The sequence below is a fragment of the Lytechinus variegatus genome, chromosome 1 (assembly GCF_018143015.1).
Source record: "Lytechinus variegatus isolate NC3 chromosome 1, Lvar_3.0, whole genome shotgun sequence".
Lineage (NCBI taxonomy): Eukaryota > Metazoa > Echinodermata > Echinoidea > Temnopleuroida > Toxopneustidae > Lytechinus > Lytechinus variegatus.
The window spans coordinates 52,468,318-52,612,496 of record NC_054740.1 but is presented as its reverse complement, the minus strand read 5'-3'; the positions used below and the strand labels follow the sequence as shown (position 1 = coordinate 52,612,496).

At 37.1% G+C, this 144,179-nt stretch overlaps 1 protein-coding gene, 1 long non-coding RNA gene and 1 other non-coding gene across 5 annotated transcripts; all 3 read right to left on the bottom strand.

Moving 5' to 3' along the window:
- Nucleotides 1-22,726: 22,726 nt before the first annotated feature.
- On the bottom strand, nt 22,727-47,252 carry LOC121416335. The gene is made up of 2 exons (XR_005970127.1): nt 47,155-47,252; nt 22,727-28,026 (listed from the first exon to the last, which is right to left on the bottom strand). It is a non-coding gene; the product is annotated as an uncharacterized LOC121416335 (long non-coding RNA).
- A 23,511-nt stretch (nt 47,253-70,763) lies between these two features.
- On the bottom strand, nt 70,764-123,652 carry LOC121416317 (RNA-binding protein 38-like). Of its 3 annotated transcripts, none has more exons than XM_041609874.1 (4): nt 122,972-123,652; nt 109,870-110,002; nt 93,590-93,674; nt 70,764-71,382 (listed from the first exon to the last, which is right to left on the bottom strand). In XM_041609874.1, the coding sequence occupies exons 1-4, from the start codon at nt 123,134-123,136 to the stop codon at nt 71,286-71,288; spliced, it is 480 nt and encodes a 159-aa protein (XP_041465808.1). In that variant the 5' UTR covers nt 123,137-123,652; the 3' UTR covers nt 70,764-71,285. The 3 variants fall into 3 exon arrangements, with proteins under 3 accessions (XP_041465808.1, XP_041465826.1, XP_041465819.1); XM_041609892.1 differs by lacking the exon at nt 70,764-71,382 and adding an exon at nt 83,684-87,631 and having other exon boundaries at nt 122,972-123,649; XM_041609885.1 differs by lacking the exon at nt 70,764-71,382 and adding an exon at nt 89,451-89,715 and having other exon boundaries at nt 122,972-123,651.
- Nucleotides 123,653-140,640: 16,988 nt separating this feature from the next.
- TRNAE-CUC lies at nt 140,641-140,712 on the bottom strand. The gene has a single exon. It is a non-coding gene; the product is annotated as a tRNA-Glu (tRNA).
- Between the last annotated feature and the right edge of the window lie 3,467 nt (nt 140,713-144,179).

The following is a 144,179-nucleotide window of genomic DNA, read 5'->3' as shown; positions in this document are numbered from 1 at the left end:
AAACTACGTACCGATCGGATTAGATCCAGTGCCAAATCAATCTACCCGATCGGGTCAGACCCAGTGCCCAATTAATCTACCCGATCGAATCCAATGAAGATTAAACTACCTGGGGTCCGCAGAAAGAGTTGCGTTTAAACGCAAGTCAAAAAATCAATCGAAACTCCCAAATGCGCGCCGTTGATTGGTTGAAAATCAAGTTGCACATGAATTTTAGAGTTGCGATTGATTGAAACTCTTTCTGCAACGGGCCCCTGGTGAGTCTATTTCGGTAGGAAAATGGGGTGCTAGGCATCAGACTACCTTGTCTGACATCGCAGTGGTTACCTAAAATCGTTTGACCAGTAACTTTCCAGGGTAACTATATTCTTACCGACCTGATCGAATATTGGTCAAATTAATGTGGTTACAAGTTGACAAGTTCTGCAATGGAAGCCTAACACAATTGAGGACACTGGTTGGCAGTCTGCAGTAGGGACCATACGAAGTATAGGCTTATATTTATCATGTTTCCCGCCTATTGTTTGATCTTTCGCGTATTGATGATCGTCTGATTACGCTGTCTGTCAAAGACTCTCCTAAATGTCGTTAAAAAGTTATCCGCCATAAATCTACAAAATAGGGTTGCATTCTTCTTTGCCTTTACATTGTATATTTGGTAATTAAAGCCATGTTTCTTGGACTTGCCTTCGGCAGAACATTCTGCATTGACATCAATCAACATTTGTCTATAATGATTTAGGTCTTTCTGAAAATCTGGTCCGTAGTCTTCGATCTTCTTCCACAGGGATTTATTGAAGCGCTGATGAAGTAGAGTATCTGCTCTGTTAAAGTCTCGAATTTTTGCATGCGTTTTCTCCGGCAACATTTCTTTTACTGCTCGCTTATTCTGTGAAATGTATAAAATGTCTGTAAATTCCCAACAGAATTCCTTCTTCATGATTAGTAGAGATTCATCGAAGTATTCGTTTACAATGACAACATCCAGCTCGTCAACTAGTCGGTCAATTGTCCGATTGACAAGCTTCTCATCATGAAGCTGCGTTGATTCTAGATCCGTGCTCAAATCGTAGGTCTGATCGTTGTGCGCAAAATGATAAATGACCTTCCCCTTTTTATTTAGTTAATTTCGAATGGTCATCTGCAATGAAAACGTATACATTCATTCACTAGACACTTAAGGTAATTGTTTTAATGGTCATTTCTTTCAACAATGATACACCGTTAACTTATTTCCGACTAAACTATTTCGGAACCGTCTGTAAAAAAGAATGTGAAGATGATTATATTCCACTTTGTCTGTTTATAGTTATATGGACTTCTCTCTTGCAGTGGGTTAAATATTTTACTTTCACTGTAAAAAAAAACATATTGGGTGAAATGTTAACCAGCACGAGGGTAATTATGTGTCCAACCAATTTGGGGCAGTATTTTACCCAATGCGGGATATTATTTTCCAGTAAGGTTAAAAATAAGTAGCAATTAGTTTAGAACGGGAGAAATTTTGATCACACTCAGAGATGCCAAGTTCAAAAAAATGTTATGCGTGAGATTTCATGACTCGACGTCTCTGTGCGCGCGCGGCCAGTACTTACACTCGTACGTTGCGAAAAGGCGCGCGCGCATGAGAAATGGGCTTCAAAACTATGCGATACACGCACGCGATTCATCGTATCACGTACTAGCTGTGCGCTGACGTGCACTCTCGATTCGTCTCGCGTGCCGGGCTGGACGCGAAGGCGGTCGGCCAGTTGTATAATCTGGCGAATAATGCTACTTTTTCTCTTTTTTTCTGTCGGGTCCCGATGCGTGAGAAAAATGGGTGCTATACGTGAGACCGTGAGACGGACCCTGAATGCGTGAGTCTCACGCACAATGCGTGAGACTTGGTAGCTCTGTATAGATTGCACTTTGTGCCTGTCAATGAATGACTTATTAGCTCCTCCCTAGTGAAGGCTGCTGCCATGAGGGAGTTCACTAAAGCCCTTGGTGTAGACTTTGGAAGGTCATCGAGAGCTTCCTTACACAAAACCAAGTCCCCAGTTGACGTCACAAGCAAGTGTATGAAAAAAAGAGAGGAAATGCTAAGTCATCAGTGTATGTTTTGGTAAAACAGCAACAAATATTCTTGGCTCTTTGTTTCCATTGCAAAATAACATTACGTTATCTCCAAACTTCCATCCAAAATGTTGAGTTAGTTTTTCCCAAAGAAATAATTGAGGCCAGGCTGGTGGAAATAAAGCCATTACCCTTGCTTCCTCCAGTGGCTTTAAATCTCACATGATCTTTGGCAAGAGATCAATTGCTTCTGTCAAGTGTTGTAATGCAAACCCAGGAAACTCTCTGTGATCCTGTCATTGGCTAGAGCTACCAACGCATCCCGTTGTCACACTGTCATTTCAAGCATATTCAGTGTCAACTTTCATATATTGCCTATATCTCTTTGTAATTTGATGGTCTGTTCATTGGTGTAGTGCAATGCTAGAAATTAGTCAAGGTGCCTTCGCACTGGCCGCGAACTAGTCACCTTGGAAACAAGTGTATACATCACAGATACTGTATCAACGATGTCACATGGAGAATCATCTATCTGTAGTCCCTCCTTTGATGTCAAATTCAGGCAGTGTGCAGTGCAGGGCACCCAGCCTTGGTTTAAGTCTCTTGTCGCTCCAGTGAGGCATCGTCTGACGTTAACTCCGTCATCGCTTACACAGAATAATGGCTTGGCGGGAGGCAGAGACATTTGTCTTGGGATAGAGTTGAGGATGAATTTTTTCTTCGTCAGGGTTTCCATAATGAAGATTAATTGCCTCAATTTGATTTTGAAAAATTAAACATTACAGAATATATAAGAGCAATTAAAAAAATTGAAAAATTGGGAAAGATTTACAATTCATTTTGAACAGTGGACTTCTTAATACATTTTTGAATTTCTTTAAGAACTTTCAGCTTCTCCTCTTCAGTATGAAGCCTTCGCTTTTTAATGTCTAGTTTCTCAAATTCAATTTGTTTAAGTTGTCTGGGTCCAGGGAGCATCTTTTCTTGGTAAGAATGATTCCTTCTAATGAGAACATGCATTCAGAAGTAACGCTTGACATACGGTACGCTTGAAAAGAAAGAGCAGTTTAAGTCAAATTTGGGAATTCTCTCCCGTTCTCTCCAAAATATTGGAAAACGGCTTCCTGACTGCTTGTTGTGTCTTTTTTAGGTTTCTCTAGGTAACGCTGGAGTTCTCTTGATGCGACATCGCAGAGCGATTCATTATCCACTGTGATGTCGTCGTCACTATCAGACTCTGTTGCTTCCAGTATTCCTGCCATTAGAGATGCCCCTTCAATGTTGGTTGTTGCGTGACGGTCTTGAACTGGAGGCGGAGTCGTATGGGTTGCCGTTGACGCTGTATTCTTGGGTTTGCTGATGCTCTTCGTCGGTCTCATCCTGATCTTCATGAGTCGCCAACATTGGTGTAACGTATTTACTTTCAATGACGGAGATGATGACATCTATACCGCCACTTCCACCTTTTCTCATTTGCTTTGGGGGATGAACCTCTTGTATCTGTGATGAAAAGATGAGGAAACAAAATAAATCATTTAGAAAGTGAATGAAAAAAAAATTGTCTCATAAATGAAAATAGAAACTTAATTAATTTTACATTTTCCACTTTGCCAAAAAAGTTTCACACTTTACTTTGCAATAGCCTGGACTTAAACCAAATAACATATTTGTGCAATGCCCGAGGACTTGTCCCTTTATTTTTTTTTAAAGAATTTTTTTTTAATTACTGGCATGGAAAAGGACCAAAAATTTACTTTATTGGCTTTCTATTTCCAATGAAACTACAATTCTGATGTTTCTTTATTGCTGCACTCTTGCAAGGACTTTGTGTTATATTTTATCACTTATATAAGTTGGATGAAAAGTAAACTTACCAAGTGTCTAGCAGAGTTGCTGCCAGGAAGATGTGGTCTTTGTCATCAGACATGACGTAGGTCACCATAACTTGGCGTAGTTTTTTCAAGAGTTGGTCTTTATTGGCGCCTATCCCCCTCAACTGAGCATGCTCCACTTACACAATAGGCCCCTTCAATTTGAGAAAGTATGATGAAATTGGAGAGGTTGTCTTACTGCACAGTTTCCTTATTACTTAACAGTTGCTGAAAAAATATACATTTCATAATATCATTTTTCATTTACATCAACATAAAGAATTCATAGTTTTGTAATAGGTTACTGATGATGGTTGTATCTCTTTACTCAATGGCTGAAGAGACCATGATGTCTGTACAAAGATTGCTTTACCCCCAACTGGCGCACAGATTAGGGGGGACCTTTCAAAGTGAACTAATCATTCTCTCTCTTCTGTTATCACATATCTGGTGGGGTTAAATGATTGAATATGATAGTGGAGTCCACATATGATCAATTCTGATCACAACTTCTTGCAAACTGTGTCGACATGTCGCATATGATAAAAATACATACATAAAAAGTTCATTGACCTTTAATCACCCGGGATTCTAGTCATATGACATGAAACTTTTGCAAACTCACGCTGACTGTCAACTCATTAAAAACTGTTTAGCTGTGAGGATTTCCTTCCTTGTATATGTTTTGGCATCTCTTTCTGGTGCGCAAAGTTTCTTCAGTTCAATCCCAAGTAGCCCTGAAATATGATACAACAAAGTTAAAATTGATAGTACATACAATAGTAAATAAATAGAATATATTTTTTTGTAGAACATAAAGATAATACTGTAAAACTTTGAAACAAGAGTTCATAAAAAGACTAATTACACATAATATTGGGTTCAGTTAAATCAAGTCGCGATTACATACATAAACACTTAGTCTATATAAACACTTACCGGTAGTCTATATCACACTACATCCAGAGTAAGCAAACACTCTTCCTGCTCTTGTTGTTGACAATGTCTCTTAGCTGCTTCGTCTTTTGGTTGCTGTTGAGGCTGCTCCCTGGGAACTGGATGTTGACCTGCATGAGGATCGCCTGGAATCAACTATCCCCATTTTATAGTCCTCTCCTTCTCATTGAATACGTCGCCTCCGTTGACATTACTCGCTGCGAGGTCCTCCCTTGTGAACTGCGTTTACAGAAAGTATAGGATCAGGTCCGTGGCGTTCGTGGCTGACTCTCAGGCCCTCAGATATTCGCATTAGATGACCCAGTCAGCACTTGGTTGTTGGCAATCGTCAAGTACTTCGGTGAAGCGTTCTCCTGGCACAGTCCTTTAAGTTCACGAACCTTCCTCAGCTGGACAAACTCATACAACATTGCCTGGTTTTGCTGCAGGAGTGTCTGGTTCTGTTGGTGGATTGCTTTCGTCTCAGAAACCAACTGCACCACAATGAAGCCAGACTCGCTGTCACTGTGAAGATCCATGGACAGGTTGGAGAAGTCTCAAGAGCTTTAATGGCCGTTTGAAGCACCTGGTACCAGCGACTATGCATTATGACTGGAGGGCATAGATAGGTGTTCAGAAGTATGTTTCGGTAAAACAGCAACAAGTTTTCTTGGCTCTTTGTTTCCATTGCACAATAACATTAAAGAATAAACAATAAACCCTCGGGAAGAATAATTTTTAATAATTCACATAAAATGCTTCTTCTTCTTTATATATGTTGACCGATTTTGATTTTTTTTTCTTCCATCTGGTAGAGCTTCATGAGGTTCTTTTGAGTGTTGTTGTGATCAGTGTAGTGGGAAGAAAGATAGGTGCAAGTCCAAGATCCCGCTATGATTCATTTGATTTTTAAGTTTGTGATTGTTTCTCTGCCAAATTTTTTTTTATTTAAAAATATATTGTAAACAAAAATATCAGCAAGATTTTGGTTAGATGATTGCATTTTTATTGTATAAATTTGAGCTTTCTTCCTCTTTCTTTCTTTTACTTCCTTCCTACCTTAATCCTTACTTGCTACCCTCCTTCATACCTTATTTCTTTCTTTCTTTTTTTCTTTCTTTCTATCTTTTGTTCTTTGTTTTCTACCCTTTCTTCATCCTTTTGTTCCATCTATCTTCCTTTTCAATCTTTCCTAGCTTTCTTTCCAGATCTTTTTTCTCTCTGTTCAATTTTATTTCTTTCCTTCGTTTTCTTAAATATGCTTTCCTTCCTTTTTTAAAAATATGTGATTCACCTGTCAGGTCAGAAAGTTTCCTGTCTATTGCTGTATTTACACTCGCTCGATCGGTCATCGCATTTGTTATGCCGTCAAGCAGTAGAGGATTAACATCCGATGGAGATTCTTTGATACAACTAATGTATTTGTCGCTTGTTCCTCCAGCTTTCTCCTTGGATGCTAGTTCGCATTCTACTAGGTGACCAACTCACGATTTTGTTGTCCCATCATACTTTAATGTTGTATTGATTTTTGACACAAAATGCTCCTCAATCTGGTCCTGACAAATTGCCTTCATCTCTGAAGCAAAGCGTCCTTGAGTTTGCCGAGATGGTAGCTCATTCGTGAAGGTCGCATCACATACAGTTTCTGCAACAACTCTAATTGCTTCACTTACTTTGCCTTCTGCTACTCCTAGGTTCTGTAATTTATTTATAAAAGTAGGGAGGGATACAGTGATAATTTTGCATGCAATTTTTATCAGAATGATGTAACATTTGCTCTTGTGGCAATTGATCCAAGGATAGTTGGTTACGGTTAGGGTTTGACAGAATTTTGTTTAAAACTATGTTAGGAGAATCAATGTGTAGTGTTAGATTTAGGGTTATGATATTTCGGATTTGCCTTTTTTTTTGCCAGAACAATTGTAATGAGACTTTCTGTTATTGAAACAGTATTAAACTTTGTAAAAATTACTTGAACTTAAGAACTTAAAAAATTACAAAGTGCAAGAGTAAACGTTAAAAAGAGAGGAAAGGGACAATGGTATATAAAACCGTTGTACTTTCTTTTGAAGCGGTAAAACATTATTTTGAAGAATTTTTTTCGGGCAAGAGAAATGTATTTTTCAGCTATTTAGAAATTCACTTGCCCAACTGGGCAAGTGCTTCTAAAAGTTAGGTAGCACCCTGAATTAATGTTACACTTCTTTCTATAAACAAATTGCACAAAACACGTCATAAAGACATGTCACACAGGCTAGGTAACCTTGAAATTTCCCTTGTAATCTGTAGATTCAGTAGTCTTTTATTGATCTCTTCTTTCCATCTTCCGATTTACCATTCCTGTTGTCTGTTTGCGTGATCTACCCACAAGTTCACGAATCTTCTCACAGTCTCAAGACACACAGAGTGCATGTAATCGGGAATGAATCCCCAGATAATATTAAAGTAAAGTAAAAAAATGATACAATACTAGTGCCTTTCATCCCCTTCAACAACCCTCCCTGATTCTTGGGCCAGAATGCCTGTGCGCTTGAATTCCTCATCTGTCTGTTTCACTGGAGGAGGGTCATTGTATGGATATCGCATTGCACGATCAGCATATTCCACTTTATGTTTGCAAAATCCACACCCACTGAATCCATTGAACCATGTTCTGAATCACGGGTCTTGCGATGCTATCAACAGAACAGACCAAACACAAGGCCTTGGGAGTAATTTGAGTCTGTTTGTACATCCACTGCAGCCCAGTATCAATCTCATATTACACACAAGAAAACTTAATAACCTTTCACACACCCAATTCCTCTACCCCCCCCCCACCGTGAGATAATAATACATATAAAGGAACATATAAATGTAATTGTGTAAACACAGCAAAAAAATACATTCAGACACACATATGAACAGAAAAACACCTCATCACACACACAGCCTCACACACCCTAAGGCCCCCCTCCCAACATATATCCCCTTGCACAATTTTACATAATTACAAAGAAAAGCATTTCTTAGGGAAAAAAAGGATTATCATTTTGCCCATAAAACTCCAGTAAAATATTATCTCTCATGAAGTTTTGGTGACACGTTTCTTCAAACATTTCATGATAATCACATCAGAGGAAAACAATATTGGAGTTTTTACTCAGTAACGTATAAGATTCCAGAACAGAGAGAACATTGTCACACGCCTGTCCTGACAAAATAACACAAAGAATTTTTAGTTAAAATAGTGAACCAAAACGGCGATTCCATGCTCGAAAAATCAGCTATTTTAGCTACATTTTTAACCCATTGTCCAAACAAACAAAGAACTTCAATTTGTTTTGTGGTAATTATAGAGTACTACTGGGTAGACATGAAAAATGACAACCAACAAAAATATGCTTTCGTTGGTGGGGGAATTAAAGGTGAAAGTGTTGCGTGTCGTACGGGACATTTCTGAGTCCCGTACAACACACAACATTTTTGCCCTTCAGCCATAATCAAATATTTTTTGTTGGTAATCAGGTTTTCACATGACTACCCACTATAACTTTATTATTGACCAAAAATAATGTTTCATTACTAAAACAATCAGCTAAGAGACTAGAAATTGTTGACAAAATGTCCCGTACTACAAGTATGGAATCGCCCAGCAGCAGTTTAGTCCTTGATACTGGACAAAGAAAATAATTGCAACTTTTCATCACCTCTAAGAGTTAGAACTGCTGTTATAGTTCGACCATTTCAACAAAGACTTTCCAGTTCTGCCATTTGAGCGGTGTTTTCTAAAAATTCCCTCTGTTCTTGGATCTCCCATTTGTTGCTGTGAATGTTACAGTAGATGGCATGTCAACTTTGAATGCTTACATATCCTTTCCCTTCAGAATCTTTCAGACAAGGGAATGACTGGACTATTGATTGTGCCATTGTTTCTTTTGCCTCTAATGTGGGTCTGAAATTAAATATGCAATACATGTACATACAGATTGTCCCAGGAAAAAGTATAATGGGCATTTGAGTAAATATTATGCAGAAAAAACTCTTTAATGTTAGATCTGCAAAGCCTCATCAGATTATTGTGCCATTACTTGATATCGCTGTTTGATATTTTAAAGGAGTACGATTTGCAGGCCAGTAGGTAGGCAACAAATAAGATTTGAAAAAGGGAAGCTTGTTGGTACAAGAAAAATGTGTTTTCAATGAGAAAATAGATGATGAAACTGAGTCATATTAAGGAGTTTTCAATTTGCACGTCAACTAGTGGACTGCGACGAAACGCGAAAGTACATCATAATAGTCTGCTTTCTGCTTTGTGTTGATGGTATACAAAGTCATTTGAGCACATGATTGGAAGACACTGAGCATGTGCAAGCCCTTCCTGACACGTCAACTTCATGATGACGACCCTGGATTTCGCCCAGGTCACGCTCGTTCGAAATGTAGTAAACGAGCAATCAAATCCTTGCCCATTGATTGAAGCCATGTGGTGATTTACTCCAGCAGTTCTGTATACCGTAAACACAAAGCAGACTATTATGACGCTTTTTCGTTGCAGTCCACTAGTAGACATGCAAATCGAAAACTCGCTAATACTAATTTGTCAAACTAAGCTGCTTGAAAATCATTGGCAAGGAAGAAAAAAACTTTTTATCCAAAGGGGGGGGGGTGTTCCTCTGCATCCATGCCTGTAAAAGAAATATGTTTAAAAAAATAACAAAATTGCACAATGATGAAACTTGGTCATACTTGGGCTGCGTTTATGCGACCTCAACCCAGAATCATGATTCAAAACAGCAACATGAATCACGATCCGACAGAATCAGCGTTTATAAGACCATCTTTCTAACGCTGTTTCTCCCTGAATTCGGGCCGATCCAGTGCGCATCACAGTGCGCAGTTTGACCCAGGAAGTATAGGTCAACATTTTCGCGCGTGTTTCTAACTTCACGTCGGCTGCTAGATTTTTGCTGCCGCCGGAGCTTACGATGGCGATAGGGTTTGTGCTTGGATTTTTCGCCAGTACCCCCTTGGATGATCGGGAACCAGAAGGGGTCATCATCCTCCCTCCCGCCTCCCGATCGATTTTTCTTGTCTATGATAGTCCTGTACTGGGCACGAATTCTGTTAATTTTGTCTCGACAGGCGGTGCCACATCTCCGTTGAAATCCCTCCCTCGCAAGCGCCGCTGAAAGGGACTCGTAGATCGTCTTATTTCTGTGAATCCCGGTAAGGGATGCTTGTGCTTCAGGCTGAGCCCAAAGCACAATCAGAGCCCTGAGTTTGTCGTCAGTCCAATTTGTGCCTTTGGAACTTGAAGACATGATTGATGAAAACAATGAAATATACAAATGACGCTGCAGTACAACCCGGGGGTACAATACACAGAATGATAATTCCTAAATGCACGTGACAATTGGCATATACCGGTACTAGTACACTGGCAATACTGCTACACGAAAATTAACCTGCACGAAACACAGCGTGCCTTTGAGACGAACCCTGAAGAGGCACGACTCAATGACGTCATAGAATCATGATTCAAATCACGATATCGTTCATCGACCTTTTTTGTTCGTGATTCTACAGAAACATCTTTCAAAACCCCCCTTTTTCTGTGTTTCATGTTTGTGATTTGAAAGACGTTTATTTCATTTGACTAAACGCAATCGTGATTTTGCAGAATCGTGATTTGAATCATGATTCTAATCATGATTCTAGGGTAAAAAGTGCCGGATAAACGCACCCTAAGCTGCTTTGGAAATCCTATGTCAAGGTCCTGTAATTCCTCTTGCGTCATTTCTCTTACTTTCCCAATTGGTTAGTTTGTGGATGCAGTCAGTGCACACGCACCTTGATGGAATGTCTTGGTATTGGTCTGGGGATGGAGATGTTGCCTAGGACATCAAATCCATCGTCATAATACAGGCTCCCTTTCTACTTGCTTGATGACCAGGGGCCCGTTTCATAAAGGAGTGGCAATTGTTGTAACTAACATGGTAACCTTGATTATGATTGGCTACTGCGCCCTGTTACCATGGTAGTTACCATAATGGCAAAGTTACAACAGTTTCAAGTCCTATATGGAGCAGGCCCCAGGTCCTCTCATTTACTTTCCCAATCAGTTGGTTTGTGGATATAGTAGGTGCTCACCCACCCTGAAAGGGTGGTGCCAAGCGTCATCGCAAGGTTCTACGAGACAACATCCAAGGTATCATGAAGCTTGTTGGTGGTCCAGGGTGGCCTTGTTGCCTGGGATATTGGATCAATTATTAGTCTAGGCGTCTTCCCAATTCTCTGGTTATTCTAATTTGATGTTGCAGCCTTTAGAAAGTAGATCAATGAAATACAAACATCTTTGCCTAGTGAATCAGTATAACTTACACATTTGTTGATCATCATAAAGGTCAAGGGGATGGAGAAAACTCTTTTTCTTCTCAATGCTGCATTTTGCAAAGCATGTAATACTGTAACCATCTTGAAATGTGTGTGCTCATGAAACACTTAGTTGACAGCTAAGGTAAAATTAACCAGCGTTTCTATAGAAATAAACCGGAAGTAACCAGATTTAAAAATTGTTATTTTTTTATGCAACGGGAAAACTCTGGTCAATTACTTTTTACCAGAGATGTTTACCTGAGTTTTCTTTTATCATGCACTAGAAGATTGTATGCATCATCCCACATGGCTGTCTGTAGGGCAAGAATTCCCTCGTCATTTATGTGAGCAAATGTGTAACAGGCTGGTCGATTGCCAAGTATGGGGTGCAAAATATCATAAGGGCACGACTGCCTTACAGCCCCACTCGTTGCGTTATTGGCCCTTGCATCTTTGTAGTCCTTTTTCAGTTTCTTCAACCTGTCCCGCAGCTGGTTATAGGTGTGCGATGGTACCCAACCCGGGCCATTTTCTTTGCCATGTTGTCAAAAACTTTTTTCTTACGTATGGTGACGTCGAGTTGTTGCTTGACCTCATCTCCGGCCCACATACTAAAAAAGAATCCGATTTCACCATCCTCCCAGTTTGATCTTTTTTTGTCAGCAAAGCCATTTCAACAAACAAACTGGAACGGAAAACTTGAGAAAACACAACAGGATTTGACTGTGTTGACAAATTCGTCGCACGCACCACGAACCGTCCTCTCTGCGCACTTCGATGCGAAAGTTAAGCGCACTGTATCTATTCCACGAACCATCCTCTCTGTTACGTTGCCCACTATGGCGTAAATAATTAACTTCAAGAAAATATAAAGATAGGGGATGAAACTTTGGAACCTGAACTTTTTAACGAAGACGCTGGTAAATCATTTGCTCTCCTTGTAGGTGCACTTATTGCTAGTTAAAAAAACCTTTTCTTTAAATGCGTTTTCTGCGAAAGAAACTTTCGCATCGAAGTGCGCAGAGAGGACGGTTCGTGGTGCGTGTGACGAATTGTAATGTTTACATATTCGTGGATGTCTCATTGGCTTTTTACAAAGGTGATTCGTAAATTATTAAAATTTTCTGATACCATTGATTAACTAAAATATTGTTGATGATAAATAATACATTTGTGAATTATAATTTTTATTTGTTTTTCATGGTTTATCAAGTAATTTTTTTTAATATTCAAAAACCACCTTTGCCTTGTAAAATGATAGTGATTAAACTTGTTTTCTACAATTGGTTAATGCTTAGCCTGGTGGGCGTTTCATAAAGCTGTTCGTAAGATACGAATTTCTTTACACACGACTGGTTACCAGTCTTGTGTAAAGTAGTTTGTATCTTACGAGTCACTGGTTACCCCTTCTTGTGCTAAATGATGCATCCCTGGCATTCATTCAGGGCATAAGAACATGTTTCAGTCATTCGTAAAGTTGTGCGTAACTTAAGGAACAGCTTTATGAAACACCCACCTGGTTTGGATTCAGACTTAAGCACTGTAATAAGTTGGCGGACCCTGCTTTTTAGCAGGGATGGATTCAAGGAAAATTCGTGTTGTCTGAAAATAGCATATGAGCTGCTATATTCAACAGATGGGGGTCTAGAGCAGAGACGAACTCACATTGCCTGGTTCAATGGTCAAGGGGTCTCCCTCCCCCACACTTTAGAGCTGCCCCTCTCCCCAACCCATTCCACAATGTTGTATTCTAAAAGAAGTATCAGTAGAAAGGCTGATCCCGACGTAGGATGTCCCCAGTTGTATGACATCCCAGTTTGATTGGTAAAAATCAAAGTAAATGTCCCCCAGAAAAGGTAATTTTTAGTTCGTTCACATTTTCCTGTTTCTATGTGTAAATTATGTGCACTCGATCAGAGTTTGGTTTATATTTTTTCTTGAAATTAATATGAAAGAAAATAAAACTAGCTTTCCAGTCTGGTTTTACATTTGCATTGTCCAAATGCTCTCCGGTATGTCACAAAAAAAGTCAAATTTTAACTGTTCATTAAATCTTTTTTTTCTAGAGACAAATTTGCAAGTGTAATAAATTCATTTTGTAAGACTGGTGTACTGTAGTTCCTTGATCTAGTATATGTGAGTTGTTTCTCTTTTGCAAATAGAGTGTGTCACAAATGTTTTAAAATGCCATTAGCAAGCAACAAGCCCTTACAAAGATGAAGCAACATTGTGACCCTGGGAGTATAGTCATGGGCATCAGAACAAAAGATTATCCTTTGTTCATGGGGGGGGGCATTTAATGTTGCGCCCCCCCCCCATGCAATAGATAATCCTCTGCTCTGATGCCCTTGGTTATAAGTTTACTTGAGATTTATTGTATACATATAGTTTTTTAAAATGACCTTTTCGATTTGTGTGTCGTTTACAGGCATTCCAAAATATGTGTATAAACACGATTGTAATAAAACGGGACAGAAGCTTGCAGAAATGAACACTGATAAAATATGATGCTTAAAATCATTATTTGATTCAGGGATGAAATTAATATCTTTGTTCTACGATATCCTATTAAAAGAATTAATGTAATTGAACAGAAACCAAACCTCATTGTTTGAAAACAAGGCAGCATTAACTATCATGAAGTATCTAATGCAACACATTCCATACTACTATACAGCGGTGTAAATGTATTTCCTTTCCATGATGTGATATATGTTTAATAAATCTATTCAATGTATAGTCTTATAATTGAATTATAGTTTTAATTCAACAGTTCAACACTGGAAACTGAAGTGCATTTTGCTATTAACTTAAGTACCCACCAGTACTTTAAGAAATCATAAATGTGAATCAGTGTTAGACATGCATCTTGAACTTCCCTGATTCAGTTTACAGTGAATATTGTTCATAATAATTTGATATAATGGGTCCACTTGATATGTTAATTGTTGAATGGACTCCGTGTAGGCATATTCTTTTTTTTTTGGAAGTGGTGCAAGAAAATTATTTTTCTTTATTTCGAGACATCCAAACCTTATCCTTGTGTTTTTATGCAGAAATACAACATTTACTGTTTAAGAATTGTTTACAATGAAGTATTTTGTAGTTTTATAAAATCTGACTTCATGATTATGTACAATATTAAATAAACTGATTTTATAGCAAAGAGTGATGTTTATTATGAATTCTTTGTCAATGTATACAATGCTGTGTTCAAATTCCTTCAATGATGCAGTGTGGTTGATGTGTTCAAGAATGTAGTCTGTGAGGATGGGTGTGTGAGTCTGTGTGTATATGTATGAATACGAGTTTTGCAGTGATGTAATGATTCAATCATTTTGAGGGGTGCAGAACAAAGTAAATTTTGGCAAACAAAAGTGGAGCAAAGGGAGAGAGGAAATATAAAGGAAGGGAAAAGGAGAAAAAGAAAAAATAAAGGAAGGGAAAAGATAAAGAGAAGGAAAGAAAAGAGAAGAAATAAAGGAAAGGGACAAAGAGAAGGAAGAGGAGAAATAAAAGAAGGAAAAGGAGAAAGAGAAGAAAACGGAAGAGGAGAAATAAAGGAAAGGGACGAAAAGAAGGAAACGGAAGAGGAGAAATAAAGGAAAGGAAAGGGACAAAGAGAATGAAACGGAAAAGACGAAATAGGAGGAAAGGAAAGGGACAAAGAGAATGAAACTGAAGAGGAGAAATAAAGGAAAGGAAAAGAAGAAAGAGAAAGAAACGGAAAAGACGAAATAAAGGAAAGGAAAGGGACAAAGAGAAAGAAACTGAAGAGGAGAAATAAAGGAAAGGAAAAGAAGAAAGAGAATGAAACGGAAAAGACGAAATAAAGGAAAGGGACAAAGAGAATGAAACTGAAGAGGAGAAATAAAGGAAAGGGAATGAGAAAGAATGAAACTGAAGAGGTGAAATAAAGGAAGGGAAAAGGCGAAAGAACGAAACGGAAGTGAAGAAATAAAGGAAGGGGAAGGAGAAAGAGAAGAAATAAAGGAAGGGAAAGTAAGATAGATAGATGGATAAAGATCAGCGGAATATTATTATTCGAATCTCTTAGAAGTCTTTTTTCACATAATTCAGGATGACCTTATAATCTGCATTTCTTCCCAATAATGTTACTAGGTCTCATATTGGCTTGTTTAATTTCAGGCTTCTTTGCATAGTTCTTTCTCTTTCATATTTCTTACATTCTAGTAGAAAATGTTCTATTGTCTCAGGAACTTGACAATGGGAACATAAACCATTTTCAGGTTGATTATATTTATACTGATAATAAATCAGTTTACATTTTCCAAGTCTTAGCCGGTGAATCATAGTCTGATTAGTCTCTTCAAACCAAATTAGACCTTGATAACTAATCGTTTCTACCACGTTGGGTTGGATGCTCATGACCGAGTGGGCCCTCTAAATGAATAAACATTATAGTTTTCAATTGTAAGAATGAATCATAGAGATATATTTTATATGGAATGAATATACTGCTTTGGATCTGCTTCTTCGAACTATACACAACAAAAAGAATAAGTCCCCCCTTAAACAAACATCAATAACTTCCGAACCAATGTGAGTTTTTAATATATTTTCACATGAGCGTGTATGTAATTTTATAAGCTATCCTCTGAGTAAAAGTTGTGGACGTATTTTACGTCATGCTTCAGTGAGCACCGTCAAAAGGCAAAAATGTTACTTTTCAAAAGTCAAAAGCCAAATATCATTACTGTGATTCCATTTTATTGGAACTAATTTCACATTCTCATCATGAAAAATAGTCAGAAGGCTTGTAAAAGGTACTTTCTAAAAGACGATACAACTTTTTTGGCTAAATTTCACGGTTAAAATGATAGAATATGATGACAGTTATTTTGGGGAAGAGTATCTTCAACAATATTCATCGTTACACGGTTCAATGAACATTTATTGAAAACAAAAAATACGATTTTCAAATATCATAGGCATGTATTATTTCATTTTGGTAACTGAAAATGATCTTTTCTCAACTTTTTCGTTATGTTCATGACCAATTAACATGCTTTAATGATTCAAAGGCGTTTGATTAAACATTCACGCTTGAATGAACATGTAGAATATGATTAGCTCTTTTTTACTTTATTGGAAAAAATGCAATTTGTAACTATGGATATCTGTCACAAACCTCCTTGCATAGTTCATTTGATTTGATTTCTATGAAAATCCCGATGTTTAATGCATCAGTGAGCACACAATATTCAAAAGTTATGTAAATGAGAAGAAAGTTCAAGGCCTTGGCCCCACTCTGTTCCGGTACCGAATAGCTATTTGGTGTGCGCGCCTTTTGGATAGTGTTACTCTGAAGCCATGTGCGAAGTTTCATGAAATAATTGTTGGCAGAAGTAACAAAAACCGTCCATGAAACAAACCCTCATTTCAAATTTGTTAACATTTTGACTTCCTCTCTCATAGACTTGTGTACATTATGGGTGCATAAATTATGTTGAAGTAGAAGTATCCCCTTATTCAATATTTTGGAACTTTTTTCATGGCTGTCTTTAGCAATGTCATTTGGCAGTCATTTTTATCAACCTATGGGCAGAATTCTGTGCAAAAAGGAAATCGATTTGTTGTGGGAAAATTGGTATTTTCAATGTCACAGACTTATTTTAAAGGGTAATAAAGTGAATATTGGGGGCAAATTCGGTTTCAAATGTCACTTTAATTGCTGTTGTTTTTATCATCCATCATTTCTATCACACACACTTTCCGAACTTTAAATATTTTCATGGGTGAGCGAGCACATTCGAAAACTTGGGAATGAATACTCCTTATACTGCATAAATGTATTCCTAACAATTTCTCATGATCAGTTTAATTTATTGGACAAAGCAGTGGTGGATCCAGAATTCTAAAATGGGGGAGTGAGCTATAATCTGGAGACACCAACATTTTCAAATTTTAACATGATCTAACAAGTTGTCGAGGATACTACCAAAACCCCTATGATGATACATGACAATACAGGGGCCGCGGAACGGTTTTTGAAGTGGAAGGGGGGGGGGGGGCTGACCATGCAAAAAATCACAATCGTATGGTCTTGTTTTACATTTTTGTACATGCTTTTGGAAAAAAAGTGAGGGGGCTGAAGTCCCCCTCCCCCAGCCCGCCCCCGCTTCCTCGGCCCCTGCAATACATTGTGCTCACTCAATCATGAACATTGTGTGTGGAGTGGCTAAATGATGGATAGTAAAACAGCACAACGCCATAAAATTCATCTAAAAACAACTTTTGCCCAACTTTGTATTTGCACAATCTGAAAAACGACTCTTGTGACTTTCAAAAATGTTCTTTTTTTTATTCAATCATTAATTACTCATGCATGACTCAACCGATCAATCTCATTTTCACCAGGCGTTGCTTAATGAGTGTAGAATACTACCTACGAAATATCATATCTAAAAATATCTCCGTTCAAAAGTTACAGCAATTTGATTTAGGGGGGGGCTTACTTTTTTTGTTGTGTATAGTTCATTTTTAATTTTTTGCTGGCTTTGAGGTGGATTATTAAATTTTCGAATAAAACTAGCCTTTTCATTTCATTTATTGGTTTCTGCAACACTATTTCATTAACACATGACCAATGAAAATATAATGATAATATACGTATAACTGACAAGCAAAACATTGAACATGATTGCATTTTCCATTAATATATATCGATTGATAGAAGGTTGCAGGGGTTACCACTATAAGCTAAGCTTGACTGCGTGGCAGCCCTAGAAAACAATAATTATTATTCATCCAACATATCGTAACGTAAGGGTGCAGGTGCGAAATGACGGGGGGGGGGGGCGCTTGGTCCTCACAATATATTTTGATTTTTATTCTTGGTTGTTTTTACTTGTTTTGTAAATTATGTGTTTCATTATACATAAAGAAAAAGAGCAATTTTGAAATTAAATCTCTGAATATTTATTCAATAATAATGTTTTAATACCTTTTTAAAGGGAGAAATGAATCTTTTATTATAGGCTTAAAGTAAAAAAATCATACAAGCTTGACACTTCAATTGAATTCAATCAAAATTAGATGTTAAATATATTTTGATTTTTTTTCTCAATTAATTTTACAAACAGTTATATCCTGATCAGTATGCAAATTCGGGTACCGGCGATGACGTCACTAACTCTCTATTTCTTTTGTATTATGAAAAATAAGCAAAATTTTGAAAGGTCATTACTGAGCTGTGTGCTGTTTTACATCAATTTAGAGGTGAAATTTTCATTGTTAGGACTATACTTAATTGTTTTATATCCCTTTATTTTGTTTTTTGTTTTTGAACTGAAAAAAACTTTTGTTTCGGGGGGGGGGGGGATTCTATCTCATCATTAAAGGTGTTCAAGATGAGGCACATGAAGTGGACCTATATTTCATTTCGGAATACCCATCATATCATATTAACTTTCAAGTATTTGAATTACTATTATTATTTTTAGATATTAAATCACTTTTCTTTAGTCATGTTAGTGGCATATAGTATTAATTAGAAAAAACACATTTGATTTAGTTATGACAATATCATATTGGTGTTCGTATTTGTAAAAAATGGCCTTGAAATGCAGCCTAATGATGATTTCATTTTTAAAAATATACTTTTAAATGAAATTATACAGATACATTCGTCATTTTTTCATAAGTACGATTCAAGAAATTGCAATAAAAAGGACATTCAATAAAAGAATGAATATAACATTTTTTTTCCCTGAAACTCAATTGTGTTTCCAGAAGCGGATCTAGGGGGGGGGGTTGGGGGGTTATCTCGGTCGCTCCGCTCGCTTGGACTCGGTCACTACGCTCCCTCGCATACCACCCATCCCCCCCTTAAAAAAAGCTGGATCCGCCCCTGGTTTCTCATTTCTGCATACATGGCTCACTCAAAACTTGTAATATTTTGAATTCATCTTCCAAAACCATTGGCAACAGATTGTATTCGAAGTAGAAAATTTACCCTGACGAAAAGTTTATTGTAAAAATGGCCACAACAACAACCAAAAAAAAAGAGAAAATCATTAAATACCAAAAATATCGGTGAAATTTTGATGAAAATTAATTAGAGATTGCAAAATTATTAGAATTAGAATTGTAATTGTTTTATTTGCTCAAAACTTGTAATATCTTGAATTCATCTTCCAAAACCATTGGCAACAAATTGTATTCAAAATAAAAAATTTACCCTGACGAAAAGTTTATGGTAAAAATAGCCACAACAACCGCCCAAAAAAGAGAGAAAATCATTAAATAACAAAAATATCGGTGAAAATTTGAAGAAAATTAGTTAGAGATTACAAAATTTATTTTTGTAATTTGTATTTGTGACGTCATAAGCAAAATGTCGTCATTATCTAACATAAGAAAATTGTTTTATTAACATACAAATCATGTTACACACGATGCCAAAAGGTTTTTGATTTATTTTTTTACTTTTATTCGCCATAAACTATTAAAAATTGAAATTCATGCATTAGAGAGTTGCTCGTACACTGAAAACAAAAGCTTGTTTTTCGTAGTGTTCTACTAATTTAAATTAGTAAAGTATACTGGTTTAGCGTGTGCTATCAGTTTTTACGATGCTTTACGAGTTTTAGATGCAAGCGGGCGTATGTGCAGACTCGTACATGTATGAATATAGTTAAAAATGTAATGGCTTTCTTGATCTATTTTGGATTTTCCTCAAGCCTATATATTTTTAATTTCTTTAAAAGTTTACCGAAAAAAAAATCGGTGTCAGTGAGAATTTCAAGATTAACTAAGTCAGTCAAATATGTGGAATACCGCCATCTAGTGGTTCCCGTTATAAATTATTGCCCATTTATAAAACAGTCACACCAACAAAATCGACTCTAGCCCAGCGGCTATATTCATAAAGATTTACAAGTTGTCAACTTTGGCAATTTTTTTTTCATTTATTTATTAATGTAACTATCATAGAAACATTGATTGTGATTGGATGCAGAGCCGTGGCCATGGAGGCTACCAGAATTATAAATTTACCTCTTTACCCGGCTGCGCGCGCTACCCGGCTATTATAGTCAGGAGCGGATCCAGAATTTTCTCAGGGGAGGGGGCATTTTGTACAGGATAATTTTGACACCCCCCCCAAAAAAAAAGTCTTTACTATCAAATCGAGGTCCTTTTGCTGCAGTAAAAATTTGAAAGGCAAAATTAAAAAAAGAAGAAAAAAAAGGTTCTCACTTGCCTGTGCATGACGTATTCCACTAAAAGAATAGTTATGCCTCTCAAGGGGGGGGGGGGTGACAAGGGCCGGTTGAGCCCCTACCTGCAACCGCCAATGATAAATAGTAGAACTGCGAAATATATATTGTAAGAAACGGCCCGCTCGTCCCTGTCTGATCAAAACTAATAGTTAATTCGGAAGGCATTATCATTCGTCGGTATGGAATCAGCTGATTTATTTATTTCAAATATTTAAAAGAAGGGTAGCTCAATCAGCAACAAGCTGGTTTTCGTTGAGGCCCTTCGTGAACAAACGCAAATATAAAACATGGTAACATATTCAAATATAAACAAAGAATAGAGCATAAATACAAATATTGAAAAAAATATGAAATGAAATGAGCATAATTAACTATGGAAAATAACAGAACAAATAAAATATGATACTGTACAGATGTTACCTAAAACTAAACGAAAATATTATATATACATGAAAAGAGATAAAATATGTACAAAATGAGGAGAAAGAATAAAATAGATTCCACCATTAGTCCCTATTAATTATTAAAGGCCTTTTCCCATTTAGCCGAAGTTCCCGTTTGAACTGCTTAATGTTTTCTATGAATGGTGTTCGGGTAGTTTATTCCAATGTAATGGGCCTGTGACAAAAAAAAAAGATTTCTGATGAAAATATGGAAGGGATGGAAGAGGAAATGGGATGAGGGAGAAAGGGAGGATGATACAGAGAAGAGAATAGGTGAGGGGGGGTGAGGCTTAGAACGTAGCAATTTTTTGATACATCACAAAACTGCATTAACTCAACTGCGAAAGGGGGGGGGAGGGGAGGAGCAAACCATAGTGAATGTGTGTGGGGAGAGAAACACAGTTGGGCTATTGTAAAAAGTTCTTAAAGGAGAATGAAACCATTGGAACAAGATAGCTTGTGTGAAAACAGAAAAATAAAAGAAACAGATCAACGACATTTTGAGAAAAATCGGACTGATAATGAGAAAGTTATGAGCATTTGAATATTGCGATCACTAATGCTATGGAGATAGCAAATTGGCAATGCGACAAAGATGTGTGATGTCACTTGTGAACAACTCTCCCCATAACTTTAGTATATATTTCACTTGAATTGCCTTTTTTTATCACATCTATCCATAGATCATGTGTTCTTTCTACATGAGGGCATGTAATACATATTTTTTAAGAATACATCTTGGATAAAGAGTTTGTATCATCATAAAAAAGTAAATAGAGACATTTTGAGGGTATTTTATAGTCCACCAAAGGGAAAGTTGTTCATCAGTGACATCACACATCCTTGTCGCATTGCCAATGGGAGGATCTCCTTAGCATTAGTGATTGCAATATTCAAATGCTCATAATTTCTCATTATTTGTCCGATTTTTCTCAAACTTTCTTTATTCTTATTCTTTGATTTTTCTGTTTCTACACAAGCCTCTTTGTTCCAAAGGTTTCATTCCCCTTTAATTAAAAACTTCTGGTTCAAATTATTGCGCAAAACTTTATCATTTTGGGTAATAATCATTTCATCATATTGGGTCCAGTGATTGACCAATGACATGCTTCAGCAATTGGGCTGTATATTGTGCCTTACCAAATATACTGACTAATCTTATCTTCTTCATCCTCACCAACATCACATCATGGTCTTTACTATGGATATTCTATTCATTCGTTTTTTTCTAATTGTCATCATTTACGTTATCATCGTCATCTTCACCATCACTGTAGTCGTAATCATTCTTGTGTCTTTGACATCATTATTGTATTTATCATATCAATCATCATCATCATCACCACCACCACCGTCATCACCATCATCACCAACATCATCATCACCGTCATAATCACCATCATCATCATCATCATCACCACCACCACCACCACCACCATCATCATTTACATCATCATTTACATCATCATCATCATCATCATCACTATAATAATCATCACCACCACCACTACCATCATCATTACGAGCAACAGCATCATCACCATCATCATCTTCATCATCATCACCATCATCATCATCATCCTTACCATTTCTCATCCATTACTATGACCATTGGTTATCCAAGGTTTATCATCAAATATGTGGATTAGCGCCATCTTGTGTTTCTGGTCGGTTAGTATTGCCTCAGCTACAAAATTTCTGTGAATGTACCTCTCCTCCCTGAATTGCAATCATTCATCCTTCATGCCACAAACTCGAGAAAAATTAAACCTATCAATTATCCAACCATCAATAATGACAAATCAACAACTAGCTGTTCCATATTTTTCCTTGTAATTTATTGGCGATGTCATATTTTTTTCTTTTTTCTTAATTTTACATTTACTATATTCGTGCCAAGCTATGACATACATGGTGGCTTAACAGATAACCTACCCTGAATATACATGGTAATATTTTTTTTTCTTCCATTTTCCCCCATTTCTTTCATAAATGCTTTCTCCTACATGGGGCATGTTCACATTACCCTCAGTTTCCAGTTCCTCTTGCGACAACACTGTTCCATACAATGTTGAACATGTGCCATATGAGGTGGAGACATGAATACACCTGGCAATCAGAACATCCCCGTCAAATATGAACAGTGAAAAAAAAGAGCTATGATTATAAATACGATGCTAATTTACAGTACATGTAGTAGTATAACTGGAAGACATGTTGAATTGCATAGGCCATTGTGGTAACGTACATTACAGCGGTTATTTGCTTCTCTTTTTGTTCATTACCGACACTACGCAAAAAACAGATGACAAAGTGGGCTACAGAATTTTTCAAAAATCGGAAGAAAAAAATAAAAATGATTACATTGGTATAAAATGAAAGATAAAGAGAGAACTATTCTGTACAAAGGAAAAATAAAAGCAATTTTATAAAGATTGTCATATTTATTCCCTCAAATATCCTACCTTTGTCAAAGGTCTTTTTATTGCTTTTGATAAATACATAAACAGCTAGCTTTCATTATTACGTAAAATATTTTGTTCGCTGTGAATGAGTGTTAGAATCTTGATTTATTTTTTTATCAAACGGTTTTCTTCAAAAAAAGTCAAATAATGACTAAATGAAGAAAATGGGTATTTATTGGGATGTCTGCAGGTTATTAAATCCTCTTTTAAAAGAATATTTTCTAAAAATAATTTTACATAAATGCACTAGGCATGACATTACATGATTAAATAATACATAATTGACATGAAATAATAGAATTAAAATAGAATCAAAATGAAATCAATTAATAATATTGAAATTGGCCTATGCTTAGTACTTAAATACAATTTACATTAATTGCTATTCTGTCTTGGAAAGACACTAGTTTGTCTGATGACAAGTCTTTTGTAAATATCCCTATGTAGAATAGGAAATATTACAAATATAACCACTGATGACTACCTATATCTACCCCTTATATCCTTGTTAAGCTAACTATTTGTACAAGACATTTTGTTCATTATAACTTTACTCGACATATATATAAAACAATTTAACAGCTTGTCAATTAATGCACAGTTCTTTTTTGTTGTTGCTAACCTAACATTCTAGGACTACTATATCTTAACTAGTATTCTTTGACCAACATAGACCAAGGCAGCCCTTCGTTATACAAAGAAATGATTGAAAGATCGTCAGCTACTCGAATATTTCTTCTTCCCTCTTTTTTTATGGTATAAAAAAACAGCTTAACTCTGGACAATTTTTTTTTTATGACTGCACTGAAAGCATTCGAATTACAAGACTGCTTATGAAATCAGAGTACAGAACAAGCCTGCGTCATTCAATTTTGTTTTCATCATTTGATGCATCGTAAGTACATGTACTCTAAATAATAATTGATAAGCCTTTGATAGCTACAGTCGAATGAATATTTTTTTCTCTTTCATTTTGATCAATGTTTGAATTTTCCGGTTGGTACTTTATATGAGTGAATTTTGATTAGTCAAAGTGATTGAAGAATAATTTATAGCACAGCTCTTTTATACATTTACATAGGAAATTGAGCTATGAAGACTGTGCAGAAATGCAATATCATACAATCTCGAAGCAAGCTCCACAAGAAAAACCCCATGGCATATATTCCAAATACTTATATCAAGTATACCTTTATATATATTACTTGTACAATATCTATTACAACTAGATATGCTCTAAAACTACTCTAATTTTTGCATTTTGAATATCTACATAGTTTAATATAAAACCATTGACCTTATTTATATACACTACTCATAGTTCTTGACATGTAATAATAATATTGATACACATAATGCTTGAATATTAAATATGAAATGAGAATTAATCATACCAAATAGATATCCATAATAGTAATAATAATAATAATACAATGAATTTTCATCATAAGTGATTTGTTTTCTAAACAATTTTGTCCTCAGCATTTACAAGTTTTCACCCTTATTTTGACATAAACATGTACTACATGTAAATCTCTGTAATAACGATAATACAGATTCATGTCAATAAAACATTCATATAAGTTATTCTCTGCTATACATAAAATGCACAGACACAAGAATAGTGCACCGACCGAAGAACGGAAAACATATACATGTAAGAACATGATATCACAGGACAGAAAAAAGACATTTTCAAGACATTACTTTAATTTTCATATTTCACACAGAAATATAGATAATTCAGCAGATCGGGCAGTTTATTTTTCACTTTAATATCTGTGACATAATTATGAGAGCATGTGCTTTTACTCCCGAAGTTCTGCATAGTCCTATATAGACATTGTTAACGTTTGGAGCATTACTGCTAGAGGGGTCTTGACTTAAGCCGAGAAAAAAAATGATACCTTAAATTGTTATCCAATAGGATATAGTAATCCTGACCCTTACTACACTTTACAGAATTTCATTGGTAGTACTCTAAAATCAAATAAAAAATATTTCAATAAGTACTTTTGTGAATTGTCATAAATCAAGACCAGTAGTACTATGCCATACCACAATTGGTATCCTTTTCATTTACAAAAGTAAGGAGGATTCTAAGGAAAAGAAATGGAAGAAAAGCCTAGGAGGTGAGGTAAAGTGAAGGGGAAAGTATTAAGATGAAAGTGGTCTTGAATTTTCATATGAAGGAAAATTTCCTTAGAGTTGAATTTAATGTCGCAGAGGGGATGAGGCGAGCAAGGGGCCATACTTGTAGCAACATTGTAACCCATGTTTGTTATTCTTGTTCCCATATCACCATTTCTACACCTCACAGTCATGTCAAGTATGTAATCAACACCTTTATCCCAACAGACTCTTGGATACCACCAGAAAACGGCAAAAAATTCACCACCCCTAAAGATTTCATGATCAAGGGGGGAAAACAAAATGAGCGAGGCTTGGTGAAATCCGCGACAGCAACTTTCAACAGCCGGAGGTGTAAAAGGGGGTGAAACGTCACGATTTGTCAATTTCCATCGTTAACCCGTCACTTGCTCTTTGATCCGGGGTAGGAGGGGGACCAGAGATTAAGGCCTTAATCCTTTAATCTGGAAACTACTTGGGAGGATTATCCAATAAAAGAAATCGCATGACATTGCTACATAGCATTACATAGCATGTACTCCCCCGACTTGGAGTCCCGTCCCCTACCAACCATCATACTTCGGTCCCCTCTCATTTTTTCTCTGAATGCTGTTCTTAGTACAGTTTACGTCCCTTCTAAAACAAAGGATAGATGAATGCCTCATTTTTAAAGTAAAGGCAATTCAATGCCACTTTTATATTTGCTAAAGTACTTCAAAGTCATTTAGTTATTTTTCCCTGTGAGCAAGTGTGAGCGCACTTGAGCTAAAAGTACAGGTTAATAAGAGAATACCTGTTTTGGTTACTCATTAGCATAGTCATACATATGCAGCATGTAGGTGGAGTTACATGAGGGAAACCCAGATGTTTTGTTCCAACATTGAGCTGCGATACCAATTAAGATAGGTGCTAAAGGTGATTATTCTTGAGGCCATATATAAAATAGAAAAGGAGACTAACTGGGTGATATATGAACTACTAAAGAAATACGGGTGATAAATATACTCTAGTGTCTTGCATTATATGCCAAGAACAATAAAAAAAATACACATTGCATTTTGCTTTGCTTTTTTTCTGAAAGCAGATATTTTAGCACGAATTTCAACTCCAAATCAGCCGCGATTTTGGCATGCTTGCACATTTCATTAAAAAAAATCATGTTTTTTTCTTAAATTACAATTTATCATCAGCTGGACGGAGTATTACGATTCGTCACGCAAATAAATAAGTGTATTCAAGGTGACATAATATAAGTGACCGTTAAGTACATAATACAATGCAATGATTAGTAAATATGCTGGCTAAATTTCCTACATCCATATTTAAACCTCCTCTTCTTTTCATCACAATTCTGAATAGATTGAGCCACGTTTTGCCTAGTAATTGGGGATGATTTGAAAAATTATACTTCATCAGAAATACTGGGTAGTGAATACAATTTATTTGAAGAAGTATTTGACTGATGCTATGTCAGGCAGGACCTCACTCACAGCGAAGTCATTTCTAGAACAAGCATACATGTCAGCGTGCACAAGGAACCCGTTTTAGAGATGGGAAAATACAGACAGAGGTTTTCAGACTTCGCAATGAACAATCTCCACGAAGAAACTAAACGCAAAATTAAATTCAACGTGACAAGTGACAACGGAAAAATGAAGGCATATGTTTAAATAGCTACCGATATAAGACAGTGTTTAACTGTATAAAATGAATACATAAGACATTAGGTGCACTGACAAAGAACATAGAGACAAAATCACGAAACATTTTCTTTTTCAACAAGCTCACTTGTCATAATTTCTCTGTACAATGTGTGAATGCTACACGTTGGATAATAGTGCAATATGGCAGTACATTCTCGTCTCACGCGTCTCCTACGCATCTCTATGAAGATGGACGACACGGATAGACGATCAACGGGAAAGGTTTAACTCTCAATGGGTCACGTTCCTCATGAGTGACCCAGATGATAGAACAGTAGAGAGCCTTGCCGTGGCACTGCCTGCCATCTTCTGCAGTTCATCAACGGAACCTGTGAATGTGGCTAATAACAGAATTGAAAGATGCTTTCAGAACCAAATGTCCTCCGGTCGAAAAGGATTCCATCGAAATCTAAGAAGAGAAATCCCTTCCAAACAAAAAAAATAAAAAGAAAGAATCTAGATAGGCGATCTCGGTGGCATTGGATCATAGTTATTGCAAACATGTATGATCTGCTGCGACTGTGGGCTGTGCCGCCTGGAACTGCGAGAACTGCGCCGCCTGGTTGACGGCCGTGGGAAGCGAGGCGGTTGACTGGACGGCCGCTAGGTTGTAGGCAGGCGTGACAAAGCCGTGGGGCGTGCTGGCGTAGCTGAACTGCTCACCGAAGGTTCCAGCCTGGTTGAACTGTTGGTGCGCGGCGTAGGTGTAGTCGATGAATGGCTGGGTGGCTGTGGGGGAGTGGGCGGGGACGGTTGCGAACGTGGGCTGGGTGACGTAGTATGGGGAGGCTTGGTAAATCAGAGGCGTCTGTTGATACCTGTACATGGGAGATACAATAAAAAAGCATTCATTTAGTCAAAATTTATACAATGATAACCTTAAAATAATACGGAAAATGAATGGATGATTGATGGATGAAAAGCACAAGACCAAGAAGACAAGAAAAGACAGTTTCAAAGACACTTCAGGACACCTACCACCCGAGATCAAAGGAGCAAAACCTTCAATAGCTCAAAGACAAATTCTTCAAGTAAAGGTGCATTGTCGAAGGAAAGCTAGATGACACTTAAGCAACATGATATGCCTTAAAGATATTATCGCTCAACATTAGTCCCTTTTTTTGTGCTCAAGCCTTGGGAATAAAAGCAAATCAAGTATTTACTGATGCGTATCAATGTACGTTATAATGGTTCCATTCCAGGTATCTGCTGACAACAAAATGCATGATCGTGTTGCCTTTGCTTCACCGAATATGTTTCGGATCACTGCTAACATAGCGAGGGAAACATTTAAATCTCATCGGGGGTATCCATGCCCCCCTCAGCATTGTCACTCAAGTCAACGCACATATTGAGAACATGAAGGAAATGGGCCATGATTGACGGCTGGACGGGCCTCTCAGATTTGCCGAGCTGGTAGAGTTATGCCATGTTTTGTCCAGAAGTCATCTAAAGTTTGTCTTCGGCAGCCCAACACCGGGTAAGACAAATACGAGCTCGGATTTCCTTTTTATATACCACATTGGAAAGTGCATCATATCTCACATGAAATAGGAATCATTCAGCTATGTTTCTAGTCTCTGGAAAACATCCATGTTTGTTGGATTTACAGTTGTTTACATGGTCTTAGATATAATTCAAAGGAGAGATTTAGGGAAGATTCATGGATTGGAAAAATATAGAGATTTAAGCACCAACTATGTAGGCTTCCTGATACCCATCTCTTCAAATAATCCTTTCCTCTCAAGCAGATAATGTTCAATCTTCTCTTTACCGACCCCGTCCCGATGTTGTAAAATCGGGTCTGCTCATCAGACTATATCAGAACTAGATACATTTTAGATGTCCAGCTGATGGAGCTGGCTTTTGTTTTCAGACCAAATATTTAGGTACATCTGGGAAGGCTTTTATGTTTTAACATTCGTGATTATGGAGGGGGAGACAAAAGAAAGCATGGTTGTTTACTCGCTAAAGGTTACTCTAAGGTTTCTGTGTCATGAGAAAGTAGTGTATATCCCATCTATAAAAAAAAAATGGGAAAAGAATCCACGTTCTCTTTCAAATAAGATGGCTTTGGGGGTATATAGCAACAGTTTAAGAGCAAATGCAGATGAAATCTCCAAGAATAACATGTATTTTGGAATAAACTATTCAATAATGATAGATAAGAAAATAAAAGGCTCAGATATTACATTGGAATAAACTTTCAAGTAAAAAATGATGGAGATAAAACAAGATAATTCTAGATATAGAAATAGGAGCAGGGGATAAGGTTTGGCAACAGTGATATCCTAGTGAAAAATGAATTCTGAATCAAGAACAGATATAGAGGACTAAATCTTCATTCACAAGAAGACTTTGTTTCCAATCCTTTGAGACCGGTGTGAAGTTTTGCCACATTTCAGTCACTTAACACCAGGCCGTTTGGCCCCAATATCATCACGTATGTACACCATCTGCGGCTTATGGTTTAATGAAGCTCCTCGAGTTACCAAGACAACGCAGATACCACGAGACGAGGGGGGAAGAGAATGAGTGAGGGCTTGCTTTTTCAGAGATGTTCTTCTGGCCTCGTGTATCCCCTCACACCTCCAGAAAATTAGCCTCATCACCATCCCGTCAAGACCAATCATGGTTAAGGCAAGCTCTCTTTGGCTTCTCCAACAGACCAGCTTAAGCCCTCGACCCCATCTCTGGGACCTGGAGTGGCTTGCGCAGGCATCCCTCAGGGAACACATCCCCCAGGTTTCCCGTCATCATCGCACGTATCACACGGCATAGAGGACTTCTGTCATCACTGACATGCAACATGAATTTGAACAAGATGTGGCAGTTATTGATGGAGAAATGATCCACGAGTATGAATGAAAGAAAATAAGCAATTACTCCCGCCTGCAGAGAGGATGGGACGGGCACCGGGACATCTCTGAACAAACCCATTTGGCCATCAGTTGTCTTTGAAGCCTGAGAAATAAATTCATATGGATGTGTCTTGACAGTTCCTTGTGCAGGAGGGTGAAAATACACAACAGAAACCACCTTGAGAAAGTTGTCCCAGTGATGACTGAATATAAAACACATGTACAAGATGGAAATAAAGGCCAAGTGGCTACAGATCAGTTGGTTACACAGGGTCCACTTCATTTACTGATTATAACCTACTACCAGCTAATTGCTTGATCCAACAAATGTTTCTACATTAAAATGCCAATTTCTCATCATATCAACTCCCTTTTTTTCTCAGTATCAAGGGAAAATAAAATATCTTGAAATATATTGCCTCTCTAAAACATTTATAAATTCAAAAATGGAAGTGAGAGAGAGAAAACACAATAGATTTTAACCAAGCAAGAGACACGGTGCTGATCTTGGAACAGTTTTCTTGACTACGCTCACTTCAAAACATAAATTCCTTCGTTCCTCTGATACCATACCCCTCTGTCTTTCTGTTGGACTCTCCCTCTCTCAGTCTCTTTCTCTCTCTCTTTCCCACTCTTCTTCATTCTATATGCCGTTTTTTCTTCCTTTGTCTCCCACTCTCTTTCTCAACCCCATCCTCCCTTTCACCTTCCCATACTGCCTCTTCCTATCTCTGTGACTCAGCTGGCTCTCAAAGCAGATGGCACCGCCAAACCCAGATCTTAACCCTCTCACAGCCAATCCTCTATAAGCTAAAGGCTGCACGGCTGTCTCTGCAGTCCTTCAAGGGTTAAGGTTTCCACGGCTCAGGGAGAGATGTATTTCCCACTAGGATTTCTCCACTTCAGCCGTATTTTCCAACAATCAACCCCCGATGAGACTGGGGGATCATGGACGAATTGACTCTCGAACTGGAAAGGCTGAATTAGGACTGGATTTACTGGTAAAACAGGCTGAAACTAGGGTATTACAAGAGATATGGAGCATTCTTCGTGTCTCCCAGCACGAAAGACATTGGCTCAATGACAACCATTGCATCTGTTCAACATCATCTGTTACACTCTGTACTTGTATGTTAGACTTCGTAAGAATCCCTTACCATTCCCTTAATAGATGAAGCGTTCAAATAGACAAAGAAATATATTTTTTAGGTAAAGGTTTTCAAAGTTTAGCTTCTTCTTTTGAGACTGTTACGTTGTGGGATTAAAGACATTTCACAGCCTAGTCTTGATTTTTCACAAATTTGGACCAAAAAAAACTTTGAACCCCCAAATCACCATGACTACAAATTCAAACAAGTTGCCAATTTCATAAAAGTCACTAGATTTCCCAACTAACGATTACGTTATATTAGCTAATACTTAGTACAGTCATGAGATCATTCGGTAATTCATCCTCGCATACCCCCCCCCCCCTCAGGAACTTGGAATTGACCATTTGATCTCCTACAATAAACTGCTACCATCCCCTTGATAATTTGAAATAGATTGATTCCATGGAATTAAATGAATAGTATTCAGGGGATCAAATTGCTTTTTTTATATCAGCATAATTTCATAATTTTGCCACCTTTTCCAGCCTGGATTACACATCCAAATCATCCCTCTAAATATACGCTCGCTACAAATTATTATTAATTGCTTAGCATCCATGCATTTCATCATCACTGACCTTGAAAAAAATGGAAGAGAAGAGAAATATTGCTTACTGACGGAGGAGCATATATACATTTACAAACCACACCATGAGGCGTGACATTATGATGGGGGATAAACTTGCCGTTGAAAAGTGTACCGACCTCCAAAGATAGACAGAGAGCTCTCTAACTGTGGAGGAGGCAGTCCAGCTATTCAATTTGACAAATTAGAGCAATAGCTACGATGGATGACTTTAATCTTCATTTCTCATTGTGTTCAATGATGCCCAGCACCACGACAATGGCTTGCCCTTTACATTGCATATCAATTAGCTATCCCAAAGGTTTGTTCAGACAATAAAAAAATGAAACGTAGTTCTGCAATATTTTTTGTATTCAGACATGATCTACAACCTTCCCACTATTGTGAAGGGATGTTACTTATACATGCCAACTCTAATAAAAAAGATAACATATCTCTCTTTAGGTGTGCGAGGAAATTATAATATAGATTGGTGCAAATTTCTTATGATTATCATCTGTCCACAACCTTTTCCACTTTTATTGTACTAAATATCCCACTCCCACTTTGTACAGGAAATATATTTCAGAGGTCTGAACAACCGTTATTATACCCCCTTCAATTAAAGATCCTAATAAAAATACACATGGAATTTAATGATGCCCCATGAAAATTGATTTGTGATGTAGTCAATTTTCCTTTGTATGTACAACTTTAAAATGGTTTGTTTGGTCAATTTGATGGAAAACAGGCATTGTTGAGAACAGCTTGATTATACAAATTAAATGGATGGATGTATTGAAAAACAGTGGTATGCAAGATCAGCAAATTAGAGGAAAGAATGAGATTGGGGATGAAGCGAGGGGAGCGGCAGAGAGAGATAGAGATGAAGAGAGGGACAGAGCAAAATGAAAGAGAAGATGGAGAGAGGAAGAGAGAAATTAAAGTGAGAAAAGGGTGATACTGTGGCTGTAAACGAATTAACACTAAAAGATAGTAGTTGCAGTAAAACACCAATTTCGTGAGAAAGTCTGTAAATCCAAGGTTAGGTATATCATCGTGGTTTAATTAATATAGATCTAGTACAGTTACATAAACTGAAATTTGTGAAATCATAAAATCTAAGCTGAAATACGATCACACTGAAGATTGCCCACACAGATAGGCACACGTGGGACAGTGTATTATTTTGCTGGAATAAAGACCCGACGGAAGTGACCGAATCCGCGCTTATTTTGCTTATTTCTCAGCAATTACACAATTTCTTCCAGAATCCTTTGGCACATATTTTCTATTCATTCAAACAGACACTTGGGTGGTCATTATTCTGTAAAAAGTCATTTTGAGATCGTTACCAGAACTGGAATTTATCTTTAAGTAGGCCTATTAAGTACAAATGTGAATACATAGAGACAGTACACATTTTATCTGGGGGATGATTTGGTTCATTTCTATGAATAGATTCAATGCATGCCTCTCACAATCCAGAAATATGAAAACTCAATGGGAGAATCAAAACAAACATCATTGACATCATTGCAAAGTGTCCCAGTTGGAGTTCAAAATACCGTAAAATGTGTATTCTTTTATACTGTTCTTCCATTAAAACTTTCCTATGATAATACTATATTCATTTTTTTACTGATCAAAACCAAAGCAAAAGTTCATAAGAGTCATACTTAGGTTACAATACAACTATAAATCATCATTTTCAAAGGTACACATTGCTTGGCAGAAAGGCATGAATAGTTGTTATATAGTTAGACTAAATACAATTTTTTCCTTTCTTTGCCTGTATGATAAAAGTCATTCATCCATCTTTTTCAGATACAAGATCTGAAAAAATATCACATCTGATCAAACATAACAACAAAACAATTGAAACAACAGTTAAACCTTAGGAACATTTTTGTCATTTAAAGATAGCTTGATACTAATGACTAAATTTTTTTTTAACAACTTTTATTTTCCCATAAAATTTAAAAACAATTATGGAAGGTTAAATAAGTAACAAATTTTCATTTCCACATTGAGCAAGACGATAATCATAAATATTGTTTATGTAGGGGAAAGGTCAAGTCAAATAATGTTTACAACCCAACTTCCAAACAGGCCAATCTTTTCAGCATGGTCCTTTACCCCCAGAGAGAGGGCCGTTTCGCTCCTCATTTTACGCTGGCTTTAACAAGCCAGGACCTCTGCCCTCACATGGACAACACAGAGACCAATTCGGGGCAAAAGAGAGATATTTTGGAACATTTTTGTTGCCCCAAATTGAAAATAGGATTGGACAAATATTACCTTTTTTCAAAAAAAAAACTGGAATCAGATCGGATCTGATTTTTCATCATTGTCCGACCAAGTATGCTATTGAAACCCTCTTGGGGAAAAGTTGGATGGAGGAATGAAAGAATTTGGGGGCTGCCGCTTTGCAGGTATTCTAACGAGCTACATAAGGATATGGTCCATCTACTGTTGATGACAGATGCTCTTGGACAAAATATCTACAGACTTTTTACTTGTAAACACTCAAAGATTTTTAGATGTATTTCTGAGGCCCTGCATTTGGTGCTTTCTCTGCGGTAGATAGTAGGCTACTATGATATTGCAAGAAAATATTGAAACTCCCAGTTTCTTGACTGTCTTCCTCTCTTTCCTTTCTTTCTTTAGAAAAAATTAAAGTAATAATTTTCCACTTTTATATAGCGCTTAATACATTGGAAGTTTAGAACAACGTCTCCAAGTGCTTTACAGATATATTACTAGTATTACCCTGGTCAGTGGATCCTGGCATGCCCGCATACAATGTATGCACCTTCTCCACTCCCTGGGAGAGCATTTCAACAAGAGTTCCAGGACCCATCTTTGCCCCGATCCAGACCTCCCCATGTTTCTTCCTCTTTCCATCCCTTATTCTTCTTTCCATCCCTTATTCCTCTTTCTATATCCCTTCCTTTCTTACATCTTCTTTCCTCTGCCTTCTCACTCTACCTCTATCATACCCATCTTTGTGTTTTTACCATGGTTAATTATTTCTATATATTTCGACCTACTATATATCGACCTACTGCCTACTGCCTCAACTTCACCCTTCCTCCCTGGGAGCTTATCTCCTAGAAAGAAACTACCCGAGGAAGTCTGCTATAAAGTGACCCTTCATAGTTTATTGCCTGGACAGAAGCAATATTTACAATAACAAAGCCGCGTCTCCAAGTAACTTCTAAGTAAAATTGAAAATTTTATTGCTCATAATGCCCAGATAAAGGACCCACAATTAGCCATCTTCAAGCTAATCGTCAATATTAAGCTCGTTGTGTAAATATATTTTGAAGAATTTCAATAATTTTCTTTGATCTGTCATAGGCATAAAAAAATCACAAGCAATCATGGTGATATAAGGTCAATGAACAGAGAGAAAAAGATAAACTTGCTGACATAAGGACTAAAACATGACATCTTCCTGGATTATTATTCACTTTAAAAGGCAAACTAATTTCAATGTAAATTTGATTTGATATGATTTTATTGATTTCCGTTTCACAACATAAGTATTAATAATATAACATGACAAGGTCCAAAATACTGCAAAACATAATAAAATATGTATAACATAATCATAGACTTAAGGAACACAATTCAACAAATAAATAAACCTAATATGACATTTGTATTTTAAAGTAAATGATCAAATCATTTTTGAGAGGATTTTAATATTTGTAGGGGAAATTCCCACAATTGGAAATAGAAAGGAGGGGAAGGGGTCATATTTCAATGGGTCAATTACAGTATTGATTTAAAAATAGGTTTAATAAGATAGAATAAAGGGGGAAAAGAATTGATTCAAAGAATGGAACATGATACCTATTCTTTTCACCATATCGAAACAGGATCTTCGACTTTTCCCCCCTACACCGCACAATAATTATAATCGATCAGGAGCTTTGGAGGGAGCCAGGTAACATGATTCTAGGGCAATGCTTATATATCGCCTATTGGGAAAACATGACAGATAGCTGCCACTTGAAAAAAGCAATTTTTACTTAATAGAGCCTTTCTTCATTTTCAAGGAGTTTTAATTCATGCGTTCACAAAGACATAACGCTGGCAATGATCCATAATAACTGTTGACTATCAATAGTATAAAGGTGAAAGATAATTTCATTTTCATTATACACAGAAAATCCTAGAAATAACATTTCATGTTCCCTTCTGAAAAGAGCCCTAAATAGAAACGTCACCTGCATACAGCAGATAAGAATTATATTTAATGGAAATGTTGAAATGAAAAGTGGATAGAAATGTGTAGATCCTTGACAACAATAGTTGGAAGTAAAATAAAGAAAATGTTCTGTTTAGATACACACTCATGAGTCAGTCTTTAACATATTTATTCCTTTACTTCATTTTCGGTTTATATTTTGACAATATTTCACTTCTTACAAGGGGTTTCCCCCAAAAAAATCAAAACAGCAGATCAGCAATCATTGTCATTTATTATGAGGCAACATTTTTGTTTAAACAAAAATAAACAAATCAGAATGATAAAAAGACATCATCCGTCGCACAGATGTCGAACAATTTTACACAGAACATTCTGAAGATTCAAAAAAATTGTTAAACCTAATACAGGATTGAGTGGCCATGAAACATGACCCTGCATTCCTGGGACCCATTCACCTAACCACATGACCCAAGTCACTGTATACCCTGGGGTTGCGAACTGATATTTCACATCTATGAGGAGGAAATCCACTGCAATGGTAAACAAGTTGCAAACAACGTTGCAATTAAGTGACAACACACTTGCACACAACGTTGCAAACAACGTTTCATATGTTTGTTTGCTATTGCCACTGAACTCACCCAAAGTCTGGCTGTCTAGATCCCAGAAGCAGGTGGTCTGGAGCCCAGGCGAGGATTCGAAACGAAAATCGCTCACCTGTGACAGCTTTCAACTGACCTTTGACTTTAGCCAGCGAATAGGTAACCCTTTAGTCTTGAAATCAGCCTTGCTATATACTTGTAGGTTAGATTCCTAACTTATTTTCTTTAGCAAAATCATGCAATTTGTCACCAAAATAGAAACAAACATCATTTTAAATTGCTTATCAAGGAATAGGGGATTTACCTGAATTGATCGAGGATTGTAGTTTCCAGCTTTAGATCTTTATAGAAGAGCAATTACTTTTGTTAGGGTCCCTAAATCTATCCCCCTTCCCAAACAAATACAATACCACTAAAATACCCTTTCAACTTTATTTCACAATTTTATTAATTTCTCATATTTTGACTATATTACTGTTCATTATACTTATCTTCAGGTCTTTTATCCTTTCACAAATCACCTCTATGCAGACGCAACTGTGACAAAAACTTTTGCAAAAAAAAACTCACTCATCAAGTTCACCCATGTATTCTAGATATTTAGAATAATCTATGAACGGTACATCTATTCCTTTCAGTAACTGTCAGAAGTATTGAAGTCCAGTATCATTATCCACACTGAACTGATAAAATATTTGATTAAGTACACCAAGGTGAAATTTTAAACTTGAATGAAACTCTGAAAAAAATATGAATGCTGGTCGGGATACAATGATTATCCCCAGAGTATATACCTTTTCTATTCATCTTGTCCTAAATTGAAGGTTGCATCCTTTTTAACTGAGCTTAATAAAAACGAAAATGCAATTTTCACCCCATTTTATGTGGGGAAAAATTCAAATGACATATTGTCAGTGGTCAGGTGAATGAGAAAGGGGTTTTATTTTTTTCTATTTTTTCTTCCAATGGAAATGGTACAGATACAATGTATCGGCATTCTAATGCAATTATTGTCATTCAAATTTTTGAATACTTTTTCCTCATGATAAAGTGCTGTAAAGCAATGGTGGTTAACTTCCCAGTGACACCTAGATCTAATATCTTTTGCTTAAGACACTTCTCAGACTTAAGACATTCCTACATGAGTAGACAATATATATCTTTCAGAAGCTCCTGTGGAATTGAAATGGAAAGTGGAATGTCATATTTTCTAGAAAATCGCATTTGTGTTTCATATTTATCAACAATGCATGATTATGTTTCAATAGACACTTAAAAAAATTGAAATTAATGTAAATGTGTATTTTTCCCAGCATAGATATGAGCTTGAGAACGTAAAGGTGATTTTCACGATAAATAGATTTTTCTTTTAAAAAAAAATCGCAAACAACAGGGTATTTGGTATTGATTTTTGACCGCATACAGAAGCAAACTCTTTTGAGGGTATGAGATCCATAGAGATACATTTGTTGATGTAGCCTTTATGATAATTTCCATGGAGTTTATTTTTTCTCACAGTTGACAAATCCTTCTGTATTTGTACCAATGAACCCAATTAATTAAAGTGTATATAAATCCTGCTGACTGCAAAAAAAGACACTGATAAAAAATGAGGTGAAAGGCAGTTTACAAATGCATAACAAAAATAGATCACAACTATCAGAACTACATCTAGGCTATATTTCTAAATGAGACGCTAGAAGTTAAGTAGCTTGAATTTTTAGCTGGCCATGCCATTTTCATATTTTGGTAAATAAATACCAATTTTCTTTATTCATGATGGCAATATCAGGCCCCCCCCAAAAAAAAAATTCTAAGTAAAAAATAAATAAAAGGTATCTGATGGATATCATGCAAGAGTTCCTTAAATCTGCCTTTAAGTCATGACAACCCAATTAGAATTTTTTTGTAGTGGGTGGGTTAATTTACTTTGATTGATAAACAAAATCTTGGAAAGCTGTTAAATAACAGCAAAACTACCCACAAGAACACAACTTCTCTTCCAACAGATCTTCGCATTCATTTCAATGAAATACTCATTCCACGTAAACAACAACAAAGCACCAAAACAGACTCGCACCTGCTTTGAGTGAAAATGAGAAATTCCCAATCTTTCTTTGCCCCGTAATTAGACTTGAAATCGATTCTTTTCCTTCCCAAATGACCACCATACAAGCCCATTAATACAGATAGAAAGCTACTCCCCCGTTTTCCGCTAAGAGGCAGACTCTATTCAATTTAGACCGCTTCGGCTGGTCCAACATCTAATGAAGTAGCCCAAAACACAATAAAGGCCGGTATTTCCTTGTTTTCCTCATTTGATAGGTTACAAATCCTGGATAAAAAAGTAGCAGGAAAGTATTAAAAGCTGAAGAAAGAAAAAAGGAACTGTAATTTAACAAGATGTATGCCGAAAAGCCTCTCAAAGCTTCATCTCCTTTCAGTTCTCTGAAAGGGAGGGGGATGGTGAGGGGGGAGGGATAAAGAATTTGTTTTCATTTTTCACCTCCTCTATTAAAAGTATGTTTGCTCCACCTCAGGATATTAACTCTTTTGAGAATGCTATCCAATCTTTGCTCATGAATGGAGCAAAATCTTAATACCAATGTAGGATTTATCACACAGTGCGGCTTCTCTTGTAAGATGTATGTTGAGATGAGAGTTATAATCAATCAAAAGATTGAGGTAGATTATTTTCAAAAAAGTAATTCAATAATAAATCCTTTTCGATGAGTTAAAATATATATACCAGCTTTTATACAAAGAAATTGAAGCAAGATGACTGTAATATCATACACGTATGTTTACAGTGAAAAGAAATCTTAATGATCCCTCTTCCATCCCATGAAAAAATAGCCCAATGCTTTTAATCTTATGTTAGTACATACATGTACACAAGAGGAAATGAAGGATGAGTAAATATTACAACAAATAAATAAACTACTTCAACATAAATTGTAAACAAATATTCACCCATTAAATGGGTCAATCACAGCATTTGAAATCATATGAAGTTAGGTAACTAGGGCAACTGTCTCAATATAACTTCTAAATTTATTTCAAGTTTTGGATATTTGAATACTGACGATGCATATATCTAAAATCATGTTTAATTTCTATTTCTACATGAAAATCACAATATGAACTTAAACCTGGGCAAATTTGATAAACAGAAATGACAGGTTCCCATATTCAGAACTGTGACTGTGCACTTATTATCAAATGAAATGAGCTTGAATACCATTTCACATCTAAAAGATTGTGAGATGTGAAGGGGACTTTTGAGATCCAAATATGAGAAGAAAGTATCGCCAGGAGGAACCAAACACAAGAGGGGTGCGTCCCTTATTGTTTGAGGGGCGAAAATAGAGCAGGATTAGTCCCTTTTGAAGTCCTCCTATTTAGCAGTTACACCCCTATGAAATGATGTGGGCCTGCAATTATTAAGAGTAAACACTTCAGGCCATGTGGGACTGGTATAGCAAACAAAAATGTTTAATGGTGTATTTTAGTGTTCTTTTTATGATGTAAGAGGAATTATAATAACACAAGTGGTAAACAGATATGGAGTATTGGTGATATGAGGTAAAAGAAGAGAGTTTGCAAAAATTCATTTAGTAATGATAGAAATGACAGTAGAAACATGGAGACATTAAATCAGCTCTATATCTCAGTGAAGTAGCATTAGTAGTAGAAATAGAAGTAGCAGTAGTAGTAATAGTAGTTATTGTTGTTGTAGTAGTCGTAGTAGTAGTAGTAGTAGAAGTAGTACGTAGTCATCGTAGTAGCAGAAATAGTAGTAGAAGTAGTAGTAGAAGTAGTAGTAGTAGTAGTAGTAGTAGAAGAAGTAGTAGTAGAAGTAGTAGTAGAAGTAGTAGTAGTAGTAGTAGTAGTAGTAGTAGCAGTAGTAGTAGTAGTAGTAGTAGTAGTAGTAGTAGTAGTAGTAGTAGTAGTAGTAGTAGTAGTAGTAGTAGTAGTAGTAGAAATAGTAGTATAGTTATGTTAAAGTTCTATCAAATCATATCAAACATTTGAGGATTTAAAAAATATATATATTCCACAAATGTTATTCTTTTCTTGAAGGTTCAGTCACGAAGCTGCACCTTCTTGGCCCAAGTCCAGGAACGGAATACTATGTAAAAAGGGGCCAGTCTTCTTATTGTAACACACTCCAGCAGCCTCTGAAGTAAACAAGGCCATCAATGGACCAGTCACTATTTAACAAACAAAGGGACTGGGAGGAGAATACTCCATCAAATTCAAAGACAAATTGTAAAGGAAGAATGGAACAATAGATGTGATTAGGGTCATATCAAGGAGAAGTAAACACAGCCAGGGAAAAGGGCCCGATTCACATCTGAAAGAAAACTTGATGCAAATGCATCTGAATGCTAATGAAGCATTCTAGCACAAGTTTACAAACTCAAACTCTAGCATCATTGCATTGACATTCACATCCTACCAAATACTCATAGAACACCTGGGTGGAGAGTGGCAAAGTGTGGATTAATGCCTTCCAGAGAACCATATCCAAATTCCTCATCTATACCAATATGAATAAGCCTAGAGATATGGTCTTTGTCTAAGAAAAGTTATTTTTTAGGCTGGAGAAATGCAAAGCCAGAGGATGGGGGTGGGGTTATCATTTTTTACCCCATCTCTTTCTCCTAATAAAGACCAATATGCAAACTGATCATGTAAGTGATAAGTGCATGTCTAACTGCTGTTCTGAAATATGTGATGTGATGATTAATAATCATCTACTACTAATCAAGATTAATATCCAAATGTGAAGAGGGCCATTCAATGACATAACCCATGTTGACTAGTGTTCTTGAGTAAAACAAACCATGCTTAACCTACCAAAATGTCCATATCCTGATATGAATTGGACCATTAGTGAGATAAGCCATAGATACCTAGCATTTGCGTATATAGGGAACAGTCTTTATTGAAAAACCCTATCTCGTCTAAGATCCAAATGTGAACTACTCGAACTCAAGATCCAAATGTGAATAGGAACATACAAGTGAGACCCAACATGTCCAGCATTGTCCGTGAGTGGTCAGTTAATCAGGAGACAACAGGTATAGAGCAAAGGAATGCTCTTGTCTGCTTCTTCTTAATCCTTTATTGTCAAATTGTTGGGTAAATAGTTCAGTACAGATGAAGGGACGTGACAGGTAGCTGGCTATCTATGTACTGTCTTGTAGCTTGTGAGGACTTGATGTTGCAAGTTCCTCATTAACCCACAGAGCACTGAATTCTGTAGTTCCCATTCACTCTGTACAGGAACTAAATGGTTCCAGTATGCAACAGTTTATTAAGAAGTACATGTGCAATCTTCTCTTGGCACTAGCCTGATATCTAATGAAGATAGCAGTGGGTTCTTTTCAAACTTTTTTTCCACTGGTTGAAAAGAATGAAGGATTTCTTGAATTACACCAATTTTATATCATTTATATGCCCCTGATTGATTTATTTATATTTTTCTTGTTATGTTGCTCTGAATTTTCCATCATTTTTCATCTTCTCCAGACTTTTAAAGAGTTTATTTTGCCTTTTTGATTGCATTGTTTAAACTTTTAATTTGTATGTTCCAATCCTGTTTCCAAAAGTACCAATACATAAAAAACATGCCTAACTTGAATAAGACCTAGCCCTATGTGGCTTCATATCATATCAATGGAATTTTAAAGCCATAACTATAAAGAACTCTAATTTACTGTAAAATGTATCAACCAGCACTCTGTTGATATATAAAAGTCAGTAAATGTAGTAAACTCAATAAAAAGGGCTAAAATGAGAAAAACACTATTTTCCCCTGATTTCTATACGCGAGTCCTCACCAGAAAGGAATGAGTCACCGTATGTTAAACATCCATTGAAACCATTTAAAAAGTCAATTTGAGCATGGCATGTTCCTTAATGACACCTAGTTTCACCAAGGTTCCTTGCAAACAAAACCAACACAAGACGGAACGAAAACATTTTTCTTACTTTTGTCCATCCAAAAACCCAACCATTCGAGCCTCACAGCCCGCTACCTTCCCTGCTACTAGGAGATTCGCAAGTCCAATATACAAACTGGATATAGATCTTACTCTACTCTTTACAGTCCATCTCCAGTTTGTTCTAGCAAGTGCCAACCAAAGGGTTTGTGTCCACAATGTATTATCACTCTTTCACTATGCACCCAGCTCGCTATGTCTCTACATTTGTCGTTAAAAGATGGCAGTGTCCGTTCTTGTTTGTTCACAGCTAACTGACAAGTTTTTTTTCTTCATTCCTTGGTCCAGCCCCTGTTTTATCAAGCATTGTCAGACCCTTTAAGTCTTAAGCCTGATGTTTTAAGAAGGGGGGAGAGTAAAGATTTGGTATTGGTGATAATGGGAACAACAGAGGAGACGGATGGAGGGGGAGGGTTACCAACCTGCTAATGAATTCAATCTAATTATGCTTACATTGTCCTCTAGGTACATATTTGGCTAGTAGGCTTAATGGTCAATGGAAAGGTGTCGAGAAAAAAGATGCATGAAAATCACTGTAATAATAAAACAGTGGATCTACTTTGTGCATTTACAAGGCCAACTTTTTGTCCAGACTTCCACAGGATTGGAAGAAAATGCTATGTCAGGAAAGAAGGAGTTAATTTCAAACATGACATGCTACATCGGAAGACAAGTAAATCTCATGCCAAATTGCAAAATGAATGTGTTTGTGATTTACTTTCTATTAAGGTTTATTACAGTCATATACACTGAGTTGCTAAAGACCATGTCATAATCATAATCATAGAGATGAATCTACAGCTCTTCTGCAAGGCTTATAGCAAGAAGGTACTAACTCCTAACCATTTTTCGAAGTGTGAAAATCCTTTTTGCTCCAGAGAAGTGTGACGCAAAAACCCACCTTGTTTTTCGTATATACCATTCTGATTCCCACAGCTAATATCCATGTGCCATCTGTAGCATATCTAGCTTTATGGGATTGTATTGCTTTATTTGTCTACTATTTGAGCTCCAAACATCTCATAATTCTTTCACAGAGTGCAACCCTAGATATCAGGAAAATGTTGAAGTGAAGCAAATCATTCTTATTGTGTTTGACACCTGTATACTTGACTTAGTTTCCTGCTCAGACCCGGTGTGCCCGAAAGCTGTTTATTACCAAATATAACCTCCAATCCAGAACACATAAGTTTATTCACTTAGAGCTTCTAATCATGATTATTTACAATATATCTTAATCTTGCAAAAATCAATGTCAGTGCATTCTTCCTTCTCTGCGATTAAGAACATGAGACTGCTGATGTCAATACAGGGTCTGTGTTTGAAGACTAGAGACCCATTCACATGAAATCATGACTGCCATGATCATCACCCTTTTCTGACCCTAACCTACCCCCATGTGAGAAGCAGGACCATTCATCTTCTCTCTCCCCTCATCCCTTTGTCTATTTTCTCTTCAATTTGGCCCATCCTCACCAGAGAGAGGGGAAAAAGAAAGAAAATACATGAATAGACAGGGAAAGAGGGGGGGGGGGGAATCATGAGAAATACATTTCTTGTTAAGTGCATACCATAACAGGTCTCTGTTTCAGAAGAGATAAAATTAATAAAAAGAGAGAGACAGAGAAAGAGATAGAGAGGAGGGGGTCAATACAACGAGAGAAACACAGATTGGGAGAAAGTGAAAGAAATAGGGAACGAGATGACACTAGAATTGGTCTGTATGGAGATACAATGTGAGAGCCAGAGAGTAGAGAAACAAGGCTATAACAGAGAAAAGAGAATGAGGGCTTGCTTTCCTGACCCCAGTCCCATATTTATATTGGAAAATTGCTTGAAACAACAAATTTATGAATAATAATTGTGACCCAATATCCACCCCTGAAAACAATTGTTTATGGATTCTGGCAGACAATGACAACGATGACAGAATCATGTATTTTTTTTAAACCAAGGCATTTGTAACAACTGCACCAGCACTGTGCACTGTAACGACTTGATGACTCAATGAAAATGTATGGCCCTATATACTGTATTTTATTGGACTTGGGGTAAGCTTTATGTTTTACCTAACACTGCATGGTTTCAGATATAATCTTATAAACATTTGCAATAAAGGTAGGAATAGAATAAAATATAAAAATGGAAATATAAGTGAAGAAAATGACAGGAAAAATGGAAGGGTGAATGATAACAAGAGGGGAAATATGTAGAAAGAGTTTTCAATAGCCAACACCGTGACCACCTACAGATGCAAACTAGTGAACAAAGGCAGATCCACTTCAACAAGCCCCTTTTAACTCGCTTAAATGACCCAAAACTTTCGCCCCTGGCTTTGACAGAAAGAATCCCCCCTTCCATTCTCCGACGAAGACATACGACAGAAGAAAATCACCTACTGTTTCTTGTTGTGGTCCCATTTAAGAGATAATGTAATGAGGTTATAAGATAGGATCTCCTGAATACTCCAGGGGTGGAGATCTATGTATGGAAATGGAATGGTATTCTTCAGTTGTAGGGCCTGCCCCTTAAAAGGGCTTAAAGTCATCAAGTGGCTCTTCCCTTTCAAACGTGGATGTCCAGATCTTTCACAGTCCAGCACCTCCTCAAAATAAGAACTTCACCAAAACAAGGGCCGAAGTTCTGCAAGCCTGGTACAACACACTTTCTTGCCATTCAGGGGGTGAGGTGATGACTAAGAATCTTTGATTGAGTCTATAAATTGGCCAGTTACAAAACAGGTTTCTCATAGAACTATTGAATGGCAAAACAGGACATTTATACAGTCGAATATTATATAGACCTATAAACAAGGACTATTATGACATCATGACGACCATTTTGTAACTTTCTGCCTCATATTATGAGGACAGGATGATATGCATTTGTATACTGAAGATTGAATACTTTGAAGATAAGATACGGGTGACCCTTTATTCACATATATATGTATCTCTTGATCACATGAACAATGTATGTGTTCCAAATAGTATGAGAATTAAATCAAAACATAACTCCGACAATGCTATTAAAATATGCATCATTACATTTACAAGCAATACCATTTTGTCTTTATTTACTCTGAAATCAAATACATGAATGTATACTAAATATGATCTTAGCATACACAATATACTTGACAAAGCAAAACGTAAGGTCTTGCGAATGATTTTATGTACTTCATTTCTTTCGCTTTTTGTAGAAAAAAATGACATTGTTTGAATTTATAATGCAAAGCACAGCAATAAGATGATAGGAAAAAAGTTGGCATGCACACTTCAAATATAGGGGATGTTTTGATTAGTAATTTTCATTTTCATGCAGGGTGATTGTTGTAGTAAAATACAAACACAAGAATGATTTTCATAATAATTTCAATGGGGTTGAGTCTTCTGTACAAAGTCACAAAATATTAGTACTTTTCACTATTTATTGAATAAAACTTAGTTCAATTTGATACAAGTTGCTCATTTATCATTAATGAAAGTCTGGTTAGATCTTGGAAGATTTTCTATTTTGTTTTATTTCCGATCAATGAGATGCTACAAATATATATGCACTGTCTAAAAGAAAGACATGCTTAGAATTGTTAACAGCGTTTTTAAAATGTTCACATGATGTAGCACATGAATGCATGGAGGAATTCTCCTTTTGGGGTAAAAAAAGTGATTTGTATGGATATGATGAAGAATGAAATGTTAGACAAACAAGTCTCAGGTCAAAGGGAACTAAGGCATGTTCCTCATCCTGCCAAAATAGAGATAAATCAGTTTATGCCCCCAAAATATTGGGTCAGAAAAGAAAATGAGGGGGAGTGATAGAGTCTGCACAAATGACACATTAGAAATTCAAGAATAGTGTCACTGGAGGGTTTTTGAAAAAGAAAAGGAATATAATTCCATGCTTTGAAAGGGAAATGAAAATGTATGACAATCTGGAAAAATGTACATATTTGGAGATGAAGAAATGATGGAAAATATTGAGCAGCTTGTCTATAAATTTTTGTAAGGCATTTTTTAGGAGATATGAGTTTAGCATTATAAAAAAACAATTTCATCTCCATGAGATATACTTTTCAAGAGTAAAGGTAGCATTAACACCACACACACTGAAAATCAGACTCTTCTGCTTTCAAATGATTTAAAGATACCTATTTTGTCAATACTTTTAAAAGACACAAAGAATCAAAAGGAGCAGATTGGATGTAAGAAATCCATGAAATGTATGAGAAAAAGAGAGGAAAAACAATTTGATAGTAGGAAAACACTCTCAATCAAATGTATCATATATTTGTTCTTTATCTTTTAAAATGAATAATTGGCTTCTTATTTGCAAAAAAAACATAATAAACTGTAAGATTAAGATTCTTATATCAGGTAATAGCCAAGAGAATGGATTTCATAAAAGCAAATAGTGCAAATTAAATCTTGAAATGGGTGGAGTTAGGAAATCACACTGGGAAGAAGGGGAGGAGGAGAAAAAAGGGGCGGGACATCACTCTCAAACTGGGCGGGGCATCACTCTCGTAACTCACCGTAGTTGACTGTGCTGGCTTTCACCACTGTTTAGACCAATAAAAAATGATAACACATTTAATATAAAATACATCAAGTCTCATACCAAACACACACAGATATATGTATTTAACTTCCATCTTCTTGGCTTATCTAAAAGCAATTTATAAAAAATACAGAAGCAAACTAAAAATATGTGATAAACAAAATAACATGCCTTTGTCTTCACAAGTCATATTTCATTTTCACAGAGTTGTTCACTTATATATGATTTTAAACAGATTATGAAATTTAATTTCAGGACCAGTTTTTATGAAACTTCTCAATGATGACAAATTAGGCTGCTTCAGATTTGTTATCACTGTAATGTGCCTATTTGGTCAGCAAGATGGTATATATACCTGCATAAAACATTTATGTGTTGTACATTTCTTGTGCATATACAGAAACACCATATTCAAATATGTCAGGTTCATGTTCCATCAGAGCTCTAAAAGCAGTACTGACTTGTCATTGAAAAAGTATTTTATCATTTGACACAGGGCTACACCCTGCATGGATTGAACATTTGATACAATTCAAACAACATGAAAATGAATGGTCATTGAATGGTTACTTCTAAAGACAGCAGATATGAAGTTATCACTCAAGAAGGAAAAATGAACACATCACGCCTGTCAACTAATGTACAAGAAAACTAATTAGGTACTTTGAAGTGTTTATTGATAATGTTTCAAAATGTTTATATTGTTATCTGAAGGAAACACATTTGATGTTTTAAAATCTATTATCATAATCAATTGTTATGATAACATATGGAGGGAATGCAGAGATATAGGGATGTACAGAGAGAGAGAGCAAAAAAGGGGGAGGGGGTAAGTGTTCTACATCATAAAGCATGTCAAATATGAGAGAAAGTACACTATACTGTATGTTAAAAAAAATCTAAGAGTGCTTGAAACCTTTTCTCCAGTTAACGAAGCATGGGAAATTTCATAGCTGACCTAATTTAGCCTCGAATATATCCCCTGAAAAAAAAAATTATCATAAAACCCCAAGATAGGGCACGTTTGGAGTCAATGTAAAAATTGACAACTGACATGCATTACACGCATAAATCAGAAATACGAACTGAAGCTGTTGATAGAACGAGAAATCGATCAACATCGGGGAAAGGGGATATGAACTTGACATAATTATGTCTAATAAATCTGCAGGGGGCAAGAGAGATTAGATTGCTTCAAAAGGATCAACAAGGGGTCTCTCTGTTCACAGTTTCTAATTGGTACCTAATAAACCTCATATGATATCAAGTATACAAAGGCATAGAAAGACTGTCCAATTTATATAGCCAAAGACGTGAGGGGCTGAATGAGACGTCGTCGCGGGATTAGTAAAGACCATTTGATTGGCGTGGATTCAAAGGTATTTTGGACTTTTTGTCTGCAAAATGGAAGGCAGGGTATTCAGTGTTCTGTTGAATAAAAGAAATTAGTCGATGTGATGGTACAGAAAGTATGAGGGTCTGATTGATTCAGTGATTTTTTTTTTCTAACAGGAAAATGACCGATTTTAACAGAGCAGACAGGGATCTTTTGCTCAATCCAAGTAAAAGAACACATCTTTATTAGAAAATCAATTTCCAGTTTAGACTTTCCAGTTTAGATAAGCATTCCTGTATCATAAGTCAGTGCTAAGCATTACAAGTAGTAATGTTATTAAGATTATAACACTGATATAATATTGTGTTTTGATTTTTTTAAGTCAGATCATATTTTTAATTATTGGGATTCTTTGAATTTACTAACATAATTATCGACCCGTTGTATTTAAGTTGTATATTTAGTTTTCACACGTATAATTGATTTTCGTAATGATGTTTTCACTTTCAGTTTCTTTGTTGTTCATTTTTAATACTGAGATATCTTGCACATGTATATTCTTCTCTTAATAGCGCTTTGAAATGTCTGTATAAGCCCTCTAAAAATTTTGTATATTATTATTATTATAATATTGAGTTTCATGCATACAAGTAAAAAACCTGCTATCTCTTCATTACCTTTAAGGCAGGATGGTGACTAATAAACAAAGAAGCTTTTTTTTTAAATGAGGCCACATGACGGCATACTATACAGACGGGACTATCTATGTCAGGTATCAGCGAGTTTGTAATACACTGGCAACAAAAATAGCCCACCAAGAGCTTGCTATCTGGTCCTGACAACAGATTCCCCTCATACCAGAAGAATTAGCCTAGCACCGGCCCTGATCCCCCGAACAAACCAAAATACGAAAAGGGGACAGCGAGAGCGACATGTACGAAGCAAAGTCTTGGCTGTTGTCTGTGAACGATGATTTCATTGACCTCTGTACTGAGTTACGTTGTACAAGAATCCTTCTATGTCTAACAATGCACAATGCTGTGCTACTGATATATTTTCTATCATGAAGTTCATATCATATGATACAGAAAAGAATTGATTATGAGTATAACCAAAGTAATATGCTGTCTTCAAACTATAAAATCTTCAAAATGAAACAATCTAATAGTAATAAGTGATACATGTACATGTATGTAACTGTGATAATTATTCATTAAAAAATGCACATGGAGCAACATACATGTATATTAGCTTTATCACTGAATATGAACATTTCAGAAGGGTCACCTTTCACAATTAAAAAAAACATTAGAAAATATAATACAATATACCAGAGAGAACTGATGTCAGGCATTTCAAAGAAGCTTGAAACTTGAAATACTTTTCATGATGATAACTTTATTTTTATAGGGTTCATATTTTATTCAACCAAACTCCCTAAATGCTGAAGAGAAAGAAAAAAAAGCACCTTAACAGCTGGAAAAACTTAGAATACCAAGGTGTACTCCAAAGCGACAGGTAAAATATCTTGATTCCTGCTTATTCACATGAAATTCAAACACTTTCTACGAAAAAAAAGAAAAGTTTGACCTAGTTGCAAAAGTGCAAAGCGGCACATCCCATAAATGTATCTGTACGAATCAAAGACGGCACTGCGGAATTAATCCTTTCTTTCATTTCTTTCATTCCCACCTATTCTTCCCTTTATCTATGCATGATTCCTTCATCTTTCAACAACAATGACATTGATATCTATTGAAATCTCCCTGTCCTTAGATGCTTTTCTCCTCTTAAAGTGGTTTGATTTCTACCTCACTTTTTCTCTCCCGTGGTCTCGTTCCAACCAGGGACGGGTATTAGCCTTTTGTGTCTGCAGTATTTTGTTTTTTTCACCCCAGCTCTCTTGGTCGGGGATAACAAAATACTCCGCGGCCCCACCCTTTCGGGATGACGTAAGCTCGCCATGTACGCTTGCACGTAGACCACTGGTTGAATGGGAATCTCCATGCGGGCGACACAGGGAGTAAAGACACATATTTCTGTATCATAACTTTTTCCTCCAATACAACACTGGGATTTGGGGTAAAATATCCTCTTTAGCTCGCTTGTCAAAGACGGAGAGCTAGATGCATGGATGATAAATACCATTGGCAGATCGGAGTACTTATTTGTCTCCTATCCACACTCTAGATTTGATCTTGATATGACCTTGGGAGGGAACCATTATAATGAACTAATTCAAGAGGTCAAGTGCATGGAGGAGATGACAATGTAATATGAAGCCTACCCAAGGGACCTGATGGGAAGTAATTAGATGACATTGTACATATGAGGATTTCTGTTGTTTCAGGTTTGCAGCTATGTCGACCTTTCCAAGTGGACAGAAGATAAGCAAGAACAAAAGAAGTAAATCATCTGTTTAATGAATCTATTGCGAAAGGACAAATGTGATACAAGGGGGAAACAAATCCTGAAGATGAAAGCATCACACCTCGGACACGCACGACACAAAATGATAGTTCATGACAAGTTTAGAAACACAGGAACATTTCTCAAGGGAGTCCACAAAAATGACAGATCGCAGATGACATGCACAAGAGCCTGTTTATTATACCCAAAATATGTCTGGATTTATTTTCCGATGTGAAAGGGGTCACATTTAGGGCTAACCTCCAGGGAGGAGGGAGCACACTTGATTTTTGGCGATGACATACCCTCCAGAAAATCACATTCAATCCTTTGGCCCTTTCATCAATAACAATTGCTAACATGACATGTACATGTCCTATTGTATGACTTGCGGTCTGGCCTATGCGGGGGAAGGGCTCGATGGGAGGGGGCACACAGATAAGCAAGTACCTAGTATAGGTGAAATATTCCAAAGAAATTTGATAACATTTTTGGAGAAATGCAAACCATCTTTTATTTCATCCTTCTGAGAACATGTTCAATTAGAAGCTTAGGAAATTTTGAAGGGTTCAAATCAGGTGATTGCTATTAAAAACCAAGCCTAGTTGATGCAAAAAAAATTCTTGATAAATCTTGATTATGAATTCATCAAGCTTGCAGATAAAACACAAAGCTGAATACAGGTAAACTTGCAATGACCTTCCACGAGTCAAATATTCATCCAAGTTGAAGCAACTTTCTAAAACCAGATATTAAAGTCGAATTCTCCAATTCCAAAGTTGTACACTAATTTATGGGTCCTGAATGCAGATGATTACACCAAGGCAAAGATACCTGTAGAGCTTTTGGATACATACAATAAACAAGAGTCGATAAGACTTTATTTCATGAGTGAGCTGCATAATGGCATTGCGCATCACAGGATCTTTAGTTGAGAGGAAAGCCAGTCTAGTAGGTACACATTAGGTTGAAGGGATTGCTTCTGAAGGAGCTATAGAGGAAGGTAAAAGTACATGGAATTTCATCAATTCCTTCGACACCCAGATCTATCCCCAAACTCAGCCCTGCCCTAATACGCTACCTAATACCTCTGTAGGGGATGCGCTATGAAGAATGACATGAAGTTCAAAAACATGACATTGAACTAGTTCCTGATTATCTTTATGCAGTGTCTCGTCTCATCACGTACAAAGAAGAAATGACATGAGTAAATTATGATGGATAAATGGGTTTGAATCAAAGGCAATGATGCGTCTGTCTGACATCAAAGAACTTTAATGGATGAATTTACTATACAGTGTAGACACTAGCTGTTCAGATTTTTATAGGGATTACAAATATGACAAACTACGGGTTAATTCAACCCCCCAAAATAAAATGAAATAATTTAATGGAATCAAATAAAAAAAAAAGAATGACAACAAAATAAAATGAATAAAATGTTAACAAATGAAATGAAAAAAAAAATCAGTAATACTATAACAATACCTGAGAGCTGAAATAGGCTAATCTCATAAAAGAACTAAAAATAAGCTGAATTTTATCAATTGTGATAGGAAGGTAATTGGTAGATGGTACTATTGAAAACTGTCTGAATCAATAAAAAAAAATCATTTTGACATGATTTAAGTTATTTCATTTGTATAAAAGATATAATTAAAATTGTGTTTCTTATCGATTTTAGAAATAGCATACAAATGAAATGAATATCCAACTTTAATCATACCAGGGGTGAAAAACCAAGGATTTAAACTTTAACATTCACTCACAAGAATGCAGTGTACATGCATGTGTTGAATATGTGTAGAGTACAGACCATTGATTCACATTTGTACATGTACACATGTGTTGCACATGTATACTACTGCATTAAAGGGTAAATGCTTTGGTAACAATATAAAAATGAGTTCGTACAGAATCCAATGAAATGACCACCAAAGTCTCTGTTTGTATAAATAAAACGTATGTGCCAAAGGATTCTGGAAGAAATTGTGTAATTGCTGAGAAATCAGCAAATAAGCACAGGATTCGGGTAGAGCGGGGTCGGGCCCCGACATTCAAAGCAATAATTATACACTGTCCCACGTGCGCTTATCTGTGTTGGGGATCTTCAGTCTGAACATTTTTCAGCGTAGATTTCAAGATTTCACAGCCTTGTTTTACAGACATTCTCATGAAATCCGTGTTTACTGCAACTACTGGAATTTCTCTTTAAAATGAAAACTGAAATAACATGTGCAAGTCTGCAAATTGATCCAACTTTTATAACTCTTGTAATCTATGTATATCAATGTGTTTTTCAACAGATAATCAATAGAGATTGTAAAGTTCAATGGAATATTACCTATGAAATCATGTCTAACCCTAAAAATAATGAGTCCAAAGGTTCCAACTGAAGTGATACTTGAAGGTCATTAATCAGGAAAATTCACACAAAAGGTGTTTTTACCATCATGATAAGATAATCTATACTGTAGCTCTCTTGATATCATGTATTGGATCATGAATGTGCCTTTCCACGATTAGGCAAGGTTGAGGTTGCATTAGGGCTATGTAAAATGAGACTTGAAATCAAAGAGGGAACAAAGTGATTTTTATTGTGTTTCATTCATTGGAAAACCCCCCACAATATGCAGTATCTGTAAAATGGGAGAATCAGAACCAAGATAAAAAAAAACACTCCATATTTCATCAAAGTCTGTGCAGTTCCAGCCAAAAACCTGCAATAGCTTACAATATTTAACCTGCAACATTAAAGACATTTTGTGTAGCACCTACCACACACACACAAAAAAAAATGCATTGAAAATTGTTAAGTTCTACCAGAAAGATTGTGGTTCTCTGATGGGTGAGGGCCGGGGGGGGGACCTTTTTTTTTTTTACTGCAGGCATGAATTCATCCTTAAGGGTGCTCATTGCACTTGCACGCATCCAGAATGAAGTAATCAGGAATTTGAAGAGATAAATTTGAAAGACAGATGAAGCAAAGTGGTGATTAGTGATTATCTTGACTAGATGTTGATGCAGTGTAACCAAATGTTGAGAGCCTCCATATTTGTGACAGTGTGATTATAGTCTATCAGCGCAGACCCTTATCAGACACGTGAATGCAAACTTTTTGAGATGAACCTGGCCTCTTTTGTGTCTGAAGTATCATGATATGTATCACTATGTAGTAGACATATGCTGTCAATCTACACTGTAGTCTAATATATCACAAATGCTCTTAAATTAAGTATTATAAAGGATTGCTATTAGGAGTTTCATGGCATAATATCTAGATGAGTTAAATGACCATCTTAAGAAAAGAGAACTGTATCATCATACCAAAGATTCCTGATTTGGAGGCCCCCCCCAAAAAAAGAGAAGATATCAAAGACTGAAATAACATGTCTACTGATGCTATATGATGCTTTTGGTCACCATCAACCACACCTTGTTCTTAACAGACCAAACTACATAAAAAGTCATCTGGAAGTCTAAGCTTCCTCGAATTCAAAGTGCAACTTGATTTCCACCAAGAACAAGGATAGGAAGAGCATCAGTTGAATTAATAGCATTTATTGCTGTTGGTGTTTTGAGGGTAAGCTGGATAAGTTTCATTACCATGGCCCCCTGCTCAGCAGTGTGGCATAAACATAAAGTACAGACTGAAAGATATTCTGGCCTTCACCGCACACTGCACAGTCAGCGGTCAATAGTATCTGACTTCTATAAAAAAAACAACCCCACATTAGCCTAGTTCCTCCTCCAAGTACGGACAAAAAAATATAAGTCAAATGCTTGTTTGATTGCCATTTATGACTTGTGTCTGCAAATTGATTCAATGGAATTGAATCACAAATAGATGCTGTTATCTCCCCCAATCATCTACCAAATAAACCGAGCATTTGACCACAGGACTGCCAGAGCTGTTTGGTTGCCGGGCATGCTTCGGTTGTTCCCAATGGATGTCTCGTTCAAGGAGGTACATTTTGATACAATAATTTCGCGGTTGCTTGTTGTCTTCAGGCATTGTGATTATTGGTAAATATTGAAAAACTGACCATTTTCTGATTCAATGGTCGTCTACAGAGCATGTCTAATAGGGGAAAGACTGAAAATGGGATTTGTCTATAGACAAGGGATGCTTCTGCATGCTTACAGGAGTTAAATGCATCGATTTAACGACGTTGGTTAATATTACGGAGGTAAATCTTGAAGTTAGAGTTCATGTGAATAAAAAATCACCCAGGAACAAAAAATACAAATCTGTGCAGACACTTTTCAAATATCTGTGACTGAAAAAAAATCACATTTTCATATCTCTGCTGAGGATAATACATGTAGCATATGGAATCAAATTAGGAAGGTGTTTCCAGTTATTTGTACATTTTCTTCTCTAATTTTTTGAAGCATCAAATAATGATAGTATCATATTTTTTCAGGGCTTCATTTCTACCCAATATTACAAGAAGATAACAAGTGAGACCATACAGCTCAGATTTTAAAAAAAGTCAAACCAATTTTAACCAAAGACTTTTACACCCGGATAGGGTTAGATGAGCAACTAGGGCAGCCGTGTAAGAAGGGAGGGGTTCAAAACAACATACTGGTGCTACAGTTTTTATGGAGGTCGACGGAAAGACCAACAGAATACAGAAGCTCAGTGCACCACAACACTATATTACATGGCTGATTGAAGGGGATGGGGAGAAATAGGTGATCAGTCACGGTTCATGGGCTATAACGAAGAAGTTCATTTAATGGTGCAGGGTGATCATGCCACGACACGGTCTCACACGGAGCCGTGCCGTTGTATGGGTCTGAGGAGGTCCCATCGAGGGGGTCCCCGAAGCCCCCTTTCAGTAGAAGAAAGGGGTACAATGCAGCACCCAAAGACCATGGGACATGAATTGTAAATGACAATGACACTTATTACCCTATCTATCCAGTTTGAGGATCCCACATTTGTAACTATGAATAGGATGATTTCGAAAGGGATCTCTAAGTCATTTTGTTCTCTTAAAATTCAAAGGAAGAGGTCAGCATGTACTTCTCAATTCTAGGTCATAAAAATTACCCCTTTCTCCAATTTAAAAAGTCCAATTATTGAGTTTATTGTCCGAAATTGTACTTTTAATATGTTTCATCGTCAGATTTAATTTTGTGGTATCACCAACAAATTACAAATAAGTTGTTTGTAGCTATAATCTGTTTTATGCCATAGAAGTTGAGCCACATTCCCACACTTCAAAAATCCATTCTTTTCACGACCAAAAGGAATGGTTAAAATGTGTATGATCCAGAGCCGATATATACTCTGGAATATATGAATGGAATGAAAATAATGTCAATGCCATTATTTCCTGATTCAAGAAATAATTCTTACTTATGCTGATTTACAAAAGAAAATATATCCTATAATTATGGATCGTGAACCCCCCTCTCTAAAAAGGCTTTACATAAATACATGGTTCCTTAACTTTCTTTGAGGGGGGAGGGGGGTGAAAAGGCATTCATGTAATGAATGGAACTACACAAAATAGTGGGCAATCAAATAAATGGGACTAGACATATATCAACACAATTCATATCACCATTACTTAAACTTTTACATTGTAAGACGATAAAGATCTTGGTTATTTATCAATTGTTGTTGGATCCCCACAGGGTTCGGCCATTGTCATTAAGCCCCATTTGTCACTTCTTCCTTTACAGCTATTAAATAGCTATCACCAAAATGAAACATCAATTTGATTCTTTGAGATTAAGATCTCTGCCTAAATAATACTGGTTTTAATTTGAGCTCAACTTCGCTTTCCCTTCCCCTGCACATCACCGAAAAAGACAGCCTACATCACAAACCTCATTATTCTACAATGCTTTCAGAATTTCCCTCATGAATATTTCAAAAGGTGATCCTAACCTTGAGATAATCGGGATCATCGTAGGAAAGATAACATCAACAAAATTGATCAGTGGTATCGTTGTCCTCCCTGTCAAATATCTACAAATGACTTAATTAATTTTGAATTTCCAATTTAGTTGATAGGCTGCTATTGTGTGCATATTCCTATCCATATATGGTAGGGTATATGATAGATTGTATGACAAATTGGAAAACATTTAAGGGTTAAAAAAAGCAGTCAGTCTCCTGCTCCATTGTTGGCAGTCTATGGCTTTAATTCACGTGGGTTTCATCGCTCGATCATACAGCTTGCTATCAAACGAATGAACGCCAGCCAGTGGCAGAAATTCAATGATTTATGATCGAAGGGAAAGAGATGTCTCTATTGAATAGGACGGATGGGAGATGGTGGGAATTGATGGCATCATTCTAAAGAATAACAGATGATAGACAGCAATACCAGGTAAAACGTAAAGAAGCATCAACTTGTGATATATATTCTCAATTGAACAGATAGATCTACTACTGTATTTGGTGGACAAGGAGTGCATTTCTTATTGTTGGATAGCATTTTTTTATGTTGGACAGCATTTTTTCAATGGTGGATAGTATTTTTGGGGGCAAATAGAATTTTCACATGGTGGATAACATTTTTATCATTCGAGGATAGCACTTTAGCTAGTAGATTATAAGTTTTGATTCGTAGATAGAGAGGGCTAAATGTGAAATTAAAGGCGCCTTTAAAAGCATCTCCAGCTTTCAGAAGTCCATATCCTGGGCACAATATGAATGCCAGGAAAGGGGACTATCTACCCAACTGAAAGCAATCATCATTATGCTCGTTTATGGGCAAATACTAATCATCTGCCAGAATTTTTTTCATTTATATACACATATTACACATATTTTTCATTTATACATAGAAACATCTACATGTATCTGTTAGTTTGTAATAGAAGCTGTTCAATTTCATTTCATTTCATAATTATTTCTTCAACTGGAATTTTGATTTAAACTGGAATTGCTGCAATATCTGACTAAAATCCACAGGCTCCTATTCAATATTTCATTTCTTGTTTTTTAATAAAGCATGTTATTGCTCATAATGGACAAAAGAAAATGGTTGTCAAGTAGGGAAAATAGGGCAAAATGGATTTATGGAGAGGGAATACTCAGCCCTCCGCCCAAAACAGCAATCACAATACAACAATATACTATAATTAGAGCATTTACGTCAAACAGTGAATTACAAAAGTGGGTATAGAATAGGTCTCATTGATGTCGTGATATTACGGTTGATGAGTGGATTAATCTAAAAGATAGTTGGGTCAGGAAAGTAAAGGGGAGGGATAGGGATATTGCACAGCTGGGTCATTGATAGGGGTAGGAAAAGGGACAAAAAGTGAGATACATTGATAAATACCCATAGGTTATCCAAGAACATGAAGAAGGAAATTGAAACCTCCTTTAAAGGTCAATACTTCTGCCTATTGATTGAATTGTTGGCAAGGCTACGGTACAAGTTAAATGATGTGGAGTACAGAACAATTTATTATATTTTTTTATAATGTAAGTCATAGTTTATCAATGTTCTGTTTTATTCAAGATGTGACACACTTTGTAAATTTTGATTGTTTCCCTGACGAATAAAAACTGTAGAGATAAAAAAAAGTCTATGCAAATTTCTAAAGTGATGTATGTATCAAATACTGAAGATTATAGAAAAGATTGTTAAAATCACATTTCTTATGATTTCCACATGCATAACACATTGTTATGTCCATGATTTTGTATCTAAACATTTTTCAATTGTGTAAATAAAGTTGAATTGAAAAAAAAATGAAGTAACATCACCTTGAATACATTTACATTGACTCAATTTCTGATTTGAAGAGATCTACTTAACACTTGTTGACTTGCTGAGAGTCTTCTAAAGAAGAAACTGGACAAACACCTAAGAACATTCGTATGACGTATGTACATCCCACTAATAATCTAGGGTAGGTATTCTTGGCAAACAAACAGTCCCTTTTTTATCCAGGGGTGCGATTAAGTCCACTTTTCCATTTCGTTCAAATTATTTGATTAAAAACAATATTGCCTGATCTAGTTCGCAACTCCGTAAATCATCAATCAATGTGTCAATCATCCCCGTGGATCGTTTCAAATCAAATCATCGAGACCTATTCAATCAAATCATGAATTATGATATTTGCATAGATCATCCCTCTATTTAATCTTTACCCTTGAGTGTCCCTCTGAGACTCCAAGACGTCTAAGTGGACAAAGGCGAAGACGTTGGAATGCCCCCCTTTTCCCTTTAACCTTTTCAAAATCATAAAGTTTGTTGTGATAAAGAAACACATAATGGTCAGAAAAAGAATTATATCAGATTTGCATATAATTGCAACAAAACAACACATTGAGATCAGACGTTCATGATGATTTTGTTTCAAAAGTTTACCAAAGAACCCTGAACCCAAGTAATTTCTATTAAGCATCTTCATGGTCTTAAGTAAATAAGCAAATTACTGTAAATCTAGGGAAATTTACCCACAATAATCATTATAAAAATTAAAATTCTGCTGATTGACAAAAACCTAGCAGGACCATGTCTGTTTTAACACATATTGGATTATACTGCCAGTCATGATTGATCTATTTATTATCGATTTTTAGAATGAAAATTTTGTGAATTTCTATATAGTGTTTCCATTCCATGAGAATAATATTTAAATCAAACTCGAGATGGATGCTTTTGAAATCCTTCTTTCCTATCACAATATGAGGGGTAATTTTGAAAAATAAATAAAGCAGTAATGATCTGTAGTATTCAACTACTACATCAGGGGAGGGTTTCATTAAAACAAATAGACAGTGATTTGCATTGGCAACTGTTACAAGCTACTGAAATTGTTGCATGTGACTGGCTAAGAGCAAATTAGTCATTGGAAATCACTTGTTATTTGCTTCATGAAACACTTGCCAGAACATGAAAAAAAAAACATCACCAGGGGGGGTAATAAACTACGCCATGGGATCCCGAGCAGACACCAGTCTCGTGTTAATATCACTTTTCTTTGAGGTGTATCTTAAAGCGTTCTGTCAACTAACCGATCAGTAGCATGACAAATCAGTCAATATTGAATGACATGGAGGCTGGAGATTTCTTTTATCCACCCTAAAATGTTTTCTGAAGGACATACATTGTCCTCATTGTGTCCCTAAATGCTCTCGTCTTATGGGCTTTTTATTTGTTCACGATGGATGGATGGATCGGTGGCAAAGTTTGGTGTTCGGTTGGCAAAGCTCAATTTTGAATGAAACTGATTTTTTTTTCATTATCAACTTCATATTGAATGGAAGAAATGCTTATGGTGTGTATTTGATTACAATTACTTTGCACAATATATTTGCATAACCAGTCATTACAAATTGTATGCCTTATATTGTACAGTGCTTCTCATTGACGTTGTTTTAATAGTTAGATCCTTTAATTTCCTCTCAGCTCCAATGTACAGCATTTTACTTTTTCTCATCAATTTTCTCTCCTATTCCCTTTTAGGAACAAAATATACAGTGGCACACAGAGGCCCAGAACAAATTTGAAAGTTTTTTTTTTTTTTTTGGAGGGGGGGGGTTGAACATGTAATATAATCACAATTCCATGGTCATTTTCATATATTCTTTTTACTTAGTACAAAAAAATGGGGGAGGGGTCCCCTGCAGTTGTGTGTCTGCAGCTCCTGGTTCCAACTGAATACAAAAAGGGTTGATATTCATACAAAGAAGATCAAAATGACTGATTAACTGAAACTGATTTCTGCAAAGTGGATAGGAATCTCCAATGACAACCTAATCCAAGAAGAGAGAGAGAGCTTGTAATTGCACTCACAAAAATGATTCCACACTTAAAGCACAATAAAACAAGCAAAATCATACATCCACCTTGCATATACCGAGTACAGCATTGCCTAGAAGAGTTTGAGGAGGGGATAGGGAGAGAGAAAAGCATTATAAAACAATATTTCCATTTAACTCCTGTACGAGTCTGAGTGCATGTCAAAGCCAATAATTTGTAAAAAGCATTCAAATTGTTTTCCTTTTCTTTCCTCAGGCTGGGAGAGTCAACGGGATCGGGCTAACTCGATCAATCTCATTCAACCTTAGGGAGCATTATACCTCTTGAATGTATTGCAGTACTTATGATGGCGGTGGATGATGGCACGAGACATTTGGATCGTCTCCATCTGGGTTGAGCGATTTTGTAAAAGACTAATTTCTGCATCTGAATTTGTCTAGGGAACATTATCGTTTACCCATTACACTGTTTGCATACAAGCAATGTGCATGTACATGTAGTGTAGTGTGTGCACATATATGCAATATGAAATTGAGTTATAAAATAAACATGCCAGGGCGTAATGTTCTATGTTGTTAGACAAACAATGCTCTTTCAACAGATTAATACCTTCGGCCTACATGTACAGTGCCCCCTACTTCCATTATCAAATGTCAATTTCACTTTTAAAAATGCACAGAATTGCCCTGAATGAGTTATTTATTCAATGTATTCCATTGTATATCCGTTGTATTCCTTATGAAAATTCCATCTCAACATCTACAAATGAAATGATCTCTGTTTTGAATATAAAATATCCCTCTGATCCTTGCAATGCACCCTGGGATACGAGGCATTAGCAAGATCACAAACATGCCATGCTTTACATGCATACGCTTGCCGACATGTAAATCACTTCGGTGAGAAATTACGGTTTAGGGGGAACGACTGTGGGCCTCCATTTAGAATGGCTGGGATAGCCGGGCATGTCATAACTGTTAAACTGTGAAATATTTATGGCTTTAATACATGGCTGACAGGGCAGACGAAACATAGACGAGATTGCTCCAGCACACGCACATGTTGAGCGGAGGGGGGATTTGTGGTCAATCTGTGAGTGAGTGGGATAATGAAGTGTCCTGGCAGTGTGGGGGTTAATGTTAATTTAGCTATTTTATGGGGGGGTTCCTCCATAATGGTTATCAAAGCACCTTAGCATGACAACACAGATGGTCATCAGTCAGTTGTCAAACCTAGATGGAACCTGATCTAATTTGTTTGTTTTTTAATATCAGACTTAAGACAGGTAAAATTAAAAAAAAAACATTTAATTTTACTAAAATTTATGATTGTGGATGTTTGTTCAGAAATGGGCACAAATTTTTTTACTTCACAATGAAACATCCCAATTTTTTTTTTTTTTTGCTTCAAATGATACACACTGTATGAGAAAGACAGGGCATGTATATAAGGTATAAATGAAATTCTGCAATGATGCAATACTAGTTTTAGGAGAAAATCAAACCAACAGAAAAGACTTTTTAAGAAGGGAAAGAAGCTTTAAAAACTGGGAGTAAATTGGGAAAGGGAGAAAGAGAGTCTATAATCAGTATACATGTAGTGAGATAACAGTTGTTGTTTGCATAGGATTGCTTGCAGATTTTGAGTAGGCCCTCCAAAGTTATTACAATGGTTTGTTTGACAAGCCAAGGGTCTTTTTTATTGCTTCCACAAATCTACAATTGCACTTGACTTGTTGGACTTCAACTCGTGCAGGATTCCAACCCCCGTCCACACCTCCCCCCACCCTCCACGCCAGATCTCTCAATCATACTATTACTCTATGTTGACTCTAGGAATTGATGCAAATTGAAAGGTCTATACTATAGCCAGCCCCAATTAGGGAATTGTACGATGAAGTGTTTTTCTTTTTCTATGAAGATAATTACCCCGCCAATTCTCATTGGGGGATTGGGCGGTCACTTCTATTTCTTCTCCAAAATTGATGAGTTTTTCTTCCAAGGCCCCATTTTGGGTGGCTAGAAGATAACTCTATAAAACACATGTAGATAATGCCTCTTGTTGAAAGAGTAAGTTGTAATTTGGTAAAGAAGTAAGTGCAGGAGTATATGACATAAAGCTCCTAATGTGCATTGAAACAAACATAATTTTTTTCCACATTTGGTATATGGGGCCCAAGAAGTTATAGCAATTATGGTGCATAATGAAAATCCAATCAACTAAATAGATGTATCATACCATTAATACGTTTTGCACACTAATTATATTTGATAATTGAGTTGAAAATGTCAGCATATACTGTTAACATATTATAACCAATCAATAATAAATGCTATCTATAGCAACATGGATGTTATTATTACATGTATATGGATCTTGCAATATTTGCAAATAATATTCCCACCGTAGTCAATTGTTATTAAAGAGATAGCTTCAAGTATGAATTGTAGGGGTATTTATGACAATTTTTGCTGTTAGAACAATGTTATGACGACACTCGACACCCCGGTTAAATATGAGTTGGTCAAAACATGTTTATATTTCAAAGTTTTGAAGATAAAGAGCAATGGTTTGAAAAGGGGTGTGTAAAAGCACTCCTCACTACCAGTAGTCCCCCCTCCCCCTTCCTCTGCTCCTCCTCCCTACACTGATTCAAAAGACTTTGCCCAACCCCTTTATCAGCCAATTACTTAGGGACAGTATACCACTTCTTACCGGACAAACAGTGCTAATCCAATCTTCACATCAGCATAAGAAAGGGCCCCAATCTCCCTCCTCCTTCCCACACTTATTGAAATTCTCAAAAATATTCACCAGACACCAAAAAAAGAAAAAAAATAAGAGTGCTCCAAATAGTTTTCAAAATCCAACCCAGGGAGGATATAATAAAGAGGCACTTCCAAATTGCACTTGAAATCATCCCAATTTAAGGGCTAAAAAAGAGAAAACTGGGGGAAAACAAGAGAGGAAGGGCAAAGAAATGAGGCGAAAAGTTTGCTTTTGGTAGAAGAAGACCTAAAAGTTCATTATAGACTCTATTATTTGTAGAAGAGGAGTCCTCATTGCTTGGACTGCACTCTAAGCTACTTACAACTCTTGTTCATTTCCTGACCATGTACACACTCTGTAGTCTACAAAAACAGACCTCTTATTGTGGACAGAACATAAATATTCTATTTCTCCAACATAATTTGATGAAAGTGTAGGAATTATTGATGTGTTACATCTTGCCAATATCTATCTCTGATATCAAAGTGAATCCATTAAAAATACATTACTATAAATGTGATCATGCTTATTAAAAAGTTGAAGAGATGTATAGCTTTGGAGGCATTTGAAATAACACTAAAATTGTAATTAGGATAATTGTGTTTGGTACACAATTGGCAGTCTTTTTATCATGATGTGATATACTGCTGATTTTTATCCACGTCTAAATGTACATTTAATGTATACTTGATTAGGGTCTAAAACAACTGCAGTACCAGTCAACTCTGAGTGTAATTTACACCATACACCTTTGCGTTGGATAGCGATGATGCTGCGAACTTTGTATGAAATGTGCTTTGGGTCTGACTCATCCGAGACTAACGCAAACACCACAGTGCTACTTATTGCATAACCTTGGTGCTTATGGAGAGCTGAAAATAAACACAACCCATTCACCAAACATGCATTGTTGAGTGCAGAAGAAGGGCTGCACATGGTTCGGTTTTATACACAAGGTACCCATTTCAAGCAAATTTGGAGCCCCAAACAGAATGAATCATGATAACAAATAACGAAGTCAGCCAGAGAAAATAACTTATGCTTGACCATAAGTAAGAAAAAGAATCTTCAGTTTTCATGGAAATATAATTTATTCTTTTCATATCTACTGAAGACAGCCAAATTGGCTGGTTTGAACAAAAACTTCCAACATTATGCATTTGTCATTTTCAGTAAAAATGTTTACACGTATAGATTTGAATTGAAAAGTACTAAGATTACATACACATATGATATTTGTGTGATATATGTTACTTTACAGTATACACTGTATACTAATACTCATAAAATAGTACACGTACATTTGGACATATAATATTTACTATATCATAGTTTCGAATACAGTACTTAAATTGTTATAAATCAGGTGATGGATGGGATAAGAAAAACTCTCAGTCACATTCCTTTCACTAATGATTGTTTTTCTTAATCTTGTTGTTTCCCCCTCATCCTTTTCTTTTATCATCTCCCCTCATCTCTCCTCTCGTAATACACTCGTCATCATCAACGCGGAGAATGCAGGCCTGTCCACTTAAGCAGCTAACAGCTTGAAAATATGGAAACAGAAAGCATGCCCCCGTAATCAGCATTTACGCAACTGTTGCACTTGCAGCCCCCGTGCCGTCTGTCATTAGGGGAAGTGGAATGATAACTGAGCGCGACCCCTGACCCCAACAAAGCAAGTGCTTTCACAAATGGGGACAGTACGAGCTCCATCAAACTGTTCTTTCTTCTAGTAGTTGTCATGGTATCACGCCGAAGGCTGCCGTTTGCGTATGTGTTTCCTCTGCGGGTTGATTACGAGTGATGAAAATTAAACAATTAACACTAATGCCCTGGACAAATTACGTGGAGGATGAACGTGGTTGAATGGATGGTCACGCCTGATGGTTGAGTGAGGCAGAGACGCGGGGCAAGCAATCAAATGATGACACTGATGGCAAGCCAGACAAGAAGATGATGATGAATGATGGTTACAAGGTAACAGACATATAAGGGCTGGTGTACAAGAGCAGATAATAGAAATGAAAAGAGAAAAGGTGCTTGAGACAGATGAACCCAATACATGAGGCACAAGATGGATAGAAAATAAAAACACAGAGAAAGAGAAACAAAAAAATAATGATAATAATATATAGCATTTATGAGATGCAAATTATCCAGTTGCCTATCCAATGGAGCACTATGTATTATCCCGGCTTTAGTTCCAGCTGCCAAAGATGCTTGGTGCTTTCAAGAAATTAATCCTGCCGGGTACCCATTCACCTCTCCTGGGTTGTGTGCAGCACAATGCGGATAGATTTCTTACTCAAGTAATTTATGCTGTGGCTGGGATTTGAACCCAGGAACCTCTGCATCAAAGTCTGGAGACTAATCCACTGCACCACAATACTCCATGAAGAAAAAGAAAGAGGAACAGAGGGAGATGGACACTACTAAAAAGGAATTTACAATATTTGAGCTGAATAGACAGGTTAATTTCCATGCAACATACTGACGAAAAGATGAATAACTCTAACATTTGTTTCTCACAAATATAACATGCTGTGTGTATTCTTATAAAAACGATTATGCTCCAAAACATCGAAGTGGTGAGATTAAACAGATCTTCAAGAGGAAAAGGAGGGAAGAAAGAAGAACAAGAAGTAGGCCATTTTTCTCCATGACTTTGAAATGTACCCTGGCCGTGACCTCTTGGTATTGGTCCGTCTAAGATCTAACCAGGAGTTGAAGAGAGAAACCGGGAGAAGTATTTAGCACCTACTGAGTTTGATGTAACGTCCTTCGTCTCATTTAAACAGCTGTCGGAATCATTTCATTTCTATCTCTCTTGTTGGGTATGCCTCTTGCTCGACAAAGATACGTTTTGAGCACAGAATGCGGGATTCTGACTGGGGTATATTATGCACTGGAGACACCACACACGGTGCTCCCGTAGATGTTGACTTCACCGTATCATGTGCACATGATTTATGAATGGGTTTAACCAACTACAGGGGACAGTTTCATGATGAAGCATCTTGTGAGTGACTTCCATGGATTTATTTGTTCTAAGCCAATCAGAAGCAAGAATTTCAGTAGCTTATAACAGTTATCAATGGAAAAATCACAGGCTATTTGTTTCATGAAATGCTCACTGGGTTACAAAAATGTGTCAACATCAAAGACATCAAAGTTATGAGAATGAGTTAAATATAAGCATGGGATTCAACAGGAAATTAGGTAAACCTTCTGTCTCCTCGAATCAGATATTCCCGGTGAAAATCCAATGGGAATTCAGGAGTAGAAGTAGATGGAGGATACATCCAGCAATGTATTTCCAAATATCCATCGACAATTTCCAGAGGAAGTGAATTACAAGCACACTGATTCAATCTGGTTCCTAGTTTAGTAGGCCTTTAATGGAATGGACAGTAACCCAGGTCCCGTTTCATAAATAGTTGTTATAATAACAAATGGATAATTTCTATAATAAATTTTACTATCACCCAATTAAAATGAGAGATTTCAGTAGCTTAAAACTGTTATTGCAAATTTGTAACAAGTTTTATGAAATGGGCTCCTGGTAAAGTTAAAAGGGAATATAGAGAACCTGATGCATTTAACATTGCTATTTTCCCCCAAATCTATCATATTGAGAATAGGACTACATTTTTTTTCTTCTAATAATTACTTATTTTCTGAAACAATTTGGAGTCCAAATCTCATGTCAATGTTCCATCAGAGAGAGGATCTAATCAACATTCCTGAATTTATCATCTACAAGATGTTATTAGCAGGCTGGGAGAAGAAAACCTGTCACACATCATACAACCATCACTTTGTAACATTAATGTCAGTACACAGGCTAGGGATTCTAAACTATCCTACAAATCTCCTCTTCCCAGCAAGAAGGGCATTAAAGCAGCTCACGTCTTTGAACGCATCGTCAACGCCCTTCTGGTTGTGAAGAGGCGAAATGATGGTTCTAAATTGGCAATGCGACATGAAAATGAAGTTAAATCCCCTCCCAGATGGTGCTTGTTTACCCATCGAATGTCGGACCTTGGCTGGGTAACCTTTAGCGGCAAGGTTCAGTAACATTCCGCTAATGTTGTTGGACTCTTGGCTGGCTGGCTGGTTGGCTGTCTTAGCCAGAGTGCGCCGTGGTAAAGAACAGTTCCCAACCATATTCTTGACATGAATGGATGGGGGGTAGGCAACCCTCTCACAAGTACAGGTATACTGTATAAGAGCCAGAGGTAAAATCAGTGAGTACAAAGATGGTAGGTAGTCAGCTCGTTTGTACTACACACTATGAAAAATGTGTATCTTTGATTTTGAAAAATCCTCTTAACCTGTTGACGTCTGAATTCTGTGATTCCCATATAGGCTTTGTACAAAATCGCTCACTACCAATGGGCAACGGGTTAATACTGATAATCTACATGTACATGTATATATTCACAATCTTTTCAGTAGAAAGCCATCCCAGTTCCCCTTGCAGAATCTCTAAATATGCTCATACATTTATTACACCTAATTCTCACCAACTATGGATACTATGAAAGCATATTTTCAACAGAAATTTAGATAGAGAATATATTTTGATATCATAAGATCTTCTATTTATATACAAGTCAGCCATTTCTAACTGTTTCGATCCCCTTTCATTTTACAACATGACCTTAAATGTTTCCTTATTCGGCAAACACTTGAATATCTCTCCCTTTGTCTATGCCTAATCGAATCTATTGCAAAGCATATTTCTCAATTAGGAAACTTGAGAGTTTCTGTTTGAGTTTAATAATTTCCATTATTTTCTACCAAGCCAGCCATGTGGATGTTTATGGTAGAGATATGGAGTCTGGAGGCCCTCTCTGGCCCAACCAACATTCTTGATTAGCGATGCCAACTACAATTATCTGAGTAATTCCCAACAAAACAAACTAGCCATGTCAAAATTGCGATAGTTGTTTCATCATTTATTTTCATAACTGTGAATGTTGTTTGGGCATGTCCCCATGTATCCATTCCGTGTCACGAGGATGAGAAAGGAAAAGAGGGGAGCCGGAGACTTGTCCGGTGAAATAAAATGGCGAGGGGATTGACATGACGAGCTGAGGTTATTTAGCGGCTCTCAGATGATGATATTTTCTCACTTGGTTAATAATTCCGAGGATCGGATGCACCATTGCTAATTGGACTCTGCAAATAAATAATTTTTTTTGCATTAAAGGTAAATACCAGTTGTGGTATCAATCTGGAAATGAGTTTGAATAGAATCCAATAAAATGACCACCCAAGTGTTTGCAAGTGTAAATAAAAAGAAATTTGTGCCAAATGGCTCTGGAATAAAATGTGTAATTGCTGAGAAATGAGCAAAATAAGCATGGAATTCCATAAAATGTTGGACATTTTTCCAAACAATATTAATAGACTCAATTTTCTGTTAATGATCATCAGAATTATTGGTTTTTAGCAAAGATTTCATGATTTCACAAAAATAAATTTATTTCAATGTACCAGAATGAGATCTAGGATGATATGGTGGCATTTAACCTTGATATTAAATACTTTCTCATGAAATGAATGTGTGCTGCATCAACTAGTACTATCTTTTACCTTTAATGCGTTCACATCTAAGGCTGAAGTGAGTGCATTAAGAATTAATGTAATGAAAAACCTAACATACTAGATAGAATCTGAGTCACCTATAATGGATAAACAGTACACATATGCATCTCTTGCATGATAGTGCACAGTCATTCTGATATACTGGACATGATATATGTATGCTCCAAGTCAGCTCCTGTATTTAAAGGAAAGGAATTTAAATAGCTTTCCAGGAAATCTGAACAACTGAAGGACTCCTACACATTCTTTGCATAGTCAATTATCATATTTTTCGTACAAACTGACCCTCTGCAACTAATTTACTGCTTTGGGAAATCTGAGAATATAACTTGATACAGAGGACTGCACTGCAGTGTGTTTATCTCTATGTAGTCCCACAGCTTCACGTTGCTGTGAGTGGGAGTGACAGTTTATATACACATACTGTATGTGATGCAGGAATATTCTCATGGAGGACTAAAAGTCAGTGTTCACCAAGCTATATGGTGCGATCATTAATGTATATATCAGCTACATGTATGCACCGTTAGGCATCATAGATTAAGTTCTGAACATTTGGGTTGAAATTCTCTGAAATACCCTTGTACCGATGGCACCAGTACCCAAGTTTAGTTGAGCCTTTTGTATTAGGTACAAGCCAAAGTTTGTACCTTTCTAGAGTATCACAAGCTATTTTTTTTCAATCAATTAATTCTAATCACTGGCTGACATTTTATAGGCAAGAAATTGTATAAGCTGATGATTATGCAATGGCACATATTTTATTATCGCTGAATAGGCCTACAGAAACTAGTCCTGTTAGCAAATTTTGAAATGCACAATTCACATTAACTTTGGCATGGGTAGTTAATATAGATATCAATGCAACACATTGCATATTGAAACAATAAAGGCCTATTAAGTAATGACGGCCCTACATGTGAAATATGCAGAATTCTTTTTTGGTCATCTAAACAAGGCATGATGTTTGGCTTTGTATACAACTGAACTGAACTTGACAAATTGGATGATGCGTGCTGACGAATGCCTGGGCTGATGGGAAGGAACATATCAAGGCTTTGGACGACACTGATACTGTCACACAACACCCCACCCCCATTCCAAGGCCGACAAAGAATGCAACAAGCTGAAAATACTACAAGGTGTTAACATGTGTACAGAAGATCACCTTGATAGAGGACCCCCCCTCCTGCCCCCCACCCAATCCATCCACCCTCATGTTTTCCGCACATGATGAAAAAAAAGAAGTTGTCATGTATTACGTACATTACATCCATGTTCGTGACTAGTTTGTTTTTTGTTTTGACCAAACGATGCATAGTTTCTCCCACACATTTTAATTACAGGATGACCATGATAATTAGCTGATTATGAAGAGAGAACATAGATACTTCTCCACATACATCCAGGTGTGCATGAGATGATGTAACAAAACATTCCTGTTATACACTGCAAAAACTCTGGTGTTGATTTAACACCAGCCCGGAATCTATATGTCCACACCAGAGAAGTATTGAAACAACACCAGTTTGGAATCAAACCGATGTTGGTTTATTACTAACTGGTGTTGTATAAACACCTATCTGGTGTTAGACTAATACCAAAACGGGTGTTGTTTAACACTTCTCTGGTGTGGACATATATAGATTCTGGGCTGGTGTTAAATCAACACCGGAGTTTTTGCAGTGAAACATTTTATACCACACTCGCACATGGATCTTGTTATGACATGCATACATTTCCTCCAGCTCACATCATTTATTGGTTGACTGCAATCGATACCTTACATTGAAAATTCTAAGAAATGCCAACCTTTTTAAAACAGCATCAACAATAAAAAGGGGCATCTGAAGTTATGGCCACATTGCCTACCGTATATATATGAAATGCATTTTAGACTTTCAAACACAGTAGGATATATTGGATAATATTTCAAAAATGTACGTTTTTATAAAATTCATGCACTATTAAAAGCAAAGATCAATCTGCAGGATCAATAATTTGTTCATATTTGCCTAAATCAGATATTAAGTGCAGAAAATATGAAATATCATACTTGTCAGTTAAGTGTACATAATTTATGTAAGGATGGTATAAGCTTTAAACCTAAAGAAAATGTAAATTTGTCTGTCAAAGCCGGAAGACCCGAACCCAATTTGCCTTAGCCATGTTTTAGAGAGAAATATCAAATAAAAGAATTTTTAGAAATTGGAATTGACAAGCCTAGAGCAGGATGTCGGAAAGGATAAATGGGATTTCCCTGAGAAAAATCTTATACACATACCTTGTGCTCAATTCCCCCTCTCTCCAAGTTTCAGATCTATATTCAAGAGAAAATTGGATAGAGGGTCACAATAAGGTATGTGTTCCAAGGCCTTTCATTACAAAAAGATTGCTTGATCATAATTATATTAGTGTAGCACTAACTTTTATATACATGTATGTAGTATAGTGAAGGGGTTTTCCATCATGTACGGTATTGTGTTTATGATAGAGAGAGACAACTTCTAGATCGTAAATTTGCCTTTATTTATGGTTATTCTTATTATTCATCTTAAGAAAATTCTTTATAAAGTAAAATAGGGGAATATGAATGGCATAAACAGCGTGTAATCATTATGACACAAACCCATACATACTGACAGGAATTATATTATATATTGATAGAATGCATTAAAAACAAAAATATTACTACATACATTGTAGTACGAATAAAGAATTTTATGAGAAGTGTGCTCTGGTAATATTCATGAAGGTTGGTAATAACACGGACCTACATGTACATGTAGTAGATCCACGGTAATAACCACCTTTAACTTGCCCCCCCCCCCTCGCCTTGCCTTCCCCCTTTCCCCTCTACCAGAGTACACAAGAACCTCATTATTGCTAACTCATTTCTTTAACACTCAATCAGTAGTAACACTCCAAACTCAGTTCACTTTGTGATGAGATGCAGAGAGCTGATCATTAATATAACCTCAAGGTCTGAACTTCAACACCAGGCTCGGATAATCCCACATAGTCCCACGTGTGGTTTAACGGTGATGGAGCGGTTGCATAATTGCATAAATTAGGCATCATTATAACTGTCAAACATGCTGGATGTGATGGCAGTAAACCGATGTGTGTTTGGAGTGGTGCGGAAGGGGGTCGTAACATTTTGATCGACTAATCTAATTTGTCCATCATCTTCCATCTTTCTTGACTTGTTGATCAAATCTTGGAGGAAGGTTCACACGTAGTCGCATCATCATCGGTCCAACTGTGCATGTTATAGCATACCATGTTGTGTGCCTACTGGGGACTGTACAGATCAGTGGAGCTGCAACTGTTATAGGGGTTGTACACAGAAGGTCTTCTGAAGACATGTGAAGCAGTCAGAATGTTACCCCCAAAGCCAATCTCTAAACACAGGAATCTGCACAGGAGGTATGTTCATCAAATCACTTTAAAGGGAATACAGCTAATTACAATGGCATGTACAGTATGTACTTTAATAGCTGGTACATAACCCATCAGACCAAACTACAGGATTTTTTTTTAAAGCTCTGGACATCTAGGCCAAGGCAATACAGCCCTGGACTTGATACATAGACCAGAAAGATCAAAACAACCTCCATCCATCAAAACAGGACAACATGACGACGGTATCATTTTACCGTCACCGCGAGGTGGACCACGCTCCCGGCGTCATTTGGCCAATCACGCCAAATTGGTGATTAACGTAAAAATAGGTCAAGATGGATTTGCTGTGAATCGCTTGTCACAAGTCATTGGTATAACCTAGATTTATTGCGTCAATATCACCCACCTACCAGGGAGCGACTGATAATGAATTGAGATTGTTTACTGCACAACATGTACCTGCCATACGATATACGGAAGGAGCACGAATATCGATCAGGAATTTTCATTATCTATCGCCCATCAATGTAGTGTCACTATCTCCATCAAAATCAAAGAAAAATCCAGAAACTCGACAAGACAACCACGAATAAAGTCTCATACAGACTCTACAATTGCTATGGCAACATCCTTCGTTATGAAAAGAGAGAGGATGCACAAGGATTTATAAAAGGTTGCATGGATTGCCTGTTAGATAGACGGGTATCAGTAAATGGCTGGCTTTTAAATGATGTAGGGCTATAAAGAGAGGGAACTCCAAGTTAACAGGGTCATTAGAATTTTAATGCTCCCTTGGGGTACCAATATGTCTGTGAACTAGAACCATGCCCTAAATAGAGGCAGTGAGTGAGATGGGAGGTGGAGAAAGCTTGGAATCTAGCATGAAGGGTATTTAAAAAAAAAAAAGAGGGAGGGGCAAAAAAGGGGAGGGGCTGAGAGGTGAAGGGGAGTGGGTGAAAGAGGAATGGGGTTATGGGCAGAGGGGTAAATAATATAGAGCTATGGCAAAGAGAGGGGTAAAGAAAGTGCTGCAAAAGGATGACTGAGAGTTAAATTGAGGGACGGTTGTGGAAGCAGAGGGGTAGAGAGAGAGTGTGGGTATCAAAGGATTGGTAGAAGAAAGGAAATATGGAAGGAGTGGGAAGGCAGATAGGGGTTGAAAAATTAATGGAAAAAGGTATAGGCCACAGGCTGTATTAAACCATACCCGTAAAGATACTTATTTGCACAGATTCAGAATAGCACACTACATCTGCATGCACAATCACTGTATATTTTTTTTATATACGAAATGCATCCAAGAGAGTCTATGATACTCTGCATATAAAGTAAGGTTTGAGTTTTAGATAGATTGATGGGTAACTACATAACCCTTCCCTATTCAAAGGCCCATTTGTTATCAAAATAATATTTTGGCAACATACCCTAGGGCATTTGTTCTATTAAGACCACCAAGTTCAAAGAATTAATCCTGAGTAAACCACAACTGAGAAATTAACAAAAACATTGACAATGACTGGAAAAATAAACAATATTTAACCCCCCCCCCAAAAAAAAAGGCAGGAAGTAATGCATGACAAAAACCCGGAGGGGCCACTTACATTGACGAGTGGATACCATGCGCGACCAAAAAAACACGTAAAAAGGATGTCTTTTTCACGATAGGGCACGTTACGTACGTAACGTGAAAAGGGTGTCAAAAACACAAAAATAATGAAAAAAGGGTATCTATTTCGCTAGGAAAATTACGTGTTTAGGGTCGAATTTGCGGGGATGATAAAACAAAATTAAAATGTTTTATAAAGGATGTCCTTTTTGCCCCAACACTTCGTGTTTAGAGTCCGATTTGCGCGAGGTGTAGAAGATGGGGTCGTACTAAACCAAATAAGGTAAAGCCGACGACCGAAGGACCCGTAACAATAAAACATTCCTGTACTTGTTTAGGGGTTCATTTCAGGGAATATTTGCCAAGAGTATATCGTTGTTTCCAATACTTGTTAAGGGTAGGGTTTCACACGCCAATACTTGTTAAGGGGTGCATTTTAAGAATATGGAAATTACGTGTTTAGGGTGCTTTTCGAGACCCCATGGTCGCGCATGGTATCCACTTGTGAATGGAAGTGGCCCCCCCGGGGACAAAAAGGAATATTGATGAGATTCAATTGGTTAAAAACAAATAACACAAAATAGCTAGGTTTACAGAAAAAATAAGAAAAAGGTAAATATTATTTGGCTAGGATTGATAAAAAATATCTGTGTTGAAATAAATTATGAATGAGTACCCTACATTAAGCACATCATGGCTGTGTGAAAAGTGGGCATATTTATCATCTTTTTAAAAGCTAACAAAGAGCAAAGAATGTGGACTGTATATTGATATACCATTCATAAATCATTGTATTTCAGTGGGAGTGGTGCATTCATGATGGCACCATATAACAGATTGGTCAATAACCATAAGGATAAATACTTGATCTATACTTTTATTACTAATAAATTTATTTTGATTCATAAAGTAATATAGGGTTTGGAGTTCTACAGAAAATGTAACATCAGAATTAAAGAAAAATCTCACTAGTTTCTGATTTATACATATACAGCAATTTCAAATGAAGTGTGGCCAATTTGCAATCCTTTTGTCAGCGCAGATTTCTACTGCTTGCCAATCTGAGGAGCAGAACATTCCTGATATTCTAATTACAGTGGCGTTATCCTTCTCACCGCTAAGGACGTCATCTCCATCATTAACACCAGATCACTGGACTTATTCTTGACGTGATTTGGCTGCTGACGGAATTCACTTTCCATCTTCCATAGCGTAGGGGGGGATTTCCAAAGTGTAGCAAAGGGGGATCAGCGAAAAGGTTAGCAGCAAGGCGAGAGCAAAGGAAACAGATCTAAGCTATCATCGGCATGACGACCATGGACTCAGCTGGGGATGATACCCTGTTCATGATATGTCTAAACTTTAAGATGAGACTTATGCAAGATTGAGGGGAGAGGTCATCACTAAATGACCTACTTTCCTTATCATTAGGCACCCTCACCATCTTACACAATATCTGCTCCGAGCTTTACTTGACAGTAAGCATGGTAGTTGTCATTTAAAAGCAAGATAACCTTGCATTGAATACAAATCTGAAGCATTTGCTTTCTTTAAATTTTTTTTAAAAAATACACTTTTAATCATGGGATATCACTGGACATTGTTTACGTGAAAGCATGCATACATGTACATGTAGTTTGTAAGACAATTCAAATTCCTTCATGAAATTGAAACATTTCATTTTAAATTAGTAATAAGATGAATTGGGCATTTCCTAAGAATTTGTAAATTATCCATTGTTTTTATTTTTTACAAATATTTTAGATGAAATACAATATTTTAGCACATTTTCATTTTCAAAATACTACATCATCACATAGACTTATTTGTTGAACCCCTGCCAAATACTGAAGGACTTCACCCAGACCACCACATCGAATGAGCCACCAAGACAGCTTAAAGAAAATGGTTTCCGTCAAGATTCCTAACAGAGATCAGTATGAAGAATGAAAATGAGACGTATATCCCATTTCTTAGTGATAATGTTTTGACTTGTTCAACTCTGTAAGGACATGAAATGAGACCAAACAATCATACCCGGCAGGCATCTTAACTTGAACTCACAAAAAAATAGCAGGAGCGCTCTTTAGTTTGGACCCAGTGGGATGCAAATGGTTAGGTGGAATTTTGATAGAAAAGTAGGAATATGAATACAAAAATGAAGAGATCGGGAGGGAGAGAGAGAGAGAGAGGGAGGGAGGGGGGGGGGGTGATTTTGATGGAACCTACATTTGAGAAAATGTCATGTTTTTCCAGCAAATTCAACATCCCATTTGATTTACGTCCTTCATTTGATTTCATTTTTAGTGAAGTATAGCTTCAGGCTCCATGAATGTAAATATATCTATCGTCAAAACAACAATGCTCTAGAATATCAAAACTGATGCGAGGGCAACTTCAAATATCATCACGTATTATAATGTAAAACAAATAGAATTTAAATGATGTTGCATTAGCTTTTGATGACATTTTTTCTAGAACTTGTAGTAATCACAAATTCAAATTTTGTACACATGAAATAATGATGGATTGTAATTAATGAATTACTTAAAGTATAAATACAATCGACTAATAAGAGCTATGGAGTGGACATTTGATTTGAAAAGATGTTTCTACGTGTATGCTACATGTGCTTTCTTTAAACCACAGTAAGAGTGTAGAAGATGAAAAATTATTTTCCTTAATTCCAACAAGTCTTGAAGGATCTCTAAAGTCTGCATGATAAATTTTAGTGACAGACTGTGGGGGGGGGGGGGTTAAGGGAGAGTTTAGATAATCATCCATCTCTTTGGATATGATCTTCACGAGATTCATGAGAAAGAGGGGGGGGGGGGTAGTGATCTTGGTGGAGTAAATCCACTCGGAGTAGTGTGTTCACTGTGTTGACCATGAACATGATGCTTACTGTCAGCGCCCAAGTCCCTGTGTGCTGGAGTTTACACAACGTGCCGAGCGCCCGGCTGGCCCGCACCTCGAGAACGGGCATGCTGGGTATTATTTTACAGTCGAGGGCCATGCAAAGCTACTCTCCAAACATGGGGAGGTGCCTACTGTGATGACAACAACCTTTTTTTTCCCTTTCTTCTTCTTCTTCCCTCGCAGCATCAGATGGGGATTTCTCATGGTGTCTGAGAGACAGGGATGTCTTGCCAGCCAGCACCAGGCTGGAGGGTATGGACGGATTCTGAAGAGGGGACGTGCGAACGGGAGGGATGCAGGCCGTTATTCAGGCGGCTTGGTTTACAGCAAAAGTAAACAGATGCCGCATAATGGTCAGAATGTAAACTTTCGGGGATTGAAGATGGGGGGGTGTAAAGACGGATCGGTTCTTGTTGTTGTGATTTATTGGGATTGCCATCTGAGGATCGGGACAGGGATTAGGGGTGGTGTTTGGGAGGAGATCACGGACAGTCAGTCCATCATATCAAACATCAAAAAAAGCTCTTCAGTTGACCATTAGTTTCACTGTAACATCAATCTCTATGAAAGAGACTTAAATAGCTACTGCATTCTTCCCATACAAAGAACACCAAATACATCCAAAGTCATTGTAGGGAGGGGTTCCTACAAAATTAAATGAATTCAAGATTGTAGTACTGACGCCTACATGAAAGCAAATAGCTTTATCGAAATTGAAATGGATACATTCTGTAAATACCGGTAAGAACTCTAATGATGTACATCACTATTGTAATATGCAGAAAAGATACTACCGGTTCTAATAATGTAAAGCACTTAGAAACATGTCTTTAGCGCCTAATAATTGTAACTATTATTATCGTTGATATCATCATTACAGCATTATGCAATGGTTATTGAAACATGCGAAAACATATTTCCACTTTTCAGCCTTTCATTCGGTCTAAATACTCTGTATATCCTCTATCTTTGGCAAACTCATTGCATATTACTGGGTCTGATGCCCTACACGTACCATGTGTACATCAAGTATGCATCATCATTCTGCATAGACATGCATGTTTTGCCTATACACAACCTAGTGATGCAACAAGCACAGGCACACCAATTAAACTGACTCCAACGTGACCAATGATATGCCATTCAAAATAATGATTAGCATCAATCGAACTGGGGGTCGGTTTCATTGGTGTGACTGCATGATGAAAAGTACCGGTGGTAGTGAGTCGAACCATATCAGGGGTCTGTTTCACAAAACTTGCCATGATGACAAATTCACACTGTCAGTTAAAAGCTACTGAAATCCTTCATTCCGATTGGCTGATGGCAAATCCGTTATAGAAATTGTACTTCAACAAGTCTATAGCAAACGGAGACTCTGATGTGAGCATGGGATCCGTGTGGAAGATGACAGAATGTGAGAGGGACCAAAGAGTGTACAAATATACAAGATAGCAAGATTTCTGCGAAGCAAAATAATTCAGGCAGGCACCATATTGAATGAAGCATGAATGGAAAAAAGCTGGCACATGAGCCATGGTATTTTGATAGAGAAGAGTGACTTTCAAAGCTCTTTGAAGTCTGAAATGACATCATTTCCATTTGCTACTATTGCACAAGAACAAGGGCAGAAGCCACAAACAAAGCTGACTTTATAACTTCTTTTGAGGACATTATCTCAAACTCTACTTTCCTATAAATATATAGAAAATTCTTTAAAAAAACTTCACTGAATTAATGATAAACATAATAGAAGAAAAGCCTGAGAGAAGAAAATATCAATTGGAGGGGAATAGAAAGAGAGAAATGCATATTTGATGGAGATCCTTAGACAACAAAGTATAGCAGTAAGTGAGAAAAGTCTTCAAAGAAACGGATATGATAGAGAAAGACAGAGAGAGAGGGGAAAAGGGAGGGCTTGTGAGCAAGGAAGAGAGAAGGATATGAAATGATAATGATTGGTGAGAGACAGACAGAGATAGAGAAAATGGTGAGTGAGGGAGATTTACATGTAACCCCTTGAAACGGACAAAGAGTTCAGGACCCACGTGGCACAACTATTTTAAACTTGGGCTCGCCAAATATGGGAATTCCATCTCATATTAGATAAATGAAGAATGGAGAGATTTACACAAACTTCCTGTGCCTAGGGTCATAGCAGGTCGCAAGCTTGATAACTCATCAATCGCCCAATTTTCTATTCTCTGTTCATAATAAGAGGAAGCACAAATATTTTCTTTTTTGTAAATTGCAACAATGGAAAGAATTCATTGACAGAAATCATTCACCACAACTGAACAGTGGATTGGCTCAGTACTCTATTGTAATGTAATCTTCAATTATCTATTTTCTATACAATGCAGTTAAAAACCAGTCCTTTAATTTTAATATTCAATGATTTGTTTTCACATTGCATAACAAAATTATTTTTTCTTACTTTCTTTGAGAATGTAGATTTTCAATATAAATTCTCAAATAAGAGGTTTGAGTTCATATATCTTTTTGTAAGGGATTTCAGGATCGGAAGCATAGTATTGAGTCTCCACAAAGATGAATAGCAGTCAAGAACAACTAAAGGTCATTCTTTGGCGCAAGTCAGAGCACCAATTCACCCTCTACAGGAAAACATCCCATGCTGTGACGTAAATTTGATAAAAGCAGCTTCTCTGATAAAAGCACCTTTAAGGTTCATGTCCGCTTCATTGTGCCTTCGACCCCAATCTTCCAGAATATGGCTAGTAACTGGAACAGGTATTACAGCCAAGACGGCACATGCTAAATTAGCATACCAAATGGAGTACTGCCAGGGATGGGCACTCTCAGTATTACTGTACTGCCAGAAAATTTCCAATTGAAAATCCATATCTATAAATTGAAAGAAATGACTGAGCCCGATCGCGAGACAGCGTGATAGCGAGAGCATTTCAGAGATGAAGATAAAGGACTGAAATAGAGATAGAGCTAGAGATAGGAAGATAAGGCAATGCCTTTCATGTTTTAGCTCCTTGACCCAGTCTCTATCTCATCTCACTGCTGCAATAGCTGTGTCCAGTTTCCTATCAATGCCAAGAAATGGCAACAGTCTGTGCGGATGCATTCTGTCTCCTTGATCTAAATGGGACCCATATTCCTCAATTTATGATGCGAAATGAAAAGAGCACATGTAGATTGTTTGGGACGCCTAACGAGATGGGTATGCATGCAGGATTCGGCAGGATTTTTAAATGACAAATTCTCGTTTCGGCTATGCAGGCCATTTTTAGACATGTGCAAGTGAATGCACAAGTGAAACCGAAACTGCTACCCCTACTTGTTTTATTATCCGAGACACTTCCTTTCACCAAGTTTCAATTTAAAAATATTCTACACTCTTTTTTTTTCCTTAAGTACACTTCAGGTGAAAGTTTGCAAGTATTGGACAACAGTCTTTTTTGTTAAGCTGTAATATATAAGTACATATCTATTTCCTTTGAAAAATTTTATGGCCGGGGAGGAGTTACACCAGTTATATACGGTACATGCATGTTGCAATCTCTGGAAAGACCTGGGTATCAAACAGCAAATGTTGAATGAATACATCAATTTGCAATTTTTACCATCAAATTATCTGCTCATACGAGATGAGTAGTTGCCAAAATAAATGAAAAAAAGAAGATGATCTCTGGGGAGCGTTTCATGGAGGGTTTTGTCAGAGATTTTCACTGACTAATTTGCTCTCAGCCAATCAGATGCAAGATTTCAGTAGCTTATAACAATTTTTGATGTGAATCACTAGTTGTTTCATGAAAATGCTCCCCTTGATGCCTGTGCATAGGAACAGAGCAGCTATGAGCCAACAGGGTTTGATACCAAAACTACCCCCTTCTTCTCCCACTCGACTCCACGTGGGAATCTTCTAAAATATTTCACACAAGATCATATGGCTAGGTTGGGGAACGCACCAAAGTATAGAGCTCTGTGAGCTATGCTGTATTCACACAGGAAAAAAAATGTTTTGAATTGTAAACTTCATAAACTAAATTCTGCGATTTTATTACTTGAAATCGGGCTCCTTTTTTCAAAAAACTATATTAAAATATATATATATATTTAAATATTTCTTATCTGTAGTTAAAAAAAATAATCTAACAAATATTGTATTTGTTATCAAGAGATCAAAAAGTCTGGTAATAATGCATCACTAAAGGAGATACATGTAAAATGATTTTACCAATAGTTTGAGAGTGTGAAATATTTTTTAGGCAGGAATAGCCTTATATTTATGGCCCTGTCTTAATTTTTTTTTTCAATGCAGCCCAACTCATGAAATTCTCAAATTAATTGCAAAAATGATGAAAAACAACATATATTTCCACCATTTGATATTAATAATTACAAGTTTATGAAACTTGGCCTGAATCTTAATGCACTTATGCTCTACAGATGATGTGAACAAGGTACTGAGTCAGGCAAGAGGCCATGTAATTGACATTACACTCCTACCCCATAGAAACAGCTGTTCAGATGGGATGATGTCAGCATTGGGGAAAATAAAGAGAGAGTGGGAGACATGAGTGTTATATAGATGCAGAGAGGTTTAATAGAAGAAAGAAAGTTGGAAAGGTAGAAAGCCAGAAAAGCAGCATGGAGCTGGTGAGATGCATAAAGGAATCTGCATCCATAAAACTGTCAACAATTACAAGTCATGGAGGATATAGCTACCGATCCGAGAATTGGTGAAAGTGACAAAGAATGAATGGGTGGGAGAGATAGAAGGGGAAGGAAAGAGGAAAAGATGTAGATTTTGGGAGATGGCACAGAGAGGTCTCTGCATTCTTGCTGGTTGGCAGTGAACTTGGAGGCCCGACTATGCAACAGAGGATTGCAGGCACATTAGTCACCAAGAAAATGCCAATTACCCTGGTCTGTGTGGGTTCAGCTGAAAAGGAAGAGGAGAAGGGAGGATAAAGAAAAAAGAGAGAGCAATGGGAAGACACCAGGCCTAGGGAATAAGAAGAGAAAGTACATATAGCACCACAGTGGGATAAAGGAAAGCTTTGACTTTAATAATTCTAGGACTTAGAAGCAATAACATGGGCAAAGCACGATGGCAAAATATGATAGAGAAACTCAAAGCTGTTTCTGAAAATTACCTTCTAAGTTAAAGTATACTCAGCAAGTGATGAGGCTCATTCAAAGGTAGCAAAGAGAATGACACAATTCACTGTATGGGTATTAAATGGGGTTTGGAAGTAATCACAATCAAATACAGGTGAGATGTCCTTAAAATATTAGTAACAAAAGATAAATGATGTGAGAATTCGCATATTGGTGAGAGGGGGGAAATGAGGAATATAGAATAGGAATGAAGAATGCCGTCATCCAGTAGTGGGGAGGAACTGTGGCGCAAAAATGCAGATACGAAGGCGCTGATGACATATCCAACTCCAGTCCCCTCATTAATGGGATGAGCACGGGTATTCGTCAAGAGACAAGATGAATCAGAAAACAGCCGTTTGATCTGCAAAATGTACTCATTGACGTTCAAATTATTCATCAGCGCAATCAGCAAGCCTCTGGTTTAATCGCTTTACAACTCAGCCAAGGGATCACAAGCATTATATTCTACCAAAGGCATTTGACCTCGGACTTCTTTTTTGATGAAAGTACAAGCATTGTCAGGGAGGGTGATGAAAGATGGAAACGAATAGATGACATGTTAGAATATGATGGGCAAAATTGCAATATCAATATGCATCAGAGATAGTGTATGTTATTCTTTGTAACTTTTTGAATTTTTATTTCACTTGCCAAGACGGGGAACTTTAAATTATCATTTATCATTTTTATTTTCAAAGCTTTAATTTGACTTTATTTTCAAATGTAAAAGACTGGCATTGTGTAGATATTACAGGGTAAATGTAAATATTTTGACTAATCAATTTGAACTATTATTCATTATAGCCACTTATAAAACTTGCCTGTCATGTTTAGTAGCCAATTCAAATACCGTTTCAGTTTTTCAATGGTCGCAAACTTAAGATAACCAGTTGCCATACAAAACAGTAAGTGGTCAAAAGGCCAAAGGAAGCACCTTGGTATGCAATAAGTGCTTTGCTGATAACAAAAAGATAACTCTCTCCATTTAAGGTCACAAGACCCCTGGTTCACCTTGGGATTTGGAATCATCTCTCTAGTGTGGGCAAATGAAGACAAATTATCTCTCAATGAATAATTGGTCAGTTTGCACCATCGCCTAAATCACAAGGCGACCCAGGTTTATTTTCGAGATCTGACAGTCCTCTTCGCAAGACTTGCAAAGACAATACACGAGGGAATGACAAATTAGCAGGCAGCTAATAACCAGAGTATATCTAGAGCACCAGCCTATATGTAGCAAGGTGATACACCAGTAGATTATAACACGCTATGAAAGACCTTTAGAGGTGAAAGTGCTGGTTTAGGATTAGAAGGTTGCAACCTCACATTACTTTAATGTCTAGAGTGCCCCTTTGCCACAGAATTATATGACACGGATCACAGGGTGTAATCATAGCATGCTTTCTAGGTGAATCCTTGTTTGTTCAGGACGAAAAGGCAACCAAACAAGTCACCAGAGCACTTTCTTAGCCAATCAAAATATGCTTGATCGTCTGGTGACCGGCCAAAAATTCTGATTTCTATACTGAAGTAAAAAGGATAGATAGATAGATAGAGATGTATCAGTTCTTGTCATCATTGATGGACTTAATAATAAATCTATTCTTGTCAGGTATAAAGAATTGGAGGCATAGATATCAAAACCTAGTCAGCGACGTTAATTATTTGTTGGTTACAAGAAGTTCTATTCAGCAACTCAGAATCCAACCCTCCTGAAGAAAAGTGTAACTTAGTCTTCTACTTTAGTCCTGACTCCTAGACTGACTAGTTAATATTCCATGTATTAGATTTTTTTTAACTTTTTAGGCCCTAAAATTGTCTATCGTATTATCGATCAGATGACTGCTCAAGACCGTCTTGACTCAAGTTATTATACAGGCAATTGAAGAAATCGTAATTATTTCATTAGTTTTCTAACTAGTAGTAGGCCTACCTAGATCTACTTCACCATGCTGGACCATAAATCAATCAATTTTAAGCTACATTCACAACATAACGTGAAATTTTTATCTGAAGAAATGTTTAACAATATCAGTCACTCAGATTCAGTCAGACTAGTTCAACATCTTCACCAGATATCACTAACACAAATAACTGCACATGGGACTGTAATCTATTCTTGCGAGTTGAATGATTCAGTACATAAACAGATTGTCAAAGAGTGAATTTGAATTACCTTATTTCAAAATGAAGTGGGCGGGTTTTTTTCTTTAAACTACCATTCAACTGGCGGAACCTTCAAACTCTTTCATTGTGATATTTAAGACTTTACTATCGTTTCAGGCAAGAGTTTCCAAGATCTTGAACGTCGGTCATCAGCTGATCGCATGTGATTGCGCATGCGCTCTGCTAAATTGATTTTATTTCTAGCTCTTTTTATCCCGGGTTTTATTGAATCCAAAAACATGTGACTTTTCTATCTTCAAAATCAATAAATTATGCCCTATTATCGTGATTATGCACATAGCCCCCCCCCCTGAATCGATGGTTTCTTTTTTTTTAAGATATAATTCTACTTTAAAAGAGAAGGGGGGGGGGGTGTTTCTCATAGAGATAGATAAGCGTGAAAGTTATCATTATTTCACACAATACCGCCATCAATCAACCCTTTCATTTCGATAATCCTTATCGATAAGATACTCCCATCATCGTGGGTGTACGAAAGATCGTTCGATATTTTTGCTCCCCTTTTCACTTATCTTCTTCAATTTTTACTTATATCTCCTCCTCCTCTTTCTCTTCATCTTAATTATTCTTCTTCTTTTTCTTCCTTTTCTTTTCCTTTTCTGCCCAATCTTAATCTATTTCTTCTTTCCCATTTTCTTCCGAGTTATTCTCCTTTTTAAAAACCATTTCTTTTTGTCTTCGGCACTTCATCATTAAAAATGGAGTATATAATCTGCATGCCTTTTATTTTTATCAGCCAAGAGTAGGAAAGGTATATAGGCCTATATTTGTCATAAAAGATATAGAATCAATAACCATCAGCACGGGTTTCGGTCGATATATTTCTAATTCGTCCGGGGAATAGGAGACTGTTTAATTTTTCATGGTTTAGCGATAAATATAAGGAGGGAAATACAAGCAAGAGATTAGAATATCTGTAAAATCGATTGAGGGCAATTTGACGTTGCCTATTTAAGGATCGGGTAATGACGGAAATGATAATACTCATGGTGCAAGGGTCCCCTAAATAATTCACAAGCCGTCAGTGCCAATTCCATCGGATGCTTTACACAGGCAATACGAGTCTTGTGGGGGCTCGATTATAAGAAGTTGTTCTGCTGAACTTTATGGATGGTTAGAAATGGGGGCATCACTGAACAGTATACCCTGCGGGCAACTGTCTTGAAGTGAACCTTTGGAGGAAGTGCAGAAATTAGTTCAATAATCATCCCCATTTTTGAAGTATGATTTTTTTTTTACAGATTTTAGAAAAAAAATATCCCCCCCCAAAAAAAATATATATATCATATTGGATCCATCCCTCATAGAAAAACAATAATTTACTTTATGTTTGCAGAGATGAAATAAAACCACTTCTGAAAGAACAAAGACATGTAAAAGGCCTACCATCATGTCTATATTTTTTTAACAATTATGAAGAATGAAAATGTTATTTACATTTTAAAATGATACAAATAGACCCCTTTTCTAAAGTATGCCTGCAATATCATTTAAATATATCAATTGTATCAAAATAAGCACCATCTCTCAACCATGCATCATGATTTATACTAAAATCTGATTTCTTGAATGCATTCTTTTTTGGGGGGTGGAGTTGTTGCTTTTTCTTATTTGATTGGGACTGGTATGAATGACTTTTATTTCGGTTTCCATTTAGAGATTCTAGAGATGCTACACAATTTGACAAGGCTTACCTGTTCACTGTGTGCAGGACTGTAAGTTATACACCGACACAAAAGAATAAAATGGTTTGATTTATTTGCCATAAAGACACCCCTCTGAAAACAAAAGTGTCGAAACAACACGAGTCGGTGTTCTGGGAGGACCACATCCTAAGGTGTTAAAATATACACCGTTGGTGTTTGAACATAATATCAAATAGTGCTGAAATGACACTATATAAATGGTGTTGAAAACAATGGTGTTAAGTGCTTGGTGTGGTCCTCTCCGACTGGTGTCGCTAAACACCGCTGTTTTTGCAGTGCAACAACAAGCAGCGGATACTTTGTTGAAAATGAACATTTACACGAACAAAAGTAATTAATTGATCTCCTAAAACATTTTTTTCCATTAAAGATCTTAACAATATTGGAGCAGTGAGTTCTGTGAATTCATTGCAAGGCCTATTTCTAATACACATAATGGTGAATGAAAGGATATAATTCATTTTCTAAAACGTCCCACCTCAAAAAGAGTGCTCAAAATATATATATATAAAAAATGGCAATAGAATTTCAAAACTGGGGAAACAAGTTAGTACCATGCATGCCCTGACCATGCATAATAACAAATTGTAATACAATTCATCTGATTTACTCATGATAATTATTTCGCAAAAGGCGTATTCAAAATGATCATGATGATGAATAATATCAAGACGATACCTATCACATTATAACAAAAATATATCTTACGGCATCAATTTGTAGGTGTATGCATGAGTAAAAGAATTTCAAGGTTTGTTTCACAAGAAAATTGAAGGCACTTTAAACAACACAAAATAAGAAAGGAATACGCTAGCTGCAAAGATATAGATACTATAAAAAAAATCGGACAAATTTTCACTAGACGCCAAAAACAATCAATTGTCAATCGATTCTAAGACACTCTAAACATGCATAGAAAAATTTGATATTGAGAGTTTATAGCAATCAAAGAGGGGCGAGAGTCATAACGAATCAATCAGGGGAAATGATTTTGGAAAGGCAACCCAAATTTTGGCGCGCCAAAACTACGAGGCAAATTGAAGTAGAATTTAACTTGGAACCAACCAGTTTCCCCGGACAAAGGAATCCTATTTATGTCTATTTGGAATCTCAAGTGCATTATCACGTAGTCCCCTGTTTAGAAAAGTATATTTTTCTTTATTTTGAAATTATAGTGGAAAGAATTTGAGTTGGATTTTTAGCAGAATTCACATCACACACCACTGCAAAATCGCGAAGATATGGATAAGGTAAATAAATAAATGAATACAGAAGGAAAATAGATCAACAAAAAAATAAATGAAAAACAGAAACAAGAAACAAAGCAATCAACTTGAAAGACACAGAGAATAATAATTGGTTTGTGTTCAGCAATGAAACACTGAAGGGACGAGCTAACAGTTTGATACATATGGCACTCACACGCCACAAAAATGTCAAAGTAAAAAAAAATCTAGAATTTCACTTCACAAAACTCCAAGAAAAATCACGCATTCTCTCGAACCTTTAATTGCGGCCTTTTTAACGGCAAATGGTTGTCATGGGCGTGGTTCAGCGCCATGGCAACTGTGAAGTGGGCGTAGTTTCGTTACCATGGTTACTGTCACCTAACAAATGGGAAAGGGTGATAGATTAAGATATAAATTAAGAGTGAATAGAACTCGACAGAATATCAAGTGCATGATCTAACTTAGGGGCAGTACCCAATACACCAGCATAATAATTCAATACGAACACCGTTTTCCCTCAGTTAACCCACAAACAAAATAATGACACAAGCAATCTACATCCACAATACAACAATCACATAAGATTGATTTCACATACTCCTGATTCTAAATTAAAAAAAATCTTTGTTACATTCATCTGACATAGAGTCTTTGATTTCTCATATTTACAACTGATGTGCATTTGATTTTGTGCTCTCTTAAAATAAAATAAAAATATTGCAAAGAGGCCAACAAAAACAGATCGAGTACATAATTTACATTAAAATGAATTCCATCTCAGCCAATCGTTCTGCTTCCACAACATTTATTTTGCATTTCAATCCCTAAACTTAGAAAAACACACCATGGTAAAAAAAAATGATATCATATTTTATTTCAAGTTGGGGTTACCATGGTTATCAGAGAATCAAGGTGCACATGATTATATTCGTGAAAAGATCTCCAAATTTGGATGAAGGAATGTTTCCCCCGAGAAGGCAAAACCTATGTATTGTCATCATGTCGTGGATACATGTCCGTCTATACTCAGGTATCACGTGACCTCATGGTCAATAGATCAGGATATAGAAAGGTCACGAACCAGAGTGAAGGAGAAAGAAAGCGAGAAGGGTGGCAAGTGAGGAAGAATTGAGTAAAGAAATGAAAAAAAAGACAGAGGAACGTATAAACTGGAAGCAAACGGTATAGGAAAAAGGGTAATAGGAAAAAAGGTAATCGAAAAGTAAAGGATAACAGTAGAATAGATAGACAGTGGATAGATGAGACGAAGAAGAAGAGTTAAGGAGAGGGGAGGGAAAGAGGATGAAGAAATGGGGGGAAGAGGGGGAGAGAGGAAGTGAGAGGAACAAAAATGGAAACAAAGAAGTGGAGATTGGGAAAGGAATGTCTAAAACCCAGGAGGAATACTACAAAATGGGTCTACATCTCTTAAACTTTGTATTGGAATTGTTAATATGAGACATAATCGAGGAGTACTATTAAAACTTTGAATGATTGTCGATGGAAATGGTTTTAGAAAAAAAGAGAGTAGATGGGGGCGTGGCCATGATACCGGCGAAGTCCGAAACGAAATGCCAGGGTCAGGACCAAAGGTCGGGACCCCCCATTGAGATCACTGGCGATATCCAATTTCAGGTCGCGTGCCTTCGTCACCAAACTGTCCACGAGTTCGGTATGGACACCCCGGCCACGTGGTGACCGTTTATCAATCATCCTCAGCACCTTCTCGAGCAGGGTTAGGCTCGTGCCACCAGTCATCACCATGATCGCGACACCAGGCGTGATGACCGCATCATCGACAGAAGAAAAGCTTCGTCCTCAACATGCGGACCTGGTTTAAAGGGATGGGACACTGTTCAATTGAGTGCTACCGGGCCGGTACAGGTTAGGTAGGGGATATGACTGTTGCTAAGCCGTAACTTATGTCATCCAAAGAAATTCCTTATCTTGCAGGTACTTGAATATTGACACATTTCGCAGATCGGATGCTTATTGTACATGTCTTTTTTTTGACCGTCAGTTTCTAGTTTGATAGATCTTTATTACAGAAAAAAGGGTGGGTTTTTTTTAGTTTGTTTTTTACGTAAGCCATGAAGTCTGTTACACATCAACAATCACGTCACAATAGCCTGATGCAATTTTCAAGTTTCAATGAACATGATGAAGCTGGGATGGGTTTTTTTTTGTGAAGCGAAGCGTTTTATTAATCCTTATGCTTACTTTTTGGTAATTCATATAGAAAAGACATAACCGAAAACAACAATTAAATGGCGGAGGATATCATTTTGATCAGGAAATTAAAAATGCATGTTAGTCCAGTTTGAGTCATACAAAAATTGGCGCTGAGTGCTCTCGTTGTCGTGTAATGTTCTGCCATGGAGCATCTAACGGATGGTTCTGCCGATGTTTCACTTTAATGCATGTCGCACATCCAGTCATCCACCAGTCGCCATTTAGGACTTCTAGAGAAGGGGGGGGGGGGTGAAGTAGCAGACTGAAATTCAGAAACGGGTTGAAATCGAGCTTATCACATAATTTCTGCAAGCACGTGACAGAGCTGCAAACTGCAAAGGCAATTAACAGGGTCCTTGGTAAACAAAGTATCGTGAAAAAACGAGTGTTGAAAAGCGCCCGGGAAAAGCGCAAAATTAGTCAGAATAATAACACGTTGGATGGTGGAATGCTCCATGCTCCACCAAGAGCACTTGGTTTGATTGAAAGAGATAGAGAGAGAAATTGAGGGAAAAACTTTGGGGTTATTCAGCTTTTTGCATACGAAGCAATGCTTCTTTTCAAGTTCTTGTTGGCACAAAAATAACTATTTTATTAATGTATGATAAAACGTCGTCAACACCCACCTTCATTATGACAATGTGTCAGGTATTGGTCAAGCATTAAAAATCATAATCAACTTCTGATCTGGAGATATAGGCCCTATAGCTTTTCCTATCACCAGCAGGGAAAAAGTTTACCAGTTAACATTTCCTTGAATAGTTTCGTCGTGGAGATGTCAATATACCCCAGTATCCATTCTTGCTCAACCCCCCCCCCCCCCGAAAGAAAGACTACTACAGATCAAGAAACGCCCGTCTATGAATACAAGCAACGGATCTTTTTGCCAAAGCACTTTTTTGGAGTCAAAATGCTAAGATCAAAAAGATATAAATGTTACCTTTATTTACAAGCCTTTTGTCACATGTACTGGTCTGGAAACACTTGAATGCAATAATTTTACGGAGAGCGCTCGGATCAGATATTGGGGGTTTATAAAGAGCCCTCTTTTATTTATCGAGAGCAGGCGGGTCATTAGCTAGACACAATGAACGCTTAAGGATACATTACACACACTGTCTGTCTGCGTTCTTTTTTTTTCTTCAGGAACTAGAAATGGAATAAATCGGGGTTGGATGGTGGGTGGAGAGAGAGAGAGAGAAGGGGGAGGGGGTGGAAGTCAACAACCTTTATAAAAATAATTGTCAAACTATCTCTCGATAATCTTTTTATATACAATTTTGTGATGTTTTCAGAGGACATTGTATAGATTTATATGATTTTGTCATAATTCTCAGATCTATATACACCCACCTAAGGCATATCATTGGGAAAATGAATTAAAAAAAAATAATATGGCCATTTATACGAATCAATGTGGTTTCACTGACGTAATCGGTTCAGTAAAAGGGCACTCTGACTGGTGTGGCTCAGAGATATCAATTTTATGGTGTCGTCTTTTGCTTTAGTAGATCGTAATATGAGAGGATGATAAAGAGCTGTTCTAAGCATTTTAAAAACAATCAAACCATGTGTGATCATAGCATGCATAATAAAGCTGTATATAAAAACTTAAGTTATTGACTCAGTAGGATAATATTTGCCAGACTGCACTTTTTGGTGATCGTTTATCAGGAAAAAAAAAACATACGTCTAGATTTATCTTGTACCCTGACTCTTAATTACGGATCTGAGAACATTTTGGAATCCATGCCAGTATATATGCAGTGCAAGAGCCAGTGAATAAACCAAATGACGACAGCAATGGATAGATAGACATATAGAGAGAGAGGAAGGAGGGGGGGGGGGTAATTACTTTCATCTTCTTGAGTGAGGAAAGGATGGATTTCGTGGCAGACGACATCACAGACAGACCACGATCACAATCGATTCTCAATTATCGCAACAAAAGATAACTTCGTATCGGGTTTTCATCATCGGTTTTCATCGAGAAAGAAATACATTCATGTATGCATTCTGCTGTGTATAGTAGTCGATATACACGATAGGCATAAGGGCAAGGGAGATGGAGAGCAGGGAGAAAGACAAATAGTACTAAAAACCATAACTTCATCCTTTCCCGTGTGACTCGCACGTACAGGAAAATAATTATTGTAGTTTACAAAAATGCGCGAAGAAAATGGACGTTATAAATTAGATTGGTCACGCTTTGCGCGTTTTTGAAATTGGAGTCGATTAAAAGAACACGTTACAGCTATCTGTGGATGGCAATTATTAATGTTGAGGTAGTTTGGCATCCGTGGTATACACAGCCATTATTTCAGCGAATAAATTTCCATCGTTGAAGTAATATAGTGAGGAAAATTCTACGCAATATCAACACTGCTTTGGTTAAAAAAAAAACTAATTCTTATTTTTAGATGTTGAAATCCGATATTGTTATGTAAACCATCATTATTGTATAAACTGCTATTGAATTTCTTAAAGTGGTGAAAATAATTATGTACAATTATAACTACAATAACCAGTTAACTAGCTTATATTGAAGCATAAACCGTTTCACGTCTATAGTCATTATAATCCATGGCCATGTTTAAGCATGGACGGTTTAACATTAAGGACACCTATACCTGCCTACGGTATCCAATTAGGAAAATTGATATTAACGTTGCTATGGAAATAGTTGGTAGATCTGGGTCCCGTTTCAGAAAGGGTTGTGATCAAACGAAACTCGAAAAATCAATTGCAACTTGCTTTTCAACCAATGGGACGCGCGAATTATAGGTATTGCGTTTGATCGGGGGGGGGGGGGTGCATTTAAATGAAGCCCATCCTGCAAAGGACCCCCTGATAGGATACAGCCTCGTTCCATATGAATTGTCACATTTCTGAACACCATTATATCGCTATTATTATGGAATATGACCTTGCATGAGATGCAACTAGGTAATCAACATAATTATGGTTCGCCACGTTTCGCATAGGATCCCTCTCACCGTATCAGAAAGTTAACGTGTTTAAGGGTGTGTCGATCTCTCGGGGCCATATTCGTGATGAATTAAGAAAAATAAAATCGTTCCTTTCGATTTGGTTGACTATCTTCTAGCGCTTTTACATTCCAATATGTTCCTTGGTCCATGAAATTAGAGGATTTGCCCACATTATCTACATAGGCAACAATTTTGATATATGCTAACCGTCTCCTGTTCGTTAGGGTGAAGTCCCATCGGGACAGAAGCCGAAGAAGCCAAATAGCACTGAGTTTAAAAACCTATAGTAGTACAAGAAGTTTGCTCTCTCTCTTTAGTAGTTTGATTGATCAATGATATTGTATGTATGCTCGATCGCGAGAGCTTTCACCATCCGAGGTCGCAGTGATCCCAAGAAAACCCAGCCATGCCAACACGGTGCAGAACTCTGTCCACCATCACCACCACCACCACCATTTCCATTACCACCACCTCCATGCATCACCCATTATATGCACCTCGATCGAAAGGACTACGTCAACACCATCAGCCTTCCCTTCACCGCCTTGAGAACGTGTCCATGTGTGTTGTTTATTCTTTGCTGTTGCCACGTTGGAAGATCTTGAGCAACATTGGTGGCACCAGCGCCGAGATATCTCGGCAAAGTAGTTTACTTTACACGTATTCCCTACCAAAAAGTTTGCCACAAATCTGAGATGTTTTTTCAGCAGATCGTCGTGGTTATTTGGACATCGCCATCACATTCAGGTTGCCTTGACAACGAGTTGTGTACTGGCAAGTGTTCTTGAAACCATTGAATAGATTACGAATTGAATAATTATGAAAACTTACATGGACACACCCTCAACTGAACATGTCACTATGACTTCCATATTATAGCAGAAGTGCCATGCCAAACAATAGGGAAAGCAAAAATTAATAATTGGGGGGACGTAATCGAATCAAGGCTACCCTACCTTCTTAAATCCTGTGACAAAATTAATTTTGTCCTTATTTACATGCACATTCCGTTTTATCGTTAAGAGAGAAAGGAAAATGATTGATATCCTTAATTATATCTGACTCATGACTGCATGATAATCATTTTGAAAAACAAAAAAGACAGGCGACTTACCCATAGGGTGATGATTGGAAAATTGCCGTTTGATGAAACGGGTGTCCTGCAACGTTTCGCATGGCCGCTAATGTCCGGATGTCAACTGTAAAAAAGAGAAACAAAAATTTAAAACAAAAATGGACGTGAATAAGCTAGACATCCATTTCATACTTTATGAACGTACAAATTGATTTCTGATTCATAAACTGAACATTCTCCGCAGATGCCTGATGGGACGAGGCTCGATTCACATGCTGATGCATGCCGGGTAGTGTGAAAAATGTGTCTGATTTGAAGCAGACGGCTGTTGAGTGGATCCATCTAATTTGTTGGAAAGAGCAGAAAAACTTAATTGTATCGTGCAATCGATATTTGATCCGCAAACCGGTTTAGGACTCTCATGGCAACAAAAGATCTGAGTCATGAGAAGTGTTAGAATGCCTACTAAGGCTTCTGTGTCGCCAAAGGCTTTGGGAAATGCAATCAAAGAGAATGAGACATTACTGATGAGTTCCATGATTGCTAAAAGGCATGATGAAAACACAGGGACACCACGATGTATGGTGGAAAACAAATTCTTTGTGATGAGTTTTTTTTAACGAAGGAAACGCGGGCGGTAATGGATCGTTGGTGAATGGAATGGGATGAGATAACGTAAGTTCCAAAAAGCAAGAAATGGTCGTGCGAAATACAGGGATAAAATCTTTTGTGATCTTTGATTTGATCTCAATCTTACATTTTCATGTGAAAAAAAGGGAAGAGCTACAAATATTTTGATGGAAACTGGACAAAGACAAAAAAAATTGTGGGAGACTGAGGTGGAAGATGTGTGCGATATTTCACGAGAACTTAATGGCCCGCGTTTAACTCTCGTAAACAATGTTTGATTAACATGCTGATGCATGCCGGGTAGTGTGAAAATGTGTTTGATTCGAAGCAGACGGATGTTGAGTGGATCCATCTAATTGGTGGAAAGAACAGAAAAACTTAATTGTATCGAGCAATCGATAATTGATCCGCAAACCAGTTTAGGACTCTCATGGCAACAAAAGATCTGAGTCATGATATTTATATACATAAACGCATCTCCGTCTTTAATAATAAGCCAACAATAATAGGGCCTTCTTTGAAATAATGACCAAATGGAATGTTAATGAATATTAAACAAAATCGAACATTTGTTTCCGAGTACTACACGCGTCCGTCATATAAAAATGGCGAGAAAACAATATAAAGCTGATACAGCATTATTGAAGTAACATCTGAACATAGGCTGAATATTTTTTTTTAATTTGTTTTATGCAAATGGTTGAAATTGTCATTGTCAAGTATAGAAAAATTCTTCTGACGAAATACAGGGTCTCGTGGAATGCAACTTGCGAAAAAAGGAGGATTTTTCCTCTTTTCTATACAAATGGTGGTCGCCACAGATACGCAATTATGCACTTAATCTACCGCTGGTGGTACATACAATAGATAGTTCTTCTACTTTATCGGTAAGTACGAGATTAGACCCAGCTAAGAAGGGATAACATGTTTGACAACAATGTCTGAATAACTTGTTTTGAAAACTGTTTACGAATCGCATCGTGGTCTCTCCATTCAGAAGAGGGGGATAATAGAGTGCGTATATATCGTATATATGTAATGTAGGAGAACGCGCCTCTGACAAAATTAACTTCGATACTAATTCCGTGTGTTCATTTTAGAAATGAATTAAAAAAACAATTGATATACCTGTAGCACTCGGGATCTCATCGCTAAATCCAACAGTTACTGTAATTGGAACTGTGGCAACATTCAACATGGTCAAACTGAGGTCTGAATATGAACTACCCCATCCAATCCACTGAGATTTTGTTTTATATAGAGCGTTTTAATTGCAGTTACAACAAGCGCCTCCTCAGTTTCTCCATAAGATAAATATGATGGGCACTCAACAGTGTGAGGAATTAGTATTAGCAGTATAAATGACGTATACACTGGCAGAGAGAAGACTGAACTCACACCACAAATGCAGTTGATATAAAAGACATCTCAAACAACTTCCATTATCTACCCTATTATCCCCTTCCCATCCATCTTCCCCCAGTCACTGTCTCTCCTTTTTCTCTATCACTGCCCTTTCTCTTGGCTTTCTTTTAATTTAACCCCTTAACGACATCCGGTGCCTTAATAGCGTAATTTGTTGCCTCTTCTCCTAATACTTAAAGACATGTCCTTCGAAAAACGCCAAAGATGCTTATCTTAATGTGGGATAGTGCGTTCATATCTTAGGTAGAAGGGCAGATAATGTTTGTTTTGCCATTTTTTCCGACTTGAACGAATAATCTGTTGATTGATGATGGTGGTGGTGCAATTGGAATATCCAGTGGTTACAGTTCTTGATCACGATACTAGTGATGTGTATATATGATCTCAGAAGTACAACTCTTGAGAAAACGTTATTTTTTCCATCTAACACCCGAACAACACCCCTCCACGGCCTTGCAAAAATGATTGATTCTCTTAATTTATTCATATTGTTTACAGGGCAGGAAGACAAAGGTCCAAGTACTCATGTCATAAGATCGATGGGTAATGTAATGATTCCAGCCTGACCACTTTCCCAAGAAGGTGAGTGTGGTAGAAACCTTCAACAGGCAATTCGTTGGTCCGAAGGGTCCTTCGATTCGCTCCGGTTGTGGATGGTTTGCGATGGACAATGGTGAGATTACTATCGCTCTCATGGGTAATTAAATTATGAGTTACGTACCCTGTGCACATGCATACCAATCGCAAAATGGGGGTCAGATGATGGTAGGGTTATGTTTGAAGTTTGTGAAGGATTAGATAAATGTGTCCATTTTTAAGAAGGTATCTACAGGAAACTCTACAAAATGGTCCATATACTTGGAAATTTAAAGAAGTGTTCATTGTTTTTAATAAAATCGATACAAGCATCCTGTCAAAACTATGAGCAAAGCTAGTTAACAGAAACATACTCAAATGGTAGCAAAGATGGGAATTATGCGAGGACCTGTGTCAGCAGAAAATTACGGAACATTATATGCATTCTCCAATTAAAGATAATTTTAACTCCAATAGTAGATTTAAGAAATAGGGCTGGGCGTCAACATAAAAAAAGTCCTTGATATACAAGTCATGTATGTATATACATGCTCATGCAGCTATCTTACACACAATCAGGTCACATGCGTGCTATTCATAAGACCAACATTAATGGAGTCCATCAAAATTATCCTGCTTGTTCCCTCGTTGAGAATGTTCTCAATATCACGGTTGCCATGGCAATACTGCAAGCATACCACGTCAATACAGAGATGGTTTTTTAATTCGGAATCCGTATAAAAACGGGCAAAATAATGTTGGGAGTAAACATGGATGAAAAACATAATCTCGCCTTAGCCCGCTCTGCCAGAAATAGTTTTCTTGCCATTCTGCACAAAATGGGTGTCTGTAAGACGACGAGGATCTGGGCACACATTGCATGGACAGAAGACGTAGAAGTGCCACAATAGCTTTTCAAAAGGGGTAATGCGTGTACTACTAATATAGAGCCTCAGGCAGTCAAGGCATGCTACACACTCTGGCGAGCTGATATGTAGGCTTCGCGTGTGATTCGAAGGAAAGTAAATGATAAGCATACATCATAATCATAATTGTAGTATATATCATTCGGTATATTTGCTTGCTATTCAAAATAATGACAGTTTGCATACACGTGTAGGCTTTTTGAGTGATAAGAGCAGCAGATCAAATATTTCTTATTTGTTATTGGGTAAGGAAACCCCTCATAATGTGATCAACATCCCTGTTAAATCCAATCGTTTTCTCACCGGAGGTCTGCCCGAGTCATATATACCAAGGAAGTATGGGATTCGAATGTAACCGCGGTAAATCAAACCTATATAGGTCGCTTTTCAGCACTCCTACCTGGGACCACAGACTCTAAGCCTCGATTGTTGGGTTGATTTTGCCTATTTGATCATAATATAATACTCAATGCCTCAATGCAATCATTCGTAGAAATGAGCCGTACGATCAATCGCTAAGCTTTATGTGACACGACCCAGAGGTATAGTCTCAATTGGGACCTAGTCCGTCATCGGACCATGACCTTAGTTTAGAAGGTACCATGGTGGAACAACGGATATCTCATCTTCTTCGTCGTCCGCCATTACACTCCTACGATTAAAATGTTACCGATTTCAGAAGTGTAGTTCAGCTTCACTCTAAAATTCTAATCAAATCTTTATTCTTAAACGCCTGACCTATCAAAGGTTCACGGTAAACACGAAATTAGTCATGTGTTGCATGCCATGTGTGCTCGGGAAACGGGAAGCTGTTCTATGAACTTGCTCCCAATTCGGGATGCCCTTTGGGACCATTTGTCATCGAAACATCAGCCTTCATTAACCGGATCACATGAAGCAATCATAGTTAGATATTTGAATTGAAATTCCTACACAGACGGATCAGGGTAACGTACAAGTGTTCTTCAAAATTTGCATTGCAAGATAGCAAATATGAATCAAAATCCCACTCGTGATGCAGCAGGGCAAGAGAATGGCGCACATTAGCGATCACGGACCGTAAAATTACGCCGACTGCGTCCCAGCTGGAAAGGTGCCAAGTTCTGCTTGACTTCACAGCTGTCGCTGGCACTTGACAGAGTACCTATTTGCTTCTCGTTATGTAGGCACGTTTTCTCAGATCATTTGAGCAGATAATTACCTTAAAATACATGCAATGAACAGGATGCTCCATACAGAGGACTTACAAGATAAGTAATGATTCTGAAGGGGAAATTCTTACCTAACCTCAGATATTCTTCGATAAAAATTGGATTTCAGCTGTATTTTTATACAGTTTTTATCGTACCGACTATATTTGTTGACAATTCGATGACAAAATGCTCCATTGAAAAATGATACATGGGGGTTATTGAATAGATCATTTCATACGTGTTTGTCATTCCAGCTTTCAGAATGGAAAATATTATGTTGCCTGGTCAACAGGTAACAACATCTTGCGCACTTCTAGAAAGAACAACAGTTTTCTGAACATTAAGTTTGAGAAAGTAACATTACAATCGAGTTACCATAGGAACTACGAAAGGAGTAAAGGCTGGGTTGGAAATGAGTTTGACTTTCTAGGAATGTATCACGAGATCCGACTGAAAGTGATAGCCTAGAAACAGTACACGGATGATGAAGTCTAAATCTCGACCTGGCCCTCGTAGCTCTACCAATTTACCCCACCGAAAGCGAGTAGTCGGGACTAATGGGACACTACGCCCACACCTGATACATTGCATAGAGATGCCTCTCTATAGTCGTAGGCTTGTATCCAAGAACTTCTAAAATATCATATATGAAATAATACTGACAACTGTTGATAGAATTTGTTTCAGTTCCATTAATTTCAGTTGAGCGAATGACGTCTTGTATCTTGAGAGCCAACTAAAATACCAATTTCGTGACAATTATAAAGATAGATACGTATTTGAGTATCCAATAAACATGGTTTGTTCAGAAATGACAATTGCATTAATACTACTTTCTCTATTTCATCTTCTTATAAATCAATGGAAATGTCATGACTGAGCAAGACCCCGTTCCTGAGATATGGAAAGTAAAACTGATACCCATCATCACGCAGCTCACACAAACTAGCACATCCCATTGCTGGGGTGAAAAAGCAGGAATAAAATGTGTAAACGTTTTGTAGTAAAGCTAAGCATGTAGCCCATTACATTAAATGGAATTCGTCCTTTTTCCGTCTATGTCGACTATATCCCATAATCCATTACAGCTGAAGACCATTACATCCAAAACATCAGGTTTCCAATACTATGACAATGAATTACAGGGACAAGACAAATTGCCCAATATCTAGGGTTTTCTTATGTCAAGTAACTGATTTTTTTTTCGGTGCTCCGAGACATCGGCACGTCTGCGGGGTAACTGAATGTGTTGAGTAAGGAGGCAGAGGAGCATCGGAACCCCCAGATCGCGAGCTGCAGATACCAAATTGATGACCTACCGATCTGGCTGCATTAGACGGATGAATCTGCAGAACTATTCGCTATCCTCATATTGGGCTCACCCCTTTACCACAAGAAAGCACTAGCTACCCCCTCTCATTTCTTTACTCACAATATTGGGGGTTCGAGAATCCCATAACGTCGCTCCCAAGTGCGATGGGAAGAAAATACAAATTACAGGCGGGATTTGGTACATTATCGGAGGTTCGATCGCGATTGTTTAGAGTCCATTTCGTGGGCCGCGGGTTTCCCGCCATCACTCGTCACAACGACTCGAAACGTTAAGTCAAAACAAAGACACCCGGCATTTTCTGGCAAACACTTTTTCGAGCAATTTGCGCGCCTTTTTGTCAGCTGAACCAATCTAAGTTCACTCAAAAACGTTCAATTAGGTATCTCAAAAGGCCGAAATTATTTCTCTCATTGAAATCGAAATTGACTTGTTTTTCATCAAAGGTAGACATGTGTTTGTATTTTCTGTCAAAGAACCATGACGTGAACAGAAGACGTCAAGTTAAGTGAAATTCATGGAAGCTCTACATTTTTTCAATGCATAAAAGAGAATCTTTTGCATTGTTTTACCTCGCGCTGAAACATTTTTGATGTAAATAGTTGTATGTCAGCGAAGGTCCCTAGATTAGCATCACAAATGAAACACAAAGCGACCTATAAACCCAAAGTGACTTAGTCTGACCCTTGTTTGCGCCAGGAATTGAAAAATCTCGTTCTGCAGACAGGCTGTGTACACTATTCAGATTTATCAATGACAAAAAATATTCAAGGATTCTCAGTGAAATAATTTTTTATTGAAGTGTCAAGTCCCAAAAGGATAGTAATGTATTACATACATGTAACTTCGGGGAGAAAAGCTTCACAAGTTTTTTTTTTTTGAAATGTAGTGTTTCAACTAAATAAATGCCACTATGACTTCGACTCTTAATGTTCAAGGAGCGACCGGGAAAATAAGCTTGTTTTTCATTGAAAGCACAGCCAAGTATTGAACAAGAGCAAGCATGGTACAGAGATGAAATGAATCTCTGTACCATGTGGAAATAGGATAGAAGACTACAGAAATGTGATAGCTGGTCACCCAATATCAGTATCTTTAGATAATTTCTTTCTATAGTAATGACACTAAGTAATCATGAACAACCTACGAGAAAAGATAGTTTACTCTATTTGAGTAATGGGATGAAACACAGAGACCTCAAGTAATACGTTTGTATTTAGCGTTTACATCTCATAATTGCCTCTGAAAAGGTTAATGTGGACATCAATACGGTTGTTTTGATGTGCGTTGTCTAATTCAACCAGATCGCGTCATGACGATAGGCCTACTGCATGACGGGGCAATGATACGTGATCATGTACCGGCTGACATTGGCCATGTACGATCATTTACCTGATGGGAAAGTTTAATGTCTCGTCTAATGGTTTTCGAACATTGGGTGGTGGGGATGCTGCGGAGGTTCGGCGCCACTTTCGTACAAAACGAGTCGTTGGAAAATGTTGGCGTTCTTACATGAGCAGCATTATGTTGAAGGTTTAAAATGATACTATTGATTTGCACTGTACTAATAGGCGAGTGCTGAATATATATATATATATATATATATATATATATACATGTGTATATACATATATATAGGGTAAGTATGGTCAGATATATGAGAATTGAAGATAAAACAGTCTCAGGTTCATGGCAAATGCTTCGAAAGACATGTCTGATAAAGCAACGCAAGCTCTTGCAATTCTCTATACTTGAAGAGATGCGTTGCTTCAATTCATAATGACCATTCTTGTCCGTTGGGTCCAGTCACTAAAGTTCGTAACCATCGACGCCGATGCGACATCGTAAGTGTATTTCTTCAGTCCACCAGATAAGAGGGGGCGAGTTACAATCTCCATGGTACGAGTCTGTGTGTACCTTGACATTCGTGTTCGCTTTGGCGTACAAAAACCCGCCACATGATATCGGATATTGCTCGAAGGAAGGAGGGAGAGATGGGTGCAATGTTACTTTAAAGTAATGAATGTCTGTAGCGGAGAAATGGCTTGGTACAGCGGGATGGTATGGATAAATGGACCATGCAAATACAGAAGAATAGCCCCCCCCCCCCAACCAAAAAAGGGGAGGGGTCGAGGGGAAAATCATTTTTCAATGTAAACTAAACAGGATCACGGGGAATAACATTAGGGTGAATATCCTAGGGGATATTATTTGAAGAAGTTACATATAACAAAGAGAGGGTGTAACGATGCGTCAGAGATGAAGGATGTGGCCGATAGGGTATACACTGGAGTAAAACAGGAAGAATTTTTTGCCAAATAACCATGATAACTCCACGAAGTCATGCATGTTGTCTTTTCAGGACAGTCAACTGCATGAACAGGAAGCTTTTTAGGAATCTGTTGCATAAAACCTATTACCATAGTAACTTTGTCGTTCGATGGTAACTACCACGGTAATGATGTCTATCAAAATCATGGTTTCCATAGAAATGACAATTGGATGGCAAAGTTACCATTGCAGTATCGCTATTTTATGCAAAAGGGCCAAGGTTGGTCGAAGAAACATCCATTTTGAATAATCGAATTCAATTACAAGTGACCACTTTCATATTTATCGATCTTCGTACCACTCTTTACCATATAACAAATAAAACGAACGGGGAATTCAGAAAGCAAAATAATACCACGCGATTGTTACTTCTCTGCCATTGCCATAATGATGATTGCGTGCTAAATGGACACCACTTTTCTGGCATCCATCTTCATTACATCATCGATGCATTACACACGCATGAGACATTCTGTATCCAAACTTTGCCTTTCCATTCTCTTCGATCACGTCCTTTCATTGTAAATGAGCATAGCTACGTAATTGGGTGGAAACCAATATCAAATATCAAATATTACCGATGCTCATCTAGTCCCTCTCTCTCTTAACGTCGCATCATGTTCACATGTTTTGTCATTCCTGCATTCGAAAGAACGAGAAGGGACTTCTGACTTCCCCCGAACAATACCAAACCAGATAATATTTCACTGTATCAAATTTCGTATTCACTGTAAAAACAAGCAAAACGATATGATATGTCAAATTTTAGTTTCATTATTTTTGCGATTAAAGTATAGTGACATCGATGTAACCTAATACGATTTAAAATAACACGAGGGTTAACGACTAGGTGATGGCTAAAAGACAAAATGGGGAATTCATAAGCTATAGTATTTGCTCGTAAAAGATGATACGAATGTATACATGAAACGGGCTATGTCAAAATTGCATACAAAGTAAGATGTCCCATTTGATTTAGACGTATAAAATTTATGCAATTCAAACCACAGGAAAATAAAGTATTTTCAAAATGGTATACGAAATTTTCTTGTTGGCTAAAGGTAAGTTGGTTTTTTTTCTTCTGGTAAGTCAAATTTAGATATAATTTTCAGACATATCCAAGTACAGTATTGTCACGTCGTAGATAGCTTTACATTTGTTTTAAATCATTTCTTTCGAATCATATTACAGACTTGACCTATAAATATTCCTAACTGCATTGGGAATATAAATAACCGCATTTCTTCAGAGCAAGAAGGGGACATTTTTCGTACAACAAACCTTTACAAGTACATACATGTATATCACCCTATAGCAAAGTCGTGCTGTTTTGGCGTCTCAAAAACGCTCCCGAATGTTTGCGATAAATAAGAGAAAGAAAAAAAAGACCGTTTAAACCCCCAACCTTCGCGCTACATTACCACATCATGTCCGAGGATCAATTCCTAAGGAGAATCAGGGATGTGAGAAAAAAAGGGTTTCTAATTTGTGTCTTTTGTTTGTTGGTTCATCCAGCTGTTTCTGATATCTTCCCCCTTAACATGACACGAAGATTTGATCTCGTGTAAACAATGTTAATCCGCGGCAACATACCGACTATCTCCCTCATGTCTTGATCTCACGTGACCCTTTTCCCCCTGCAGAGAGTTAGGTGACATGGCGGAGACATGATTTCATGTTGCACAGGGGTCAGACCATAACCATGCTTTCATATCCATCATGTCGGGTGAGTGTTTCACGAGGCGACTAGTCAGTGATTTTTCACTTACTGGTGTGTTCTGAGCCAATCAGAAGGAAGGATTTCAGCAGCGTACAACAGTTGTCGGTGACAATCACCGACTATGTGTTCCATGAAATGCTCCCCATGACAGGCTGGATGTGCTTTGGATGCGCCAAGAACAAACTATTGAAAAGGGCAACAGCACGAGAGCATGATCAAGAACGACGAAGATGTCCCGAATGCTAACTAGCTCCTTGGTTGGGCTTCACTAATGCTAAATAAAAACAACATATGAATGTGTGTTCCAATTTAGCAATCAAACACTACGGGTTAACGTCACATCAGAGGGACTTCGTAAGTTAGTATTGTAGTTGATATGTCCTGTCATTCTTATACACGTAACACCGTGATCATGTTGATTGAGCTTTAATAAAAGTTTACTTTTCATTAAATTTTGCTGAAAAGTACAAGATTTTTTATTCTCATACACTTCTCCCATTCAAAATCGATGTTCGCCCTATACATGCTATAGCATGAATAGCAGAGCTTGGTGATAACATGTTTACGATAGAAAACAAGATCATTGGGCCTTCAAGAATGGCATTCAAAACCTTGTGAACAAAGCACTTGATTCTGATGACTGTACAGCAAACGCGTAGGTTGACAAAATAACCAATATGAAACATTTTAGCAGGTGAATGCTAACAAATATATATGTTATCATGTTTCAGGTTGAACAAGACATTAATGTCAGCAGAACGTTTAAACTGGGATCTTGGAGCTTGTTGATGAATAGGGGTGGGTAGGGATCACCACCGCCGCTGACATTAACGGGGGAAGGGGGCACTGAACTTGGTGTCGTATCCCCCTCTCGATCTTCTTCAACTCCTGTCGGTTTACTCCACATCAGGTTTTCCAGTTTTCGTCTCACTCGACATGTTCAAGAGAACTTTTTGGTCTGTATCATTCATAAGAGGCACTTTCGAAGATTTATATTCTTTTAATTTGGTCGTTGAAGGACGGGTATCATAAACAGAAGGTCTAGGGTTCAAATATCACATGCCGCCATTACATACGGGTCACGGTATAAAGACGTCAGAAAATCATCAATGCAAACAATATAGCAGTATGAAGAACTACAGAAAATGACAAAAGCTGAAAGGACAAAACCACTTACATCACCAAAACCAGTCTTAACAGCCTAAGTGCTTGTTTCAACCACATCAGCAACGAAATCACCTACGACCACCACTAACCATGCCATTTTATCTTGTAAGCAGCATACATTTTGCTACAAATGAAAAGGACATTGAACTCCAAACCTCACCCTTATCGCTTGTCCTAGTTTCTCCTGTTTCCAGATCAGCGTTAGATACTCGCATCGATTTCTCGGTAAGGAGATGAGCAAATCAACACGTAAAGACTCTCGAATCGTTGCCAATTCAATGGTTTGTCACCAATTTGATGCGCTCATCATGCTCAAAATCCATGGTTAAATATGGTAAAACTGTTGTTTCTTGTTGACGAGGTGTATCCTTCTTTGTTTCTTTCTTTCTTCTTCTCCTCCTTCTTCTTCTTCATCATCTTCTTCTTTTCCTTAACCTTTTATCATCATCATCGTCACCATCTTTACCATCATTTTCGTCTTTTTATTCTTCTTTTTAATCTTGCTGTCTTGCGTTTGTTCTCCAGCTGCTTTTTATTCATTTTCACCTTCTTAATCTTCCACCTCTTCCTATTCTCATCCTTCTCAAGAGAGTTTGTGAGATTTTAGCCTAGTATTAAAGCCAGAAAACGCATTCATATGAATTTACTCGCCATCCAAAGGTTGAGCTTTCATGTTGTTGAGCCATTCGTCTCATGTTTTGAACGATGACATAGTGATAAATCATGGCCCCCGCAGTAGATAAACACAACCTAGATTTCTAAGAACCGTGACAAACTTGAGGAGGATCTTAAATCTAAGATATATACTTCATAAATTTAAAGGTAAATACGTGAATATTGTTCGATCTTTCCGTAGGCTCGACCACATAATGCGATGTGATCCATCATTCAGAGATGACAATTGACTATAGTTTAAGCACACTGGGTCAATAGGTACCAGGACTTCTAATTTAAGGGTAATATTGATTCAATAATTCAGTTTGACATCGTCAACTTTCGATCTTCGTAAAGAAGAGTCGAAAACTTCAACGTTTAAATTATTTTTGTCACTTACAAAGATGATTAATTTGTGACATCATGATTATGTGATATGATAAGCAAACGGGAAAACTCTCATTATAAATCACTGGTGAATTTTTATGAAAAAAAATATTCATGTTAGTTGGCAAGTTCTGCAAGGCACTCCGTATTGATATTATGGAATATCACAATAACCCTAAATCCTACGGACTACCCGGATCATTTGTTCAAGTGATATTTATCAAAAACTCGGCTCATCCACCATCTTCTGAAATATATTTCTCATTTCCATTCTGTTCTCAGTTCACAGTTTCCAGCGACGTCAACAAGAAGTCCCGAAAAAAATCCCTAAATCGTGCAAAGGCTCTAGAGTCAGGACATTTGTGATCGTTCTTCCTCGTCATATTTCACCGATGGGGAATTTGTGATCAGAATCGCAGTTGGCATCTCTCGACCACTAAATGATTTAACATGAGTGAAAACATGAGGACGGGATACTTAAATGTTACTTGACGCAAATCAAGTGACGCGTTCCTAGGAAGCATCGGATGCAGAGGCATCACCGGCAAACTAACGTTCTGATGCACATCAAAAGCAATCAAATATCAATTACATAGGTGCAATGATTACATTGCTGTGGTCGCGGCATGACGCATAAAAGTTGACTTAAACACCTCTTAAACTCGACTTAACTACCACCTCCTCTGTGTGCACTTTAAGCTTTCACTGTCAACAGGAGGTCAACTTGATAAAGAACTCTTGATACAGCAACAGCAAAGTAGCCCTCTAAAGGGCTTCCTAACCGACTGTTTTAGCATTTTTAGGGGAGCAAGGAAGAGAGGGAGATCATGTTTAAGCATTGACCAGCAATGTTTCCATTGGGATTTTCAAAGATTTAAATTGAATGAATGTATGCAAAATTAATATTGGCAAAAATATTGTTTTTTCCATCCTATTTCTTAAGCTCAGGGCCCTGAAAGGTCTCTTGAAAGCGCCTAAAATCAACACCTGTAAACGCTGATCGCTGAAAAGGGGATGTATGTTTATACAGGTCCTGATAAAGGTAGAATGACCACGTGTTTGCTCTAGGTTACCATGGCCCCATGTACACAGTGACGTCACCATTCATTCACTCTTTCCAGAAAAAACCCCGAAAAATAGAACAAAACTCCGAGTATTTAGATCCAACAACCCTGAGGTTGACAAATAAGATATGTTATATTGGATAGAATAAAAAGGAAGGTACAACATGTGTAGTGCCGTTTAAGAGGTGTTTACACGACGTGGCGGATTTGCACCCGAGATTCGAACAACAAAGGGATTCGTGTGTGGAAATAATATCGAGATAATGTGATTTCTTTATCATTTTGGGACGTTTTCCCTCGCTTTTGATTAGGATTGCTTAATCCCCCTAAGGTCGAGAAACCTACAATGCGTATCCCGAAGACACTCTGGAAGATTATCTAACGCCGATGCCGATTTGAAGTGGAATATGACAGACATTGCTTGATTTCTTACATTTGATGACAAAACCATGGTCTTCCTTCCCTCTTTAACACGCTAAAGAAGGGTTTCATGAGTTGATAGAGGATTGTAACCGAAATCGCAAGAATGTTGCAAAGGATGCAGGGATTTAGATGCCTTAGGTGCCAGTCGGAGGCTTCATATTGATTGCGCGCACAGAAATCGCCATGATGGAACTCTAAATTAGGAGGCTCTTGGTATGTAACTTTAATGAAAGTTAAATGCAAAGATGACTGATGAATGAAGCGATTTAAAAATTAGAGGGCTTCAAGAAATGAAATTTTCTTTTTTTAGCAATTTTTTTAAATAAAAAAGAACCAAAACAGTTATCAACATTCGGACTGTATATTCTTAATAATAAGTATAAATCCGTACAGCTTCCTCCTCATTGAGGCTGAGTTTTGTTTTTTATTGGTATGAAGACCCCAAAATGTTAATCGCTTCACCATGATTGAAAACATTTTTAATGAATCAACGCAAATGGACACCAATGATTGTTGACACAACTTTGAAACATGGGACCAAAGAAAACAGATCTATTCCTTTACCATGTTTACCAGGACAAGGGATCTCTCTCTCTCTAAGGTCCATGCAATATTTTCTGGAATAGTGAGTAAAGAGAAATTCCAAAGAATGTCCTTTGGAAACCATCTCTGCTACGGAAACCAAAAGTTCTTATTAATCCCGACAATTCACAAATTCAATGATATCGCTCGGTGGATTTTTACCCTTTTTGCAGGTGGGGGAGGGGCTTCTTCATTCTTTTCATCTAACTGAATGTCGTGTTACATGCATTTACAGGGTCTGCTGACCATACGATGTCTTCCAGGGCGGAACAGCATAAATGGGTTGCAGCAAGGCGTTGCCATGGAAACAGAAATGGAGATATCGGCGGGCAATATCGAGTATGACCAAACATGAGCACGCGATCGCGGGCGAAACGTGACCGGGAAGAATTATAGTGGAATGTAATAATGTCAAATGGAATTGTTGGCATTCAATACTTCTATTTTCGTAGCAACGTGTCTTTAGAAGAAACGACAAAACCAGGTATCGCATTTTGTACAAAAAAAATTGAAAGCCTGATGGGCGATATTCTTTTTGTTAAGTTGTGGCAAAATCGTTTTTCCCAACTCCACCGTTGTCCACATAATCTAACCTTTCTATCCAAATCTTTCACAGGAATCATTTAAGTTCATGACATTTATGGGGCCTGTTGAAATGATGTAATATTTCTGAGTGTATTGTCAAACAAACGAAATTCACCATGTTCATGCAAAGCTACTATGTTCATATCAGCACTGATTCTTTGTAATCGACTACATAATCAGAAAGAGAGTGAAATTCAACATGCTCATTCAGCATATTATACAAATCCAGTAATTCAAATTAAAAAGCTGAAAATGAATATTTCATCACTCATTATCCCATCATAAGCTGACCCAATTCCATCATTCTGAAAAGGGTGTCGTCGTGTTGACTTTTTGTGACGGCTCGAGTTTTTAATTACTTTCAATCGCTTCTCACAAGCTCGTGTATATTTAATTGGCGAGATCTGCCTTTTTTCTACAATTCTATTTTCATATCTTTTCAAATAATATCACCAGCAGCAGACATGTTTTAACTTCATATTGTCATTGCACAATAATGCGAAGGTCTACGCTCCCAATAGCGTCATGATCCCACAGTTGACAATGGAACGAGGACATATTTATTAGTCGGAAAATGCTTACCATGCAAAGTGATATTGGGCAAAAATGAAATTGATTTTAAATGGTTTTATCATATGCACGAGTAGTGAGAATACGACAATAATATGGTTATATCAAAATGGCGACTCAGTGAACATGGTGAATCAACTGGACGATATTAAACCATTCAGATGCCTGCATCAACAGTTTCTTTTTCAGGGGTATTTTGAACACTGTACATGGTTTTTCCATTACACCATTAAGTGTTTTTTAAGTAAAATTTATTCATGGTAAAGAAAATATCGCAATCAGAGCGACATCATTTGGTGCTTTAATAATTTAGTTTTTTAGCGATCTGAAAATTTACTGCATTCACTGCAGTAAATTCGTCGTACAGTCGAAAAGGTCAGACATGCTTGAGTATTCTTAACAAGCGATTGGCTCTCGCACTGCACCAATTTCGGAATAATGAAATAGAAAGAAAAGGCGCGGTTATAATATGCCCTTAAAGGCAACTTAATTCGTAAGGGACCTACGGCGAAAGCAAAATTATTCATATAAGCCTCTGCATAATATTGCAAGGTTTAAATGAGGTGGGAGGTTGATAATATGGCGTTGGTGATGCAATCTGATAGACATGGGCAGTGGCATACTTGACAAACATCGACAGGGAGGGCAAAAATGACAAGCAAAAGAAATTCATCAATGTTATGTCAGAGTTCACTCTGCCCCCCCCCCCCTTCCCCTCCAGATCCGGTACACTAGTGATGAGGGGGTGCTTCTTACCTCCATTTGTGGTGGGGTTATTCCTGGGCTTAGCTCCAAGGAAGGCCAGATTGACGTTTGCTTTCCTGCCATCGATGATGGGGTTGGCTTCTTTCGTCGCTGATTCTGCTTCCCTCTGCTCTGACATGGTAACCTAGGCAACGCGAGGCAGAAGAAAGGGTAAAAAAAGATAAATATAGTTACTTTGCTATGTTTAATTACATTATTTGATTTAACCTGGGGGTATGATGATTAACGGCGGCAGAGCTAGGAACACGACCACATTATGATGACGTTGCTCCACTGCACGTCGTCCATATTGATCATTTTTATTTGAATCGTGTGACAAGGAACTCAGTGGGAAACCATGTTTAATGGAAATATTGCAACACTGAATTCAAAACGTTGAATTAATAATAATGATCCACATGACACCTACCACTATTCTAGTCATGGCATCTATTGGCTGTTACGTGAGCAAAGTCATCATTTTTATTCTCAAAGGAGAGGGAGGGGGAGGGGGAAAACACCCACACAACACACCTCTGCTATATTTCAAACTGTACTTCGACGAACATTCAGTCAAGAGCACGAGGACATTACCCGTGCATCTTTGACTTTTCGTGTTAAAAGAGCGACATTCGAGAAGGGATTTATTTTTGTTTGTCCCAGTGAAGACACCGTACCATATGCCTACCAGACTCCAGTGGTTTAACAGGTGTCTCAGATGAGTAATAGATGAGACTGAAATAATGTTATGATCCTCCTATTCACGACCGTCTTTTGATATGATTCTGGTGGGTGTTTCATAAAGCTGTTCGTAAGTTAAGAGCGACTTTAAGAACGACCGGTGATCCTTTCTTGTTTATAGTAGATTCATTGGCGATGGTTTAGCGCGTATTTAAGAAAGGAGCACCAGTCGTTCTTAAAAAAAGTCGCTCTTAACTTACGAACAGCTTTATGAAAAGGCCCCCCTGGAATACGTTGTAAAAGTGGAGTAACAAGTCAGGTACACAATGCCGGATTTGATTTAAGATGGTGTGAGTATACATCAAACAGCAATGGAAGAATGCATAACGTATTTGATAACCTATATTGGAAGGATCAGAATGAAGCAAATTCTAAAGGTATGAAAACATGTTGCAAGTATATCGTACAAAATATGCACAATTTCTTGTAATTTATTTTCGACCATTTTGAAATAAACCTTAAACTATTTTAGGATAGAGGTACCATACACTGTCATTTTATTCAAAGTCGAAATCATCAGGAGATATATCACTGCTCACTCAGCCAAATGTTGGTAGAAAATATTTGAGACGGAAATAAGCTTGTTCCATTGACTTTAAACAATAGTAGTTTCAGAACACATTTATTCCGTTACCACTTTAGCTTATTGGCAATACTGTCAGGAGATTACATGGACTTGTGTAAAAGCAGGGGTGAAAGAAAAATGCTTGGGGAAGAATGAAATGGAAAATGATCTAAAACGTGAGGGAGCGAAGAGACCAAGCTAATTTCTTTAATGCATTATTCGCAGTTTTCTTCCCCAATATTGGAAACATTAATATGTTACTATTATTACGCATTTTTCGTTCTATACTTCTACTTACGCACATGATAGTTCAATCTTTATGAGTTGCTTTTACAATCTTTGTCTTTATTGTATACACGCCCGATTGGGTGTGTCCAAAGAGCGGTGCATGAATCCAATGATAAATGAGTTTGTTGATGACCTTAAACCCCATTTCCCAAAAAAGAGAGTTTCATCGGGTACTTCCAAAGAAAGAAATTCCACCCATCATCCCCAATTTTCCCAATGTAAATGTTTTCCTTAAAATTACTCTGCTCAAACTCAAGTGAGCACATGTGGGATTAAAAAACCACCAAAATAACATCCGTTTGACATCGCTGAAAATCATTGGAGTTGGCAATGGCCGGCTGATGTCTATATACATAAAATTATAGAATAAACTTGGATGGAGTCAGAGTGTGAGAGGAAAGAGAGGGCTGAAAGGAAGGAGAAAAGAAGAGAAAGAGAGAGAGAGAGAAATAGAAAGGAGAGAGAGATAAAGATAAAGAAAGTTCAGCAACCATCCAAAATAACATGACACTTTTGATCTCGTAGTTCCACCCATGACAAATCACTCCATCCACACGAGTTGAAGTTGCTATCTGTTGAATCTGTCAAAATAGCTTTGATAGCCAATATTATTTTCTTAAAGCTTAAGAACATTCTGGAATATGAATATGTTTTGCAATTATCTATATAGGAAAAGAAAAGAATTTGAATGGGGGAAAAATATCTACACCACTGTTATCTGAGTTTGGCCTGACAAAATATGTAATACTAATACGGTCTGATTCGTCACACTTCTTTTTCCCAAATATACATTAGTTATCTTCCAAGTCCTTTCATTTCATTACAAAAATGAGTTTGAATATACTGACGTCACGAAGTAATTATTCGCTTTCGTATGGACTATAAAATCTATGGATTTGGCTTTGTATACAATATCTGAGGTTTCAGATATCAAATATTACCACCATCGTCAAGAGGAAAAGTGTGGCAAGTACTAGATTGGAAGAGAATATCTCAGAATTCTAAGGTATTCATAGATCTATATTCATATAGGATCGTAGCCAATATCTGTTGTCAACATCGGTGAATAATATCTACACATTATCAAAAATAATTTAAACAACGCTGTTTACTATAAGAATCACACAGGAGTTGTTTAAACAGGTGTTTAAAATCATAAACAACCATGCTCAAGTTATTGATAATGATACACTTGAATTTAAACCTTGTTGTTTAAGATTTTATACACTTTTTGAAAGGTTTAAGCAACTACTGTGCGATTAACATAGTAACAGCGTTGTTTAAACTAATTTTAACAGTGTCAGTCTGTAAAGATCTTAGTGAACGTGGGTATCGAAAACAAGACTGCATAACGGGACGAGAGACAAAATTACACAACCAAACGATAAAAAATACTTTTCAGGAAAGTGGGTGTCTCAGTACATGTATTATGTAGCCCAAGGCCTACAATAGTCACCAAAATTCAATATATTTTGAATGGTTTTTAAATTTGATGAAAGGGAAGAGATGATATTCTATCGAAGAAAGTCTGGGGGAAAATTGAATTCCCCCTGCCTGAGGCATTTTCCTGGATATATTCATCAGACTGTCGGCTGGTCTGTTGAATTCGTCACCCAGTGTAGCCGAGTCTCGACTTTATTCTTTCCCGTCTATAATTACTTTCTTTCATGACGGATAAACATATATCAAGTATATTCATATCTTCTGTTAAGTTGCGAGGAATCCCACTGACAAAAATCTGATGGTATTGTAAAATTGGAAAATAAGTTTTTTTTTAAATCGAGTAAAGGCGAAGTGTATGATGTTATCTTAAATGAAATTGTAAGGTCAGCAATAACTAATAAATGGAGTAAACGTAAAAGAAAAGCCCCTCAAAATCTCAAATTTTGCATTCCAGATTGTAATTTCGTTATTGTGCTATTAGTTCCATGATTATTATGTTATTTCCAATTTCGTTCCAATGAAAATTGTGATAATAAATGATTTTTTTACCACATTACAATTGTGAATACAAGAATACTATTTTGAATACAAGTTTTGTATGTCTTGTACGCCGTATGGAAAAGATATGGACGCGTCGTTTGGAAATACCTCCTACCCCCCTCCCATCCATCTCCTTATGAATGAACGCGGTAACAAAAGATTGTAGTTTCATTCACAAAGCAGGCCTCGTTCTTGTATTCAAGGAAATTCATATCCCTTTTTTCTTTGCAAATTGATGCTAATGAGGCAGAATAATTAGACGACCCGTGACAGATGCCACTTAATGCATGGTTCAATTTACCCTTTATTATACCCCAGTACTCGGGGTATGATAATTAGAGTAAGCAGCGTATAGTATTTCTGAAAGACCCCCTCGTTTTTTGAACAAAGGTGGACATAAGTCTAAATGGGGCTGGTAAAGGAAAGAGTTAGGGAAAAATAATCTGGGACTGTGATAGGTAAGAAAAGACCCGTGGACGATTGGACAACCAATTTGAAAGCAATCATCTGCGGATGCTGGAGGGTTGAGACAATCAACCTATAACGAGCTCCTCCAGTTTACTGCAATTACTTGGATGATACCTGGACCCCGTCCTACAAAGAGTTATGATTGATCCAATCAATCTCAAGGTATATGGAAATCCATCAATGTTAGAATTTTTTCTTTAGGAAATTTGCTGAATGTCCTTTGAAAACAAAGAGAACCATAATGAATTGTCAAGAAAAAAGTGAATAGAATTATGAACATACTGTACGTCATTTCAAGAAAATATTTTGAACAAACCTTTTTTTAGATGTTGACGTTGCTGGCTTTCCATAGTTGCGATTAATCGGATCAATCGCAACTCTTTGTCAGATGGGCCCCTGGTATAATAAGTAAGTCCTCTGAATCACCCCCCCCCCCCACCCTATATGCGTCCTTTATTGCAGCTAATTCAAGTCAGTAATCGACCGCGGAAATGATTTGGATAACCATCCGATCTTTTATATTTTCTCTTAATGCCCCAATTTATGGTATGCATATTGCCGGCATACAACAAAATAATGTGGATATTGCCCCGTTGAAGTACGTGGATAGATATCATATCCCACCGAGCTAGCCTTTTCACTAGCCTCTAATTCAGCCTCCGAATAATATTACCTCTTTATCTTAAACTCTCATAGTCACATTGGCGCCGTTTACCACTTGGATTTGTTTAGCAAAACTAAGAGGCTCCATACTGTCATGTTCATATTGTCTTTTTTTTCAAACTTGCAATGTTATCTGCCTTTATATAAACATTCTGAATTCTGGAAAATAAGTTCTAAAAAATGCAACGGATGGAAAGGTGAGCATGGTTGGTGCTTCTGTCAAATTGCCTAAATTGTAATGGCTCGGATAATTGGTTCAAAGCCACAAACGATGCATAGTTATACGTGATGTGAATGGCATAACGTTGGTATCGGAATTTTTCTGATAACCCGAATTAAGTTTGGCGGGAAATGGACATTACACATGTATACCATTTTTTGTGTGTGTTTCGATGAATAAACGATGAGGAAAAAATGAGGGATGAATCATTTTCCTATCAAAGCTCGAATGAGGATTTATGAGATATGGCAATAATTCCCAACGAAACAATAATGGATCCTAACGGGGCAGACCACCTTTCCGTAACATCTCCAGAATTCATAACAAGCTTGATAATTTATAGTGGGAGAGGGCATGGATTGAACAGATGTATAGCATGAAGTCAGAGTATGTAAAGGAAACGAAAAAAAATGCAGACACCGTTTCGCCTAAACCCCAAGAGAAAGGGTAACAAATACCCTCACAAAATATTGGTTTGTCAGAATGTGCACACCTATTACGTGCGGGTGCCACGTCCAAGAGTGAGCAGGTCAACATTATCATATCAATAAAAATTGAATAAAAAAATCGTAAATCATGATCCCCCAATGTTCAATACAGTGCTACACTTTGACAATAATTCATCTCATAATTGTTATTGACTCTAGGTCTGCAGCTGGAGTTTATCGTGCTATTGATTCAATGGACTTTGAAATTGCCTTGAATTTGCTCTAAATTTAGTATGCAGATAAAACAGATAGGGGTATATTAGTACAAAATTTCCGTAAAAGAAAGGTAGTCATTATGAGACTGATCAACGCGCGTATAGAAGATCGTGTTTGCACTACCCGTGGGTACGGATGCTGCAATCATCTTTCATCCCCTCGGAACTATTATCTCCTTCGTAAAAAAAATGAATGGACATTCTTATCAGAGAAGACAAATATTCTGATAAGGAGTCTTGTAGCTGTGATAACGTGCGGGATAAATAGCACGAGAGACAAATTGTTAGAGTGGCAGGCGAGCTATATGCAGAAACTGTATCGCTTGTTGAACTACCAAAGGTGTTTTCTTGCAGAAGCACATGAGGAATTGACATTATCAAAAACGTTTAGCATGATGGTATAAAAAGATACTGCCACCTATTTGAACATTTAGGATAGGCAAGATAAGGTTTGAATCTCTGAAAGGAAATATTTGACAAAGATTTCAATATACTTAAAAATAGTGTGCATTGATCCTGAACTTGACTACAGCCTAAACTGAACCATGTTGTGGAAGCGTTTATATTTACTCCTTCATAAAACTTGGATGTTTATTAATAAAGCCGAATGTTTATCCCAGAAATGTATATCATACACTTCTTAGAGATAGCATCAGATTTTTACTTTTTATGCCGTCCGAATTCAAAATCAACTAGATAGATATAAATTACCCAAGTAGAATGAGTACAAATGTACATAAATAGACTAGAGATAGTTATAGAGGGATTACATTTGGGATCTCGCACAAGGCCTATACTAATCTAACCCTGATGTGAACGTCTTCTACTCTTGAATTGTCTGGATCATACTTTAAACTTCTCCTCCATAATACATAATATCTCAGAGTGATAATGGGGCATATAAAGCAAGAATGGCATGATATTGGATTTTCGAAAATTGTATAACTGAATAATTTCATTGTCTTGCGATAATCGGTTATAACTAACCATTCTAGGCCCATTATAGCTTTTCTGAAATGTCAAGCTAAGACTTGTGTTTGAGCTGATTTTGAGATGCATCCTCCTATAAACATTTACAAGTGTATAAATAAATATATCATAAGCCATTTTTATTGATTATTCATTCATTTGGGACTGACTGGATTCAGTTTGAAAATAACCCCCCCCCCTTCCCCCTAATAAAGAATAATTGAATGAATAAATAAACACAAAATAAAAATGCACTTTTATTCAAAAGCGAACATACGAAAATGTTACAAGCTTAATGAAATGTACGATCCCAAAGTAACTAGAATTTCGGTTTACTAATTAGATATGGACAGACAATAACGCCCCAAGGCCCGAGGAAATAGTTGAATAACCCAATCCAAAGGGGATTACTGATCCCATATATACCTAGCAAAAATATTTCGCCCTGGATATACGTACAAATAGAAGAGTAAATTATTTCTCCTCGGGAACGGGATACCCGTGTGATGACTTTGGAATGGCTGATTGCGCTTTTATTCTGGGGTTGGAATTAATTGGCGATGGGCGAGAGAGCCGGAGCGGATCTGGAATTATTTTGTTTGCATCAATTTCATAAATCGCGATGTAATTGAACCCAGTTGAGTATGAAGCTAAGAGAGATATGAGGGAGAGAGAGGGGGGGAAGAGGGAGTGGAAGAGGGAGAGAGTGAAAGGGGAGGGGAGAGGAGAGGGGTGGTTAAAAGTGAGTTGTTGGAGGGAGAGTGTAAGAGAAAGATATCAAACACAATGAAGAGAAATAATAAAGGGAGAAAGAGAAGAAAGAAACCACACTTGGAGGTGCATGGAATGAGTGATGTTAAAAGATGGAGGATGAGGGGTAGAATCAATATAAAGAAATACGAAGACTGGGAGAGCACAACATGAAAAGCCAACTGGGAAAAAATATTATTATCTTGCTATCTTATTGCGCAAAATAGCACTGAAGTTTGTGTTGCGCACCAAAGCGGGGCGAAAGTGTGGGTGTGCGATGCGATACAGAGCGTGAGTGTGTCCCTATCGCGTGTGCGTTGTGCGATGCTGTATGGTTTACGTTATGTGAGTGCGTGGCGTAATCCCGACGTCCACGCTGTTGTGCATCATCGTGCGTAGACGTGAAAGAAGTCCTGATATATCCTGTTAGTGAACAGAGGAAATCGTCTAAATAGTGACATTCAATCATGTACCGATACCCAATGGTGATTCCACAAACAGATCACTTCGAATTAGAAATTAACAAAAAATGATCCCATTTTGTTGGCCTACCGCTCAACCAGAAAAGGCCAGATTATACGAAGATATTGTCACACATCATCGTTGAGTCTATAAACAAAATTATCTCCCCCGTAACGTTGTGATGTCTTATAAAACATAGGCATCTGTTAGAAAATGATAATTCTATGGTGAAGTTGTCGCCCTCCTCCGCGATATACATCCACCATCGGAATCAAGCGAGCCACGGGTCTGGGTGACGAAGACTACAACTTGCCGTCCGCTGCGAGTTGTTCCATTTAACCTGAGTACATAGCATTCATTCTAGGCTAACTACAGTCTCTCCGATACCATTTATGGCCATGCCAGGGTGTCATTCAGGGGTTAACCTAGCCGTAGCCACGGGGGTGCCAGAGTCCAGCGAGAGGATGGATGCGATCGCCGCGCTGAGATATGAAATTGCGATAGCCAAGCAAAACACCGCCAGGGGAATAGGAACCAAATATCCCACTGAAACAAAGGAATTATCCCCGAAAGGACAAATATTTGTTTGTGTTAAGTAGAAAGGTGAACAACATGGACGACACTGGGACCGATAGCGCTTGGGATGCCTTTAAGTTGAGTTTCTCCAACTGCGTTGTATTTTGTTGCCGAGAATGAAAATAAACCCTCATCTCGTGTGATTTTAGTGTTCCAGAGGATAATGATATTAAGCGTGAAAACTAAGTCTGCAGTCTGTTTCGGAACAGATTTTTTTCAAATCTATTCTCAGACAGACTGCAGACTGAAAAGATAAACCTGCATGAGCAAAAATAAATGTTTGTTCTTACAAATATGATCATCATAATTAATGCAATATTCTTTTATATAATATTTCTCATTATTCTGTCAAACTTATCAACAATACCCTCATCAGAAAAATATCGATTCAGAGTAATTCATTTTTTTCAAATCCCGAGGTTGATTGGTTTCAGAGCAGTCCCTTTCAAAAGTAATTGGTTCGAGTCCTTACTAAGGGGTGTATATCTGTTACCCTACCAAAATTATCTCATTGATCAATACAAACCGATCGTCTATTTAACACGGATAGTGGTGTAAATGATGTTCGAACCATCGATCTGTGTGTGTGTGGGGGGGGGGGGTAGCCAGTGTGTACGTAAATGTATACGTGAAATATATTACTGCCTTTATGAGCACTTTATAAAAGGGGTCTCCCAGATGTTAGACAATAATTATTGTCATAATCAATTACCTTGCTACATCAATCAAAAGGTCCATCTACCTATTCTGATTCGTTCCTCTGTCTCTCGGAGATACAGAGAGGGATACAGGGAGGGAGTGAGGGGGGGGGTGCGTCGTGTGGTGTTTATGTACAGGGGAGGGTGAGTGAGTGTATACATTTCTTTTCCGGCCTCTTTCCCTGTCTCGTTAATACCTACGTCATCATTCCTCGTCTCTTCTCACATACACCCTCAACCCCACCCACCCACACACATACACACACCTTAACACATATAGAAATCAATACTAATATATCATTGAATGAAAATTGAGTAAATTCGTCTTAATATATAATTTTTCTATTTTTTATTAATAATTATTATCATTCATTATCATTAACACATTTATTATCATTATTTTTATATCATTATTATTCATTTATTCATCATTATCATTTTTGTTTGGGGGGGTGGCGCTATCGGAATTTCTCACCCAATATCAATACTTACATTTACACGGGGGATTTGATTTTCAGTCCCCCCCCCCCCCTTCACTAAACCCGTTCATCGTCAAACAAAAGGCGATTATTCATCATTAATTGCCCCGGACCAAGCATACTGCTATGTGCAAATTGCGACTGAACTTGATATGGCTTTAGTACAGGCAACTACGGATGTTGCTTATTATCATATCGCACTCTATTATAATAATACACATAATTTCCAACCTGGAGTTCGCGTGTGCAGCGTGGAAAAGTCAAAGTACGCTGTTTTTGTAATCCATTTTATTACCAGTCATTTGGCCGTACTTAAAATCCATATTTTCTTTGATAGCTATTGTAGGAGGGGAGACCAACGCGCCCATTGAGAGGAACATTTTTATTCCATGATAACGACACCGTAATCCCTGGAACGAAAGATACCAATGGTTTGGGCTATGACCTTTGAAATCGCATGGGGAGGGAAGTCCGTTCCCGTTTCTTCACGACGCTCCTTTCCATTCCTTCATTCTCCTTAAATTTTATTTCTTTTAATTCACGCTGTTTTTTTTTGCTTCCTTCTCCTCAACGAGGTCCCCTCAAAACGAATCTATACCCACATTCATCACTATCCCTCAAAAATGCACCATTATTTCATTCATTTCAATAATTGTCATGAAAATCTTTGAAAACAGTCATCGATCAAATCCCCACTCCCTATACTTATTTTCTTGTATTCACCAGAAATGTCCATTCACAAGCCTTGATATATACTTTGAAGTATTTATAGTTTCATATCATGATCTATACCCCCTCCGTATTAATCTATATCATGGACAAGATTAGACCCCTTTTAATATCCTTTTTTGTTTAACACAGCATTGTCATTTCAAATTGTAACCTGTTATTCTTTCCTCCCGACTCCTTCATTTTTACATTCGATGGTGCTTATTTTTCTCCACATCTTACCCCTTCTGCAAAATAATCGATTATTTTGCAGCCCCCGCCCCACCCCCCAAAATTCGCACGCACCCCTACACACACCCATCTCATGCACACACACAAACACACACCTTTCATCGCGCGCACACACAGAGATGAAATGGACGCCACCTCTCGCCTTCATCCCCTTATATTACTGCTTTCCATACAGTTTGCTTATCGCGCCGTGAACGATTTGGTCATTGTGTTTCGGCCTCTGCGCAGGTAAAGTCCATGGTCTACAGAGCCCTATCTTTCATAATGGCACGCGCAATAGAAGCCCATGAATAGAATAATAGATCCCATCATAATAATTCCCAAAGAAATTGAAGCAAACGTCAGCACAGTAAGAGAAAGAGAGAGAGAGAGATAGACGAAATACACAATTTCGTGTAGTCAGAGACAGACAGAACACGTCATAATTTATCCAGGGACCTATACGAAAAAAAGGCGCGCTCTCGAATTCATGATAACTTTTGAGATTTGAACAATTAGTTTCAGGGCAGAATGAAATGCATTTCTGCTTCTAAATGATCTAAATTCTTCATTAAAGTGAATTTATTAAGTAATTATGCTTCTACTTTTTCCAAAAGTGAAATTGCATTATCGTCAAAATGTAACGAAAAATATTCTTAATTAAAATAAAAATTCTGTTATTTTTTTCTTGTAAATTTTTCATGATTGTTGACCAGCCATTATGCATTTTTCACTCTGGATGAAGATATTTTCTGTTCGATCAAGATAAAAAAAATTCCGTGAAAGCAGATTATTAATTTTTCAAAGTCCGATTGTATGCTATTGACCTACGTATACTAAAATTCGTCTCCGACTGTATATGGAGTTGAATATTTCAATATAAATTCAGGAAGCTACGTCTGTCCTTTTTATCGTCATTTCTCTGGAGAAATGCAGTTTATTCCCCTGGTAATTGCTTGACTGTCAATACATCGTACACAGGATGTAGATGCTTTTGTGTGGAATAGTTTTTATCTTTTACGTCAATTGAATATATGGTAGTCCCGGAATAACAAGAATTACTCAGTATACTTAGTCTTATCTTAAGTAAATATTGGTGAAGGAAGAGCTCACGTATCTATTTCAGTCCTTCATATATACTATGGGTTCAATACGCCGAGATATTATGTCAGGGAAAATGACTAATTTCCAGATACATGTACCTAAAAGCAGACTTTTTATCAAGCTATCGTTTTCTGATATGAAATCAACTTGCGTTTCACTTCTTTATTATTTTAAAACTTGAGGGGGGTATTTCAATTCGGTAAAAATTATAGGGCAAATAGGCCTATCTATATATCCTTAACCAAAGTGCTAACAAAACATAATATAAGTCACTTTCGATTCCCCAATTTTAATTCACAATCGGCAATACAATTCATTTACGATTGATAATTTTTTTTTTCATATTATAAACGAAAATGATTACGAAACAGCCAGCTCTTGAAAAAGGCAACTACTAAATTATTTCAAAGAACGAGGCGGCCTTTAATGGTAGGCAACAATTGTTACTAACGACGCTATAGAATACCGGTAGATCGCCTTGCATGCATTCATGCACTGAGCACAGCGATACAACACAATCGTCCCGATCCAACGTGTGTATAAATGCATTCGGTACGTACATCACCCCAGTTTCTGCACGAAATTTCTACCAATTAATTAATGAGCTCTTACCAAAGTGTCGAATTCGTTCATAAAATTAGGGGTAGCCGGGCAAAGTCGTAGTGCAGATAAGGCCTCGATCATTATGTTAAGTAATTAAACCCGTCGGTGTGACGATAAGGGTCCAAAAATCACTGGCAGCTGCGATGTGCATGTCAATACAATTCTTGAAGATTTCCCCAGACTTATTTGAATGTAGATCAAAGGTAATACTATCAAGAGATAAACAATTTCAGGCCTAGTGAAAAAAAATCATCTGTGGTGTTTGATCAATATGCCATGCATTATATTCGTGCGTGTGCTAGGTTGATGATTGTTTTTCTTCATATTTTTTAATCATAAAATATCCAAATATGAGTGGTGCCCGTGACCGGGCAATATGAAGGTGTCAATAAATCCATATAAATGACACTGCCAATTTTTTTTATGACAGTTTCAACTTCAAGTCTGTAGGTCAACCAATGGCATGTTACAGTAAAAGAAAAAACGTGCAAGTTCGTAAGATATCAACATTGTCTTTTCTGTAAATTTTAGTAAAACCATGGATCCTACCAGTATAGATCCAAGGTAAAGCCACTATTATCTATAATGTTTCAAGTTGTTTTCGGTAAGCCGGCCTACTTAACGTGTGTTTTTTGTTATATTCTGTAGCAGTTTCAGTTAAGTTTCATTTTCACATTCAATACGATATACATGAACTATACAAGACAGGCTAATATACTCCGGTATCACGATTCAAGCTCTTCTTCGAGTGGATTATGTCATAGAACAGTATAGGGGGCGAACCTTGTTTATATCGTATATCATGCATGCAAACCCAGGGTTAAATATATACTGGATTTCTCATGTTAGTTGTTGTCCACAGAAAATGTTTAAATTGATTTCTTGAAAAAATGTTGTACTTACAAATCCGTATCCTTTGCTCTTTCCCGACGACCTGTCTGTGATGACGACTGCCTCTTCAATCAAACCATATTGCTCAAAATGATCACGGAGAGATTTGTCTGTGGTGTGGTACGGCAGCCCGCCGACAAATATTTTGGTGAAAGTGGTGTCCTTTTGCCCCTGCATGGTGCGGTGTGTTTAGCGTTCAATTAGCTAAAAAGATAAAGAAAACGGTCGTTTTGATTTAAATATTAATCCAGAAATGGACCGAGGGCTGCGTATGAAATGACTTTGTGAGCGATGAAATAAAGCGCGCGTAATCCGATTTGTGAATGGCAGCACAAAATTCACCGAGATGCGATGTCGTCTGCCAGTGAAGGAAATTATGCTGGCTGGCTTGTTGAGGGTTGATATTTTCAAAGTTCCTCGAGTATCGGTTAAACCTTGATGATGTACTTGGAGAAAAAGCCGTGAGCAAGATGAGAGGATCGACTGTAAAATCTCACATTTATGTACCAGACTTTGAAGGTATCAATATTCCACTGGTTCCTCGGGAATGGAAGAGAGAGAGAGAGACAAGAGAGGGGTTGTGGATGTTTATCACCGGGTGAGCTACGGCGTACTGAATACCGATGACTTCGCGCCAGTGTTAACCTGTCAGACGGATACGCTTTTGCACGCTCATACAGCTGAGTCAATGCATAGAGCCTTTTACACAGTCTCATCGTAGTATACTAAGCCACGCCCCTATTATCTGTCACTGGAGTGTACACGACGATGCATCATACATAATAGACCCCGCCCTCTGTCATGAATATTAATGTTAGCCCCAGGCTGCCCCGTGAATGGCTGAAGGGATTTTCACTTGTTATACTTTGTGTTTGTTTTTTTCACGTTCTCTCCGAGGGTCCCGTGAAGTCCAGAAGTGAAAGAGAGGGAGGGGGAAGAGCAAGATAGTAGGAGAGAAAGGGAGAGAGAGAGAGAGAAAGAGTGGAAATTAAAGGTCTGAATCAGATCTAGCTTCTCTATGGGAAGTCGATTGAAAGAATAAAAAAACAATATGGGAAGTCAATCATAATATTCACACAGGCAAAAATGGAGACACCACCCTTGGCTTAGATAAATTATGTTAATAGCATCCCTTATCAAAATATCGGGATAAAAAGGCAAATCCCAACAATAAATCAAAATAAGCCGTAACAGGGGAAGAGGCTGAAACGGGGGGTGTACATAATAACTATAATAATTCTAAGGGCTTAGTTTTCTGACTGTTAACTATAAATACCGAGAAAAACAAAAATGTAATCTTTATAAATAAGAAATAATGATATACAAAGGGGAGTTCCTAATCCATCTTCTACAAGCAACATGCTGGCCCCCATCCTAACGAATAGTCTTACGATCGATTTCATGATCGATTTTGATAAGATATTATTCATTGCACATACTGACCAATTCAATCAATCGTAACTTAAACTGTTTCAACGATCAACCTAGCTTTATATAGAGTGCGCTGCGTGATAGATGTATGTCGGCTCCCATCCTTGTTGCTAATTAGCGATGACGCTATATGAAAGTTGAGCATGCTGATACAATTTGAATATGAGGTTCATGGGTCATAGAATAATAATAATGAAAAACGCTATTATCATTGTTGTTATCATTATTATTACCATTATCAGTATTTATCATTATTATCATTATTATTGTTAGTAGTAGTAGTAGTAGTAGTAGTAGTAGTAGTAGTAGTAGAAATAGTAGTAGTAGTAGCAGCAGTAGTAGTAGTAGTAGTAATAGTAGTAGTAGTAGTAGTAGTAGTAGTAGCAGCAGCAGCAGCAGTAGTAGTAGTAGTAGTAGTAGTAGTAGTAGTAGTAGTAGTAGTGGTAGTAGTAGTAGCAGCAGCAGCAGTAGTAGTAGTAGTAGTAGTAGTAGCAGTAGTAGTAGTAGTAGTAGTAGTAGTAGTAGTAGTAATAGTTGTTGTTGTTGTTGTAGTAGTAATAGTAGGAGTAGTAGTAGTGTTTATTCTGGTTACCGGTACATTTTCCCCGAAATATCCTATTTCTATTCAAGGAAGTAGAGATTATATTCATTTCAATGGTGTTTTGGTCGTGACGCATTGCTGTTATTTTTCACTTGTTCTAAGTATTTTCATTATCAATACAATCGTCATCTACACCACCACCACCACAAGTACCATCATCATGTATTAACAGTGTGATTTATAATTTAAAAAAAAATCAAATTGAAAAATAGGCAAGAAAATATTTCACCATTTCGAATAAATCTTAAAACAAATCAATGTGCATTTTTTACATCACTCAAAGAAATATTACAAAATATGTGGTGTGCTATTATCATTTTTTCTTTTTCTTTGTGTCCCATTTATAAATGTAGAACTCGTGGCAAAATCACTGCAAACATTTTTAACGGCAACATTAAAAAAGTAAAAAAAAAAATCAAAATTTCATGATTTAAAAGCCAAGTTAAAAAAAAGATGGAAGACCAGGACGTTAAAATTCAAATTTCAAATTCATATATGGATAAAAAGACGTCCAAATGCCACTTTTAGTATTTTCCCAGATTTGCTGGACTGTAACGTATATCATTCATGACTGTTTAACAAAAGGACCCAAAAAAAATTCTTGGGTGGGGTAAATCAGCTGATAGATGAAAGGCTCATGCACAGACATGAATTAAAGCTATATGAGATTAAAGAGCAAGTTCATATCTGATGTGTGATATGGATTAAGGGAATTATGATTGATCATCTTTTGTACCACTGAAATATATTAAACGATCTATTTTAGGCAATAAATATCATTTACTCCATTATTTTTTCAAAATAACTTGAGTTTTAGAAGTGCATGATAATCTGTTGGAACCGCGCTCTCGGCCTGTATATAGGGGCACCTATTTTCTTTCGCTTCTCATCTCGGCTAATTATTACATTTTGTATTATGTCTGAGCTGGGTTTTTTAAAATCTGATTTCGAACATAATTAATATACATGATAAACATCCTCTCCCATTGTCATTCATGCTTTTTGACAGTTTGAGTTATGAAAAACAGATAAGTCAAATGAAAATAAAACATGCACCGGCAAGCACGGTTTTTCTGTTGCTTTTTAAGAATATTTTCTTGTCCTTTTTTGGATGGGTTTCTTTGAATTGTACTTGGATTATTTCAGGATTCATAGAGTTCTATAGTCATAAAATTTAAAAACCTTCTTAAAATTAATTATTTTCTACATCATCGAACACTTGAGTACAAATATTTAAAAAAATACTAATTTTAATACTTTCATCGTGTATTTATTGCAAAACATTTTGAATCGTGGGAAATATTTTACATTTGTTTAGATATTTTATCCTTTTCGTGTATCATTCCTTTAAGCAGTTGTTCTTCTTTCTAGCAGCCGTTCATTTTGTATCATGAAAGGGGATGATTATGATATTGTTATGAGATGCGTGGTGATACGTTCAGTATGAGTTCTTTCTTTTGCGAATGTCTGGAGGGCATATAAGTGGACTCACACGAGTTGTATTGTCAGTATGAGCTGCAGAGCGTGCATATCTATTATTATTTTATCATTCGTTGAAGGCATTGTTGAGTCTCTGCGCACACGAGACCGACGCAAGAGCAAAGTGATGCCAGTCCACAGGCCCGGTTGGCCGAAAACTAGACCGGTTTTAGTCGCTGTTAGTTATACCATGCAGGGTAGCCACTTAAACTATCAATATGATTACTGGTTTTCAAGCGGGCCTTGCATGGTATCTTACTACCCTTTTCCATTCCTGAAGAGTCGAGAGCCTGACAAGAAGGCAGTAGGTCCAATTTTTGAAGTCTTTGGTATGGGGTTGGGAATCGAAACCTTCCCTTTCATAAGGCGGACACCAACTTCGCCACCATGTCCAGTCAAGAGAGTTATGTGTGACCACTATCCAAGTTTAGCATTTATTCCGAATAATTGATATTCTAAAATAAGTAATTTCCTATAAAAGTAAAACAAATAATACATTAAGTGTAAATTGTTTCAAATCTGTGTCCCTTTCTCAATAATATCGCTAATTTGTTCGTTAATTTTTTTTTAAATAACACCGGGACAGTTCAAGGCTACTTGTATTTTTGTTTTTCTCAATCAATATGTCTAGACGAATTAATCCTCAAGTTTTTCTTTAGGTTGACCATGAACTTTGTCCTGGGTTGGACGACCAAAACAATATTCATACAAATAAAATAGACCTTAGTGAATCAATTTCTCTCACAATGCTGACCGTGTCGATCGACATAATTAGATTTAGAATGCAGGGGGTATATGGGACACATTTTATGCTAATCTGACGCAAAACGATTTTTGCACCATCCAAATTCTCTCCAAATTATTTAAGGTTGGGGTCAATGATGACGTCATGAAAGGGTCGCTAAAATGGGGTTTCTATAAGACAGTGCGAACCAGTGTATTTTCCTTTGTATTTTCCTTTTTAAGAAAATAGTTTATTAGTTCCAACGATCTTTCAGTGTACACTTGTCATGCTTGTAAAATCATAATACGTTCCTTAACTTTATGAGTGAAAAACGTCACCTATATATAGGGCTCCGTAACACGAAGGTTTGCGATGAAGTGCAAGTATGAAAGAAGCGCACCGATTGGTTCCCGGTCAGTATTTTAAACAGAGTGCGAGTGCAACAAAGATCTTGATTGGTCATTGGTATTTAGCGATTGATTTCAAACATTTGTGTTACGGAGCCCTGGGGCAGAAAGAGTTGCGATCAAACATAACTTTAAAAAATCTTGCACAACTTGATTTTTAGTCAATGAGGCACCGGTGTTTGGGATTTGTGCTTGATATTTTGACTTGCGTTTAAATGCAACTCTTTCTACAACAGGCCCCTGGATTCCTTTTCCAAGAATTGTCGGGTTTTTCTGGAAAAAAATAATGGGGCAACAAGCATTATTCTATATTCGAAATTGAGGAGCTGGATTTCACATTTTTGCTTGGTGAAACCGAACTTTTACTTCGATTCTGCACCCTTTTATCTAACAAAAACGAATTATCCAGGAATAGGCAGGGAAATTGGGGGAAATGGTAAAAGAAAATTCCCCAAATTCCCATACGCAATTTTGTTTCACATGTCATCATGGTCATAAACACTGCTTTCTCATCAGCGCTCTTTTGTGACGTCAGCAAACTTTGGAGGGGGTATTCGCGGGGGTCCCTAGATGGATAGGGGCAATTTTCACGGCTTATTGGTTATAACACAAACATGGATTGCCCCCTTCGTTCATTATCCCCCCACATTATAATTCAAAGTCAGAGTGTCATATTTTGTGTTTCACTTCTTGAAAGGCGCGACGAATACGGTATTCTTTTTTTCCATTATTGAAGTAAAGAATAGGGCACAATGGGGCTAGATTTTTTTCTCACCCAAACAACTTGATGGATTTGACATGATTGGAGATTCGGTGGGTTACGACACTCGTCTTCATGAAAATATTGCACAATATATACATATTTTGTTTTCAAATAACGTTCACCATCAAGAAACATCACTGACTAAAGAGCTGGCAATTATATACAACTATAAGGACATACATGAGTTACATGAATAATCAATTTGTAATTTTTGTATCAAATGACACTCTGTAGGCGAGCTAGAATACACACAGTTGGTTATTAAGATCCATGGCAATAATGTTAACATTTCTAATTTTAAATAGCTGATTTTGTGATAGAATTTGACATAGGCCTTGTATTCATAAACGATATCACATTTCAACCTCTTTTCTTTTATTTTCTTCTTTTTATTGTCTTCTTTTTCTCTCAGTAACGAAACTTTTGATGGTTCAATGGTCCTCCAATCCCCCACCCCAATGTGAACGCCAGTACTTCTGATATGCAATGTTCAGATTGGTAAGACGATTAAAATCTTGAAAATGAAATAAAAAGACCCAGAGAGGGCGATATAGGTAAAATTCAAATCTTTGTAAAGAAGCAACGGACGAGAAAATAATCGACGGTCGGTCACTACACTTTAGATAATAATTTGGAACGTGAGCGTGGTAATGTGATACTCTTAATATAATTCACATGACTGGACATTAACCATGTTAACCACAACTTTAGACAGGCTTTCATCGGGTTTAACTTCTCTAAATCATCGACCCCTCTTAACCATTTTGGTTGACGAAGTGGTGTTACTTCGATCATGTTGTCCCTTCTTCTCCGCTGTCGTAGAGCTCACATCTGGAATGGAGCCTGCCACATTAATCACCTGAGATCGACCACTATGACATGAATGGTTACCACATATAAACCTGCTAAATGTTTTGGTGTAATTATCGTGGCTGCATACGCGGAATCTCACCCCGGTCAGCTTACATTGCTTATTAATGAGACGATAACACCAGAAGATGTTAAGTCTCTAATCTATCAATCTAATAACATGATGTGCTTTATTTTATATGTATATCAAATAAGACAAATATAGGCCTTCCTTCAGACATGACGTATTCATAATTTTGCATAGACGTGTGAAGAAAAAAAAACTGGTCAACGGTCAATCTTGACGAGGCGGTATGTCTGTATACTCAAAATGACACGCCCGGGGAATTTTCAAAGGACTTATGCCGAACATTTAAAACTTAGGATTAAATGAATCCATTCTTTTATGAATTGGTCTTTGACATTGTCAATTAATAGAGCACTCTCTCATAATTTTATGAATGTTTGATTCTAAGACTACCTCAAAACAATCTGTCATCTTTCTTCCTTACTATCTCTTATTATCTTGTATTACCCCTTCAATGTGTGAAACTAGCAGAGCTCATTCGCTTTTGAGTAAAATCGCCTGGTTTTGGAAGGGTAAGACAGAGATTTTCCACTCTTGGGCCCCGTCTTACAAAGAATTTCGATTGATCCAACCAACCACAACTACGGGCGGCCAGCAACGTAAACATCTTAAGTGTAAATTGTTCAAAATATTTTCTAGATATGATGTATATTCATACATTCATTGTTCTCTTGAAGATTCAGTCTGATTCTCTTGTTTACTAAGGAGATTGATCAAAATTTCCTGTAGAAAAAATATGGTAGGGACGGATTTCCATGCAGTCGAGGTAAATTGGATCAATCGTAACTTATTGTAAGACGAGGCCCTGATTTCCCTATTTACATCTTTTAGGTGAGCATTTATTATTTCTCTCAAAAGTATTATAGGGGATTACTCAGTTCTTATAGAAAACACTAAACAGTCTCATCATGAATATTAGGTGGGAATGCAAGACATCTATTATTCATCAGAGGTCCTCGCATACACCCTCCTATTTAATAATAAATAAAAATGGTTATCTATAATGCGCTTAAGATACATTGTACGTATAGTGCCTATAGACATGTGAGCACCGACTTTCGGATTCAGTCAGTCATTCCCACACACAACGTATGTATGCACATCCTCCACTCACTCGGGATTATTCCAGCCACTCGCCATCATTTACGCACACAAAATAATGGACAAACTATGACTTTCACATCCTACCGGGAACCCTTTAACACCTGGGTGGAGAGTGGCAAAATGTGGATTGACGCCTTGTCAAAGGACGCTTTGCCTCGATCGGATTCGAACACACAACCCTCTGGTTACAATGAGAGAGCCAGAACCGCGACACCACGACGCTTGGACTTTTTGCATAATCATCTGGATATATAGTGCCATCATGTTGGAGAAAGGGTCAGGTAGGGTTCGGAGATTGAATGACCGAGAGATCCAGGGTCTGTGTCTCTCATACCATAATACTCAATAAGCTCAGGCTGGTTGAGGATGGGGTCGTTTTCACGAACTCGAGAGGAGCATCGGAAGCATGCAAGGTTGAAGTTGGCACCGTAAAGAAGACACTGGCAACACATTCTGGGGAGTAACCATGCACCGGAAGGGGGAAAAGGTGCACAAATGCACCTTGTTTTTATTAGCAGCCAGAAACGCTTGTCTGTACCCCCCCCCCCCACAAAAAAAGGGTTCAAAGTTGTAGCTTCATTGAATTGTTTTATTTCTGCACCCTTTGTGGTGCACAATAATAGCTAAATTAAATCCTTTTTATGTGCATATGTGCTTTATTGCACCATTAGCACCCTTGTTTGCTACTACCCCATTTACAGGGCATGTAGGGTGCAAATTTGAACTCTTAGTAATGTGTGAATATTTGCATCAGAAAGGTGCAAATTTAGTAAACAGGGTATGGTGCTTCAAATCGAACTATAGCCCCTTTTCCCAAACCCCTCACCAGAAAAGATGTCGAGTGCTTATTATCTTAGCAATACTTTTCATAATCATTTTTATCTCGATAAATATTGTGAAAAAATGAGGAGGAAAATGTTTTTTAAAGAAAGACGTCCACAATGGTATGATGACTTTCATAGCTTTCATTTTGTGAATACAAACATGTACATGGCTAAACATTGAACTACATCCAGCAAACAACTTTCCGTACTCTCCGCGATATAAAACCTTCGTTGGGCCATCCGTTAGCATCGATGCTCCTGTGAAACCGGGTTGCTTCATCCCTGGACTTGGCGCACCTGGACATCTAATCAGTGTCCTCGGGAAGGTGAACATTGAAGGTTCAAGTTACTCTTCCAGTCTCGACGACAAGATGACGAGTTTCACCGAGGACGGCAATCATGTCACCGAGTATAGGGGAGTGAATGGCGGTACTCCTCTCGGGGGGGGGGGTCCAATGGATCAATGTTTGTCGGTAGGTCTAAAGGAGAGGGTAAATACCGGTCCAAGTAGTGGCGTAGAAATTGGGGTGGGGTTGGGAGCCATTGCTCCCAATTGTTCCACGACAGAATGAAACTAAGAAATGTAAGGTATAGTGTTATTTTCTGCATATTGTGTTAAAATCCAATAACAGATTATAATTTTTTAATATTTTTAAAAATACTCGCTCGCTTCGATTGCTCGAGACTTTTAAGAAAATTTGTCACTCACACAATGCTCTCATTATGTTGTTCGGCTCTTCACGTCACTGAATGCAAGTCTCGAAGTATAACGGTATAAGAAAGGGGATCAGGAAAAGCGAAATGAATTAATTATTTTTAATGGAGTAGAGAAATAGAACGGTCCCTGGATTGATTGACGAAAATCTAGTTCTAAAGAGAGAGAGAAAAGGGGCACGAAATAATTTATGAATTGTGCCGAGAAAGAATGTAATTGGATTCCTTTTCCAATTCTCCCTGTAATAAATGACCATGATGAATTTGTTTTGTGTAGAACAACCAAGACATCACGAGGATCTGTTGTATTAGGAATACTTTAAATATTCGTTCATTTGAATTGTTTACCATTATATCATAATATTCAGTTCTTTATTTCTTTCTTTATTTATTTATATATCATTTACCTATTTTTACATTAGCTGTTTATTTATTTATTTATTCACCTATCTATTCATTCATTATTTTATTTGTTCATTTATCAATAAATATATTGACATAATTATTTGCTTATCGATTCATTTATTGATGTTTGATTTTATCTATTTATTTGACTAATTAATTATTCATTCATTTCTTTATTATTTATTTGTATTCATGTTCGTCGTTTACCTAACAAATGAGAGTTATTCATTGGGGCTTTAAGCAAAGCCAACATATCAGTTCGGAATATTTTAGTCTACAGTGCGTATCAAAAAAAAGTTTACACTTACAAAAAATCCTGTAAAATTATTAATTTATAATATCCTGAAGATTTTTCCACATTCTAACATTGGTACAGATCCATTTAAGCAAATGACGATATGACTGTCGAAAAATATTTCCGCTTGAGTGAGCACCACTTACTTTTGAAAAGTTAGTGAAAAATGATTTGCGCAGAACTTTGAAATAGTTATGCGAATAAAAGTAAACCTTAATCATGAAGAACACGTGGAATTTAGCTAGTAAAATTGATTTGAAGATATCTTTTACCTTTTTAAACTTGTTTCCTTGCCCAAAACACTTCGAAGGGTGCATTGCGCCCCACCCCACCCCCACACACTGAGGCCATCGTGACGATATTTGCTTTACATTTACATGAAATGGTGTAGGCTTGATTTTCATTTTGTTAATTATTGTCAAGCTTGGAAAAATTGTGTATAAACAAGTATTAAATGAAAAATGAAATATAAAACTACTTTAAATAATAAAAACCTAGTGAAAAAAATGCTGGGGATGTCTGATATAAACTTTTGTTCAGATTTAGTTATGTCCTCAGATCCAGCTGGCACTACAATTTGGGTTTCAAAATTGTTACAATATGCTTGAATGTATTTGTTTTATTTCCATTGACTAAAAGTGCAAGGGAAATGTATGAGAAATGTTTTGCAGGGTAAGTTTGATTTCGCCCTTTCCCCTTGACACAGCGTGAAAACAAGCATTTCTGCGCAAACAGATTTCTGCAAGCTTTACAAAAATGGACAGTGCTCACTCAAGTGTAACATTCTGTAAAAACTTTTACGTTCATTGGATAGATGAGACCCAAACCCAAGATTAAATGTGAAAACATTACCCACATATTGTATATTTTTTTAATTCCCAGTGCTTTTTCAATGTGTAAACTTTTTTTTGATACGCACTGTATAGCATCTGATGCAATATTTTTTCTTTACCTACCGTTAAGGCTAGTGATGAAAATTTGCGCGCTAAAAATGAAGTATCATACTGTTAAAAATTTTCTGACTAAGTAGTTAACACTTAATGTATAGAAAATGAAGTAGAAATTACCATTTGTGATTATTTCTCGATTTTTTTTCAGTAGATTTAACTTGTCTTTTGATTTACTTGATTTATATGGGTTCAATATATATTTGCGAAAATTCACGTATGGCTAGCTTGCTTCAATTCAATAAATCTGACTCCGATTAGGCAAAATAAACTTAATCACTTTGAATATACGTAATTTTTCAATTAAAGCCTTATTGAAATAATACCTGAATATTCATTAAGAGCAAGTAAATGTTATTTTTTTTTTAGATCACTGTCATACCTCTTTGTGTTTGAAATTGTTTTTGAATAAAAATCTTATTCTTTTGTCATGTTTGTTGAATCAAAGAAAGGGCAATGTTTAATAGTCACTCATCACAAAATTTCAGATTTCTTTTTAGTTTTTCGGAAAATGTTAATATTATTATCATTGTTTTACTTGATAGGATGAACCGGTCGCGTATAGATATAAATGCCAGTATCTATCATGTACAGGTAAGTGACAATGCATAAAGTCTAATATTTTGATAAAAGATGTATAAAATTACCACTGAAAGTGGGACGATGGGGGAGCGGACTTTCGAATCACGAAAGTCCACACCCCATTTTATTTTCAACCTTAGTAAAGATGAACTACCAGACGTATTTTATTCTATGTTCACACGAAATATAAATGTACATCACTACCCTACAAGATCTGCTGGACTTTTTCATTTACCTAGAACAAGGACATTATTAACAAACTGTTCATATCTTCTGGTATCAAACTTTGGAATTCACTTCCGCAAACTTTACGAAATAAGCCAACTATTCATAGCTTCAATAGAGCACTTAAAAAAATCTAACCAATAACTATAACACTCACATCATTCATCATACTTAGGATATCTTAAGGATCTTCTGTTTCCCCCCCCCCCCCCTCCTGCCTTTATTTCGTTTCTTTTCCTGTCTCCTTTCATTCGCTCTACCTGTGCAGATCTGTTTTTTTGTTTTTCTTTTACTCGTTCTTGTCCTTTGTTGTTGCTGTCTTTTTTTTATTTTTTGTCTGTTCTTGTGATATTTCGTCTGTCTTGTTTTGGTATAACTTTTTGTCATGTCTTGTTCTTGTACCGTTCTGTCACGTCCTGTTTTCGCAACGTTTTTGTCTTGTGTGTCCTTTTCACTTTTCTTCATATCTTGTAATATAATCCAGCCTTGTTTATCTTCTACTTGAAAGAATATGTAAAAAATATACATATCTAACAAGGATTTACATATAATTTTTACAAGAAAGATATGATGACTTGTATATTACATATATTTTGAACTTCAACAAGAACGATATGATTTGTATATTATATATAGATATATATTGTTTTTTGCATTAATATGTCTTATTTATTGAAGGAAACCTTCGATAACAAGCTTTGCTTTCCAGAAGGTTCCTATTTCATTTCAAAATGTTATATTATATTTTGCTTTACTTTGTAACTTTGTTAAAATTTTGGAATGAATAAATTCGTTATCAATCAATCAATCAATTAATATTTCAGTGATTGTTTTACTTAGTTGAATTAAGTTGATTTTAACTTAATTTACTTGAGTAAAATGGATGCAAAGAAAACAAGTAGATTTTACTTAAACTGCCAAACTTATAAATACTTGAAAAACTTAAGGCAATATTTTGCCTCAATTTTATTGAGTAATTTCAAATAATTTTTTACAGTGCATTTACTCATACTCCTTTTGATCTTGGACTTGGTTTGGTGTGCTTTATAAGCCATGTATAATCTGGAGTTCGAATAGGTAGTGTAGATTTTCTGAGATTTTGTCGCCATGCTTGCTAGACATTGAAACAACACATGGCATATTATGCCACTATCGCAGGCATGTGAGCTAATGGGGCCGGGCAACCAAATGTCTCGAGTAATTACACGGTGATTTGACGACAACGAAAAAAACACACATGTGTTCTTTTCAAGAATCGCTTAAAAGCGCCGTTATCATTGCCTGACAAAGGCTTATACACCCCCATCCATCACCAGTTCAGGTTGAATCAGCGTGGTAGCATGCTCCTGTCTTCGAATTAGCCAAGCATGCGTCATTGGCGCTGAGAAGGGGTCGGACACCACTCCAGCACTCGCTGTGTTCCGAGCGGGCGCGTTCGGCGCCTCCGTGCGAACGTCTCCTCAAATGTCGTCTGATGAGTTGAACAGAGCCATCCCAAGGACGGCAGAATTAATTCACGAGCCATGCAAATATTGTGTACAAATATTTCTATTTGTTTCAGTTGATCTTGTCGACACAGACATAGTTTTAGACAAGGCCAATCGCCAATCTAATTAATATCACGGATGCCAATGCTAATTACGAGAACAAACTGTTTGGCATGCTATGGTAACTCATGTACACGGTATTGAAACTCCGGCCAGGGAAGCGCATGAAAGTTGTGACTCCATGGTCAGAGTTCTGTTTCATAAAAGTTACAATTATACTAACTTTGCCATCCAATGGTAACTACTATGATAACGGTGCTCATCAGCCAATCAAAATCAAGGATTCCATGACAGACACCATCGGATGGCAAAGTTACCATACTGGAAACTTTCCTGCAAAGACACTGAGAACTGTAATGATGATGATGATGATGATAATAATGATAATAATAATAACAACAACAACAATAATAATAATAATAATAATAATGATGATGATGATTATAATAATAATAATAATGATAATAATAATTATAATAATATAGCATTTGTGAGGCGCCGATTTATCTAGTTTCCTATTCAATGGCAAGAGTTATCTGTAGTATTTACTGTGTATGAGTATATGCGTAACATAATTTTCTTCCTTTATTTTTTTTTGTTTGATTGATTTTTTATTTCATTTAAGTTTTCTTCAATTATTTCATCTTTTATTAAGACATTTGTCATTGAAAATGGAAGAAAATGAAATGAAATTGAAAATTATCATTATTTTCATTCATATCCGTATCATTTCATTCTTATTGAGTCGTTATAATTCATTTGTCTTTTATTGTGCTCCGTGCCGAGATTTAAATGGGTATAAGGACATTTTGTGATGAATAACGATGATCACGACTTCAACAGCAATGATAATTATTGCGATGATGATGATGGGGATGATGATGATGACGACGATGATGATGATGAGGGGGGGGGTGATGATGAAATTTGTGATAGGTGGCATTGTAGTTGAATGCCACGACATTTAACTGTTGATAAACATCAAGAACAAGATAAGGTGAGACCTCTGCCAATCTGGGTGCGTCGTGGTCTAGTGGTTCTGACTCTGGCCTTTGAAACAGAGGGTCATGGGTTCGAATCCTATAGCCATTGCGTGTTTTCCTTCAGCAAGAAATTTATCCACACTGTGCTGCACTCGACCCAGGTGAGGTGAATGGGTACCGGCAGGAGTAATTCCTTGCATGCACTAAGCACCGGTGATGGTAGCTCGAGCTAATACCGGGGTGATGATAGCAGCGCTTTGTATCCTCAGGCAAAAAGCGCTTTATAAATCCAGATATTATTATTATTATTTACATCGGCATAAGATGTGAATATACCGATACCTTTCTTATTCCTCATCCTTGAACGACTTCAACGGTTGTGTGACCGGTCATGAGCACGAACGATTGTTACGTCAACACTTCAAATATCATTTCTCACTTGGAGTCTCTTCGATGAACACAGCGCATCCCTGCAGCTAAACCCTCTCAGGAACATTAGTTTAATCGGCAAGATAAACATAAGCTCGTCAGCGCTGCGTGCAGCTACTGCATCGTTTAAGAAGGAAAACGAAAATGAAAAAAAAATCGGGGCAAACCAAACATGATGCCGGGGGTAAACAAGGCAGCTGTTAGGCTACATAGGTTTTGAGACATCTTCCTAATTGTGTGTCAATACGACGTGCAGATTTGGCCAGATCCTCTTACTTTCTGTCCTGGGGGTGATGTCTTTCGTACTGTCTCGAGACAAGTGGGTGTCCTATCCTTGATAAAGGAAAACAGTGGTGACGGAATAGAAATTATAATTACCTACAGAGGCGTCGATTATGGGGGGGCAGGGGGGCGATCGCCCCACCAATGAAAATATTGGGGGGGCAAACATATCATTTTGCCCCCCCAATAATTCCGCATGTGCTAAAAATAAAATAAGATTGTAATGTTACACAGAAATCAGCAAGTGAGATTGAGATACACAACTCGTTCTTTGTCTAAAATCGTGCTCAAAATGTCCACTTTTCAGATTGGAATATCAAAAAATTTCAGCTCGCGCTTCGCGCTCGCATCATTTTTGTAACAAAAACCCATAATTTCCATGATTAAATAGGTGAATATTGTCCCGTTTTCAGTTCTAAACTTTAAAAGAACTCCCACTTCGATTTGCAATAATCTTTTGTTGGATATATATATCTTGTTCTTTATTAAAAACGCCCATTAAACTCATTTTTTTTTCAGATCGAAATATCAAAATTTTCAGCTCGCGCTTCGCGCTCGCATTAATCTGCTGGTGAGATATGTATATATATATATATATATATATATATATATGTGTGTGTGTGTGTGCGTGTGTGTGTGTGTATAGATATATATATGTACACATATATATAGGCATATGTGTGTGTTTGTGTGATCGAGCGCCTTTGGAAAATTGATTCATGATTTTGCCCCCCCAATCTGAAAAATGGATCGACGCCCCTGATTACCTATGATAATCTGACCATAATAGGTGACAATGGCGACGACGATGATGGTGGCGGTCATGGTGATGATAATAAGAGGTTATGCTTTTTATGAAAAAAAATTGAAGAAAATACTACAGCTACTGACAATTTATAATAACGTATTATGTTATTGCATTTGTACAACAATATGTTTGGATTTTTATGGAAATGGAATAAACTCTTTAGTCTTGAACCTGTTATTAAATTTAATGCAATTATTTGTTTTAGATATGATCCAATGCATTAGTATGTCTAACATGTCTAACTTCAGCAGAAGGCACGTGTCATCCCATTATGGTCACGTGTCTTCTGACGTCATGAAAACACCGTTAAAACGTCATTACATATCACTTAGTATAGGATGTTGGTGTGACAAACAGTTCTTTGTTTTGTTATGTATCTATATCATGTATGATATTTATTGACGTTATGTAGGCCTATATGTCTTCCTCCGAAATTTCGTTTGAATGAAGGAATCGTTAATTGATCAATCGATCAATCAATTAGTCAATTAACAAATCGAACCATTACAAAATCATATGAAAGTTACGTCATCATTTTCATGCTCTAGACTTCATCTTTATCAGAATGCCAAATGAGATTCAGTAACTGCAGAAATATTGTTTAAAAAATACAAAAATAAATGGATCAATACCCATCCCTTATGGCAGTATATGAACTGCTCCTGTTCTTATAAGGTCGCTGGAGACCTGTAGTTATTTTGGAACCTCTTGTCATTAAGGTTTATCGCAGTTCTCAACTCCAGGATAAAAGCTGCATGGTCAATGTGGTAGTGTACACCATTCCAATCAATGGGCTGGAGCCGCTTCTGAAAATCATTAAGACAAGTGGCGTATAATGAGCCGCTAAAAAGGAGGTTACGTAATATGTGGGAGCGTTTCAATAAAAGCAATTGCAAGGGAGCGAAAAATGTTTACTTCCCTTAAAATTAAGATTTAATTTTATAGGAATTTTGACTCAGTATTTGCCATGTAATATCGTATTTCAAATTCATTTCGTTGTCTTTCTTTTCTTTTCTTCTTGGGTGTGGAACATTTTTTCTTGGGGCAGAGGGGGGGGGGGGGTTGGCAGAGCCCCTAAGCCCCTCAACCTGTACACCAGTGATCAAGACCATTAAATCGTGAGCCGGTAGGGGCACTTTTTAATTTAGGCTAACAGCTTGAAATACATGCTGGTCCCACTCGGAGAAAATAATGTGCGGGTTCATCATTCTCATCGAGGGTTTAGAGTCATATCTCATCGTCATTAACCCATTGCTGTAATTTCCCTGAGCGAGTCAGCACAGCCAATCTTACAAACAAAATCAAGGAGACATACTCTGACCTATAGCCAAGATAGGACAACGAACCTGGGACATCTTGCAATCATAACAACTGTCATCAATATGACATCATTCCGACACTCTTCTCTTAATACATGTTGAAATTTTAATGTGCGGTAATGTAATGGTTTTCAGGGCCCCGTCTTACAAATAGTTGAGATTGATCAAATCAACCACAGCTATGGAAAGCCAGCAACGTCAGCATCTAAAATGCATGTTTCTTCAAACGATTTTCTAGATTTGCTGTATATATTCATACAATCAATGTTTTCTTGAAACTCAGTGTGCCTCTCTTTGCAATAGAAAATACATTGTGCAAGTTTCCTGGGAAAGAAATTATGACATTGCTGGATTTCCATACAGTTGAGGTTGAACGGATCAAACATAACTCTTTGTTAGACGGGCAAAGGACTGCCCCAATGTGAACTGACCTTTCTTGTTCAGGGGCCAGATTCATGAAGAGTTACAACTATGATTAATTTGAGGAGAAAGGGATGTACAATTTACAATACACTGTGAAGACACTGTTTTCACATTGTAAGCGCGTTGTTTAAGCCGACGATCAAACAACTATCATGACTTTTATCTAAACTTTTACACAAATTCTAAAACTGTTAACAAATTGTTAAAAAGCAATAATTTTTTAAGTATTAAGAACTTTTCATTAAAAAATAACCCGTTTGGATGTTTAAAAATAGTTTCAACAATGTTTAAATGACGGGCGTAAACAACATACAAAATAATTTAAACAACGTTTTTACAATATATTATGTTATGGTTAAAAATGAAGTGAGGAAGGCGTAAACATAAACAAAAAAACATTTTTTTAATGTAAACATATATATGTACGGATTTTACGAGAAAAAAAAATGATATTCCCACACCGGGAATCGAACCCGGGCCGCGGCGGTGAGAGCGCCGAATCCTAACCACTAGAGCATATGGGAGATGCTGTCGAGCGAAGTGCGTTATTGGAATAAGTTCACATCAGCCCGAGATAACCCCGTAAACGCATATTACGGTGGCAGAACTCTCTCTATTCAATCATCGGGTTTTTTTTCTTTCATTTTTATGCTAAATCTGAAGAACATAGTGTAACGCCAGTGACATTAATCTTGGTGAATGGCTTAATGATAATGATGATGGTGGTGAACATGAAGATGAGAGTGTTGGCGATGATGATGATGGTGGTGGTGGTGGTGGTGGTGATGATAATGATGATGGTGGTGGCGGTGATGATGCTGCTAATGATGGGGATGATGATGATGACGATGGTGGTTTTAGTAATAATGATGATGACGACGATGGTGATGATGATGGTGATTATCATGAATATAATGACGATGCCAATGCTAATGATGATGCTTACGATACTATAATGATTTCCATGGTAATGATGCTTTTGATAATCATTCTGGTGATGATTTATGATTATAATGATAATTATTGCTACGATGATGATTATGATGGCAGTAGTGATGATGATGACGACGGTGACAAAGTGACACAACATCATGTTTACCTAGATGTTTTAAGTACTGCTTGATTTTGTTATTATTATTTGTTTAGTTTTCTATTTCTTTACTTTTTTCTATATCAACCTTCATTTGAAAAAAAAAGACGTAAAAGAATTACACAGAAAAGTTTCGGGTAACACTTTTAAGGACCCAGTGCAGAGCAAAGTAGAATCAAATGAGGAAGTATTTATTGAATAATAGTTTCAACTTTGAATTGAAAGGGAGAGTTCCACGAGAACGATGATAAAGAGAGTAAAAAACTAAATAGTTCTTTATTGAAGATGAGAGAAAGAACGGCATAAACGAACAAAGAACACTAACCGAAATCGAACACAGGGAGCAAAGTGGATAATTTCATTGCTCAGAATTGCTCACACGTATACTTGTTTATATCATTGTAAGTCGTTATCACGAAGAAATTTCAGAAACGTCGAAAAGAAACTGCCATCTCTCAACGTGACATAAACAAAAACTTCCCTCATTTGCAATAATGAATGAGAAGTGAATAGGGTCGTATGATGTCGGCGGGTGCTAAATGGAAATCAAGATGAATCGACCAATGCAAACGGCCAATTAAACCAACGCTGATTACCACTGTAGAATGTTAATTGAAGAGCCATTGTGTGGAGGCATTATTTGCCTGAAAGACGATGTAAGGATGGAGGGGGGGGGGGGGTTATTTCCAATTCTTCTAAAGCCAATTCGTCCAATTGCCACATGGTATTCTCTCATTTAGTCTAATGCCGTTCCGTCTAATAACCAGTTGGTCCAATAGCCATTATGGCCATAAACCATTTGGTCCGATTGGACGAAGTGATAATTGGACAGACCAAGTGGTTGTTAGACGAATCGTTGATGGACGAAATGGCATTAGACTAAATGAAAGTAAATCATTTGGTGAGTAGACGAGTTGGCAGTAAACGAATTGGCAATTTACCAGGCTGGGTGTGCGCATTTGTGTCTGTAGTATGGTGGTATGTATGTAGGAGGTAAGGGGGGGGGTAAAGGTTACGTATTTTTCCCAAATCGGATAAGATATATAGGAGAATGCGGGGTAGTTGTGACACTTTTTGCATTTTGCATGTTACAATTGATATGATTAATAATATTGTAGAAATAAGTACCTAGCCTTTAGATATGATCCTTGGGAAATAGTTTTCACCTATATATAACTTTCTACCCCCACACTGAAAGTCATTGTGACCTTTGAACAAAAAGATGTCAAAATGGCTCAATTTGCCCCATCTGTGGGGTAAATTGTGCCACCTCCTGGGGTAAGTTGAGCCACAAAAACTATGTGCAAAATGTATGCGAGAAGAACCAGCATCTCTTTTTTTTAATTTAAGTCTTTTCACTTGCTAAATCTCTATCAGTACTAACATACTCTATAAGTAAAAGAGCTATCATGTGAATTTGCTAGTTTCTGCCTGCATATCAATGGCTTTTAATTTTTGTTCTTATACATTACCATAAGAATTACTATGGCTCAAATTACTCCAGTCCGAACTTTATGGATATTTTCACATCCATACATTTGTCATGCATCCATCATAAATTGTAAAAGACTATGACAAGAATGAAGATCCATACCTGGACTAACAAATTGTTCTTATTTCTTTATTATATTAAAAGACGTGTGCGGGTAAAAAGCACTTATCTATGTCACACTCTTTTTTTTACTTTTTGGCTGAAATTTTTTATTTTTCCCTCTAAAAAACATTTTTGTTTCAAAGTTGAAAACAATGTGTTAGGGTTAAGGGTTACGTAATGGGTCATCAATACATGACACCACCACAATGTCTGACTCATTCATTATTGGCCTAGGGGTGGTGGCTCAACTTGCCCCTATGCTCAACTTACCCCGCCCTCCCCTACTATAGATTAACCCAATAACACGTTATACTCTTCTTATTCTTTCTTCCCTTTAATTTGTCTATTTTCTCCCTCCATTTCCCTCTTTTTTTAACACATGAAAAAAACATAGGGGATTCTCCTGCGACATTAATTTGTTTTTGTTTTAATATCTCAGAGGACTTAGGGTTGAAGTTAAGAATGTAGTAGAATTTTGGGGTGAGATTAATGTAAAGATAAGGATTACATCGGTTATTTAGTTTTAGAGGTTAGATTTTATTTTGGCTTATCATGCAGATTTCCATCGGAGCAATTGTCGCCGGAGCAAATGTCATGGAACATAATGCTTACTGCCCCCTTCTTATGCTGGGGGCCGTTTCATAAAGCAGTTCATAAGTTAAGAGCGACTTTAAGAATGACTGGTGATCCTTTCTAGTGTTAAATGATGTACACCAAAATGTTCATTGGCGATGATTCAGCGCGTAAGAAATAACCAACATTCGTTCTCAAAGTATCTCTTAACTTACGAACAGCTGTACGAAATGGCCTCCTGGTATTTGTTCATAAATCGCATACATATATTTTCATAATCTACAAACACTTATTAATACTTCTGAAATATTCAAGCCTAGCATGATTAAACAAATAAACTAAAGCAGTAACCTCGATATCAATTATAAATGACAGAATTCTAATTCGTCACTTACACATTTTGTCCTCAGTCTCAACCAATTAAATTTCAGTGAATTAAAACATCAGACTGTAACTCCATCTTTTATGTCACCATTTTATACGAACATTTAATTTTCTTCCATTTCACAAACTACTTTTTGTAAGCATAAATTCATACAAAATCAGTTTGTCATAAAGAATACAAATCTTGTACAGGATATGTTTATAGAAGAATGCGTAAGACACTAGAAGCAAAGGATTGTAGTGGGATACGCCTGCAAGTTAAAATCTGAATGAAAGGGAAGTTTTATGGACTTTCAAACCTGGTATCAAAGTGTAAGTACAAATCTAACTTTTTTTCTAAAAGTATTTGT

Bases quoted from the DNA above. Each gene is read 5' to 3' on its own strand.
- LOC121416317 (XM_041609874.1), bottom strand. From the start codon at position 123,136: ATGCAGGGGCAAAAGGACACCACTTTCACCAAAATATTTGTCGGCGGG. The intron at 110,003-122,971 runs GTAAGTACAACA...CGCGTTGCCTAG, and splicing joins AGAGCAAAGGATACGGATTT to GTTACCATGTCAGAGCAGAG. The intron at 93,675-109,869 runs GTAAGAAGCACC...TCTTTTTTACAG, and splicing joins TAACCCCACCACAAATGGAG to TTGACATCCGGACATTAGCG.